General features: G+C 33.2%; 10 protein-coding genes and 2 long non-coding RNA genes across 18 annotated transcripts; 3 read left to right on the top strand and 9 right to left on the bottom strand.

Moving 5' to 3' along the window:
• Positions 1–6,953: 6,953 nt before the first annotated feature.
• On the top strand, positions 6,954–9,298 carry LOC144567810 (protein SHORT INTERNODES 1-like). Its single transcript, XM_078317989.1, has 2 exons — positions 6,954–8,158; positions 8,726–9,298. The coding sequence occupies exons 1-2, from the start codon at positions 7,681–7,683 to the stop codon at positions 9,106–9,108; spliced, it is 861 nt and encodes a 286-aa protein (XP_078174115.1). The 5' UTR covers positions 6,954–7,680; the 3' UTR covers positions 9,109–9,298.
• A 20,639-nt stretch (positions 9,299–29,937) lies between these two features.
• On the bottom strand, positions 29,938–31,722 carry LOC144567279 (putative carboxylesterase 8). The gene is made up of 2 exons (XM_078317379.1): positions 31,337–31,722; positions 29,938–30,734 (listed from the first exon to the last, which is right to left on the bottom strand). Exons 1-2 carry the CDS (start codon positions 31,643–31,645, stop codon positions 30,102–30,104), a joined length of 942 nt encoding a protein of 313 aa, XP_078173505.1. The 5' UTR covers positions 31,646–31,722; the 3' UTR covers positions 29,938–30,101.
• Positions 31,723–36,189: 4,467 nt separating this feature from the next.
• Positions 36,190–37,311, bottom strand: LOC144567675 (zinc finger BED domain-containing protein RICESLEEPER 1-like). The gene is made up of 2 exons (XM_078317840.1): positions 36,913–37,311; positions 36,190–36,387 (listed from the first exon to the last, which is right to left on the bottom strand). The coding sequence occupies exons 1-2, from the start codon at positions 37,309–37,311 to the stop codon at positions 36,190–36,192; spliced, it is 597 nt and encodes a 198-aa protein (XP_078173966.1).
• Positions 37,312–72,329: 35,018 nt separating this feature from the next.
• LOC144567674 (uncharacterized) lies at positions 72,330–72,749 on the bottom strand. The gene has a single exon (XM_078317839.1). It carries the CDS (start codon positions 72,747–72,749, stop codon positions 72,330–72,332), a length of 420 nt encoding a protein of 139 aa, XP_078173965.1.
• A 1,453-nt stretch (positions 72,750–74,202) lies between these two features.
• On the bottom strand, positions 74,203–75,635 carry LOC144567276 (putative carboxylesterase 8). Its single transcript, XM_078317377.1, has 2 exons — positions 75,241–75,635; positions 74,203–74,857 (listed from the first exon to the last, which is right to left on the bottom strand). Exons 1-2 carry the CDS (start codon positions 75,553–75,555, stop codon positions 74,225–74,227), a joined length of 948 nt encoding a protein of 315 aa, XP_078173503.1. The 5' UTR covers positions 75,556–75,635; the 3' UTR covers positions 74,203–74,224.
• Positions 75,636–81,577: 5,942 nt separating this feature from the next.
• On the top strand, positions 81,578–82,375 carry LOC144567643 (uncharacterized). The gene is made up of 2 exons (XR_013515473.1): positions 81,578–81,820; positions 82,086–82,375. It is a non-coding gene; the product is annotated as an uncharacterized LOC144567643 (long non-coding RNA).
• A 1,825-nt stretch (positions 82,376–84,200) lies between these two features.
• On the bottom strand, positions 84,201–89,653 carry GAUT1 (galacturonosyltransferase 1). Of its 2 annotated transcripts, none has more exons than XM_078317373.1 (11): positions 89,405–89,653; positions 89,104–89,290; positions 88,590–88,618; positions 88,437–88,496; positions 88,219–88,332; positions 88,008–88,089; positions 87,863–87,897; positions 87,130–87,464; positions 86,421–86,778; positions 85,497–86,084; positions 84,201–84,741 (listed from the first exon to the last, which is right to left on the bottom strand). In XM_078317373.1, the coding sequence occupies exons 2-11, from the start codon at positions 89,261–89,263 to the stop codon at positions 84,466–84,468; spliced, it is 2,037 nt and encodes a 678-aa protein (XP_078173499.1). In that variant the 5' UTR covers positions 89,264–89,290; positions 89,405–89,653; the 3' UTR covers positions 84,201–84,465. The 2 variants fall into 2 exon arrangements, with proteins under 2 accessions (XP_078173499.1, XP_078173500.1); XM_078317374.1 differs by having other exon boundaries at positions 89,104–89,281; positions 89,405–89,611.
• Positions 89,654–93,283: 3,630 nt separating this feature from the next.
• LOC144567277 (protein STAY-GREEN, chloroplastic-like) lies at positions 93,284–96,464 on the bottom strand. The gene is made up of 4 exons (XM_078317378.1): positions 95,986–96,464; positions 94,988–95,161; positions 94,574–94,741; positions 93,284–94,074 (listed from the first exon to the last, which is right to left on the bottom strand). The coding sequence occupies exons 1-4, from the start codon at positions 96,109–96,111 to the stop codon at positions 93,772–93,774; spliced, it is 771 nt and encodes a 256-aa protein (XP_078173504.1). The 5' UTR covers positions 96,112–96,464; the 3' UTR covers positions 93,284–93,771.
• A 5,374-nt stretch (positions 96,465–101,838) lies between these two features.
• Positions 101,839–103,216, bottom strand: LOC144567331 (NDR1/HIN1-like protein 1). Its single transcript, XM_078317437.1, has 2 exons — positions 102,734–103,216; positions 101,839–102,229 (listed from the first exon to the last, which is right to left on the bottom strand). The coding sequence occupies exons 1-2, from the start codon at positions 103,070–103,072 to the stop codon at positions 101,954–101,956; spliced, it is 615 nt and encodes a 204-aa protein (XP_078173563.1). The 5' UTR covers positions 103,073–103,216; the 3' UTR covers positions 101,839–101,953.
• Positions 103,217–107,726: 4,510 nt separating this feature from the next.
• Positions 107,727–112,246, bottom strand: LOC144567275 (two-component response regulator-like PRR95). 2 transcript variants are annotated; one of them, XM_078317375.1, is made up of 7 exons: positions 111,719–112,246; positions 110,451–110,612; positions 110,089–110,219; positions 109,830–109,994; positions 109,261–109,559; positions 108,635–109,148; positions 107,727–108,237 (listed from the first exon to the last, which is right to left on the bottom strand). In XM_078317375.1, the coding sequence occupies exons 1-7, from the start codon at positions 111,885–111,887 to the stop codon at positions 108,124–108,126; spliced, it is 1,554 nt and encodes a 517-aa protein (XP_078173501.1). In that variant the 5' UTR covers positions 111,888–112,246; the 3' UTR covers positions 107,727–108,123. The 2 variants fall into 2 exon arrangements, with proteins under 2 accessions (XP_078173501.1, XP_078173502.1); XM_078317376.1 differs by having other exon boundaries at positions 109,830–109,991; positions 111,719–112,217.
• A 5,251-nt stretch (positions 112,247–117,497) lies between these two features.
• On the bottom strand, positions 117,498–120,344 carry LOC144567564 (uncharacterized). 2 transcript variants are annotated; one of them, XR_013515444.1, is made up of 5 exons: positions 120,015–120,344; positions 119,711–119,790; positions 119,229–119,338; positions 118,585–118,855; positions 117,498–117,795 (listed from the first exon to the last, which is right to left on the bottom strand). It is a non-coding gene; the product is annotated as an uncharacterized LOC144567564 (long non-coding RNA). The 2 variants fall into 2 exon arrangements; XR_013515443.1 differs by lacking the exons at positions 117,498–117,795; positions 118,585–118,855 and having other exon boundaries at positions 118,870–119,338.
• A 2,963-nt stretch (positions 120,345–123,307) lies between these two features.
• On the top strand, positions 123,308–129,710 carry LOC144566987 (DNA photolyase). Of its 4 annotated transcripts, none has more exons than XR_013515331.1 (14): positions 123,308–123,688; positions 124,520–124,653; positions 124,778–124,927; positions 125,054–125,165; positions 125,271–125,553; positions 125,992–126,205; positions 127,257–127,346; positions 127,538–127,793; positions 127,871–128,005; positions 128,233–128,331; positions 128,421–128,468; positions 128,864–128,974; positions 129,066–129,156; positions 129,427–129,710. XR_013515331.1 is itself a non-coding variant. In XM_078317012.1 (14 exons), exons 1-14 carry the CDS (start codon positions 123,445–123,447, stop codon positions 129,525–129,527), a joined length of 2,046 nt encoding a protein of 681 aa, XP_078173138.1. In that variant the 5' UTR covers positions 123,311–123,444; the 3' UTR covers positions 129,528–129,710. The 4 variants fall into 4 exon arrangements, 2 of the variants coding, with proteins under 2 accessions (XP_078173139.1, XP_078173138.1); XR_013515330.1 differs by having other exon boundaries at positions 123,310–123,688; positions 127,871–127,983; positions 129,066–129,241; positions 129,427–129,562; XM_078317012.1 differs by having other exon boundaries at positions 123,311–123,688; positions 127,871–127,983.
• Positions 129,711–144,179: the final 14,469 nt, after the last annotated feature.

Here is a 144,179-nt window from a genome sequence, read left to right as displayed (position 1 = left end):
ATGCCTTATTTTTTGACGTACACTCTAAACAGGAAAAAAATTTCTTCACAAAATTATTTAAATCAAATATTAAGATCTCTCTAAAAAGAAAAAAAAAGAAAAAAAGAGGACTGCCTCTGGCCCGGGCAGCCTGCTAGAGGTGTGGCCCGCCCCTGCAGGGGGCTGTCTGGTAGGGGTTTGGCCTGCCTCTGCAGAGGGCGGTGTAATGGGTTTTTTGGGCCGCCCATGGGTCTGACGGTCAGGGCATTTAAAAAAAAAAAAACCAAATCATTTTTAAAATTAACTTTTTTTTTTGGGGGGGGGGGGGGGGGGGGGGGGGTATTAATAAAAATGCCGAATTTAATCTTAGTATAGAGCTCCCGAAATCAGAGAGCTAAAATTATAAAAAAAATTTGAACTACCCTACGCATATTGAAATAAAGTCCAAATGCAATAGTTTTTTACATGCATATAATTTTAGCTAGGTTGTTATTGTCATACAACCAAAATTTTGATTAGGGACGTAAAAGATTTCTGTTATAATTAAAAATTCAGGATTTTACCCGCATGGAAAGTTGAAGGATATGTGCATTTAGCGATTCCAAATATTTCCAAATCAAAGGAAAAACAAAGAAAAAGAATAAAAAAATGAAAAAAAAAAATATCAGTGATAGTGTGGTCCTGAAAAGAATCCGGTTCACTGCCTAATTAACAGAAGAAAAATTATACATTAGAATCGTAGACACTTAGCATAGCTTATATAGCAGGCAAAATCATTGGTGTTTACATTTTAAAATATAAGCTTTTAATGAGTGAGGCTATGGTCAATGACCTGCGCTATAGACTTATATTTTTGTTTTTAAAGTTTAAATTGTCCATATGAATTGTTCAGTATAATTTTTATATGAAAATTTATTTTAAAACAAAATTTTATATTTTTTTTATATAAGTAGAAATTAATTTGATTCTAAAAAAGTATAAAATTTGTTTTGCAAGTAAATTTTCATATAAAAATCATGTTTGTAGATTCGAATCAAATATTTGAACTTTAAAAATAAAAATATAAATTTATAGTACATATTAATCCGTAATAGACATATCACCATTGCCTTATTTATTATTATTTATTATTATTACTATAGAAGCCTAATTCATGTTTATGGACAACAGTTTAACATGATTAGAAAATAATTTATAATTTTGAAACACGAGGAGTGTGACATGTACATTACCGATTTTTTTTTAATATCCTAAAAAGAATAACATACATGCCCCTTTTTTTTAAAATCTCCAAATCGCCAGAATATATTATGGGGATTCTGGCTTTTCTTTTTAGAAAAAATGCTGAGCAATTGAGCAGTAAAATTGAAGAGTAATTGAGTAGTAAAATTGTTCATCAATTAATTTCTTTAATAATTTATATCAAATGGATAATATAAAATTATGATTAAATGACGGAACACAACGAAAACACAATTAGTTCAATTAAAAAAAAGAGCAACATCCATCTTTCAAGAGGGAGTATACAAATACTTTAACAACTGTACACGGTTTTATTGTGATATGTGTGTAATAAAAGAAATATAAATTTTTTTATGTCATCGATCTGTGTCTTTTCTGTTATAATGAACCTCTGTTTATTTTTTGTAAGTCATATTTCTCGTTTCTAAAACATTTGTATTTATCTGAAACATCTCTCGTAAATTGACAAAGATAGAGTCAGGGATAAGGCAAGAGTATATAATTTATCTTTATATTTATTTCATAAAAAATTGTTCAGTTTTTGTCCAGTGCATAATTTATATTTATTTAGCTAAAAAAGGAAAGACTGAATCATATATAATCGAAGAGTAACTCTGTACAAAAAGCTAAATAAAAAATCTTAAAATGAACGAGAGATAAATTTTAAGTAAATTTAGTATATCTCTCGTTCATTATAAGACTTTTTATATACATTTTTGTACAGAGTTACTCTTCGATTATATATGCACCCTCAAATAATTAAAAACAGATTTCCAGTACATCATGCAGATTCCCACTAGATCTTCAGCCTATTAAACAATCACAATAAAATCCATACTAATTTTGATATTCTCCATTGTAAAAAGAAATGGACAGCACCATTCCTTTATATGCACAGAAAATGAATTGCGTTTACAATAACGTCTTTCTACATCAATAATATTGCATGGACCAAATAACTTTTTAGATAAAATAAGCTGCTGTTTTCCTGTAAAGATTAGTATTTTATAAAATAACGCTTTTTAGCACGTTTCATGTTTGTTTTAGAGATCTCTAATAATCCATAACCATATCTAGTCTATTTGGTCATGTTTGGTTGTGGAGTAAAGTTAAACCGGATTAAATTTCTTACTTCAAGCTAAACCGGAGTAAGTTAATCATGTTTGGTGAAGTAAGCTAAACCACTTCTCTAGGTGGTGTAAGTTACTCCGGTTTAGCTCAAATCTTATTCCATCTTAAACTGCCTATTTTATTCCTCGTTTGGCTCCTTAAGCGTGGAGTAAAGGGTTTACTCCACCTCTTACTCCACAACCAAACATGGCCAAAATTATGAGATTGATGTGTTATATTTCATGTATACCCCCATAAAAACTTAGAAAATACTTACTCGGCCTCTTAAATTCGTAATGTCATATTTAACCTTCTATATTTCAAAAACAATCTATTTCATTGCTTTTTTTTTTTTTTTATCAAAACTCATTTTAAATTTATAAAGTATCCATTTTACCCTCCATTAAAAATAAAAAATATATATCTCATTTAAGAAAAATGTCAACCTTCTAATTAGTTAGTTTTTGAGGACAAATGGTCCATTTAACAACTTCAGGCACAGGCGTATGCGTAAATGTAACTATATATACGTCACAAGTACTTAGACGAATTAACCATTTGTCCTCTAATTAGATAACTGACATTTTTTCTTAAATATGCTACATATTTTTTATTTTTTAATAGAGGGTAAAATTAGTATTTTATAAATTTGAAATGGGCTTTAATTTAAAAAAATAATAAAATACATAAATTTGTGAGTTTTTGAACTTTAGAATAATAAATATAATATTATGAAATTTAGAGAGAAAAAATATATAATTTTGAAGTTTTGAAGAGTATTCATGTAATTCCTTTTATATTTCCTCACCGTTCTGACTTCTGAATAGTGTCCATTGTACATATTTTGACTTGTGAAGTTTACAGGAGAAGAGTTTGTTTTAAACTTTTCATCCAGTTTACGTATCGAAACCGGAGAGGTCGGTGGGTTACATAAAAGAATAAGAACCGGAAAAAAGGTGAAAAAGACAATAATTGTTCTATTCATTACGCGTACTTTATCGTGTAATTACTGTTATCAATTCGTGAGAGGAGGAGCCCTGCTTTATCGTTCGTTGTCTAACTCGAATTGGATTTATAGCCAAAGAGGTCTCAGTCGGGTCGGATTCGAAGAAGCCTAATTACTGGCGTAGGTAAAAAATCAATATGAATTTTAAATCATATGAATATTTAATTATTTCAACTATTATTTTTAATTTTAAATCAATATGAAATTTAAAAATTAGTCTTTCATTAGATAATTAAGTGCCACAGGTTAAAAATCTGAACGAAAAGTTTATTGTAAAATATATAAAGTTGATAAAGTTGATCTATATTTTTATCTTAAAAAAAAGTATTCATGTGTATTTTTTGGGAATAAACATTTTGAGACTTTTCTGATATTTACTTTCTTGTCACAAGTTCTTACCGGGTTTCATAATAAAAAAAATTAAAAAAACTGTTTTTTTTTATTAAGTAGAAATGTTTTAAATTGTTTTTAAGATTGTGTTTTTCTGTCGTTAGCTCTTTCGAAAATACTAAATAATAATATTAGACAATAACAACAAAGACTAATAAAAATAATTAATCGGATGTATAGCTATATGCTAGTTATTACTTATTGTTCAAGTGACAAGTTGCATGTTTAAAATTCTGTGGCCATATTATAGTCGATTTAAATACTTCTCTCATCTCATGTTTAACAAATGAAAATAAATCTGCTGCAATTTCAAATCTCTTCCTTTATTTGTTTTGAGATGCGTGTATAAAAAATAACTGCTCTTGAGATTCGCTGCATTTCACAAAATGAAGAGGGGATTTAATTAGAATCACATGAACTTTGGAATAGCAGCAAATTTATTGTCTTTAGGCCCGTTCGGCAAGAATGGAATAGAGTAACAAAAAATATTCTATTTTCGTCGAATAAGAGAAGAAGTGAGTGAAATTGGATTTAAACTTTTGCAGTTAAACTTTTGTTTTTTACATTTTTATTCCTCCTCTATTTCTCTATAAGTCAATTCTCTATTTCACGAGAAGGGTGAAATAGAATAATTAGTTTTTTTCAAGAGATAAATTTAGCTCGTTTATCAATGTTATTTTCACTCTTTTACCATTAACCGAACACGACCAAAATAATGAAAAATTGAAGTATATTCTAAATTTTACTTTTCCTCACTATTTCTCAATTCCAGTGATTTGCCGAACGGAGCCTTAACAGATACATAAATTGAAAATAATTCTGACCAAATCATTACACTGTCTTGAAAACATCACCACATAAACAATATCTAGATGACAAAAAAAAAAAAAATTGGAAGATTATATTAAATCATAGAAATGATTACTGATTCGAAAAAAAATTTAGCTAGCGGGTAAATATAAGCTTTTTGTAACTGTTTTTAGTCAAATGCTTTTGCTGAGACCGCACTCTTTTGTTCGGCGAATATGGACACGTAAGATCAATATTCAAAATCAAGTGTAACGTAAGAGATGACAACAATTGATAATTTCATGAACAAGTAATTAACGATGCACATAAATATATAATGTGTAGATTAACTAGGAGCATTTGACAAGATGTACATATATAGGATAACAACAGTCACTTGCTGTTTATATTTAATTGAAGTGAATAAATATTGTTACTTGTTAGTTTATAAGTGTATAACAATCAGGGTTGGTATTAGAAAATTTCCAACGAGGATCTAAAAAGTAAAATGTAAAATGTAAAATGTATTGTATGTGATAGCTAAGGTTTGAATTTAAAACTTGACAACTACTAAATTACAAATACATGTTTATTATTTTATGAGAAATAACTATCTATATACAAAAAAAAAATCAATAAACATGCATGGTTAAATTTTTTAAAGTCACATAGAGGATTAAGCATCCCTGATTTGACTGTACATCAGTCCTGATAACAATTAACTAACTAAAATGTGTCTGAAGTTATGTCTTCTTGTGGGTGTGATCATTAAAAAAAAAATTATTAGAACGATTCTTCTTATATTTCACACGGTGATTATATTTTTATTTCAACAATTTTAAAATGAGTATGGTTCAAATGCTTCATTGTTTTAGCTTTAGTCGTGCCCCACATTCTTATATTTATTTTTGAGGGAATTTCACATATATCTCTCAAAAACTTCAAAAGTACGTATTTTCCTCTCTAAATTTTGAAATTACGTATTTTCTCCTCTAAACTTCAAAAACTAAAAAATTTACTCATTTTATTGTCTTTTATATCAAATACATTCTATATTTATAAAATACCCATTTTACCATTTATTAAAAGCATAAAACACTCCATTAGACTCAAATTTGAATATGAAGGGTTTCTTTATCGTCTGATTCGCGCGCATCGCATTAAGATCTGTGTGAATTGCTTCAATATCTATACGTGTACGCTTCAAGTTTTGTGCTGATCTAGCACACACGAATCTTAAATCAATTCCGATCAATGAGCATCGTATTAATCTGTGCATGTTACTTCAATATCCATGTGTGTTTTCTTCAAGATTTGTGCTAATCTAGTGGGTACATATCTTAAAGCAGTTCGGATAGTAGAGGAATCCTTCATATCCAAATTTGAGTAAAATGAGAGTTTTATGCTTTTAATGAAAGAGAAAAATAGATATTTTATACATTTAGAATGTGTTGTAATATAAAAGACAATAAAATGGGTAAATTTGTGAGTTTTTTGAAATTTAGAGGGAAAAATACGTAATTTCAAAGTTTAGAAGGAAAAATACGTAATTTTTAAGTTTTTGAGGGGTACTCGTGAAATTCCCCCTTTATTTTTTAAATTACAAACCATCACTCTTAAAATTGAAATGTGTTTGAAAACTAAATTACTTTTTTTGCAAAAGATTATTGACCATTCAAGTACAATGATTTTCTTTATCTATTTTGTAACATTCAAAAATCACTAGCGTCTTTTATCAATGAAATCTGAGAGCTAGACTCTCATATTTCTTCTAAATAAATGATTTTCTATTTATATAATAATAATAATTATTTAAACAACATATTTTTTTTTTCAAATACATTTTAATAATGAGATTATGTTGCACAGCTCGGATCAATTGTTTGATCTTTAAGTAAATATAAAAGTATGCGTCCAAATGAGACATGGAATCGAGCAAGCATTTGAACCCTGTTCAACAACTATTCTATAAAAAGGTATTTGAATATTGAAAGGCAATTTGGTCATATAGGGACATTCTTAAATATTTTAACAATCAAAATGTAAAAAATTGATCATAGAGAAGATTCCACTTAATCAATTGCAATGCAGTTCGCTGCTTGGCAGGCACAAGAGCACAGACAACATAATAAATACTTCAATGCACGCAGGTATAATTCACGACATAAATTCTTCGTCTGGCGGGTCCAAAATACCAAACCCGACCCGATTGCACCTCGTAGGATTTGTTCTCTTGCGAGAAGACTTTGAACGTGGGAGGGAACAGCGACATTAAAGTCGGGAGCGTCACGAAAAAGCACCGGTTCTTGCGGTCCTGACCTTATCGTCCCCCTTTGCGCCACGTGTCATTTTCTCATCCATCCGTTACTTTTTCGACGGTCATGATTGAACCATCTCCGCACATACAAAAGCCACAGCACAGCGATACACCAGAAGCAGAAAGCCAGGGACAAAAGTTTAGGTTCCATTCCCTTCCTCATTCTTCCCCCAATCTCTCTTTCTCTCTCCTATCCCTTGATCAGTTGATTGGCATGGTACTGTTTTGTTAGAGAGAGAAACAAGGGACGGAGAGAGAAAGCGATGCATTAAATGAGAATTGAGTTGCTAGCCGGCTCTTGGCGGCGTAGCAGTGCCTCTCTGTCTCCTCTTCATAAATAGCCTCTTCAGAAAAAAGCCACTGTTTCCGTTCCCTCTTTTTACAGTTTACACTCCTTATACAGGATATATACAGAGAGAAAGAGATAGAGCGGTAAGAGGTAGTAGGAACCCCTTTATATATCTATAATTTGTAGACTTCGTAGGCAAGAGAGAGAGAGAGAGAGAGAGAGAGAGAGAGAGAGAGAGACGAGAAATAAGTGGAATTGAAAGAAGGCAAATTAAAGGACTTGATCAAGACAGCTGCACAGTTCAGAGCTTCTCTTCGTACCGCCATTACTCTTCCGGCTATAGCTCCTACCTTAATTACCAACCACCACTGTTATTATTACTCATTATTTACCACTCACCATTCCCTCCTAATTCCTTTCGTAACCCCGCTCTCTCAGATCTGACCCCCAGAGTGAGAAATTCATCGACAAAAAAAGTAGAAAAAGAAAGAGAGTTAGTAGACGATAGGTAGCAGAGGCCGATCCTGGCTTGGCTATGGATCTGGTAGTAATAATAGCATGGAAGGATTCCCTCTAGGAAGAGGTGGCGGTTTCCAGCTATGGCAGCAGCAGGAGCAGCAGCAACACCAGCACCTACAGAACCAGCCGCCACAGGGAAGCGCCCAAAACCAGCAGCAATTTAACTACCTCTCCTTCTCCCATGATGCCGCTTCACTCGCCGCAGCTGCCAGCGGGTCCCGAGCCATGAGAGCAAGCGGCGCTGGGGCGAGCTCCAGCGGCAGTGGCACCATAAGCTGCCAGGATTGCGGCAACCAGGCAAAGAAAGATTGTGCGCACATGAGGTGCAGGACCTGTTGTAAGAGTAAGGGGTATCACTGCCCCACTCATGTTAAGAGCACGTGGGTTCCCGCTGCGAGACGCCGTGAGCGCCAGCAGCAGCTTACCTCCGCGCTCGAGGCGTCTGAGAGGAGCGGTGGTGGAGAGCCTTCCAAGCGACCGAGGGATACACGATTGGTTGCTGCTGGCACATCATCAGGTGCAGTTTTAGTTGGTTTTTCTATAGTTTATTTATTTCTGAGGATTAAACGATTGAGGTATTGAATTTAAAATGAGTTTAATTCATTGAGCCACTCAATTTAATATTTCTGGTCATTTCTTTCTTTATTACCTTCTTCAAGTTCGAAGCAACTATAGAGTTTCCGCTCCCCCCTCACTCTTCTCTGTGTGTTTGTGTTTGACTTCCCCCTTCTGCCCACTGCTATTGAGAACCTCAACTTATCACGACAAACGGTAGAAAGATTCTTCTATTCTTACAAATGACAATTGTTTTTCAGAATGGTCAAGCTTAAGGTTATTTTTTAAAATTGTTTTTGGAAACCAAAACAATCCTAATAGATGATTTTTTAAGGGTGCAATTTTTGTTTCTCTGCTATATATCTGTGAAGTCAACCGGAAGAAAAATTATACATATCCCCTTTTTTTTCTTATTACATCTTCCTTCCAAACTCTTCGTCACACGAGCTAGTCCATTAAATATGAGTTTATGTCAATTAAAAACAAAATATGAGTTTATGACTAAAAAGAGTTGTATTTTTTTCCACAGGAGCTGGTATGCTTGCCACAAGGTTTCCGGCTGAGGTTAGCTCAGAAGCAACATTTCGGTGCGTACGACTCGGTACAGTAGACCAACATGAACCTGAATATGCATACCAAACTGCGGTTCGAATTGGTGGTCACGTTTTCAAGGGGATCCTTCATGACCATGGACCCGAGCCGTCAACTGCACCGGACTACCATATGCGCCATGTCAGCGAGGGGACTTCCCCAAACATCTCAGCTGCAGCTGCCACTTCAGCAACTGAGGTTGCCCCAGGTTCAGGTGGTGTAATTGGTTCTTCCGCAGAGATAATGGAGCCATACCCGACTCCGCTAATTTTCATGTCCGGCGCCCAGTTCTTTCCGCACCACCATAATCCCAGATCTTAGTGAGTTAGAATCCATTTAACATTCTTTTTCCCTTTTGTATTCTCTTTCTTGTTTCTTCATTTTATTCTGTTCTAAAATTTGGTAACTTGCCTCACTGGCAATGATTAAATTCTCTGACACTTAGAAGAACTAGTTATAATATGTTGTCCTTTTCTTCTATTCCTAACGTGCCTTTGATCTCTTATTTTTATCTGTACTCTTTGGTTATTTTATTTGTTGTTTCTTTCTCTTCTGATTTCTGTGTTGGTTAACTGCGTACTGTTTGTCTCTCTGATCATGTTAGAGCACCGTTAAACCACTCATTTGTTTTGCCAAAGACAAGAAATATGTTCATGTCAAGAAAGGACATGGGTGCTTTCATGTTCTTACATGGCAATGTCTTCTTTTTATAAATTTGAGGTGATGATATGTGCGACTGTCACTGTTGGTAGTTTTACTTGATTGATGGGTTATGAAGGAAGAGAGAGAGAGAGAGAGAGAGAGGAGGGGGTGGGGGGAGCAATGCACTAATTTTGCCTTTCGACATGTAAGTTTTGTCTCTCTTTCTCACTCTCTCTCCAATCTGTTTAGGCTAGGGTAATTGCATGCATCTATTATTGGAAATTATGCCCATGCCGTAGTGTTTTTATTGGAGTATGTAATGACTCGTTTGCTTCAATTTGCAACAAGGCATTATTATGAGTTTATGACCTTTAAGTCAAACTTACCTCACTTTACCTTCTATTTATGAGACTATATTCGCACTACCTATGGAACAAATGTTTCCTAATAGCTAAACAACAGATCAGTTAAATGCGGGAGTCTGAAATTCAAAAAAAAAAATGTGGTAGTCATATCAGCTTCATATCTATCTATCTATCTATCATTTCACAAGTTCTCTCTCTTTTTTGTCGGACTTTATCCCATCTAATAAGAATATTAAGTTATGCTTGAGATTATAAAGAACTTTTCTTTCGTAGTTTTACTGGTCATCTCTTGTTCTGTGTGTGAAGAGAGAGAGGAGAAAGGAAGGGAGAGGGAGCATTCAGTTGTTAAACATTTCCATAAAAAAAGTTAAATAAATTGTAGTTTTCAAGGTTGTTTTTTTTGCTCCTATCTCTTGGGGTAACAACGAATATATATTGTGTTATATATTAAGATTTCGAAAGTCGGTTTCTTTAATTCTAGTGATTCAAGTTCTAGTTAAGAAAAAATTAGCCAAGTGCGTAGTTCGATTAGAGTTTAGTTAAGAGGAAATTATTTGGAAGTTAGATCCAATAACCTCTAGTAAGGTACAAATAATTAGTCGTTAATTTGGTACAGAGAACAACTAGTATTTGATTTTTTTATGGCAGAGTAACTGCTATATATTCCCTAGGGAAACTTCTGTATTATTTCTCTTACTAATGATCATATGCATGAGATGGATGGTAGCATAGTTAATTGGCTAGGAGAAAAGGTTCTAATACTGGTTATCCAAAGATTGAAGGTTTGATTCCGCGCTCATGCTGCGAAGCTTTTTAAAAAGACTAATGATCATGCATTTAACTTTGACTTTCAGATAAACTAAACAAAAAGATAATGCCTGTGCAAATATAGTTATTAACTGTACATACATGCAAAATTGGAATTTTATTTTGCTTAAAATTATTTACAAGATTGATTAACTTAAAAGTTTTGTCTTATGGTACTGTTGTCGATAATCATTTTAATTGGTTTGATCATTATCTTGGGATAGTTTTAAACTATTAATTATAGCTATTAGTCACCTTGGGCAATAAGTATTCATATTGGTTCTTTTATCCTGTTAATCGAGAGATATTTATTCATTTCTTGTTTGGTTTATTTTGTGTTATGGAACCATATCTCATGCATACAACTTGTGGGATATTATATGTTCATTTTGTGGAGAAGGCACAAAATCATATTTATCAATATATATTATTACGTCGAATAGGATTTGAACTCTTTGGTTGTTACAAAAATGTTTCATTTCGGTACTAACTTTTCTATGTTTAGCTTTAAAATTACCAAAAGTGTCTTCATATTCCTAGAACGAACCAAGGTATGTACGAAATGTCATCGTTGAAGACTTGGAAGGTTTATTGAAAGCTTCGAGTTATATAAATTTTTGTAGGACATGGATATATGTAAGACATTTATTTCTTGAGCTATATTCTGAAAGTGTTCGATTCTGAAAATCGAAATAAAAAAAAAAGTGTCCTTCGGGTTCGAACTTGAATACAGAAAATACGTTCAATTATACGAACCTTTTGGATTTAATAGTTTGCGTCTTTTGCGTTAGATAGATATATACTCGTAACATTTGAATGGTTATGTACGTCCAGTACTATACGTTAATTTGAAGCAGTCGGATTGCGATTATGGGTCATTAGTATTTAGCAAATATTTGTTTCATAAACATTAGAATTTTTTTATCTCCTCTTCTTAAATGTCTTCAATATTTAAAATTTATCTGAACTAAAAAGACAGCTTTAGATCAATATATAATTATCATACTAATAAAACCCAACATGATCACAAAAATAAAGGAATATATAATTCCAAATTGATTATTAATTTATCAAAATTTAAAATATTATTTCACTAATGCAACCTTTGCTAGAAATATATGAATTAAGTTTAGAAAGTTAGTGGTCTTTTTAACAAAATTCATTATCTTAGTATCGAAGAAGAAAGAGAGAACGAATATATATAAAACATATATTGACAAACGTTATTTTACCATCTTTTAGGATCCATCAATTTGTATATGTATTGTATCATTATTGCTAATATATTAGCCTGAATATTTATATGGATATCGATTGAGTCATGCAGGTATAGTTTAAAATAACACCCTTCACATTATTTGTCGGATATATTCTGATATAATTCGACTCAGACCTAGAAATTTGAGATTCATAATCATACTCCAATTTTTTTATTCATATGTTATACGATTTACTCCAGTCCGGATAGGCTATATATGTACTTACGGTTCGAATCCATATCAGAATCGGATCGAAAACGAGTAATTGAATTATAAAAAATATAGCATCTCTATTAAAGATAACATATATAGGATTTTCTGTTTCTTTTGTTTTTTTTTTGTAAAACTTTACTGCCTATCCAAACTAATTCCTTTTCTACAAAAAAAAATGTATATTCATGGTGTATATATTATTAAGTGGCAATTCGTGCCGTCTAAGTTTTCCTTAAATTGCATTGCATCCAACTTTATTACAAAAACTAGATATTTAAGATTCAACCTCAAATACAATATGTCGTCGAAGTTGTAACAAAATAAAAATTTAGCTCCTCAATCTTTCAATTAGAAAACCTGTTCAATTTCAAGGAAACAAAGTAAACCATTAATTTTCTTTTTCTTCTTCTGAATGTAATATATGGAGAGCTAGCTATTTGTTTGAAAATCGCTGTAACCGACTTATTAATAATTGTCTTCCAAGAACGTACTTTGATTTGCATTATTATCAAATAATATTCTTAATATTCGCTCTCATGGGTACTTTTCATATATTCCAATATATTTTTTTTCCTAATGTTTTGTAAGAAAAATGCTGAAAATAGCATCAGTTGTTTGATCAGAAAAATCTTCTTTCCTTTCCTTTTCATTCTTGAATAAATGAAACCCTAGCTAGTATGGCCTCCAATTTTATATCCAAAATAGGCATCTAGAAAGGAACGGAAAGAAGAGCAGATGAGCTATTGTCAAGTTCTCGGTTATATATTGAACTGATTGTTATACTAGTTTAATTAAAAAAAAGTTCTTTGAAAAATAGATGTTTTTAGTTAGCCTTCTTCTGGCCTACAAACTGCAGAAATATACAAGTCAGCTTCATTTTGTTTAAAATAATTAGGGATAAACTGTGTTGGCATTAAATATTTATAAAGAGGACCATACTTGCTACACACACACACACACATATGAGGACCACTTAGCACTGTTTTTTGGTGACACCGGATTACACACTACATTTTCAAAGTCCAAACAGTTGATCCAAACCGTTCAACATGATGAATATATTAAAATGTGCTTGCATATCAAATTTTATATTTTTTTGAATATTTTTACTTTTTATTAAGATGGGTACAACAATGGTCTGAAATCTGAAAACAATAATTTTGTAAAATACTTAACAAATAGTAAAAAATTCAAAAAAATGTACATTTTGATCTGCAAGCACATTTTAATATATCTATCATGTTGAATGATTTGGATCAATTGTTTGGAATTTTAAAACCTTAAAAATGTAAGGTGTAATCGGGTGTCAAGTGGATCCCTCCTCACACCCACACCCACCCACACACACACACACAGATGGACTATGGTGAGTTGCGAAATAATTAAGGATCTTGTTTTACTTCATACTCATATCTCTGTTTTCAAAGATCAAATAGTCGATTCGAACCGTTCAAAATGATATTTATATTGAACTGTGCTTGGAGACTAAATTTTATATTTTTTGATTTTTTTTACTTTTTTTTAGATAGGTAAAAAACCGTTATTGTTTGATAGATTATGAACTATAAAAAACAGTGATTTTGAAATATACTAAAAAAATAGTGAACAATTTTCAAAGAGATGTAAAATTTGGTCTCCTAGCACATTTCAATATGGAGATCAGGTTGAGCTGTTCGAATCGTTTCTTTGAAGTTTCAAATATAAAAAATATGAGTGGTAAGTAAATCAATATTCTTACTTCCCAACTCACCATAGCCCAACTTATATATCATGCTCTTTTTTTTGATATGAAGTTTGGACATATTCCTGTAGCTTGAAGATGATATATCTTAGATTTAGTGGACCACTGATGGATATTGGTACCCAGATATGGCCATTGGATTCCTGGTGGAAACAAAGAGTGCAACAAAAAATTAATAATCAAGTGGGAAAAGTGAGACATTTAAAAGAAGTGCAACCCCTAACAAACCTATCAAGCTAATACACTAGCTAGCGTGCATGCACCCAATGCCACTACTAACATAGAGGCGTTGCCTATGAGCTATCAGCTATATATATTAGTAGTCTCTTTTAAATTTTACAGATGTATTCTTCACATACACATGCAACAAAACTTAAGCCGATCCAGCGGTATATTTACTCTACACGTCAGCTGTCTTTGTTTCTTAACAGTTGTAACTTATAAGTTACAACATGATACATATGATACAATCGATTATATATTAATTTAAACTAGCAGCTAGTTCTAGATATATAGGAGCATCTTTATGTGACTGTTAGCTTTGACCTATCTTACAGTTATTTCAGCAGTATGTTTTTGAGTGAATGGATGCATGAAACTTTAATCAATTACTAATTTCTTATAGTACTCGTGATGTTGACATGCTATGCATAGTTCATGTGTAATCACTCGTGATGGACATCCGTGATGTAGCCATACTTTGTAATTACCTATATAGTACAGTTTGTTTTTGTGTTTAATTAATTAAATAATTTAACGCCTTTGAGTAATACTGTAGCCATGTATTCTGTTGACCTTATTTGTGCATTTTTTGTTGTTTAGATGAAGACTTAAACATAAATTAAGTCTGGAAAGGAAAGTAATATGCATGCACTTGATCAGGATGCCTTTGGTGATTTTGTCTCTTGCTCCTGATATCAATTATTGGGCTGGCGTTTTATTATCACTGCACATGCAATTCATCTTTTTGACAATCTTCAAAATCTAATTTTTTTTAAAAATTTAAAATGTAACTTTATCCGCTTATCATTTTATTTCTTTGACCATCAATTAAGTAACTTAAGGTTTCAACGTCCGAAATTAATGTTCGATGATGCATCATCAAACAATACTTATTTAATTACTTAAAACTTGATTGTTAGACTATATCTATATGTCCAATAATATTGTCTATAAACTTACTCTTCAATTTTCAATTGTATATTATATCACTGTTAAAATAGCCATTGTCAAGTGATCTATCAACTTTAATTATAACAATTATTATTATTTCAAAACCTTATTTCTTTTATTCGTCGTAAACGGAAAAAAAAAGGGCAAATTAATGATACAAGGAACCCCATATCATAAATTAGACGTTTTAATTTTTTAATTGAAAAAAATGGGAGATGGTTATTATACACATATACAGGTAAGCTATATATTAATTTTTTTAATTTAGAAAAATAAAATTGTTTCCCGCTAGGAAAGTAAGGACGGAGTAAATTTTCAAACAATATATTAATTATTTGATCTTTTTTTTACCAGAATGAAAGGGCAAGGGATTAATAATATATTATCACAGATAGTCTCAAACGGTGTTAAGTTGTTGTTCAAATTCACGCTGCCAGCGGCGGATCTAAAGGATTCGTATTGTATTGTAGAGGATTATCCTCATTTTACGGTTTGAGATTAAATTTTAATCGGTTTGGGATTCAGACTACAATAGGAGGCAGTATTATTGGGCTTTGAGATTTGTGCCAAGTTAAAAAAATGGTCCAAATCTAATAATTGTAAAAAAAAATCTCTTATCAAGTATTGGAGAAGATGTGAATTCAATCTAAAGAGAGTTTCTCATAGATAAATGTCTACTTCTGAATTCAAAAATTTTATTATATTCAGTGATATTTTGTATTTGTGCTTATTTTTGAAAGGAAATAATGTCTACTCTGAATTTAATTCACGGCTTAGTTGAAGAAAATTGTGTAAAAAATAAGGTCAACTAAGATTGATTCGTGTAAAAAAAAGAAGGAAAGAGAAAAAAAAAAAAGACACGGCCAAGTCAGGAGAATTATTGATTCGCTAGGAGAAAAAAGAGGTCCTCTACTAGGAAAGAGAAAAAAAAAAGACGCGGCCAAGTCAGATTTATTCGTGCCGTGTTGTGCCATGATCACACGTGATGTGTCCAAACGTGATCAGTCACGTTTGTCACATTTGATCACATTTAACTATTTTTTTTTCATAATTTAGGTTTGTTTATTCAAAATTCACCATTCGATCAAGATCTAACGGTGCTAATTATACATGACTTAAGTGATCATGTGATGTGTCATGACCAAATCTTTCATGTGATGTGACTCACGGCACACGCGAGTCACAACACGTGACCGGCACATGTACCGTGCCGTGACTTTTTTAGATGTCTATTCGCTACTCCTCTTCGATTCGCCAGGAGAAAAAATTGTGCTCTTGTCAATATTTTGTGTCTATTTTTGATCGAAATTCTAGATCCGCCCATGCACAAGGCGGTGGAATGCATTTTAAAAAAATTCTCCACTGCTCTTTCTTTTTCAGTAGGAAATTTACTAAATAAAAAAAATTCCCTATATGTATTTCGAAGTAGGCTAAATTTGTGAGAATCAAAATATATAATTAATTATACTGGCAAGCGGGACAACAAGAAAAGTGCGTAAAGTTGATGGGCCCCATAACATGCATGGCTCTTTCTCTTTGCTTTCTGGGCTTATGATAAGAGAACTAGGAAGGAATGGGGCAAGGCCTAAGATCAGTAGGGCTCTTTCTATGAGAATCCTTAGGGTTTTAGTGTGGGGCTGTACTGGGGGGGTAAGAGTTCGTATACCCCAAATCAGCCCCATAATGGTCCCAAATTTTCTTAACTTATGAGCCCGGCCGGGCCCCCTTGATCAACTATTCAACTGATAATGATATAAACAACACATACGCCTTTTACATCAGCATATGTAATCTTTTGAGCTTGCTGTTTTCAATCTTGATGGAGCTTGTTAATAATTTGTGAAAACCATGTTAGAGCTGATGAATAGACAGCAAAATTGCCGTGCAAGTCGCTGTTTGAGATCGCTATAGGAGAGCAACTTGAGATAGATGTTCTAAAAGTAATGTACTTGAGCTAGGTTTACATACATTTATGTACAAAAATAAATATGTGAATTTTAAAGCTTTATCAAGATGCTTCCAAATTAACCATTATTATGGATATGCTATTTTGTTCCAGTAAATCAATCATGGAACTGTAGCAGCTGTGCTTCTCAGAAGTATCTGCACTGATGATCAAATTGAAGCGACAATTAGATGATCAGTAGATTTTAACATTTGTGATTTACTGTACAAGACGTGAAAGGGTCAGAACTGATGGTCTGTTCATCTGTTGTGTGCTCCGTGGGCTAAACACTGAGTCTTGGTAGCCCATGGCCTGTTTGCGGTTTGGAGCATTGACTGTTTTTCCTGAGGGGGCTGAAGTGGTCCACAATCTCTTATGGTAAGAATCAGGAGTGCTCTGACGGGGATGGACCGAATGAATTCGTATCCTCCCACTTCCCAGGTATCTGACTCCAGCAAATTACAATCGGACCGCCCACATTAATTCCAGTCAAGCTGGTACCCATACAAATTATAGGAGTCCGTTTTAGATTCGTGCAGAATTAAAATAACTAATCTGGTTCGTTTGTAATATGCTTCAGTCAGCTACCTGTGGTGAGCCGAATTCTGGACCAAATTCGGTCCTGTCTTATTAATTGGAGTTGTTCTATCACCATTAAAATTTGCGCAAACAGTTTTAAAATTTGTAGATCAAGCTCACATAAATCTTAATAGAAATTGAACGGCTCCGACTAAATATTAGTCCGAATTTGTTCAGATATATAATGAATCTCCCCTATTCTCTCATGCATAGTACTGGACAGCCAAAAAATTAAAATTATTTACCGCACAACCGCTAACCTTAAAAAAAAAAAATCTTTATCAGAAGATTCAAATTGTCTATCTTTTCAAAAAAATCAAACAAAATACCCTCTCACTATTTTTTTTTTGACAAAAATACCCTTGTGGGTTCCAAACTTTCATTCCCTTCCTCTCCCCTTCAGTCTCTCCACATTAATTACTCTTAACTGTGTGCTAATTTAATTTATAAGTTGTAATTTGAGGCCGTACTTTTGGTGATTGTACATGGAATTAAAATTGTAACTCTTAACAAGATGAAGATTTTAAAAAAGTTGGTTTATTATTGAATATGTGGTGTATAGTTCTCCCTTGTATATATGTATATGTTCTGTACTTGTTTTGTACTGCAGAAAATATGCATGCATGGGACGTACTGTACATGATAACGTATTTGACTTGAGAATTCTATGGTTTTGAAGGATTTTTCCATCAAACAAAAATGGATGGGAATAATAATAGCAAATTAATTAGTCTAAATTGTGGAGGTCGAAAGCAAACCCTTCATCGTATGCATCACATAAACCTATATCAAGATTCAAGTCTAACATCATATAAAAGTCTGCAGTTTTGCAAAACTAGAGATAATGTATTGTCATTGAATGAACTACAAATTAATCTTAGCATATTTTTGTTAACCTTTTAATGCTGTGTTGTCATTTTTTGATGAAAAAATTGTAAAATATACAAGGAGAAAATGTCAATTAATTATTAGAATGATAAACTTTATTTTTTTATTATTTAAAAAAAAGTACATGATCAGTATATATATATTTTTAGTATGAATACTCACTTAATTGTTTATTATATGTGATGTGATACATTTTTATATTGTGGAAGCCACATTATAATATTTTTTACTTAATAAACTACCTTCAGAATGTCTATATTAAAATGATTCATATGTTAATTCAAAATATTTTACAGAATAAATTAGTATTATATATTACAATGATTGTTAAAAGGATTAATATGTTAAATATAATTTACAAAATAAATTTTATATTGAATATATAAGACTTTACAAATCTGTAAATCTGTATATTGTTTGACACATCAGATGATATTTGAAATTGTCTATCTTACGGCGGATCATTGCAAGGGTCGTCAGTCAAAGAAAAAAAAAGGCAAAAATTCAAATAACTGAAATCTAAAACAATACTTAAAAATAATATGAAATATATAACTTACCAGTAGCCAAATACAAATATTTTATACTAATAAATTATATATCTAACATTACACTCATTTGAAGTCATTAAAAATGAATGACATCTGGGAAATTAATTGTAATATGAAAAAGTTAACAATAATAGAGCCTTCTTCATTTGAAGTTTTTCAAATTAAAAAGCAACATAGAAGAGTAATTAATATGGAGAGAGAAGGGGAGAGAGTAACGTGGAGAGAGAGAGAGGGAGAGGTAAGAAATGGAAGTTTGGGGATTTATAAGGACATTTTGTCAAGAAATTTAGTGAGAGCGTATTTTGTTTGATTTTTTCTAGAGAAGGGACAACTTGTAAAATTTTCCGTTTCTTATTTACCTCCGACGTGCATATACCGAGATTGACATGTGGTCCCATAATAGATCAGCTGCCTAACAAAATCTTATGGTTTAGTATAAACTTTTGCAAACAATACCAATGTCTCTTCCGAATGTTACTATAATTGTGATGAATCAGTCGTAAACAAATTAATTAGGCTTCGGTTCTACTCGCAAGCAATTGGATGGATTGTCTAGGAGAGATTTATATATCTATTTAAGTGGCATGTTATATTAACAATAAGTTAAAAAACTGATAACCGATTGGTCGTTCCTCAACCAATTTGAAAATTAATGTTTTTTTTCTGCACTTATATAATCAGTGAGTAAACTATTTACAAATTGCCTCTGTCAATAATTAAAAAAAAAAAAAAATACTATTTACAAATTGCTCCAAGTTCGATCCAGTCTGTATATAGTAAAGTTAATATACCTTCAATTTTACTTTCAAATTATGATAATTATTTTATCTATTTTTACTATTGTCATACAATGTGGTTGTTTAGACATTTCTTCCCAAATAGATCAAACGTTGCAAATCACACTTTGACTTAATATCTATGCAACTTATTATAGTTCACAAATTTAATTTTCAAGACAATCTATGCCATCCGTTTGAGATGAATTCGCCAAGTCTATGGGACCACTACTACAAAAACATGCATGTTATATACACAGATTAAAAAATAAGGTAATATATATTGGTTTTGTAACTGTGTTCGCATACGTCGTGTATTAAAGAGTTGATAAATTGTACACGGTTGTAGATCCGTGTATGGTTTTTAACAAAAATTGCCAATTTTTTTTGATTAAAAACATCATACACGGTTTTTAATGTAAAATCGTGTATGAAAACCCTTATCCTACATGGTTGTTAATGTAAAAACGTATATGAAAACTCTTATCTTGCACAATTTTTTTTTTTAATTAAAATCGTGTATAATTCATATGTTCTAAAAAAATACTAATGAAATTCTAGATCTAGATTCAAATCAAAAACACTGAATTAAATTTAAAAAAACTATGAATTTACACAACACAAACCAAAAATACTGCATTTACCAATACAAACAACACTTACAATTACATCGCATATTATTAGTTACATGAATACATTCTAACTAAAAAAAAATGAAAATACAACAAAAAATCATGGATATGAGACTTTATACATTTCCATGAACAATGCTTAAGAAAAAAGTATGGTAGAGTACAAAATTGAAAATAAAAAATAAAAAAGGAAAAAACTTTAACTCGGAGTTTATTTCTTTGTTTTTTGAGCTTGAAAAATACAGTTATCCCTAAAGGCATAATCGATGTAGGTCTCCTCGCTGGCTTTCTGAATTGGGGTCATATGTTGAAATTGGATACTTGAGCGCTAAGCTACACTCGTTTGAAATTTCTTCATTGGAGATCGCATTTTCAGTGAAGATGTTGTTTCTATGGTCTTTATTCTCGCTTTAATCTTATTTATTTAGAAAAGATATCTCCGAAAAATACATATATAGAAAAATGATACTTTAAAAATAATAGAAATTTCGTACATAAAATAGATAGAGATACATTATATATAACAATTTTGACAGTTTTTTTTTTGTTTGTTTGGAGAAATGTATAGACAAGCGATACATTCTGTGCTTTTTTGTGGTTTAATAAACTTTTAAGACTATTGTTGATCAAAGATGTATTTTGACAGTTATTAACTTGTGTCTAAACAAAATAAGTGTTCATTTTATAATAGTCAAGTATGCATCATAAGTATGCGTCATGTAATATCCGAATGTATATTTTAAGATATGCGAAACATATATGAGTGATCCTTGTATTTAGATAAGCTAAGTATATGGTTACTGTGTTAACTCTAAAATATTTCAATAGACAAATTTAAACTGTTAAAATCAATATACTTTATGAGTAATATTTTTACATTCAAATTATACATTTACTGCTTGATTCTAATTAACAAATTAATAAATTTAGCATAGAAAAAAACATAATTCATCAAGTAGATTGATTTCCATGTTTGTATATGTTTGTTTAAAATAATTTCTATAATTAAAATTAAACATATCAATTATTTTAATAAGTTTAAAGACGTATTAACTTTCATTCAGAAAATATTTGAGAGATGAGTTAGTGGCATAGTGACAAATGAATTATTCGGGTTTGGTTCGGCGAGATCAAAAATTCGTGATTCGGGTATAATTCGGGTATAATTCGGAAATGATTTAGAATTATCCGGATCAGAAATCTCATTCCTGCAAGAGAGCAAAAAAAATAAAAAACTAAAAAAATAATTGTTCTTGGAAAAATTCAGGAAAAATTCGTGAATAATTCGTAAAATTCGGGAAAAGTTCATAAAATTTGGGAATTATTCGGGTTTAATTCGGTCAAAGTTCGGTCAACCGAATAATTCGGTGTTCGGTTCGGCATCACTCCAAAAAAGAATTAAACAGGTATAATTCTGATATAATTCGGGTATCTTGTCACTATGGTTAGTGGAGGTAGTCATCTAGCACTAAATATTGATCCACATTCCGCTCCTCTCCAACCGTAAGGAATTCTTTTGATGGTTACAGGCATATCTAACCATCTATTTACAATCCAATGGTCCCAATCAAATGTTACCTAATGGTGTTCAGACCCCGCAGAATTGAGCCCAGTTTAAGTAAAAAGAAGTCTGAAGTCTGAAGTCTGAAGTCTGAACAATTCAATCTGAAAATAATTCGGATCATCATTCATCAAATGGCGAAACCAAGAATCTAAAAGTTGGCCTAAAAAGAATGGAGAGGAAGGGATAAGGTGCATAGGGATCTGGAGATGGAGGTAATATTAATTTCTCCAGGCAGAGAAAAGATTCGCTTGGAGCAGTGTGCTGTGTGTGCTACTGTGCTTGTGCAGTGCACAGTCATTCATGGTGTGGTGGTGGTGCCAAATGCCAGTAAAAAGAAGTATATATTTACCTGATGCTTGTCAAAAAGAGGCAATCGCCGGTAAACTATTTTTTTTATTTTTCATTTTGTTTTTGGTAAAATTTTATGTATACCCTTTAAAAATTTCGAACTTATCGTAATTCTCCTTGATATTTATAATATCACATTTATCTTACTAAATTTCTAAAAATTAAAATTTATTCATTTAATTGTTTTTTCTATTAAAATTTATTTAAATTAATAAAAGACTCATTTTATCCTTAATTAATAAAATAAAATATACGTAGAATGTTTAAGAAAAATGTTTAATTTGCTAATTGGCCAGGTGTGAGGCGAATTGTTTATTTTCTTATTACTTGTGACGTGCACATAAGCGAATGCATAAATGTAACTGTGTATGTGTTACAACTAGAAAAATAATTTATTTATTTTAGAAATCAAGCAATTAAAAGGCTGAACATTAGTTTTACACAAATTATTATTTTTATTTTTAATAAAAGATAAAAATGAGAATGTTATAAATTTAAACTGATTTTTAATAGAAAAAGCAATAAATTAAATAAATTTGTTAGTTTTTCAAATTTTAGAAGTGCCCATATGATATTATGCATTATAGAAGGATATAAAATAAATTCGCCCTTTGTTTTATAATTATTCTTTCTTTTCTCCCAATGAGCATGCAGCAGTAAGCATTCAGAATGTGCGCTGCTGGCATTGACAGAAAGAAAAGCACGGTTTTTTTATTTATTTTTTCTTTGTAAAAATTTCCGTTTTCCGTTATTTCCTGTTATTTTTTTTTTTACTAATAGGCCTATGCACGAATTATAAATTAGGGTCTAGATGTGTTTTTATTCCTTAAACGGCAAAATAAAAGTTCAATTACCGAACGGCATAACAAACTGCATATTATTATTTTTCCATATTGATTGTAGTGGTACATATTTTCATGGAACTCTTTTTTTTTAAAACTTAACTGATGCAGTCAAGGTTATATATAAATGGTAAAAATGGTTACATCATAGGTTAAATTCCATACAACATAATCTTAAGTTATTTTCATGAAACTCTGATGGGGAGTTAGCATTATTTTTGAAAACGCCATGGATTATGATTTAATATTTTAAATAGTAAGCACTACAGCAGATTGAAACATCAACAACTGATATTAGTGACTAGTACCATTACCGATCGCTGAAGGTCTATAACAGTGACTTGCTTTGGAGCAAAAATGATGAGTTGAAAAAAAAAAATGTGTCAAGTGATGATTTTGAGCATAAAGAATTTAATTTAGATTGCCATGTTTTAGATTTGCATTGCACTATACTTAGGGGTGAAAACGGAGCGGATAATGCTGATACCATATCCACATCCGTCTTTTAATGAGCGGATACGAATACGGATATGGATAGTAAACGGATATCAAAATTCAAAACCAAATCCAACTTAAACGGATACGGATAGGAATTCGAATATAGATATAAAACGAATAATGATCGGATAATTAAGATATATGAACTTCTAAGATCCAAATAATAATTAAAAAATTAAATATAAATATTAATGATAACTATAAGTTAGAGGAGAGGGGGAGATAATCAGATAATGTATTGATATAATATATAGATAAAATAATAACACAAGATTAATGGTTCAAGCCTTAGTCAGTAAAGCCCTCTACATAGAGATAGAGGGTTCGAATCTTGCTGGGAGCAAATTTACTTCTCCTTTTATTACTTAGCGGGTCCGACATATCCTGATGGGTTTCTAGCGGGTCCGACATATCAATAGGTTTCGGATGGGTTTAATTGCTAGCGGGTCCAACCATATCTATTGGTTCCGGATGGTCTGGATATCCGCTCTGTTTAGCAATTATCATCCGAATCTGGATCTTCTATAAGGTATCTAATAATTATCCGAATCCGAATCCAGAACTATCCGCTCCGTTTAAATTCGGATACGGATAGCAACCGGATTCGGAGTAGATATCTGTTGGATAATCCAGCTCCGTTTACACCCCTAACTATACTAGTTTATTTGGTGAACTATTGAAATTGTTCATTGGTTTGGATTTTTGGATGAATAATCGATCTCCATTAACTTACCAAAAAAATATTTTTATATAGGATCTTTTATATTTTTTTTAGAGTAAAATGCTATGAATAATGTAAATTGATTCCATTCACAATATGAAAAATTTACATGATCGACTTCTATTTACATTTGATCTTCATAGCTTGAAAAATCTAGCTATACTCCTGAAAATGATCATGTTTTGGAATGATTTACTATTTGCACTATGATAGTTTGTTGCTCGTGTTGCATATAATTAATGATAGTTTGTTGCTAGTTGATATAAAAAACATAGCAAAAAATTAGTCGATGAGACATCAGTCGCTGAAGGGGGCTAAAAGAGAGATCTTTTGCAGATGGACCATTAGCGACCGATTTTGAATGGGTCCTGAAAGGAGCATCGGTGACCGGAGTGGCGAAGTGACGTCATTCAGCGATCGATGATGTCATCTCTTTATTATAAGCGACAATGGTATCTACAACCGGTGTATTTGTGATCAATTATGGTCGCATATGGACATCAGTGACCGACGTCATACTTTCAGCAACCGATTTCCTCCTCGGTCGCTGATGCTTCTTTTGTTACATAAGTTTTCTGTTCAATATATAATGATTGAGGTCAACTTTGGTTGGTTAATCCGATCCGTTTATCGATGGTCATCAAGTATGATGTACTCGAGTAATATTTTCATGCTAAATATTGATAATGTTAAGATCTCAGAAAAGTAAAGCGGACTACGATTAATTGCTAGTTATAATCTTACATTTCATGCTAAATATTGATAATGTTATAGAGGAGGGTTCTACATTTATGATACATTTTTACTGGTATGTAAACTATTAATTAATACTGAGTTTGAGAGTCTCAATCAAGTACTACAAAATCACATACTCTTGTTACATAATATAAGTGAGGCAATGGAAAGGGAAACAGAGATGGATTCAGATGTTCCTATATTTCTCTTGTCAGTTTTTAACCAAATAGTCAATTGTGTGCAAACAAATTCATGTACAGTATATATCTAGATGAAAATCAAAGTTCACGCTCCATTGATTTTGTTTCTATGAATTTTGAATTGATTATTTTTTGTGAAAATAAGGCATAGAGCCCGTTTCATATAGAAACATAGTAACTTACAAACTACTTATGAGTTCCAATATCTCCTAACAAACGACCGAAGTTCCTAGCAATCAAAACAAACACAAAACACAGTTCTACTTCTGAGACAACCAAAATATAAAGAGTAACAGCCATACAGGGCATACCCAAAAACCAACTAATCTTTTTTAACTATGTAATAATCTAGAGGAACTTCTAACAAGCAGTATCCTCGTCACTATCAAGATCTATAATCTCCAGTCGTCACAGGGTCCTATTCCTGAAGAGGTATGTCATCCATGGTTGCTGGGAGCCAAGCATCTCTCTTCTGTGCCTCTGTCTCTGGGATAGTACCTGTCCAATACAACACCAAATGTACAATATTAGAAACCAAGATCCTAACTGATGCTATGGGGGTATGTTGAAAACACAGCATTTCTAGAATTCGAAATAGACCAAGCAAAGGCACTGAGAGCAACAAAGAAATATTGTTTAGGCTGAAGAGGTAAAGCAAATCCAAAGTTCAGTACATCCTGGAAAGTGTCCCAGTTAGCCAAAAAATTAGGCATTTCACCTAACCAAAAGAGCACCTGCCTAGCTTTAACACATTTAAGGAAAAGGTGATCAATTGTTTCCTCCTCTGAGCAAAATTGCCACCTGATATTACCCCGCTAGCCTTTGTGAACTAAATTGTCTTTGGTCAAAATTTTATATTTACCGAGTAACCACATGAAAACTTTAATTTTGGGTGGCACAGGCAGAGACCACCACTCCAAAGTATGTAATTCTTGAATTCCACCAAAACTGAGAAATTAGTAAAGAGATTTGACATAAAACTTCCCATGTGATTCCAAAAGCCAGGAAATATGATCCGTGGGATCTGAAGCAGTAAAAGTAGTAATGATTTGTAAAATTTCCTGCCATTCATATTTGATTACCCCAAAAAATGACCTAAAAAACCTGACACTGAGTCCTTGAGACTCAATTACTTCAGGCAAAGTAATACCAGAATTACTGCACAAAGCAAACACAAAAGAATAAGAGGTAGCCAGAGTATAGTCACCAATCCAAATATTAGTCCAAAAATGAACTGCACTGCGAAGCCCAGGATGGTAACTGATGCTGTTATCATAGAGGGTTTTGAATCGATTATTCATGCATCGAGAACATCTATCTATGTCAATATGATTTTTAAAACTTTTTTAGCTTAACTATTGAGTAACAGGTTGTTTAGAAATTTGATTTCATATATGTATAATAAGACAGCAAAAAACCCACGCAATTGGAAAACCAAGAACAAAAATAAAATTGTTGCTTGTGAATTGTTTGAAAGATTCTCTAAGTTGCATTCTAATTATTGGATCTGAAAACCCTGGGCTGAATCTATAGAGTGCCAATTTCATGCTTAAAAAAAGTTTAAGATTCCTGTCCAGGGACAGAATTTTGGGCTGTCCTTTGATAAATTGGGCTCAAGCCCAAAAAAGACCTCAGATTATAACAACGTAAGAGACATATATTTCCCTATAATTATATTCTAGTATGCTAAATATCATATATTGACCGTTAGATTTTACGTACCAGAGTTGTGAGCGGGTTTATGGATTATGGTTTAGGGTTTGGTCTTTTAGGATCAACATATTTTGTTTCTGATCAAGGACATTTTGCAATCTTTAACAAGTGTAACTTTAACGATACAAATGGAAAAAAAGAGAGGCTATTGTAAGGAAATAACGATCTTTGTATTATAAAAGAGAATACAGAAATACATGCTCAATACAAATAGTGAGAAAAAAATAAAATAAGAATTACCAGCTTTGTTAGAGGCGATCTATTTTTAGAGTATCCCCAATTAACCCCCATATTTATTTATTTTACTAATTATGTAGTATTTTTTTTTAATACAAAGTAAAAAAAAAAGAATTTAATTTGACCCTCAAACTTTTAATTTTTTTTTTATTATGATCCCCATACTATTTAAAAGCAAGAGACTGAAGTTAAAGTTATGATGTACAATCTTCAAATTTACATCACTGATCCTTGTTGAAAAATATTTCCTAGCTCTGTCCCTACTTCTGTATATACTAAACTGTTGTTCTCTGTTAAGGTCAAAGGCTAATTGATGACAAGGGCATTTTCATTCTATACAAGATAACAATAATAGATCCGATAACCGCTCTCATACGTACTCACCTTCTAAGTTCTAAACTAAACCCTTCATATTAACTTTTTCACACGCTTTGAATATGCACAACTCCTTATTTATTGTTTCGATAATCACTTGTCTAATATGTCAATGGACACTTGCCTATAATATTGATCCTACTTAACTATTGTAAATAAAACATAATTGTTGCTGGCTATCGAGCACTTTTGAAGAGGTCAAGCCGGATTTTGACAGTTGTTATTCTGAATCCGTTAAAATATACACTTGACACTTGATTATTGTTCAATACACACATGAGTATTACATCAATATAATGCACACCTGCTTATTCATCTATTTTCATATAAAAGAAGGGAAGTTGAACTATAATATTGATCCTACTTAACTATTGTAGTTAAAACATAATTGTTGCTGGCTATCGCGCGCGCACTTTTGAAAATTAATGTCAAGCCGGATTTTGACAGTTCTTATTTTGAATCCGTTAAAATACACACATGAGTATTGATAAGGCCATGTTCCTAATTAAGGTCCTTTAAGTGTTAACATAGGTCATAAATAAGGCCAGAATAAGAATAAAAAACCTATGTTCTCAAATTATGAAGGCCTTATACCACCCGAAGCACATGGGCCGGGTTAACAGCTTGCTTGGCTCCGGATAGCATGCCACTGCCTTTTAGACGACATAACCACTCGCAAAGTCGGTTATAACTACTTCATAACCCCACGATCTCATAACTATCTTTCAAACCCGGTCAATGCAGTGTGCGTGAGGCGGTATAGAGAATGGAGGTCAGACTATATAAAACCCCTCTTCTGATAGGAAAGGGGCTAACTTCAAGCTATTCACGCTTATACTGAGAGATATCACATAGATCAGAGTACGATATCTCCGAGGTCACCACCTAGTTTCCGAGATTCCTTCACACCTCGGCCTGCGGCCTCGAGCAGGACAAACCTAATTCGAAGCCTTTTCCAGCATACGGCCCACTCCCCGGAGTTAACCCGTATCAAGTATTACATCAATGCACAACTGCTTATTCATCTATTTTCATATAAAAAAAGGGAAGTTGACAAAATATAATTGAGAACTGTTAAGAAAATCAGAGATTAAAAGCTACATATAATATTTCATGCAATAATACAGTTTCTCTACATTCAGAAGTATCTAAGGAAAATTTTGCAACTATTAGATAGGGTTTTGAGCTTTTTTTGCATGTGAGTAGATAAATGAGAGATTGCATTTTGTCACTATTGAAATGGTCTGAGTCGTTTTAATTCTCTAGTCAACCCGTGCTATAATTTATCCTTGATTGATTGTGTCAGTTCCAATAAAGAAAGCTAAACAGTATTTTATTTAAACTTATTTTAGCATTGCATTCTTTACATGATTCTATAAAAATAGTGGTATGAAATTGATGACTGGGGCTGCGTAACCGTCTACCACCGTTTATAATCATCATCACATTAATATAAGCAATTAACGTATTTGACTTTGGAGAATGACAGATATGCATAGCAAAAATCGAAATTTTAAATCATATCATAATAATTAAGTACCAATTGACCCATATACGTCGGAAAACAATTCTTGTTCGTACCATGGGCAACAGTTTTCTTATTTAATTTTAGGAAAAGACAATTAATCTGTCAGTACTCTGTTCCTAGCTGCTCTTATTTCATATGGTACATTCCTTACGCCTTCTTTTTAATTCAAATAATTACATATATTATTGAACTTATCAGGCCTCCTTTCTCGTAAACTTTAACTGGTGCTATTGAATTTCAAATATATGTTCTTTCACAAGAATAACATTGACTAAGTTAACAGTCGTAGATGTGTTTCTAGTAAGATATTATATCGCTTGATGAATATGTTTTGTTTATCATGTTTCCTGAAGTGAGAGATAGCAGGTGTTTTGTATGTTATTTTGCTTCTTTTAAGAACTTAATTGTAAAAGTTTGGGTGTTTCTGATAAAAAAAAAAAACAGATTATGTGTACCAAAAAGAAAAAAAAAAACTTTGCAAGTACATTTCCGGATTTTGACGCCATCACCAGCACAAATTTTGACGTTTTAATGTAAATAACTTTCTTTTATCAATATATATCTGTTGGTGGTACTTCACTGCCAACCTTAAAAAAAAAAAAATACATTCCCGGATTCCCCAAAATTGTCAATTATCCCAATTCCGGTATTAGTTCCCGGTCTGGTATTATCCCATTCGAGTAAACAATTTATGTTTTTTTCTCTGGTCATAATCTGTTCTTATTTCATTCAAAGAATGATTTTCAACTACAATTAGCTAATGCATGATATATTACATGTATAACCACGAAAATTATAGAAAGCAGAGTCCGATTATCTACATCAACGAAACAGCAGTTTTTCTTTATTAATGATTACAGATCTCACAATATATTCCAATGAAACAGCAAATACAAAAAAAAGATCACACTTAAACAGATAATTGTACACTTTTATTTTCTTTCACCATGCATGAAACCAAATAAAAATATACATATTCAAATTAAGCGCCATAGACAAACTCCCTAACATCTTTAAACAAAGCTTCGGCCTGTGGCGGCACGAAAAGCTCCATGGCATGAAACCCAGAACCATCCAACTTCTTCACCACCTCCACCCCTTTCTTCTCAAGCGCATCAGCAAACAGCTTCTGTCGATCAAACAGTGGGTCCCCTTTAAGTCCTAGAACCATACATCTGACCATACCAACAGCCTCATCAAGTCCAGCCTTTACCGGGTTAGCAAATTCATGGTCTCTGTCTGATCCAATAGGAAGCGTAAGTCGCCACAGCATGTCATTGCTACGCAAAGGTACTACCGGATCCTCTTCACTGGCTTCTTCTGACTCTGTTCTCTCAATGCCACCAAAATATGGCTGGTTGATAATGACTCCACTGAGATGAATCGGGCACAGATCCATGGACTTGGCTCGTAGACCTGCATGGTATGCTATGTTGCCACCAGAGCTGCTACCCATTACAAAAAACTTGGAGAAGTCGCCATGTGTCAATAGCCAAGGATCTGCTGAGGCAGGGTTCGCCGCTTGAGACTGGACCCACAAGATTGCTTCAGCTGCATCGTCATATGCACCGGGTAAACGGGTTTCGGGTGCAAGACGGTAGCTTGCGGATATTACCTGCAACAAGTATGAAAACATTATGTATTTATAACAATTCAGTTTTTTTTTTTTGTTTTTTGTGCGTGCGTGCGTGTGTGTGTTTGCAAAATATACCTGTTTTGCCATATTGTTAACAAAATAGTAAACATTTATGTTGTGCTGGCTATGACAATAGACAATTTTTAAATAAATAGCAAATGTGAACAACTGGCAAATCCAATATCGGTGAAACAAAAATTGTAAAATAAATTGGCCTATTGTCCATCAGTCTATGCATAATGAAGTATCTGATTAGTCCCTCACTCATGCTTGATAAAGCTTTTTTAAAATGTAAATTGCAATGATTACGTTCTCTTGTCTGCTTTGACCAGTATTTACAAGAAATTGAACGTTAAAATAACTGAGGGTCGGTCATTATTTCCATGTACTAACATATATTTTAATATAACTAATACGCTATTAGTATTATTATAATCAACCTATGAGCAAAGCATTTGTCAAACTAGTAGTTTTTCGGAGGATGTCAATTAAGATATTAATTACTGCGTAACATTTTTTCTTGCAAAAGTCAACTGAGCTTGTTTTCTTCCAAAACAATAAACCAGTAATTAAATACATACCAAAGCTGGGAGAGAAGCGGCCATGGCTTCACAGGAGGCATGATAGGTAGCGTCCGAAGGGGAGAAGAGCACGAAGCCACCACCATGGAAGAAGAGAAGAACAGGGAGCTTCTGGTCTGGGGAGGCAGCAGCAATGGGGAGGTAAAGGCGGAGGTAGGTGCCACGGGAAGGGTTCAAGGGGAGGTCTTTGGAGAGAACCGGAGGGTTGGGGTTGGGAGGAGACTGAGGTACAAAGGGGCGCGTGATGGTGCCATCGGGGTGTTCAACGATTTGCAAGAAGGGGTTTGGGATGCCCGAGTCAGAACCCATTGCGAGGAGACAGAGATGAGCAGAGAGATGGAGAGGAGAGGTTTTGGGGCTTGCTGTCTTTTGTTTGGATGTGATTTGACTTGGCGGGATCGGGATGTGCAATAAATAGGACAGTTGGAGCAATGCAACTTGCAAGCAAGCAAGTTAATCGTTGAGATCCTCTCCAGTTAACCTATAGCCATTATCAGGGTTTTAAAAAAAGGGGGAATTTCACGTATACCCCTCAAAGATTTCAAAATTACATATTTCCTCCTCTAAATTTTAAAATTACATATTTCCGTATCTAAACTTCAAAAACTCACATATTTACCCATTTTATTAATTTTTACATAAAAACTTATTCTAAATTTATAAAATACCTATTTTACCCTTCATTAAATGTATAAAACTCAAATTTGAATTTGAAGGGTTCCTCTACCATCAAGATTACATTGTGTTCTACGCACATCACAATAAAATTACTGCAGGTTCGCTTCAAGACCCGTGCTAATCTAACGTGCACGGATCTCAAAGCAATTTTGATCTGTGTGCATTACATTAAGATATGTGCACATTGCTTCAATATTCATGTGTGTTCACTTCAAGATTCATGCTAATCTAGTGCACATCTTAAAGCACTTCAGACGGTAGATGAACCTTCAGATTAAAATTGAAGTCAGATGAGCGTTTTATGCTTTTTAATAAAAGGGTAAAATATGTATTTTATAAATTTAGAATGTATTTTAATATAAAAGACAATAAAATAGATAAATATGTGAGTTTTTGAAATTTAGAGAGAAAATATGTTATTTTAAAATTTAGACGGGAGAATACGTAATTTTGAAGTTTTTGAGACGTATACGTAAAATCCCCCCTAAAAAAAAGAAGAGAGAGAGATCCTCTCTTGTTTGAACAAAACAAAAGAAGTTGATAGCTCTGGACTGGTTGATTCATACTAGACTGTGGATTGTGTATGGCTGCTGTTTATTTTAAGCATGCATCAATAATAGTCTACAATTTGTAATAATGTTTTGACTTCTGAATAGCTGTCATGATCTTAGTTTCTCTCAAAAAGCTGTCATGATCTTAGAGGTTCCCTCTCCAACCGGGCCGCTAGTAATGTTTGTCTGATGGTCTCTGACTCTCTGGTTCTTGATAGCACCCGCCAAGTTTCCATTTTTTTTTCTATTGAGAAAAAAAAGGGTTGGCCTCCAAGTACCTGTTCGGCACATCTCTTTAAACCTCTTTTATCCCTCAATCTTTGTTAATCCAGCCGAGCACGTTCTTTTTAAGCTGAATTTACATTCCTCTTTAGTTCTCGATTTTTAATACACTCACCCCTCTTCCTTAAAAAAAGAGGTTCCTTGGAGGCTTAGAGCTTTTTTTTAGATGATTTTTAAACCTTTTCTGAACGATTTTATTCTTAATTTGTACCTACTCCTTAGGGACCTGTTCTTTTCTTTAATTTTTCTATTCTTTCTCTCTAAGGGCATGTTCGTTTGTCAGTGCGGGATGGGATTTGACGGGATGAGAATCTACTTTGTAAAAAGTGAGAACTCATGGATACAGATACGTACGGGATTAATTATGGGAATGTGCTAAAATTGATGTTCGGTTGTACTGTGGGATTAGATATGAAAAGTTCTATTTTTCTTTATAATATGTTTGATATTGTACAAACTTTTTATTAATAAAGTTATAATAATGTAATTTAAATAAAATAAAATATAACACAAAATAGATGAAACATTTTAAAAAAAAATTACTACTTTTTTTTTCCTACTAAAATGTGTATTTTTATTTAAATTTCTCAAACAAAATTGAAAACAATAATGTATTTTTTACCACAAATTGAAATTTTATTTAAAATAATAATGTTTATAAAATTCTCAAACAAATGTTAGTGACAAATAATATTTTCAATCAATCAAATAATTTAGTTAAATGGTGGATGTCCCGGAGCGACCCAAGTAGTATATGTTGGGGTTTTCCGGTAGGTGCTAACCGAAAACCCGTTTAGGCTTAAGTTGCGGAATGACCGTAGAACAAAAATTTCTACGGCCAACTTAAGCTCAGGATTAAACGGGGTATGTCAGGAAACCTTCCAAGGCGGTCCACCTTCAGTATTCCTTCGACATCAAAACCTCTTTTAATTCATTTACAGATCTACTCCATAATTGATTTTCTAAAGCATTAAATCTATTTACAAATTAAATAGATTAATATAACAATTTATACCTTGATTCCAAATCTCAGTTGGAATGCAGACCGAGCGAGTAGAGCCTCACCAGGGATGGAATCGACTCGCAGTATCACACGTGTGATACCTCTATTGGTTATCCACCAGGACTAACCGGAGAGCGATTTACTTCTTCTGCCAGAAATACCGTAAACCGCAGAATTCTGCAGAAACACTATTCACCGAGAAAATGATGAAATAAATATATTTGTGTCCCAAAGTAACTCGGTTTTGCTTAAAAGCTAAACCGCAGGATTACACAAAATATATTATTTCCTAATCTCGAAATAACCGAAATCAAGGAAGAGAGAAAAACCGATTAACGAAGTAATCAGATTAACACGTGAATTAGTGAGTTTTTCTCTCTACCCCTACCCCTCTATTTATAGACTTTTGAGGAGGTTTGCAAAAGACCAAAATACCCCTCAAAACAAATCTATTTACCAAAAGCCCTTGACACCTCATCCTTTTATCATGTGAAATGACCAAAATACCCTTGCCACCTCACATGACACATGTCAACACATGGGAAGTCGGCACCAAGGGAAAAAGACCATTTTGCCCTTGGCCCATTAAGGCATGAATAGTGTTGGGCTTTGATTTTGGGCTTTGACTTTGGGCCTTTAATTTTAATTAAGGCTTTGATTATTTTGGGCTTTTAAATCCATAATTCAAACCCATAATTAACAATTAAAATTCCAAATCATATATATATAATTGTCATGTACAATTATATTTCTTTTCGGTTATTGTTCGGTAACTTTTATACAACGTAACGTGTACGTTTATAAATTAATCGTTGTTTCTGCTTATGGCTATCACTTCCTCAGCTAAGTTATACATATGGAAATGCTACCGTTATGGCTGCTTTTTATGGACAGCGTTAGATAACACTCACTCATATATATTTCTTAGTGAGAACGATAAATACCTCATACTGTAGAACTTTGACACTGAATGAAAACATAAATGACACGAACACAATTCTATTTAATGTTTCATTCGGGGTCTGTCAAATACCATGTTCCTAGAACATGTATCTATGTGATTAAAATGACATCTCGTGTCAGGTGGTTTGTAAAACTTAACCATCTTTTAATCCACATACTAACCTTATCGCGGTAATTAGTATTCCTGCTAATTACCTTGGTCAGTGACTTTTTAAGAGTATATATCATCTATATTATGGAGTTTCACAATTTCACTCATGAACTCGAAATGATCCATAAATTCAATAATACTCAATGCAACAAAATGATATATAAATAAACATTCAATTCATGAACAAAGCTTTATGATAATTTATCGTATTATTGACTTCTAGATTATTACAAACTAACAGTATAGTCCCACTAATGAAAAATAAAAGATATAGGGGCAATTTCATATTTATCCCTCAAAAGTTTCAATATTACATATTTATCCCTCTAAAATCAATAATTACATATTTATCATTGAAAATCATACAAACTCATATATTTGTCCAATCTAACTCGATAACATATCAAATATCTCTAAAAATAATTAAATAATATTATTTGAAACTTTACAAAATTATTTTACAGTATTAATTAATAATATGTTGATTGTTACGCTCTTTGTTTTTATCTTTTTAATCCATCTAAGTTCTCTTTTCTCTAAAGCGCAAAACATCCCGCCTCCCTCTCCAAACAAAAATGGAAAATTAAAGTAGCGAGGGGTGGCAGAAATTTGTGAGAGGAGAGGCGACTAGGGAAGGTGATAGGGGTGAAATAAGTCGTTATTTTCTTCATCACTTAGCCTAAATTATTGCCACTTATCGTATTACTAGAGGTGCTATCGGGTCGGGTCGGGTCCGGGTACTATTATATTTGAACCCGGACCCTAAAAGTGTTCGGGTCCAAATTTCGAGCCATATACTTATTTGTTTCAAATCGGGTCGGGTCCGGATCCGGATACCTATCTACTCGTAGATATTTCGGGTCCAGTCTTTCGATTCCGGGTAGATAGATACCCGCAACTTGTTTGTGGATTATTGGGTCTAGTTCGGATACGGGGCGGTTTCGGATCGAGAGCGGGTATAGGTCACAACTCCAAAGTATTCGAGAAATTATTTACATTTAAATATAATTATAATTTCTTAAACATCTCATATAATAAATCATTACAATATAAATTAAAAACTACTGCAAAATAAAAATTATACTATTGACCATGTTCATAAATAATAAAATATATCATGCTACATAGCAAAATAAAAATAATAACTCTAAATTATTAGTTATCTATCTAAATTAAAAAATACTATCATGTTTATTCAACATTCAACATTTACAAGTACATTATTTCAATTACTATTTTGCCAATCACTGTAACAAATGAGAGCTTCAATTGTTGATGCCTCCAAACTTGTTTGTTTGTCATCAATTACTCTGTTACCTGTGCTAAAAGCGGATTCTGAAGCTACTGTTGTGATAGGAACAGCTAGCAAGTCCCTCGCAATACAAGAGATGATTGGGTACTTCTGTTCATTGCTCTTCCAATACTTTAGAACATCAAAATTATTTTCATTTGAATGGACTGTAATAAAATTAAAAAAATGAGTTCCATTGCTCAAAATAATATATTTTTTTTCACAAAGCAAAATAATATAAATTTTGGTATGTAAGCTAAATCCCTCTGAAATAAGGGCGTGGAACTTGCACTACATCAAATTTGGGCCAATCTCTAAAAGTACATTAATAAAATTAACTAATTTTCTTTCATAAAAAATTGTATGAAAATTATAATAGAATAAAGTAAAGAACTTGGACAGAGTAAATTCTTTATTCGCAAGTACAACTAACCAATCTATTATCACATATTTTTATAACGTACCTGTACTGGTACTGACCAAACTGGTATTTTATTAAATTCAGAACTTTAACTTTATATAATGCTTGCTTGATTTCTTAATATAAATCTAGAAAATGAAGGAAAAAAGAAGATAATGCAAAAGAACTATTTTCTGACCATATGAAAGAGACTAATAATTTGTGTGTATATATTTTCTAATGTTATACTTAATTACCTGCTCTTCCAAATATTCTTCTAGCTCCGATTTGAGCGGTAGATCGTCTGTGTTATGAATAGATTCATCTCGGTAGTACTCTTGCATGAAATCATCATCAGAATCTTCAGAATTTTGCCTCTGTGATAACTCTCTAACAGATGCAACATGAGATGCCTCAACTGGTTGTACGACTTCTTTCTCTGCTAACTTCTTGTACCATTCAAACAAGCGTTGTAGAGCACTGTGAACACGATTAACATGAGGCATGTATGCATCATGTTCGCTGCCATAAATTTTCTTATAGCAAAATTCGATGAAACGCATCTTGTGGCGAGGGTCGAGGACAGCTGCAATAGATAACACTTGAGAGTAATCTTTCCAATATTGATCGAACTTTTGCCTCATACCCTCTTGCATTTCTCTTATTATGTGCTCATTTCTTTCTTTTCTCAGATGCATCTGGATCATGCAAACATTATGGAAGTACAAATTTGTCGTTGGGGTTTTTGATGCCGAAAAAATATTAGTGACATCATCAAATATCTTCAGAAATTTGCAAAGTTTCATAGCAAGGTGCCAATCAATCTCTGTGGGTGGTTCTGCAAAATTTTCAACGGAATGAAAATCTTTAAAAACAGCTTTGAACACTAATGCTCTCTCTAGCATTAGAAAAGTGGAATTCCATCTGGTGACAACATCAAGTAAAAGTTTCTTCTTTACATCTAGCTTGAGTTATTTCGCAAGATCACCAAATATCTTCAAACGCTGTGGGGAATATTTAATGAACTTGACAGCATCTCTAATTCGAGAAACACTCTTATCCAACCTTTTAATTCCTTCTTTAACAATCAAGTTGAGGATATGAGCAGAACATCGAACATGAAAAAAATTCTCCGTTTAAAGGAAGTGAGTCCTCAATCCGCTCATGTAACAGATCCACCACTTGTCCATTAGTTGAATGGTTATCCATTGTAATGGTAAAAAGCTTATTTTCTATGTCCCATTCTGATAAGCATTTAACTAGAACAGAAGTTAAGTAATTACCGGTATGTCTTTCATCAAGCTTTATAAAGTTTATTATCTTCTTTTGCAACCTCTAATTTTCATCCACGAAATGTGTTGTCAAGCTCATATAACCAATAGTCTGGTTGTTGGTCCAGGTGTCGGTGGTTAAGCATATTCGACCACTTGATTTGGAGAATGAATTCTTCACTAATTCTTTCTCCCTCTGAAATCGAGAAATCAAGCGATTGTGCAAAGCTTGTCTCTTAATTAACTTCAACTCTGGACGAATAACATTCATCATTCGAATAAAAACATGGTGATTGGCAACATTAAGAGGCACCTCGCACATAGCAAAGAAATCAATAATTGCTTTTGAATTCAGGAGGATGGAGGAGATATAATTTTTAGAAAATAAAATATTAGAGATGATGATTTCCTTTTCTATAATTCAAAAATATCTATGAATTGAATGTAATAGAAGAAAAAAGGTATAAAATAATCTGGTTATGGAAGAATAAATTTGACAATCATGTATCATGTGTCACATGTCTATAATATAGAACATAAATTAAAGGGCGTAATTAAAGGGCTAGCTAAGGATGTAATTAAAGGGTAGTGTAAAACAGTAGCATAAATTTGGTTAAGTTTTATCAAACTATAGCTCAGTTGAAATATATTATCTAACACAAAAACTTGATGCAGAGTTATTAATATATATTTTATCGGGTATTTATACGGGTATCGGGTCGGGTCCGGTTATGGGTTGGATAATTAAATGATACCCATATCCTACCCATTACAGTATCGGTTCCGGTTCGGATCCGGGTTGGATATTAAATTATTAATTTTGTACCCATACTCATAATTTAATCGGTTATATTTTTTAAACCATACCCTATCCAAATTAATCAGATCCGGGTCGGATCCGGTTCGGTTCCGGATCGGATCCGGGTAATCGGGTAAAAGTAGCACCTCTACGTATTACAATTACTCATTTTCTATAGAATCAGATTACTTTTGCCATTTTACCATAATTATGGAGAATTGCAGATTTCTATCACTTTTAGATCTAAAATAGGGTAAAACAAAATATTATGGACAACAAGTATTTTTTTGTACGGTTTGGATGCAAAATGTATGCAAGTGAAGCAAGAAACTGGAGCAAGAATCCGAAGATTCTAGGTAGCACACAGATGAGCCAAACCGCACGCCCAACCGTGCGCTATTGAAGAAGCCATATGCACAGAAATGCAACAGTTCACTGACTTTGGATCGCTTCCAGAGACCTGTAAATTCCGAATCTGAACTCCAATCCTTCGTAAAAGTTGTAGATCTCGTTGTCTAGTTTCCAACCCAACTTGAATCAACTCAATCGGAGCTCAGATGACGATTCTGTAGCCAAAATACTAAAGGTCGACGAGTTTGCACGGTTTATCACATCCGTGTGCGTGCCGGTATCTGGTAGCATGCGTTTTAGTATGCAATCGTGTGCGGTTCAGCCAGATCCACACGGAATGACGGTTATAGAACAACTTGGACTCCAAGTACCAATAACTCCAGAACACGTCCCCCCTCTGCCCTAATAAGTCCAGGAAGCCTATAAATACCAATCCCTTTGTATCAATCTCTCATCTTTCAATTTAGCAAGTTAAGAGTTAGTTATAGGGCATATTGAAGCGGCACAATTCTGCCTAAGGGCATAATTGGCTAAGGATAGAGGCAAGGCAACAATAAGAAGGGGCAAAAGAGACTCTCAAGGTGTATTCCTTCCATCTCTCTTTCTTCTCTTTTGTTGTATCATGTCTCTTCTATCTCTTTTCATTGTGTATTTGCCCATGAGATGCTAGATAGAACCTTTCTAGGGTAAATGCATGTAATCTTGAATTCTTATGAGTTTAATCTAGTTGTTCATTTATATTATCTTTGCACTTTGATCTGAATTCTTACTGAGATTTTATGCATTGTGTTCTTGTTTATTGTGTGCTTAAAGTGACCTCGTATGTATGGAGTACGTAAACCACTCATACCTAATTGGGGTTAATCAATATCCTACAAATATAAGTTACCTTAGATACAAGTGGAATAGACTGACTGGTTGACCACTTGTATTCGAACTATAGTAAGGGACCTATTAGGACGTGGTTTAGCAGACGAATGTCGCATTCCATTACTAATAGTGGGGTAATCTTAATTGTTGCTATTACCAAAGGCTAGAGGAAGGACCAACCAAGTAAAGTTAATCCTTTTGTAATATTAGTAATTAGGACTTATCATTAATTTACATACAATTGTGCTAAGTACCCAACAAGTACTTACTCAGTTAGGGTGTTGTGAGGCTGATCGAAGATCAACACTAAAATAGGATTAGCAGCTCTCAGATCGCATTGATACCAGTACAGGACGTGTGCGGTTTTGATCAAATCGTGTGCGATTTCGACTGGAGTTGAAACCAGACTTTGTACGGTTTACCCAGAACGTGTGCGTATTGCGCATGATACTGAGTAACTTACAACTGACAGGTATTAGCAGTGGCATGCGGTTGGTGACAGATCGTGCGCAATTGCTATGACAACCAGAATCTATACTAGATGAATAAGAATGATAGATAGCCTGATCTCTAGAATCTTTTATTACCTTTAACCCTCTACTATTTTGATTGATCACCTTAAACACAACATAACTCAACCAAACAACCAAACAACCCTATAATTAGTGAACAACTTAACCTTAATACACTATCCCTGTGGATCGACACCCCAATCTATACTGTATGATAGATTCACACGCTTGTGAATCGACTGTAGAGTAAACATTAGGGTTATAAATATTATTAGCATTGATTTCCACCCTATCAGAAGGTGGGGAGAAATATGTGATTTGGCGCATTTGGAGAGAGCGGCGTGGGAGGTTTGTCGCCTTACAGAGAAGAGAACTCAGGCGGACTAAAGAGACCGAAGGGCATAATGTTCAACATATTATTAATTAATATTTAAAATAAATTTTAAAGTTTTAAAAAATATTATTTAATTATTTTTAGAGATATTTGATATGTTATAGAGTTAGATTGGACAAATATATGAGTTTATACAATTTTGAAGGATAAATATGTAATTACTGATTTTAGAGGGATACATATGTAATATTGAAACTTTTAAGGGATATATATAAAATTTCCCCAAAGATATAAGTTATCTTTATATATAACCTTGAGGGGAGCACCTTGTATTTTTTTGATTGTTATTACTCTCGTAGGAGAGAAGGGGAACCGAATTTCTAGCACCTCTGGAAGCAGAAAATTCTTGTCCCTAGAGTCACTGTCGGTGGATCCGAGGTGGACTCTAGATCAAATATTTAAATTTTAAAAGTGACATCGACTCCATCCGACAGTGGCTCTAGGGGCAGGAATTTCCTACCCCGGGTGCAAGTGATCTAGTTCCGGAGAGAAAGTCTGTTGAACCAATAAAGAGAGGAGAGAGAGCAATCCAACCATAGTAGGAAATAATTAATTCGGAGTCCGCGTACCTTTTTCCATCAAATTACTCTATGTTAGCAATAATTTTGGGAAAAAGTTGGGAACGCAATTTTTTTTTTTTCAAAAATGGGACTTTCCAATTTTTTATTTTTTATAAACTAAACTCATTTACTATACATATACATATATACATGTATTATATTATATTATATTTTATATATATATATATATATATATAGAGAGAGAGGAGGGTTCAAATGCACCCAAATTTTTGTGCACCCAAATGCACCCTATCTTTCAAATCCCTTTTCTTCGTTTTCAAAGTCTGAATAGTCAATTCGAACTGTTAGATATGATCTATATATTAAGATGTGCTTGGAGACCAAATTTTATATTTTTTGGAATTTTTTTACTATTTATTAAGCCACTTTGAAAATCGCTGATTTTACATTTTCTGGACCAGATCAGCGATTTTTCAAATTGGCTTAATAAATAGTAAAAAAATTTAAAAAAAATATTAAATTTGGTCTCCAAGCACATCTTAATATATAGATCGCATCTAACGGTTCGGATTGACTATTCGAACTTTGAAAATGGAGAAAAAGGATATGGTGCATTTGAACCCTCCTCATATATATATATATAGAGAGAGAGAGATGGGCTATGGTGCATTGCAATGCATAGGCACCCTTGTGCAATCCGATGGCCCAATGCACAAGGGTGCCTATGTATTGCAATGCACCATAGCCCATATATATATATATATATAGAGTACGGCTAACGCGCTTCCTCTAGCATATGGGCCGAAATGCTTCCGGTGGAAATTTGAAATTTCAAAATTCAAAAAGTCGATCTGAACCGTTCATCTTCTTCTCCATATTAATATCTGCTTGGAGACCAAATTTTACATTTTTCTGAAATTTTTTACTATTTATTAAGCCACTTTGAAAATTGCTGATCCAACGGTGGCTTACCAAACAGTAAAAATCAGAAGCTACCGTTGGATCAGCGATTTTTAAAATGGCTTAATAAATAGTAAAAAATTTCAGAAAAATGTAAAATTTGGTCTCCAAGCAGATATTAATATGGAGAAGAAGATGAACGGTTCAGATTGACTTTTTGGATTTTGAATTTTCAAATTTCCATCGGAAGCATTTCGGCCCATATGCTAGAGGAAGCGCGTTAGCCGTACTCTATATATATATATATATATATATATATATATAGAGAGAGAGAGAGAGAGAGAGAGAGAGAGAGGGGTTGACTTGGGTGAGCCATGAGCGTTTGTACTCCACGCCGTATTTTTATTTTGAAAGTCCAGATGACCGATCCGAACCGCTAGATGTGATCTCCATATTGAAATGTGCTTGAAGACCAAATTTTACATTTTTTGAAATTTTTTTACTATTTATTAAGTATTTTTGAAAATTGCTGTTTTGTTGTGAACAGTAAAAAACAGTAAAATTTTCTGGACCATCGGATCACCAATTATAAAAAATGCTTAATAAATAGTAAAAAAATTCCAAAAAATATAAAATTTGGTCTCCAAGCACATTTCAATATGGAGAACAAGATGAACGGTTCGAACCGGTTGTTTGAATTTTCAAAATGGCTAAAATGAGCCATGGTTCACCAACGCGCTATGAGCCATGGCTCATTTTAGCCCAACTCATATAGATATTTTAGAAAAAAATGAGTTTAAAAAAAAATTCAAACGACGTTTATAAACAAAATACCGGTCGTTGTATGCCTACCGTTTGCTCGGAGATAGTTGGATTTGATTAGTGTCGACATATATCATTTGCTCGGAGATAGGCAAACGAACACAATAAATAGTAAATATATTTTAAAATAATTATATGAATAATTCTTGAATAATTTTAGGCTTTTGACTAAACAAAATACCGATCGTTGTACGTTTACCGTCGAACGAAAATTTAAACTGGAGTTTTAAGGCTCTAAATGATATTTTTTTGAAATTCTGATGCTTCAAATACCTGGAGATAATTTCTGGAGTGATATTCGGATCCGTCCCATCTCCCCCTTTCCGAAAAGTCGTCATACGGTCAAATTTGACTTTCCTAGCCAAAGTTATGGATGTTTAAAGTTTTTTTCGAAAGCTAAACTTCGAAAATTCATAACTAACTGTAGAAAAATCCAAATAAATTCAAATTGGTGTCAATTCTATGTATTTTTTAATACTCTACATGCTAGTGTAATCTCTTTTGCAGTTTGGTCTGTATATCCATCCATACTTACTGATTTACCAGCAAAAGTCAAATTTGATGTTTTTAGTGCGTTGCACTATACCAGTGGCCTTTGCCTGGTGCTTGGCTGCTGAGTTTGAACTTGGTACCATACCAGAGGTTAGTCTAGGGTGCTATAGCGCGCTATTGCACTGTTATAATGCACTATTTAGAACCTTGTTTTAGGCATACAACGATCAGTATTTTGTTTATAAACGTCGTTTGGATTTTTTTTTATATAAACTCATTTTTTTAATATTATATGTATATATAATATAATACATGTATATATGTATATATATAGTAAATGACTTTATAAAAAGAAATTGAAAAATCCCATTTTTGAAAAAACCGGAAAAAAATTTTCTAGATCCAAAACCGAAAATTTTTTTATCTGGTTTTAGATTTGAGTTTTCGAAATTTTTTTTTCCAGTTTTCGATGTTGAAACCAAATTTTTTTTTCTGGTTTGGGTAGTTTTGGAAAAACAGAACTAAATTGGTTATTTTTTATAATTTTATTTATTTTTTGGATATAAATAAAAAAAGAGTAAAGATGTTGTCCCCCTTGAATCTGTCCCCTATCTGTCCTCCTAACAACCTTCCTTTTTTGTTCCCTCACGTGGTCAAAATCCACCCTCTTCAATCGTCTCTTAGAAAGAAAAAAAAATCAACACAACTCAAAACCCACTCTGTTCTTCTCCTCTACTGCTTGCCACCAGCTACCCACGCCGATGGTTGTGATGGTGGTCGAGATCCGACGAGGGGAGCGTGGTGCACCGTCGAGATCCGGCGAGGAGAGCGTGGTGCACCGTCGAGATCCGACGAGGAGAGCATGGTGCACCGTCGAGATCTAGCAAGGAGAGAGTTGTGCACCGTCGAGATTCGGCGGGGAGAGCGTGGTGCACCATTTAAGGGGGTCCATTCTAGCCCAGTGAAGGTTGTCACAGTGAAACATATGAATATTTTATTAGTTAGATATGAATACTTTATTTGTTAGATATGCATACTTCATGTTAGATATGAATACTTCTTGGAAGAGGTGGGGTGAGAGAGATGAATCTGACTTTTAAATGTTGAATTGTATAAATTATTTCGAACATGTATGAATACTTCATTTGTTAGATATGAATACTTTGTTTGTTAGATATGCATTCATGTTATTAGATATGAATATTTCTTAGAAGAGGTGTTCAAGAAGAAGGGCCTGATTTTGAATTGTATAAATTATTTCAAACATGTATGAATACTTCATTTGTTATATATGAATACTTCATTTGTTAAATATGCATTCATGTTGTTATATATGAATATTTCTTAGAAGAGGTGATCAAGAAGAAGGGTCTAACTTTGAATTTTGAATTGTATAAATTATTTCAAACACGTATGAATACTTCGTAATCTTCAGTATGAATACTTCATTTGTTTAGATATGAATACTTCTTTAGTTAGATATGAATAATATATAGATTCGCTGTAGTGGTCCCCAATCTTGGTAAATGTCGCTTTCAAATGGTTGCGGTCCCCAATCCAGGCTGTCACAAGACGTCAACGGTCCCCCTGGTCGTTACTGGTCCCCTCCAGCTTGTGTTTACCAAGCCCGGCCCTGACCCAGGGCAGCCAGGGCAATGGCCCCGGGCCCCAAAATCCAATGGGGCCCCAAAAAAAATTGTATATGTTAAAAATCATAGAATGAAAAACCGGATCAAACTGGCTTAATCAATTCACTGATTCTTGACGTTTGGAGCCGGTTTGGAGATGATTCTCATGATTTGAAGCAATTTTTGAGGAGAAGTGAAGTGTTACGACTTACCACCCACTTCCGATTTGGAGGAGAAATTTGCAATTTTGACTGGGTTAAAATGCTGATTGGAGAAGAGGGGTTCTCAGACTGTTCGGTAAAGTGCGGGGCATAAAAACATTAGAAAGAATGGCGTTGTAGGTGGGCCCAAATTATTAATATGCGACCTACATCGCAGTATTAGAGAAATCAATACATAAGAAATGGAGACAATTCATGCTATATTTGAAGAGGTCGCTAGTCAACTAAGACGAAATAAAGACAAGCTTACTGTCTCGTTAATTTTTATTAAAAAAATGAAGACAGTACATGCTGTGAAGTTTGTCATTTTTATTAAAATTGGTTTGAAATTAATTTTAACTTATTGAACACTAAAAGAAAAATAATAATTTCAGCAATAATGTCTCATATTAATTAATTATTTATTTTACCTAATTTTTCTATTATTTTAGTGAAAAACAAGTTTCTGCTAATAAAATATGAGTTTTCGATCCGATTTGGCAGATTAGATATTTGCTTATTGAGAATGGTCTTATTAGAAATTCTAATATTAATTGTTCTAAAGATAAATACAATAGGGGTTCTCCACATATTATTTTGATAAAAAAAATTGTTCAAAAAATATCCAAAATTTGCTCCCGCCCTGGGCCCCAAATTCTTCAGGACCGGCCCTGGTGTTTACATATGACGAATGGTTCTGATAATAAGTATGAATACTATACATTAATAGGTATGAATACTATATGTTTTGACTATTAACTCAGAGTATAAATACCCCCATATCAGATGTTGGAGTTAGTTAGTGGTCTCCTATCGAAAGTTGTTTGTCTTTTAGTGCGGGGGACATTTAGGAGACTGATATGGAGGTACTGTTAGTCGTTCCCATAAAAAAAATCGGATTTATATTTCTCCGATGAGTTTTCACTCACCTGCCACATGCATTAATTTAATTAGTTATACTAAATTATTTGTAATTTTGGATATCAAAAACATACGAGAGGGTATTTAGATCTTTATATACTACAACATGTATTTTACTCTTATTAAGTTATCTTTTTTAATCCTTCATCTATTAATAAGAAGGTTTGCTGAACGGGCTCTAGTTGATTTAGATCGATATTGCCCAATTATTGTAAGGATCCAACGAGTTTCTATCAACCGGAGAGGTACTGAACTCTGTTGATGGATGCTCAAGTTATTTGTGCTGAGGACAGCAATCAGTAGACCATTTACCTATGTGAAAACTTAAAAAAAAAGAACGAGCAAATTAATAAATTATCAATAGAGTTCAAATGAATTTATTTTTTTATCTCCATTATATTTATATTTTTAAAAACTTTAATAACTCAAAATTTAAAACTTAAAAGTCAAAATAAAATCATTAAATATAATCTACATCATTTTATCTATGCACGTGTAAAAAAATATGACATTTCATCTTTATTTTGGTCATTATCAAGAGCTTGTAAAAATTACTAATGTGGACAATTTCTAGATGATTTTTCAACTTATTAGTTCTCATAAAAACAAAATCAAAATTTGATATTTTTTATGAGTATATAGAAAAAATAACATAAATCACATTTAATGGTTTTATTTTGATATTTATGATTAAAATTTTGAGTTATTAATATTTTAGAAATAGATGCGTGATAGAGGCAGGGCTGCAAACGAATCGAACTGACTCGAATTTAACCCAGTTTGAGTTTGAGTTTGAACCAATTTCGAACTAAATTGGTTCGAAAATGAAGCGGGGTTTCGAACTGAAAAGAAAAATTTGAGTTTGATTCAGTGCAATTCGAACTAGTTTCAAACTGAACTGGTTCAAAATTGAAGCAGGGTTTAAAACTAAAAAGAAGAGTTTCGAACCGAGCCAGATTCAATTCAAGTTCAATTCAAACCAATTTCGAACCAAACAATGTTTGATTCGTTTTAGAACCAAGTTGATTTGATTCCTTTCGAAGCAAATTTAGATCTAGTTTAAATGTCTAGAGTTTTAAAAAAGTTAGACTACCTTTGAATTTTTATTTTATTTTTTAAATACTAAGAATAAAAAATTTGGATAAATTGGAGTCTGAAACTGAAATTCTTTACCTTGGAATCATTTACGGGTCATTCGATCAAAGTTCTTCATCTTAGGATCATTTGTAGGCCATCCTTGGATGGTTCTGGCCCAAAATAAACTAGCCAGTTTATATTTTGGTTTGAGTCTCCAGCAAAACTGGGTAATGTATTTTGTTTTCTATGTATAAAATCATGACAAATAAAAGATACCAATATTTATTTTCTATCAGGAAAACGCTACTATTCAGCTAATCAAGGTGTTTGGAGTACTCTAGTAGTGTCTCTATATGGTGGGATAATAGGGCATTTACAGCCCTAATACAACACTCCAATTGAAGTTGTTTGGAGCACTCTAGTAGTGTCTCTAGATGGAAAGATAATAGAGAATTTACTGCCCAAATACAACACTCCCATTGAAGGTGTTTGGAGTACTTTAGTAGTATCTCCAGATGGTAAATAATAGGGCATTTACAACCCTAATACAACACTCTAATTGATGATGTTTGGAGCACTCTAGTAGTGTCTCTGGATGGCAAGATAATAGTACATTTACAGCCCTAATACGGCACTCCATTTGATGGTGTTTGGAGCACTCTAGTAGTGTCTCTAGATGGTAAGATAATAGGGCCTTTATAGCCCTAATACAACACTCCAATAGAAGTTGTTTAGAGCACTCTAGTAGTGTCTATATATGACAAGATAATAGGGCATTTACAACCCAAACACAACACTCTGTTAGAAGGTGCTCGGAGCATTCCAGTAGTGTATCCAGATGGCAAGGCAATAGGACATTTACAACTCAAATACAATACTCCAATTGAACATGTTCGGAGCACTCTGGTAGTGTCCCTATGTGGCAAGATAATAAGGTATTTACAACCCTAATATAACACTCCAATTGAAGGTGTTTGGAGCACTCTGGTAGTGTCTCCAGATGGCAAGATAATAGGACATTTACAACCCTAATACAACACCCCAATTGAAGGTGTTTGGAGCACTCTAGTAGTGATCGTATATGGCAATATAATAGAGTATTTACAACTCTAATACAAAACCCTAATTGAAGGTGTTTGGAGAACTCTAGTATTGTCTCCAGATGGCAAGATAATAGATCATTTATAGCTCTAATACAACACTACAATTGAAGGTGTTTGGAGCACACTAGTAGTGTCTCTATTTGGTAACATAATACGGCATGGACAACCCAAATATAACACTCAAATTGATGGTGTTTAGAGCGCTCTAATAGTGTCTCTATAAGGCATGATAATAGAGCATTTACAACCTTAATACAACACTGAAATTCAAGGAGCTAGAAGCACTCTAGTAGTGTCTCTATATGTCAAGATAATAAGGCATATAGAACCCTAAGAAAACGCTCCAATTAATGGTGTTTGGAGCACTCTGGTAGTGTCCCTATATGGCAAGATAATGGGGCACTGACAACCCTCATAAAACACTACAATTGATGGTGTTTGGACCACTATAGTGGTGTCTCTATATAACAAGATAATAGGATATTTACAACCCAAAAAAAACACCCAAATTGAAGGAGTGTCTCTAGATAATAGGACATTTACAATCCTAATAAAATACTACAATAGATGTAGTCTGCAGCACTCTAGTAGTGTCTCTATATGACAAGATAATAGAGCTTTTACAGCCCAAATACAACACCCCAATTGAATTTGCCGGGAGCACTCCAGTAGTGGCACCAGATTGCAAGATAATTATTGGGCATTTACAACCCAAATATGACATCCCAACTGAAGGTGTTTGGTGCACTCAAGTAGTGTCTCTAGAACGTAAAATAATAGGGCATTTACAACCCTAATACATCAATCCAACTGAAGGTATTTTGATCATTCTAGAAGTGTCCCTATATGGCAATATAATAGGGCATTTACAACCCAAATACAACACTCCAATTGCAGGAGCTTGGAGCACCCTAGTAGTGTCTCTAGAGTGTAAGATAATAGGATATTTACAGCCTATAGTCCAATTAAAGGTGTTTGGAGCAATCTAGTAATGTGTATATATGGCAAGATAATAGGGCATTTACAACACTCTAATTGAAGGTGTTTGGAGCACTCCAGTAGTGTCTTCAGATAGGAAGATAATTGCACATTTACAACCCAAATATAACAAGCCAATTGAAGATGTGTAGATCACTCTAGTAGGGTCCCTATATGGTAAGATAATAGGGTATTTACATAGCAAATCCAACACTCCAATTGGTGGTGTTTGGAGCACTCTAGTATTGTCTCTATATGACAAGATAATAGGACATTTATAGCATACAACACTCCAATTGAATGTGTTTGGAGCACTCTAGTAGTGTCTCAATATGGCAAGATTATAGGGCACTTATAGCTCTAATACAATACTCCAATTGATGGTGTTTGGAGCACTCTAGTAGTGTCTCCAGATGACAAGATAATAGGACATTTATAGCCTTAATACAACACTCCAATTGAATGTGTTTGGAGCACTCTAGTAGTGTCTCAATATGGCAAGATAATAGGGCATTTACAGCTCTAATACAATACTCTAATTGATGGTGTTTGGAGCACTCTAGTAGTGTCTCTAGATGACAAGATAATAGAGCATTTACATCCCTGATACAACATTCCAATTGAAGGTGTTTGAAGCACTCCAGTAGTGTCTTAATACGGCAAGATAATAGGACATTTACAGCCCTAATAAAACACCCTAGTTGAAGGTTTTTGGAGCACTCTTGTAGTGTCTCTATATGACAAGATAATAGGGCATTTACAACACAAATACAATACTCTAATTGAAGGTGTTTGGAGCACTCCAGTAGTGTCTCCAGATGGAAAGATAATATGACATCTACAACCCTAATACAACACCCTAAATGAAGATGTTTGGAGCACTCTAGTAATGTATTAAGATGGCAAGATAATAGGGTATTTACAACCCAAAGACAACACTCCAATTAAAGGTGTTTGGAGCACTCTAGTAGTGTCTCTATATTGCAAGATAATCGGGTATTTACAACCCTAATACAATAGTCCAATTGAAGGTGTTTGGAACACTCTAGTAGTGTAACTATATGGCAAGATAATAGGGTATTTACAGCCCTAGTACAACAGTCCAATTGAAGGTGTTTTCACTACTATAGTAGTGTCTCTATATGGTAAGATAATAGGGCATTTACAGTCCTAATAAAACACTCCAATTGAAGGTGTTTGGAGCACTCTAGTAGTGTCTCCAAATGGAAAGATAGGGCATTTACAACCCTAATACAACACTCCAATTGAAAGTGTTCGGAGCACGCTAGTAGTGTCTCCAGATGGTAAGATAATTAGACATTTACAACCATAATACAACACTCCAATTGACGGTGTTTGGAGCACTCTAGTAGTGTCTCCAGATGACAAGATAATAGGGCATTTACAGATCTAATACAACACTCCAATTGAAGCTGTTTGGAGCACTCTAGTAGTGTCTATATATGACAAGAGAATAGGGCATTTACATCCCAAATACAACACCAATTGGTGGGGTTTGGAACACTCTAGTATTGTCTCTATACGGCAAGATAATAGGGCATCTACAGCCCTAATACAACACTCCAATTGTGTTTGGAGTACTTTAGTAGTGTCTCCAGATGGAAAGATAATAGGGCATTTGCAGCCCAAATACAACAGTCCAAGTGAAGGTGTTTGGACCACTCTAGTAGTGTCTCCATATGGTAAGATAATAGGGCATTTACAGCCCTAATACAACACTCCAATTGAAAGTGTTTGGAGCGTTAGTACAACACTCCAATTGAAGGTGTTTGGAGTACTCTAGTTGTGTAACTATATGGCTAGATAATAGGCATTTACAGCCCTAATAAAACACTCCAATTGAATGTGTTTGGAGCACTCTAGTAGTGTCGCCAGATGGAAAGATAATAGGGCATTTACAACCTTAATACAACACTCCAATTGAAGGTATTTGGAGCACGCTATTAGTGTCTCCGGATGGTAAGATAATCGGGCATTTACAGCCATAATACAACACTCCAATTGATAGTGTTTGCAGCACTCTAGTAGTGTCTCCATATGACAAGATAATAGGGCATTTACAGATCTAATACAACACTCCAATTGAAGGTGTTTGGAGCACTCTAGTAGTGTCTCCATATGGGAAGATAATAGGGCATTTACAGCCCTAATACAACACTCCAATTGATGGTGTTTGGTGCACTCTAGTAGTGTCTCCAGATGGCAAGATAATAGGACATTTACAACTCAAATACAACACCCCAATTGAAGCTCTTTGTAGCACTCTAGTAGTGTCTCCAGATGGAAAGATAATAGGTCATTTGCAGCCCTAATACAACAATCTAATTGAAGGTGTTTGGACCAATCTAGTAGTGTCTCCATATGGTAAGATAATAGGTCATTTATAACCCTAGTACAACACTCTAATTGAAGATGTTTGTAGCATTCTAGTAGTGTGTCCCGTTGGCAAGATAATAGGACATTTACAACTCAAATACAACCCCAATTGAAGCTCTTTGTAGCACTCTAGTAGTGTCTCCAGATGGCAAGATAATAGGGCATTTGGAGCCCTAATACAACAGTCCAATTGAAGGTGTTTGGACCACTCTAGTAGTGTCTCCATATGGTAAGATATTAGGGCATTTACAACCCTAATACAACACTCCAATTGAAGGTGTTTGGAGCGCTCTAGTTGTGTCTCCAGATGGCAAGATAATAGGGCATTAATAGCCCTAGTATAGCACTCCAATTGAAGGTGTTTTGAGTACTCTAGTAGTGTCTCCAGATGGCAAGATAATAGGTAATTTACTGCCCTAATACAACACTCCAATTGAAGGTGTTTGGAGCAATTTTGTAGTATCTCCAGATAGTAAATATAAGAACATTTACAACCCTAATACAACACTCCAAGTGAAGGTGCTTGGAGCACTTTATTAGTGTCTCTATATGGCAAGATAATTGGGCATTTATAACCCTAGCACAACACTCTAATTGAAAGTATTTGGAGCTTTCTAGTAGTTTGTCCTGATGGCAAGATAATATGACATTTACAACTCAAATACAACACCCCAATTGACGCTGTTCGGAGCACTCTAGTAGTGTCTCTATATGGAAAGATAATATGGTAGTTACAACCCTAATACAACACCCTAATTGAAGGTCATTGGAGCACTCTAGTAGTGTAACTATATGGTAAGATAATAGGGAATTTACAGCCCTAATACACAGTCGAATTGAAGGTATTTGGAGCAGTAGTGTCTCTATATGGTAAGATAATAGGGCATTTATAACCGTTGTATAACACTCTAATAGAAGGTGTTTGTAGCATTCAAGTGGTGTGTCCCGATGGCAAGATAATAGGACATTTACAACTCAAATACGACACCCCAATTGAAGTTGTTTGTAGCACTCTAGTAGTGTCTCCAGATTGCAAGATAATAGGGCATTTGCAGCCCTAATACAACAGTCTAATTGAAGGTGGTTGGAGCACTCGAGTAGTGTCTCTCGATAGAAGATAATAGGTCATTTACTACCGTAATACAACACCCCAATTCTAGGTGTTTGGAGCACTCTAGTAGTGTCTCTATATGGCAAGATAATATGACATTTATAGCCTTAAAACAACACTCCAATTGAAGGTCCGTGGAGCACTCTAGTAGTGTCTCATTATGGCAAGATAATAAAGCATTTATAGCAATAATATAACACTCCAATTGAAGGTGTTTGGAGCACTCTAGTAGTGTCTCTATATGATAAGATAATAGGTCATTTACAGCCCTAATACAAAACTCCATTTGATGGTGTTTGGAGCGCTCTAGTAGTGTCTTCAGATGTCAAGATAATAGGGCATTTACAGACCAAATACGACACTCCAATTGAAGGTGTTTGGAGCACTCTGGTAGTGTCTCCAGATGGAAGATAATAGGGCATTTACTAACGTAATACAAGACCCCAATTCAAAGTGTTTGGAGCACTCCACTAGTGTCTCTATATGACAAGATAATAGGGCATTTACTACCCTAATACAACGCCACAACAGAATGTGTTTGGAGCACTCTACTAGTGTCTCTATATGGCAAGATAATAGGGCATTTACAACCCTAATACGACGCCACAACAGAAGGTGTTCGGAGCACTCTAGTAGTATCTCTATATGGAAAGATAATAGGGCATTGACAACTCAAATACAACACTTTAATTCATGGTGTTAGGAGCAGTCTAGTAGTGTCTCCAGATGGCAAGATAATAGGGCATTTGCAGCCCTAATACAATAGTCCAATTGAAGGTGTTTGGACCAGTTTAGTAGTATCTCCAGATAGTAAGTTAATAGAGCATTTACAGCCCTAATACAACACTCCAATTGAAGGTGTTTGGAGCGCTGTAGTAGTGTCTCCAGATGGCAAGATAATAGGGCATTTACAGACCAAATACAACACTCCAATTGAAGGTGTTTGGAGCACTCTAATAGTGTCTCCAGATGGATGATAATAGGGCAATTACTAACGTAATACAACACCCCAATTCAAAGTGTTTGGAGCACTATACTAGTGTCTCTATATGGCAAGATAATAGGGCATTTAGAACCGTAATACAATGCCACAACAGAAGGTGTTTGGACCACTCTAGCAGTATCTCTATATGGCAAGATAATAGGGCATTGACAACTCAAATACAACACTTAAATTGATGGTGTTTGGAGCAGTCTAATAGTGTCTCCAGATGGCTTGATTATAGGGCATTAACAATACAACACTTAAATTGATGGTGTTTGGAGTACTCTAGTAGTGTCCTTATTTGGCAAGATAGTAGAGTATTTACAACCGTAATACAACACTTCAATTGAAGGTGTTTGGAGAGCTCTAGTTGTGTCTCCATATGGAAAGATAATATGACATTTACAGCCCTAATACAACAGTCTAATTGAAGGTGTTTAGAGCACTCTAGTAGTCTATATGGCAAGATAACTGGGCATTTAAAACGCTAGCACAACACTCTAATTGAAAGTGTTTGGAGCATTCTAGTAGTGTGTCCAGATGGCAAGATAATAGGACATTTACAACCCAAATACAACACCCCAATTGAAGCTGTTTGGGGCAATCTAGTAGTGTCTCCAGATGGCAAGATAATAGGGCACTTACAGCCCAAATACAACACTCCAATTAATGGTTACAGGAGCACTCTACTAGTGTCTCCAGATAGGAAGATAATAGGACATTTACAGACCTAATACAACACTCTGATTGAAGGTGTTTGGAGCACTCTAGTAGTGTCTCTATATGACAAGATAATGGGGCATTTATAACCCCAGTACAACACTCTAATTAAAGGTGTTTGGAGCATTCTAGTAGTATGTCCCGATAGCAAGGTAATAGGACAATTACAACCCATATACAACACCCCAATTGAAGCTGTTTGTAGCACTCTAGTAGTGTCTCCAGATGGCAATATCATAGGGCATTTACGTCCCTAATACAACACTCCAATTGGAGGAGTTTGGAGCACTCTAGTAGTGTCTCCAGATGGCAGTATCGTAGGGCATTTACAGCCCTAATACAACACTCCAATTGGAGGTGTTTGGAGCACTCTAGTAGTGTCTCCATATAGTAAGATAATAGGGATTTAGTACCCTAATACAACACTCCAATTGAAGGTGTTTGGAGCACGCTATTAATATCTCCGGATGGTAAGATAATCGGGCATTTACACCCATAATACAACACTCCAATTGACAGTGTTTGGAGCACTCTAGTAGTGTCTCCAGATGACAAGATAATAGGACATTTACAACCCTAATACAAAACTCCAATTGAAGGTGTTTGGAGCACTCTAGTAGTGTCTCCCGATGGTAAATAATAGGGCATTTACAGCCTTAATATAACACTCCAATTCATGGTATCTGGAGCACTCTTGTAGTGTCTCTATATGGTAAGATAATAGGGCATTTATAACCCTAGTACAACACTCTAATTGAAGGTGTTTGGTGCACTCTGGTAGTGTCTCCAGATGGAAGATAACAGGACAGTTACAACCCAAATACAACACCGCAATTGAAGCTGTTTGTAGCACTCTAGTAGTGTCTCCAGTTGGCAATATCATCGGGCCTTCGCAGCCCTAATACAACACTCCAATTGGAGGTGTTTGGAGCACTCTTGGAGTGTCTCCAGATGGTAAGATAATAGGGTATTTAGTACCCTAATACAACACTCCAATTGATGGTGTTTGGAGCACTCTAGTAGTGTCTCCAGATGTCAAGATAATAGGGCATTTACTACCCTAATACAACACTCCAATCGAAGGTGTTTGGAGCACTTTAGAAGTATCTCCAGATGGTAAATAATAGGTCATTTACAGCCCTAATACAACATTCCAATTGATGGTGTTTGGAGCACTCTAGGAGTGTCTCTAGATGGCAAGATAATAGGCCATTTACATACCAAATACAACACTCCAATTGAAGGTGTTGGGGCACTCTTGTAGTGTCCCTATAAGGCAAGGTAAGGAGCTATATACAAAACCAATACAACACTTGAATTGAAGGTGTTTGGAGCACTCTAGTAGTTTCTCCAGATGGCAAGATAATAGGGCATTTACAGGCCTAGTACAACACTCCAATTGAAGGTGTTTGGAGCACTCTAGTAGTGCCTCTATATGGCAAGGTAATTGGGCATTTACAACCCTAATACAACACTCTAATTGAAGGTGTTTGGAGCATTCTAATAGTGTGTCCAGATGGCAAGATAACTGGGCATTTACAACCCTTATACAACACCCCAACTGAAGGTGTTTGGAGCACTCTAGTAGTGTTTCTATATGGCAACATAAGAAGGCATTTACAGCACTAATACAATACCCTAATTGAAGATGTTTGGAGCACTCTAGCAGTGTCCCTATATAGCACGCTAATAAGCTATTTAGAAAACTAATACAACATTTCAATTAAAGGTTTTTGGAGCACTCCAGTAGTGTCTCCATATGGCAAGATAATAAGGTATTTACCGCCCTAATACAAGACTCGAATTGAAGATGTTTGGAGAACTCTCGTAGTGTCTCCAGATGGCAAGATATTAAGGAATTTGCTGCCCTAATACAACACTCCAATTGGAGGTGTTCGGAGCACTCTAGTAGTGTCTCCAGATGGTAAGATAATAGGGCATTTACGGCCCTAATACAACAATCCAGTTGATGGTGTTTGGAGCACTCTAGTAGTGTCTCCAGTTATAAGATAATAGGGCATTTACAGCCCTAATAGAACACTCCAATTGATGGTGTTTGAAGCACTCTAGTAGTGTCTCTAGATGGCAAGATAATAGGCCATTTACATATCAAATACAACACTCCAATTGAAGGTGTTTGGGGCACTCTGGTAGTGTCTCAAGATGTAAGATAATAGGGCATTTACTACCGTAATACTTCACTCCAATTGAAAGTGTTTGAGCATTCTAGTAGTGTATATGGCAAGATAATAGGGCATTTACTGCCTTAATATAACACTCCAATTGATGGTGTCTGGAGCACTCGTGTAGTTTCTCTATAAGGTAAGATAATAGGGCATTTATAACCCTAGTACAACACTCTAATAGATGGTGTTTGGAGCATTCTAGTATTGTGTCCCGATGGCAAGATAATAGGACATTTACAACGAAAATACAGCACCCCAATTGAAGCTGTTTGTAGCACTCTAGTTGTGTCTCCATATGGCAAGAACAAAGGGCATTTACCGCCCGAATACAACACTCGAATTGGAGGTGTTTGGAGCACTCAAGTAGTGTCTCCAGATAGTAAGATAATTAGGCATTTACCGCCCTAATACAACACTCCAATTGATGGTGACTGGAGCACTCTACTAGTGTCTCCAGATGGGAAGATAATAGGACATTTACAGGCCTAATACAACACTCCGATTAAAGGTGTTTGGAGCACTCTAGTAGTGTCTCTATATGGTAAGATAATGGGGCATTTGTAACCCCAGTACAACACTCTAATTGAAGGTGTTCGGAGCATTTTAGTAGTGTGTCTCGATAGCAAGATAATAGGACAATTACAACCCATATAAAACACCCCAATTGAAGCTATTTGTAGCACTCTAGTAGTTTCTCCAGATGGCAATATCATACGGCATTTACATCCCTAATAGAACACTCAAATTGGAGTGGTTTGGAACTCTAGTAGTGTCTCCAGATGGTAAGATAATAGGGAATTTAGTACCCTAATACAACACTCCAGTTGATGGTGTTTGAAGCACTCTAGTAGTGTCTCCAGATGGCAAGATAATAGGCCATTTACATATCAAATCCAACACTCCAATTGACAGTGTTTGGGGCACTCTGGTAGTGTCTCAAGATGCAAGATAATAGGGCATTTACAACCCTAATAGAAAACTCCAATTGAAGGTGTTTGGAGCACTCTAGTAGTGTCTCCCAATGGTAAATAATAGGGCATTTACAGCCTTAATATAACACTCCAATTGATGGTGTCTGGAGCACTCTTGTAGTGTCTTTATATGATAAGATAATCGGGCATTTATAACCCTAGTACAACACTCTCATTGAAGGTGTTTGGAGCATTCTAGTAGTGTGTCCCGATGGAAAGATAATAGGACATTTACAACCCAAATACAACACCCCAATTGAAGCTGTTTGTAGCACTCTAGTAGTGTCTCCAGATGGCAATATCATCGGGCATTCACAGCCCTAATAAAACACTCCAATTGGAGGTGTTTGGGGGCAGTGTTGTAGTGTCTCTAGATGGTAAGATAATAGGGAATTTAGTAAACTAATACAAAACTCCAATTGATGGTGTTTGGAGCACTCTAGTAGTGTCTCCAGATGGCAAGATAATAGGGCATTTACTACCCTAATATAACACTCCAATAGAAGGTGTTTGGAGCACTTTAGAAGTATCTCCAGATGGTAAATAATAGGACGTTTACAGCCCTAACACAACACTCCAATTGATGGTGTTTGGGGCACTCTAGTAGTGTCTCTAGATGGCAAGATAATAGACCATTTACATACCAAATACAACACTCCAATTGAAGGTGTTGGGGCACTCTGGTAGTGTCCCTATAAGGGAAGGTAAGGAGCTATTTACAAAACCAATACAATACTTCAATTGAAGGTGTTTGGAGCACACTAGTAGTGTCTCCAGATGGCAAGATAATAGGGCATTTACAGGCCTAGTACAACACTCCAATTGAAGGTGTTTGGAGCACTCTAGTAGTGCCTCTATATGGCAAGGTAATTGGGCATTTACAACCCTAATACAACACTCTAATTGAAGGTGTTTGGAGCATTCTAGTAGTGTGTCCGGATGGAAAGATAATAGGGCATTTACCACCCTTATACAACACCCCAACTGAAGGTGTTTGGAGGACTCTAGTAGTGTCTCTATACGGCAACATAAGAAGGCATTTACAAGACTAATACAATACCCTAATTGAAGACGTTTGGAGCACTCTAGCAGTGTCCCTATATAGCACGGTTAATAAGCTATTTACAATTTACAAAACTAATACAACACTTCAATTAAAGTGTCAGGAGCACTCCAGTAGTGTCTCTATATGTGAAGATAATAGGGTATTTACCGCCCTAATACAACACTCCAATTGAAGATGTTTGGAGAACTCTCGTAGTGTCTCCAGATGGCAAGATATTATGGCATTTACTGCCCCAATACAAGACTCCAATTGAAGGTATTTGGAGCACTTTGGTAGTATCTCCATATGGTAAATAAGAGGGCATTTACAGCCTTAATACAACACTCCAATTGATGGTGTTTGTAGCACTCTAGTAGTGTCTCAAGATAGCAAGATAATAGGGCATTTACAACACTAATACAATAACCTAATTGAAGACGTTTGTAGCACTCTAGCAGTGTCCCTATATGGCACGGTAATAAGCTATTTACAAAACTAATACAACAGTTCAATTAAAGGTGTTTGGAGCACTCCAGTAGTGTCTCCAGATGGCAAGATAATAGGGCATTTACAACCCTAATACAACACTCCAATTAAAAGTGATTGGAGCACTCTAGTAGTGTCTCCAGATGGCAAGATAATAGGGCATTTACAGACCTAATACAATACTCCAATTGAAGGTGGGTGGAGCACTCTTGTAATGTCTCCATATGGCAAGATAACAGGGCATTTACAACCCTACTACAATACTCCAATTGAAGGTGTTTGGAGCACACTAGTAGTGTCTCTATATGGCAAGGTAACAGGTTATTTACAGACCTAATACAACACTCTAATTGAAAGTGTTTGGAGCATTCCAGTAGTGTGTTCGTATGGCAAGATAATAGGACATTTACAACCCAAATACAACACCCCATTTGATGATGTTTGGAGCACTGTATTAGTCTCTTCAGATAGCAAGATAACATGGCATTTACAGACCTAATACAACACTCCAATTGATGGTGCTTGGTGCACTCTAGTAGTGTTTCAAGATGGTAAGATAAAGGGGATTTACATCCCTAATAAAACTCTCAAATTTTAGGTGTATGGACCTCTCTAGTAGTGTCTCTATATGGCAAGATAATAGGTTATTTACAACCCTAATAAAGCACCATAATTGAAGGTGTTTCGAGCACTCCAGTAGTGTAACTATATGGCAAGATAATAGGACATTTACAGCCCTAAATACAACACTCCAATTCAAGATATTTCGAGCACTCTAGTAGTGTCTCTATATGGCAAGATAATAGGGCATTTACAACCCTAGTACAACACTCTAATTAAAGGTGTTTGGAGCATTATAGTAGTGTGTCTAGATGGCAAGATAATAGGGCATTTACAATCCTAATACAACACTCCAATTGATGATGTTTGGAGCACTCTAGTAGTGTCTCCAGATGGCAAGATAATACGGCATTTACAGACCAAATACAACACTCCAATTGAAGGTGTTTGGTGCATTCTTGTAGTGTCTCCAGATGGAAGAAAATAGGGCATTCACTACCGTAATACAACACCCCAATTCAAGGTGTTTGGAGCACTCTAGTAGTGTCTCTATATGATAAGATAATAGGACATTTACAACCGTAATACAACACCCCAACTGAAGGTGTTTGGAGCACTCTAGTAGTGTCTCTATATAGCAAGATCATAGGGCATTTACAACCCTAATACAACACCCCAATTGAAGACGTTTGGAGCACTCTAGTAGTGTCCCTATATGGCAAGGTAATAAGCTATTTACAAAACTAATACAACACATCAATTGAAGGTGTTTGAAGTACTCTAGTAGTGTCTCAATATGGCAAGATAATAGGGCATCTACCGCTCTAATACAACACTCCAATTGAAGGTGTTTCGAGCACTATAGTAGTGTCTCTATATGACATGATAATAGAGCATTTACAGCCCTAATACAGTACTCCAATTGAAGGTGGGTGGAGCACTTTTGTAGTGTCTCCATATGGGAATATAACAGGCCATTCACAGCCCTAGTACAACACTCCAATTGAAGGTGTTTGGAGCACACTAGTAGTGTCTCTATATGGCAAGGTAATAGGTTATTTACAAACCTAATACAACACTCTAATTGAGGGTGTTTGGAGCATTCGAGTAGTGTGTCCAGATGGCAAGATAATAGGACATTTACGGCCAAAATACAACACCTCATTTTAAGATGTTTGGAGCACTGTATTAGTCTCTCCAGATGGCAAGATAATAGGGCATTTACAGACCTAATACAACACTCCAATTGAAGGTGTTAGGAGTACTCTAGTAGTGTTTCAAGATGGTATATAATAGGACATTTAAAACCCTAATACAACACTCCAATTGATAGTGTTTGGAGCACTCTAATAGTGTCTCCGGATGACAAGATAATAGGGCATTTACAGATACAACACTCATATTGAAGGTGTTTGGATCACTCTTGTAGTGTCTCCAGATGGCAAGTTAATAGGGCATTTACAGACCTAATACAACACTCCAATTGAAGGTTTGTGGAGCACTCTTGAGCACTCTAGTAGTGTCTCTATATGGCAAGGTAATAGAGCATTTACAACCCTAATACAACACTCTAATAGAAGGTGTTTGGAGCATTCTAGTAGTGTGTCCAAATGACAAGATGATATGACATTTACAGCCTAAATACAACATCGCAATTGAAGATGTTTGGAGCACTCTAATACTGTCTCCAGATGGCAAGATAATAGGGCATTTACAGACCTAGTAGAACACTCCAATTGATGGTGTTGGGTGCACTCTAGTTGTGTCTCAAGATGACAAGATAACAGGGCATTTACAGCCTTAATACAACACTCCAATTGAAGGTGTTTGGAGCACTATTGTAGTGTCTCTATATGACATGATAATAGGGCATTTACAGCCCTAATACAATACTTCAATTGAAGGTGGGTGGAGCAATTTTGTAGTGTCTCCATATGGGAAGATAACAGGCCATTCACAGCCCTAGTACAACACTCCAATTGAAGGTGTTTGGAGCACACTAGTACTGTCTCTATATGGCAAGGTAATTGGTTATTTACAAACCTAATAGAACGCTCTAATTGATGGTGTTTGGAGCATTCCAGTAGTGTGTCCGGATGGCAAGATAATAGGACATTTACACCCCATTTGAAGATGTTTGGAGCACTGTATTAGTCTCTCCAGATGGCAAGATAATAGGGCATTTACAGACCTAATACAACACTCCAATTGAAGGTGTTTAGAGCACTATAGTAGTGTCTCTCTGTATGACATGATAATAGGGCATTTACAGCCCTAATACAATACTCCAATTGAAGGTGGGTAGAGCACTTTTGTAGTGTCTCCATATGGGAAGATAACAGGCCATTCACAGCTCTAGTACAACACTCCAATTGAAGGTGTTTGGAGCACACTAGTAGTGTCTCTATATGGCAAGGTAGTATGTTATTTACAAGCCTAATACAACACTCTAATTGAAGGTGTTTGGAGCATTCCAGTAGTGTGTCCGGATTGCAATATAATAGGACATTTACAACCCAAATTCAACACCCAATTTGAAGATGTTTGGAGCACTGTATTAGTCTCTCCAAATGGCAAGATAATAGGGCATTTACAGACTTAATACAACACTCCAATTGAAGGTGTTTGGAGTACTCTAGTAGTGTTTCAAGATGGTATATAATAGGACATTTAAAACCCTAATACAACACTCCAATTGATGGTGTTTGGAGCACTCTAATAGTGTCTCCAGATGGAAAGTTAATAGGGCATTTACAGACCTAATACAACACTCCAATTGAAGGTTTGTGGAGCACTCTTGTAGTGTCTCCAGATGGCAAGATAATAGGGCGTTTACTTCCCTAGTACAACACTCCAATTGAAGGTGTTTGGAGCACTCTAGTAGTGTCTCTATATGGCAAGGTAATAGGGCATTTACAACCCTAATACAATACTCTAATAGAAGGTGTTTGGAGCATTCTAGTAGTGTGTTCAAATTGCAAGATAATGGGACATTTACAGCCTAAATACAACATCTCAATTGAAGATGTTTGGAGCACTATAATACTGTCTCCAGATGGCAAGATAATATGGCATTTACAGACCTAATACAACACTCCAATTGATGGTGTTGGGTGCACTCTAGTAGTGTCTCAAGATGACAAGATAACAAGGCATTTACAGCCCTAATACAACACTCCAATTTTAGGTGTTTGGAGCACTCTAGTAGTGTCTCCAGATGGCCTGATAATAGGGCATTTACAGCCCTAATACAATACTCCAATTGAAAGTGATTGGAGCACTCTAGTAGTGTCTCCAGATGGCAAGATAATAGGGCATTTATAGACCTAATACAACACTCCAATTGATGGTGGGTGGAGCACTCTAGTAGTCCCTATATGGCATGGTAATAAGCTATTTACAAAACTAATACGACACAACAATTGAAGGTGTTTGGAGCACTCTAGTAATGTCTCCAGATGGCAAGATAGTCGAGTATTTACAGCCCTAATACAACACCCCAACTGAAGGTGTCAGGAGCATTCTAGTAGTGTCTCTCTATATGGCAACATAATGAGGCATTTACAATACTAATACAATACCCTAATTGAAGACGTTTGGAGCACTCTAGTAGTGTTCCTATATGGCACGGTAATAAGCTATTTACAAAACTAATACAACACTTCAATTGAAGGTGTTTGGAGCACTCTTGTAGTGTCTCCAGATGACAAGATAATAGGGCATTTACAGCTCTAATACAACACTCCAATTAAATGTTTTTAGTGCACTCTAGTTGTGTCTGTATATGGCAACGTAATAAGAAAGTTACAATCCTAATACAACACTTCAATTGAAGGCACTCTAGTAGTGTCTCAATATGGCAAGATAATATGACATTTATAGCTCTAATACAACATTCCAATTGAAGGTGTTTGGAACACTATAGTAGTGTCTCTATATGACATGATAATAGGACATTTACAGCCCTAATACAATACTCCAATTGAAGGTGTTTGGAGTACTCTAGTAGTGTCTCTAGATAGCAAGATAATAGAGCATTTACATGTATCTAGCTCATATCCTACAATAGTCTTCCCTGATTCATTTAACAAGCATTTATTTGTACATCCTTTTAAGAATTTTTATTGGAGCGTTATTTGTTTATATTCTAACTGATGGTTATCTTTAAATATGAATATAAAATTGAAAATTATTTAATATCACACAATATGAATACAAATAAATCTTGCAATTCGTTCAAAAATAATTATATGAATGCCAAAAATGTTTGGTATCAAACAAATAAAGCTTCGAAAATATACATGTGAAATTGAAAAGTAAAATACATTTAGTGAAATAAAGAGATCATTTTAAAAAAAATACTAATTGTATTTTTAATTAAACTTACCGTTAGTGATTTAATACAAATAATCAATGGTCAATTTTTTTTTAGTAGAGGTTGGAGGTCAAGTCATCAACTATTTAATATTTACAAATGATTCTCTTCCGGATTTCGAACCTGCGATTTTCTACATGAATAACATTGTCTTTGCCACTGGATTAAAAACTGGTTCTCATGATCAAATTTAATTATGACATTTGTTTAATTGATTGTTAAGTATAATGATATATTCTTAAACCGTTAGTTTTAATTAAAAATTGTATCATTATTAATTTACTGGCCCCAGTAATTTTAAATTTCTCACAGTATTGTCATCCTGCGGATAACCATTGGAGAAATTGAAACTTATTATCTGGTGTTCACATTTTGAGCAAATTCATCAGAGCTGTATCAGAATGGTTTTACAGCTAGCCTCCCATATCGTTATGTTTGACGGGTATTTTTTTATGTGACTAGATGAAACAAAAAGCAAGCAGACAAATTGGGAGTTTGAATTTGTCAAAATGTGATTTGTTAATTAAAAGATGGACATTTTGACGAGGAAGAATAATAGATAGGATTGGACAAATGTGTTGGGACGATAAGTTTATTAAAGAGCAAATACGCATACCTTATTATGTTATTGTAAATTTCCTCTGGTATATTGAAGAAAGCCGAAAAGGGGAGCTAGCACAATTGGCTAGAAATAAATTCTAGAATTGTTGTATCTAAAGATTGAGAGTTCAATTTTCTCTCACGACTTCGCAGCTTCTGCGAAAATTTTTTTTAAAAAAATATTGAAGAAAACCAAAGCATCTAATAACAATGAAATCAATCGTTAGCTAAAAAGCATATTTAAAGAGTTGTAGCATAAATTTACAGACCTAAGAAAGAACTCTGTTTTTAATTTATTTTTTTTGTTCCGACAGTAATAAGACACAGGTAATTATGATTGCTGAATATTCTTCTACTCTGGAAAACAGCACTGTTCTGTTTCACTTTGTCCCCATCGTACTATTATTAAAAAAACAATTAAAGTAAAAAATTAGAAGTCAAGCCATCAAATTATTCAATATTCACAAGAAATTATTTTATATATGTTTTGAATTTACAACTTCTCACAAGAGAGAATTATCTTTGTCACAAGATCAAATGTTAATTCTCAATTTTTTAATATTTTAATAACAAACTTATATGTTAAAATATTTTTTTAGAAATGATTAATATTGATTTCTTTATGTACATATAAGAAATAATTAATGTTCAGTTTTTGTTTTTATATGAATCAATAAATTGAAAAATTAACTTCCATAAATTATTCACAACTTTGTATTCTAAGAAACTCTTTGATAACAATTAAAACAATATTACAATGTCATATTTTTTTATAAAAAAAATAGTATAGTCGTTCTATTTAACATTTTTATATTAATATTTAAGTTCTAAATTTTAAATAATTAATTTTTTTAAAAGAGAGGCTTATTAAAGGGCGGTGCTATACTGAGCGCTTTTATTCTAGTTTTGAGAACTAAGAGAATATTTTACAGTTTAATACCCAATTTACCCTTGCTCTTTAAAGCTTTAATATTCGCATCTCTTTTAATTTAATTATGTATATATATATATATATATATATATATATATATATATATATATATATAGAGGAGGGATCAAGTTACAACACTTGAAAGTTACAACATCAATTTTTTTCATTTTGAAAGTCCAAATCGTCGATCCAAACCGTTAGATATTCAATCTATATTAAAATGTACTTGGAGACCAAATTTTACATTTTTTGAAATTTTTTTGCTATTTATTAAGATGGGTACAAAATCGCTGTTTTTATTAAAATTCTGCACCATTAAAAAACAGCAATTTTGTACCCATCTTAATAAATAGCAAAAAAATTTCAAAAAATGTAAAATTTGGTCTCCAAGCACATTTTAATATAGATTGAATATCTAACGGTTTGGATCGACGATTTGGACTTTCAAAATGAAAAAAAATGATGTTGTAACTTTGTTGTAACTTTCAAGTGTTGTAACTTGATCCCTCCTCATATATATATATATATATATATATATACCTAAAATCATTAATATCTGCACACTGAATAAAAGGAAACAATTAAATCAGTAAAACAAGCTAGGATGTTTCAAAATATAATGGGCGAATCTGTGGTAGAAATTGTCGCAAATTAGATGCAAACGGAAAACAATCAAATAGCATCTGTCTCTCTCTTCGCTTCACTGATCTTATAAGCAGACATCAGTGTAGCTCCCGAGAAAACAGAGTATCATGAGAGATGATAATTCGTTGTGCAAGAAAGTGTGCTTAGGGTAATATAATTTGAAGAGGGAGTAATCCACCACAAGTCAGATTAGGATCTTGGTCTAGAATTTCTTTTTGACACCAGAAGTTATTCGACTTATACCTGACACAATTTCATGATTCTAAATATAACAACAATATTAACTTTCTTTAAAAAAACAACAGCATTATTAACTTACTGAGATTTTAAAAAAATTCTGACAATTTCCATTCCACATGATACATGACAGTAAAGCTCTTTCAGCATCCTCAAAAAGCAAAAAGTAAAATAATTCGCAAGTATTAAATTAGTACTCTAAAGGATTGAAAAATAAAAACAAAAGACAACGGAAAATAATGGGGGTTCAAAATCAGTATTTTGCACAAAGAGTAAATTATGATCCTCATGCCACATTTCTCATAGAATGTAGAAATTTGAGGCATAAGATTTTTCTCTCGGAAGAGAAGAGAGGAATTACTTACCTTTGTTAACTTCTTTTATTAAAGGAGGGATTACTTTCCTTTAGTAACTTATTTTATTAATTAGATATCAAGAGAGTGAAAGGATAAAATTGGTATTTAAAGTAAAATTTTATTTGTGCTCTCAAAATCACAATAACTGCGCTGAATATAGCACCACCCTTATTAAAAGTCCTAAAAATAAACATATCTGAATGCTTCTCGGGAAATAAATAATTGGAGTTCTTCAATTAAGAAACGTCATTGTACACGAAGATTTTAATTTTAGAGAAAAAGTTCTCATCCACATACTACTGTCCACAGTTTGTCCACAAACATTATCCAATACAAATTTAACTGTCATTAACGGTAAATCAAACTAATATAACTGATAACTTCCTTTTTAATTTTAAATCGCACCGTTATTCAAACCCCGATCTTACACATGAATCTGATCGGAAAAAAATCCCTCTCTCTCTCACCCCCCAACCTCTCCTCTTCCGCTCCTCTCCTCTCTCTTTCTCTCGGCGTCGCTGTCGCACCACCATCTTCTTTGCTCAGACAAGCTTGCACAATCCGCTCACCCTGCTTCAGCGATATCAACGAGTCAGAATACTAAAAGGCGATGAGATACGATCAGGGTCAATTCTTAACCAGATTCAGCGAGCTTGCAATGTGCTCGGCGATAATGGTGGGGATGCCTCCTCTCTCCTGAATTGAATCAATTTCTATTTTTAAAATCGTGAGGAAGAAACTCACCTAATCTAGCCTACTCCAAGCAGATTTCCACAATCGATAATGATTTGGCTTGTGTGGAGTCCGATTTGGTCCTAATCTCTTCAGATGAGTGCGATGTGTCTTCATCAAATAACATGGTCTCGTGGTCTAAGAACAACCTTTGGTATGTGATGCTATTATAAATTAACTTATTGATGCTTGGAATTCCTAAAATATCTTCTCTACTAGTCAGATAATTCATTTACTCCTTCTATCTATTTAGCATGGCATAGTTGAGATTCGACCGGATTTCTATGGATCTATTTCAATTTAGCGAGCAAAAGGAATTATGGATGTCCAAAGTAGTTTGCTAATTATGTATATAAGTTCTTCAAATTTGTTCATTACATAGTGCAAATAAGGATTATTTGTGAATGCGAGCTCAAATTTCTTATAATGTTTGCTTGAAAATAAATATATTCTACTTGGACTGGACAGAAGTATATAGTACCGGAATCCAATATTAATTACAATAGTGTAGTTGATATTAAATTTTTAATTGATGCTTTTTATTATCTGTTTTGTTAAGTGTTAACCTTAATTACACTTAATTTACAGAGAGGAAATGATATCGAGAAAGAAAAATAAATTGTTCCCTGTCAAGGATCCAGTGCTATTGTCAGTTAGTGGGAAGGCCGCAATCCTCGCCGAGATCATCGGAAGAATCCAGTGCTGCTCCAGCGGTAGAGGCAATATCGCCATTAGTTGCGACGATGGTATTGTCGGTCTCATAAATCTAATGACTAGATCCTAACAGTTACTGTTAAGTAAAAGCAATGTCAAAAAATTATGAAATGTAAATAACAGTTACTAGTAAATGAAAGCAGCTGCTATTGGTACATTAAATCAATTGTTACGTAAAGCAAATGACTAGATAAATGACCAATTTACCCCTTGTCAGTTAGTTAGTTATAAACTGCGTTCTTCTTCCAGCTCCTTGCTCGTTCAAATCACTGTCATAGAATACTATTTCAGTGGAGATATGAGTTAATTTTACAGTATTAATTTTGCAGTTACATAGGATAAATAAGTTAATTGCGCAGGATACATATGTCAATCTTGTATGATACATTCGTTATTTTATAGATAACATTAAAGAACCAAAAAAAGAAGAAGATAACATTAGATAATTATATTAGTTATATAAGTTATTTTACATGATTCAGTTTACATTTGCATAGGATATGTCAATTAATTTTGTAGGATATATTTGTTTTAATTATATATTTTCTTTTTGATTGTGCTCAGCATTTGGTGGGGATAATATGTGTAATATATCATGATTATCTTTTAGTACCTTTAATTTAGCACCTATCTATCCGTTTTATTTCAAACATGCCCCTTGAAGAAGATATTACACGATTTGGTATTTGGAGAGTTATTTATTATGTCTCTAGGACAAATGTGCCAGATTTGTTTGTTACTGTGGTGCGATTACTATGGTACACGAATTCAACTGTTCAATTATAATCTAGCAGGAATCTCAAGAGTAGAACTAGGGTGCTCTTAAGCTCACCAAAATTTTGGTGAGCTTAACTCTAAAACTCATCAAATTAATTTCAAATGACGAATCCGAACCGTTGAAACCCGCCTATCTTACGTGTGATGCATCTACATGTCAAATTTTTAAACATTCGAATTAATTTAGTATAAAGTCAAGCGGTCAAAAAACGTTCAAAATATGAATGCACTAAAATTAATTTATTAACCTTCTAATTTTGACCGCTTGTCTTTATACTAAATTAATTCGAATGTTTAAAAATTTCACATGTAGATGCATCACACGTAAGGTAGGCGGGTTTCAACGGTTCAGATTCGTCATTTGAAATCAATTTGATGAGTTTTAGAGTTAAGCTCACCAAAACTTTGATGAGCTTAAGAGCACCCTAGTTCTACTCAGAATTTCAAAATCCACATTGGAAAATATTCATTTGATTTAAATCAGACAATTCTTGTAATGTGGCATAGTTATAATTCCATCGTTACAATGCATGGCAACAGAAACACTTCATATACGATCTAATGGTTTCTATTATGTTTATTCTCTCTTATTTGTTTGTTTGTTAGTTCCTTAGTATGGCGAAATTCACAAATTGCCAGTCAAGATTGTTTATAGTGTATTTCACATAATTAACAAATTTTCTTTACTTTATGCATTTAGTTATTTTACAGTATTGAGTTAAGCACTGATTTTTTTTTTTTTTTTTTTTTTTTTTTTGCAGAAGACGTGAAGAGAAGGAATAAAGGAAAGGCTAAAGTTGAAGAAAATCTTAGTCAAGATTCTGAAGATGAAAAAGATTTTCATTAAGCTAAATTATTTGACATATTAAATAGTAATTAGTTGCTAGTTTGTTAGTTTCATAATTAGTTTGCATAATACATCACTAATTTTGCATTATTCACATAGTTATATAACAATATTTAAAAATAACATACTATTTAGAATTCATAAATTATTAATTATTGTATGTTTCATAGGTTGTAGGTTGTAGGTTGTATGTTTTTTGTAGGTTGTATGTTTTGTTTTTATAGTTTAAGTTGACAGTTTTATAGTATTGAAATTTTATATTTTTTACATTTTATTTTATCGTTTTCATATGCTTATTTTACATTATTGAAATATTATAGTTTTTACTTTTTGTTTTCATAATTTAAATTGACAATTTTACATTATTGAAAATTGATACTTTTTACATTTTATTTTATTGTTTTCATCTGCTAATTTTACATTATTGAAATTTTATAGTTTGTACGTTTTATTTTTACAGTTTAAAGGTGACAGTCTTAAAGTATTGAAATTTTAGCATTTGTACGTTTTGTTTTATAGTTTTAATATGTGAATTTTGCATGACTGCAATTTTATAGTTTGTACATTTTATTTTTATAGTTAAAGGGGTCAATTTTACATGGTTGTTTCATAGTTTTTTTTTTTTATCATAATGTTATTTAAGTTATTCATCACTAAATTTACAGTACTGAGTAAAGTTATTTGTCACTAATTTGCACATACTAAATTGACATATATGATCACTGGGTTCTTTATGCAGTGGATGTTCCTGCCATGAAAATCTAGTATTACACATCTGCCGGTGAAGAAGGGGCATACATGGAATATCATTGGCACATAATTTGCTGGCTTAAGAATTTTCTTTCTTGGAGGACTAGTGAGTGTTTTTTATTGTACTTTGTTCTTCTAAATATTTTACAGTATTGTTATAGTAATTTTCCTTTATTGTTTCAATTAACTACTAGTTTAAGAACTAAAGTTTTAGTTAATTGCTGAAATCAAATTAACTTTCAGGCAAACCTGATTGGAAAGATATTGCTATGGATTATAAGGACTGCCCAAAACATATGCTGTTGAACTGATGTGAATATTATGGTTTGTGTTAAACAGATGATGTGTGGTGAATTTTATGGTTTTGTTGAACAGATGATTGATGTATGTTTATATTTAGAAATTTTACAGTATACATGGAATTGATTTATAGTTTAGACTTAGAAATTTTACAGTATTGATTATTTATAGGTTGTATGTTTTGTTTTTGTAGTTTAAGTTAACAATTTTATAGTATTGAAATTTTATATTTTTTACATTTTATTTTATCGTTTTCATCTACTTATTTTATATTATTGAAATTTTATAGTTTTTACGTTTTGTTTTTACAGTTTAAGTTCACAATTTTACAGTAATGAAAATTTATATTTTTTAAATTGTATTTAATCGTTTTCATCTGCTAATTTTATAATGTTGTAAATTTATAGTTCTTACTTTTTGCTTTCACATTTTTAGTTGACTCTTTTATAGTATTCAAAATTAATATTTTTTAAATTTTATTGTTTTCATTTGCTAATTTTACAATTTGGTAAATTTATATTTTTTTACCTTTTGTTTTCATAGTTTAACTTGAGTTGAAGTGGTCTATTTTACAGTATTCATTATTTTGATGATTTATTTGTGTGTTCATTAAATAGAGAAAAAAGAATAAAAAAAATTATTCGGAAAATTTAATTTTGTCTTTTTATTACGTTTTTTGTCAAAATAACTGCTAATAACTAACACTAACTGCCAATAACTTCCTATAACTGCAATTTCTGAAAGTACAGTTTGAAAGTACATTCTTTTTGTCCTATTGTGTAAGTTGTAATATGTTTCTAACTATCATGAGACCGTTTCAAATAGTTGTTAGATGTTTTTTGATTAACTGATATAGTTTATGTGATATATTGTATAATTATACAGCATGTAGAAGTAGTTTTACAGTATTCGCACAAGTTAAATATGTGGAGAAATGATAAACAAAGTTATGTGGACAATTAAACGCTTCCTTAATTTTATTAAGCATGGACCATTATTTTTTTTTTTTTTTTGCAAACATTCATGCCCGTAGGCCTTTATTACTTTACTCAAAATCACTTACATCAGGTTACAAAGATATCGTAGCTTAACCTGCCTAAACCAATTGCTCAAAACTTAAAAGTAGGATACATGTATCCAGTATAACCCTCTTCCAGTGCACTACCCCCCTTGGCTAAATAGTCAGCCATCACATTGTGGCTTCGACCAATATGTGTACACTCAAATTCATTCTCCTTTAGCAATCCCCAAATTTCATGTATCTCTTTATATGCTCTCCAATCAACATCTAGGGGAGGTTGTTGAGCCGTGCATGCCTGAGCTAGAGTCTGATTATCTGTGAAAAAAGTGCAAGATTGAAGCCCCATCCTTTTAACAAACAAGACTGCTTCCTTTAAGGCTACTGCTTCCGCTTGCAATGGACAGCATGCTGTACAAGGAGCTGCCCTGTAGCCTTTTAGCTCACCATCCTTCTCAAGCACAAAGCCAATACCCCCCCTCCATGGTGGCTTCCATGATCCATCAACCATGCACCTATAAACAATAGCTATACCACCCTCTTGCACATTAACATTCTCTGCCCGAACCCCCTTTTTAACATGAGCTGAAGCCGCTATTCTAGTCTCTCTTCTTATTGGCTTCCATGACCATTATTTATTTGGAATGACAAGGCACAACCGACATCAACAGTTCATAACAAATAATTAGAAAACCGTGGAAATCAATACTTAAAAAGTCTTGACTCACGAATGTCGGAGGGACACCATGCATGTGATGCAGTTTTTCTATTTGTTTTCGAGAGCACAATAATAATTAATTTGCCAACTACTTTGCTCTTATCTGAGTGCCTCCTTATTTTAATGAATAATTATATTCATCCCCACATTTTTATCTCCTCTCTATTTCCACAGCTATAATTTATGAAGGTTGTATTATGGTCTCTATTAAGTATTTAAACACTTATAAAATTAGATGGTCCACGTTAAATAAGGAAGGTGATAATTATTTAAATGTTGTACTATGGTTCCTATTAATTATTTAAACACTTCTAAAATTAGAGAGTCGACTTCTAAAATTAGAGGTTGTATTATGGTCCTCACTAATTATTTATCCATACAAAAAAATATTTATCACGATAAACGTATACGAGGTGATTATTCAAGTATTTTTACATAGGTATAAATATTATAGTATATAGATATAAATACTTGTAATACTTGATATTAAATACTTTCATATGTCAGTTAGTGTCATATGTAAAAAATGTTTTTAAGTATAGGTATAAATACTTGTGGGATGATGAATCTGAAAATATGTTATTATGGATCTCATTTGAAAGAGAAAATTACGTAGAAGACATTCGTGATTTTAGATTCGTAAAATTCCTTATAGATCGTCAGATATGTGGATGAGATTGAATGGAGAGAAAAAACCAACCTCTAAAAATGTGTATGGCCCCATGTAATTTGAGATTTGATTGAAGAGACAGTTATTTATGTAAAAATTATTTACCTTATAGGTATAAATACTTCTGTTCTTATATATAAATACTTCTGTGCATGGAGATTAATGTTTTAGAAAAAAAAATGTCAGTACTAGACTTTTTGTGATCCCCAAGATAATTATGAAAATTAAATGCAGAAATAAATGTGAAAATAGAGGTGCGGGACAATTATCATAATTATATTTTAATTTTAATCGTGCTAGTATCACAACCGGATATACTTTTTTATTAAAAAAAAAATAGAAGCTAAAGTTAAGACATTTTACTTAGCGTGGGAGGTCTTTGATTTGAAATTTCTCTGTTTTATTTGTTCATTTTCTTTTTAATAAAAGATGAAGTTCCAGTCCTAAGTCGTCTGTTAAGTTTCTAAAATTTTAATTCCAGATACAACTTTTATTGAATAAAATTCAGAACTGCAAACCGGACAACTCTAACAATCAAACATCTTTCCAACAAAAAAAGAAAAAGAAAAGAAAAGAAAATATGTAATCCCAATTCAAATTATGCACCATATACAAAAGCTCTCGCCTCTTTGAATAATGCCTCCGCCTTATCGGGCACGAAAAGCTCAATCGCATGAAACCCGGTACCATTTAACCTCTTCACCACCTCCACACCTTCTTTCTCAAGCATTTCAGCAAACAATTTCTGCCTGTCCAACAGTGGGTCCCCTTTGCATCCCACAACCATGCATTTCACCATGCCAACAGCCCCACCAAGCCCAGCTGTTTTCACCGGGTTTGCAAATGCATGATCTTTATTAGATCCGATAGGAAGCGCCAGCCGCCATAATGTGTCATTGGCTTGTAAAGGCAACATCAAATCCTTTTCGGAGGAAGCTTCCGATTCAGTTCTCTCGACCCCACCGAAATACGGCTGATTGAGTATGACCCCACTTAGCTGTACCGGTGTCAGATCCAAGGACTTGGCACGTAAAGCGGTATGGTACGCTATGTTACCGCCCGAGCTGCTACCCATTAGAAAGAACTTGGAGAAGTCACCATGTTTTAGCCATGGGTCTATTGAGGCTGGTTCCATGACTTGAGACTGGACCCACGAAAGTGCTTCAATTGCATCTTCGTAAGCACCGGGCAAGTGGATTTCGGGTGCAAGACGATAGCTAGCAGATATTACCTATAATAAAAATGAAAATGATAATAGCAAAATATTGAATAGCGTACAAAATTTAATAAGATGTTTTCTACTAGCAATTAATACAAAAATACAGCTCAACCGACCAAGTAATATTTAATGAAACAATCATACAGAACAATAAGTGCAATCGTTGACTTTAAAGCTTAAACATGCAATTCTGGCATACTGTTGAACAATTAAATCCCAATACAGTCATACAGAGCTACTAAAATGGAAGTAACATGCAAAAGACCAGTTGAGCTGATTTCAGTTCAATTTGGCTAGAGAAAAGGTTCTTGTATTATACTGATTTGCAAAAATACAATCTAACACAATTCAGTGAAATTCATGAATAAAATATCTTTTATTTCTTCTTGACATACCAACGCGGGGAGGGAAGTAGCCATGGCTTCACAAAAGCCATGGTAGAAGGCGGCGGAAGGGGAGAAGAGCACAAAGCCACCTCCATGGAAGAAGAGAACGACAGGGAGCTTCTGGCTTTGTGAAACATCAGCGGGGAGGTAAAGGCGGAGGTAGGTCCCATGGGAAGGGTTCAAGGGTAGGTCTTTGGAGAGAACCGGCGGGTTGGGATTGGGAGGAGACTGAGGCACAAATGGGCGCGTGATGGTGCCGTTAGGGTGTTCGACGATTTGCAAGAAGAGGCTTGAGTTGTTTGAAGGGCTTTCGGAGGAGCCCATCGGTGCCACCTACGCAGGGAAAGAGGGAACGAGAGAAGTGGGGGGAAGGAGAGGGAGAGGGAGAGGGAAAGATGAGACGGGGTGGTTAGGCACTAAACTTCAAGGGAGAATTTCATATATACCAATCAAAAAATATAAAATTACATATTTACCATCCAAATTTTTTATAATTATATATTTACCATCTAAAAATTTAATAACTAACATATTTACCCAATATAACTTTAGTATATATCAAATATACCAAAACCTGAGATTAATTATGTTTAATTTTCTTATAACTATAATTAATCAAGGATTAACTTAACATCCTCTCTTTCTTTCCTTAGATCCGTTCTTCTTTACACCCAATATAAAAGATTAGAAACAAATATTCCAAACTAAGCTAGTAACAAAATATAGATTATCAAACTGAGTTAATACTTTGATAACGGGTTGCAATATCATTGTCGAATTCAGTATGAGTTATTTTGTTATAAAAGTTTGAGTGGTTACCTTGTTTTTAGACGATCAAGTTGGAGTTGGAATCCTTAAATCTGAGTCTGCTGCCCCTTCTCTTCGAGTTTAAGAAGGAAAGACGATATGAGGAGATAATTTAAACGAAAATGGGAAGTTACGTTAAAAAGGACGTGAGGAAAATCTGTGTGCAAAAGAGGAAGGGGCTGAGAGAAAAAAAAAGATTAAATAACTTATTAATTATATTTTATATAATCTTAAACTTAATTAATCTTATTTTTTTTATTAATTGAATAAATATGTGGGTTATTAGATGGTAAATATGTAATTATAAAAATTCGAATGGTAAATACGTAATTTCACAATTTTTACGTGGTATATATGAAATTCTCCCAAACTTCAATGGATTGTGTTTCTAACCGGGGAGGGGGTAGCCGGGAATTCGCATCCTCTGAGATATCTCATATTTTGCGTGACTTTTTGGGATATCTCAACCGTTGAAATACGTTCTGCATGAATCTCAAAACTAAAATAATACTGACCCCTGCACCATCTCGAATAGACAACGGACATGTCGGTCAAGCAAAATATGAGTTATCTCAGAGGGAACGCACCCGGTAGCCGGTTTAGATTTATTCCAAAAGGCATTGGACAAATTATTCAAATCCGAATTCAAACCGTTCAGTTAGCGTCTAGATTCGTGCAAACGATTTAAAACTTAATCAATTTATAATGTTCTGTAAATCTAGATCATATGTATATTTTAATGAGAGGAGTTGAAATGTCTTTATTTTTTTTGTGTTCATCATGTCTTTATTTTTAAAATGTTAGTAACTCAAAATTTAAATTATAAACGTCAAAATAAAACTGTTAGATGTAATCTATATTATTTTCTTTATGTACTCATAAAAATTTATTACACTATCGTTTTGTTTATATGTGAATCAATAAGTTGAAAAATCAACGTCTAGAAATTATCCACATTAGTACGTTTTTACAAGCTCTTGATAACAACCAAAATAATGTTGAAATATCATAATTTTTTATACGTGCATAGATAAAATAATGCAGATCATATCCAACGATTTTGTTTTAACTTTTAAATTTTAAATCATTAAAATTAAAAAAAAATAAGGAAATAATAGAAGCACAAAAAACAGAGGTATTTGAAACCTTCTCCAAACGAACAATTTAGATCTGAATTTAAATAAAGTTTGTCCAAAACAATTTGGACAGAAGCCCCACCCACATGCACTTTTGGCCTGGTCGTCTTGAGTCATTTTTTTTTGTCAAGGAAAAGGCCAGACCGGAGTTACCGATGCAGTGTAGAAGAGTATTTTTTTTTTTCATAAAATAATAATGGAGAAAGAGTAATTTGGATCTTTGGTACATACAAAATTTTGATGAAAATTTTTGATCCAAATTTGAAAAGTGGAATGATTGGTAAAAGTTTTTCGATTCAAATTTTTGAATCGAAATATTTTAACGATTTCAAAAGATTTTGTATTTTTTTTCAACATCACAGATTTAATAGTACCGGTTGAATCGTCTATTTAACCAGTGAAATTTGAATCGGAAATTTTTTAACAATTTCAAAGGAATTTTTATTTTTTTCAACAGTACATACTTTATAGTTCCAGTTGAACTGCCAGTCTAATCAGTGAATCGTTGAACCAAAACTTTTATTTATAATGAAAGCAAAATTAGTGTCTGACACAAGGGTTTAGATCTCCTTAAGTAACTCAAATTTTAAGTTTGTATATGAATAATTCGACTAAAATTCGGACCACTTCGGACCAATCCGGCCAATTAGTCCGAAATAGAATGCATAGGATTCCTCTAAAATTCGAGCCAAAGTAAATCGAAATGGAATTCGAATCCTCTGAGATATCTCAAACTTTGCGTGACTTAATGGAAAATCCAAACCGTTTAGTTGCGTTATACACGAATCTCAAAGCACATATATACGGCCCCCTACATCACCCCCGAATAGGCACCGGACACGTCGGTCACGCAAAAGTTGAGATATCTCAGAGGATACGCACTCATCGAAATGTCCCTATTCAAACTCAAATTTTGAGTTACTCTAGGGATCTGATTTCCTGGCGAAGACCCCCGTCTGAACTCCACACATGTAAATCGTTGTTTTGCTTTGCTTGAGACAATCAAAGCCTGACATATTTTCCCAAGCTGCTATTAATGGCCTGGAAAAAAAAGGGTAAATCTTTTCCGATCCAAATGTTAAATTGAGAATTTTTGTTGCGTATTTCACTATTTCTATGTGTCGAAAATTAAGGTACTTTTTTTTTTATAATATTTCATACGAAATTAAATTCTCGTCTTGAGGGATTTACATTGGAGAGCAAGGTTCCGGATCTTTACAAATCGAAATCGGCAGGAGTTATAATTTTAAGAAAAAGTTTCTTAAACTTTCATATCCGCAATTTTTATTTGTCTGTTAGTATTTATTCTTAAATCACAAACTATTTATAAATATACAAGTATTTTATATCCAGTATGCAATTACCATTTTCATTACAAATAATTACAAGTTCAATTTTTTTTTTTATTAAAAAGGCACTAGTGCCCAATTTCATTAGATAAACGAAACTTACCGAGTCCAGTAACTAACAAGGGTGATTCTTATAGAGAAAATATCACATGTTCTTCTCTGCTTCTATATATAGTTAGCTAAACAAAAGGATATCAAAATGCTGAATAACACAGTCCAAAAAAGCTACTGATCTATCAGTTAGCTATTAACACTTATATATCACAAAAGGCTATTCTAATATCAGACAAACTACTTAGTTGTGGCTGTCAGAGTCTTCTGGATGGAAAGAGAAGCTCTCTTCTTCTCCTGGTAATATCATTCTCAAAGGGATGGCATCAACCACTTCTTCATCAGTAAAGCTAGGGTGTGATGTGCTCACCAAGAGAGTTTGGTGAACACAACTCCAAAAGTTTATCGGATCGACTTCAAACGTCAAATTCAAACCGTTGAAATCCATGTACTTCATGAGTGATGCATGTAAGTGTAAAATTTTGAAAGTTTCGAGTTTATTTGTTACACGGTCAAGCGGTCAAAGAAATGAATATTTTATAAGTTATTTTATATATTCAATTTTTATTATTCTTTGACCACTTGACCGTGTAGCAAATAAATTCGAAACTTTCAAAATTTTGCATGTATATGCATCACTCACGAAGTACATTGATTTCAACGGTTTGAATTCGACGTTTGACGTCGATCTGATATACTTTTGGAGTTGTGCTCACCAAACTTTCTTGGTGAGCACATCACACCTTAGCTTTGCTCTATATGATAAATGATACTCTTAGAGGACTTAGGATGGAGTTGCTAGAAACATATCTCATTTTTGTGCTTTCACATAGTCTAATAGGTAGCACTAAAAATGAGTACAAAAGCTATTTGTTCAGATTTTGGATGCTCCATAGATTTTAAGTTCAAATTAAATTGTTTTTTAATAAGTAAAATTAAATAAAATAACTACAAGAATCTATGAGTATTTGCAAGAGTAACAAATGACTATTACCAAAGTTATGGCGACAAAAAATTCTATTTATGAAAATATCGCTATTACCAACAGAAGTATTTGCAGAGATAAGATTATCCTCGCACAATTTTTTTTTAAAAATATTTCTAATAATGTAAGATATTTTTATTCGTTGAGTATTAAAGTATTTCTTAAATATATTAACAAATCTAGAGTGCGGGTAAATAATGCAATTATGACCCCTTATTTTTTTTGTTCTCAACTCAATTTGTACTGATATTCATATTCGCCCTTTTGGCAGCTGTTCATGAAAATAACCGCAGAAAATGGTAAAACCTCGGCAGTAAGAAAATAGGAAAATGAAATATTTCTTTTATGTGTCATTGATTTTCAAATTGAAGACAACAATATATCTGGTTATATAAAATTACAGACTTGCTTTTTGTACAAGATTTATTATATTCGGCGTATTAAAAATTTGTACATAATTAACATATGTATATACATCAAAATTTGTACGCACGATATAAGAAAGCACAATAAAGATTAAAGAGTTTATCATTGAAATATGTGTGAATTTTATACAAAATTTTAGTACATTGAAATGAGTAAATTATATATAAATCTAAATTTTTACATAATTTATCATTTTCGATATATCAAAATTCGCGTATAAATTCTCAAAATTCATATTAAACAACCGAAAGATCGTTGAAGAGTTACTTTTACTAGTGACACGAAATGATTCTTTCCATGTAATCGGGAGAGGCTGTCGCCGACCCACAATTGTCAGCAATGATTAAAGAACTATAGTTATCAATTAATTGCCACTTAAACAATGTGTTTCTCAACTGTGTGATGCACCTCGTGGAACTGTGGAAGAGTGGAGGGTCAAATCGTGCATCTAAAAGCAAATTTTTGGGTCCCATATCATGTTCTTTTTTTTTCTTTTTTTTCTTTTTTTCTTTTTTTCTTTTTTTTTTTTTGAGTAAAGGGTCCCATATCATCTTCTAGAGCCACCTTTTCTTTGTTGAAAATTATGTAATTTAGCTCGGTCGGGTCGGTTTACGTTACTATAGCTGGTATAATAGATATGCAAAAAGGTCCAATTACTGAGTATGCATAATTTTGTTTTTATCTAATTGTCCAACTTGATCGACTCAGATACCAAATCACTTGTTTGTTTTCTATATGCAACGCAAAATATATGTCATCGCAAAGCAACCAAAGTTGGTTTATGTTCTCTCTCTATCGTTTTCTTGAATGAAGCCAAAGTTCTTTCTTTTAATTCCAGAACTTCAAAAAGATGATATATATGCCCAGTCAGTGTTATGTACTTGATATGGGAACAAAGGGCTTCCTCTCCTCTGCCCGGTTGAGCGAAGTTTAGGTTTAACGTTTTCTGTAATATTTCGTTATGAAATGGAGGAATGGATTAATTGTAGAGCAAAGGGGTAATGAAATTTAAAATCCGGCACTACCAATAATAGGGCAGGTACCAATTCGACCACGATCAAGTCTCAACAAATTTAATATGCAAAACAAAAGATTCAATCACTGTTAAGTAACAAAAATCAGGGAAATTAATTTTCTCGTCAAGATAATTACGTTCCGGAAAAATAAACAAAAGAATTGATGATGGTGTTTTAAGACAAACTAATTCTAAAGGTGTACTTGAGCACGCAAGAGATTAAAGTAACAGAAATAATTGAAGGCCTTCATTATTTCTCGACAATAGTTTCCGGAACAAAAAGGCAAATCAAGCTAAACAATGAATACAGAACAACACTATTGGTATTAAACTATTGGGAAAAAAAATTTTATGCCACTCCAAAACATGAAAATTAGAAAATTGCCACTCTAAAACATGAAATTAGGAAATTGCTACTTCAAAATCATCAAATTTATAAAATTGCCACAATTATACATTTGATCTACAAATTTAATTAAAATTAATCTGAAAAATAGTGTATAAAAATCGTATTTTAGTATTTCTAATAATACCCTTCAATTGAAGAGATCAAATTCCACCAGTACTTCATCTCTTTCACCCTTCCCTTCCAGTACTTCATCTCTTTAACCTTCGGCAATCAAGTTTCTTTTTCTTTTCTAATATTTCGAGTCGCCGTGAAACCAAGAGAAAGAGGAAGAAGAGAAGATGATGTCATCTCCGACGGAGGTGGTTGCTCCACTCCACCTCCACCGGCGCTGAGGCCTCCTACTGACGTAATTTGCCAGGTGTTCTCCCAGCTGGACTGCGTTGACCTCCTCACTTGTTGCCTCGTTTGCAAGTAACTACTCCCTTCCTCAATTTAATTAATTAATTAATTAATTGGATGATTTTGGGAAATGAAAATGAATTCAAAGAGGATACTGGTTAGTTGTTGGTGCCTCGTACCATTGACAGTTTTACTGGTACAGAAAAGCTATATGTATCCAAGTAACATAATTTATTTATAATTTTTTACCAGAAAATGTTTCCTTGCATTTGGACAGGGCAGCTAGATTAGATTATACATCTGGATATGATTGATGGTGTCATTTGATTGATTTCAGGCAATGGTACAGAGATTCGTCGGAGCTGAGAGAGGGATGGAAGAGTGAATACAAGGAAGCATCAGCTTTGTTTTGTTTGGGTATCAAACGTGACGTGCATCCCCCTTCCTCTACTTGTTCTATCAGAGGCTTGCATTGTTGGTGCCCTTAATTTAATTTATGTACCGTCTTTGCAAGGGAAATTTTAATCTTAAAAAATTAATGTTGTATGCTACTTTTATTATTGATATGAGAAGGTCTGAGATAAGACCAGTGGCTTAGTTTGTCATGGGTGGTAAATTCCTGCTATAGTTTTTGCTTATTTTCCATTATTATTTTTATTAACCAGGGTGATCACAATAAAATGTTTTAACAATTTAACAGCTTTTTATAGAACAGGTTAAAAGAATTCCTAAACTAAATAATTAATTTATTGGTATAATGGATTAATTGGCCATTAACATTTATACAAGTATTAGCACTTCTAAGTAACAATGATATCCAATAATTAACCCATTGGTGGTTGAAATTTTTTACTTGACAATACTTCTTCCATAAATTTCCAATTCACTTTATCATAGTTTTTTCCTGATACCACTAATTGGTTGCTTGATACCACTAATTCCCTTCAGAACTTATGGTTCTAGAAAAGAATAATAACGAGATATACGATTTTTAAAAGTATTCTAGAAATATATGCACCAAATTGAACTTTGACAGAAATATATGCACTGTAACTTTGACAGAAATATATGCACTGGAAATTCAAGTTGCAGCATATATGCACCAAATTGAACTTTGACAGAAATATATGCACTGTAAATGCAAATGCAAATGCAAATTGAACTTTGATAGAAATTCAAGTCCCAGCTGCATCTAGCGCCATATATGCACCAAATTTCCAGGTTCAGCTAGTGAGGTTTCAGCTTTTGGTTTTAGAGAGAAGATTTATTTTGGTTTCTGCTTTGTCAGCAAGTATTTTTGTTTCTGCTTTGTCAGCTAGTGAGGTTTCAGCTTTTGGTTTTAGAGAGAAGATTTATTTCAGCTTTTGGTTTTGGCGTAGGAGGAATGGAGTTTAGGGTTCCCGTGAGGTGAGGCACTACTGTATAGCAATTGGACGTGATATGAATTCGATTCCAAATAGAACCAGGCCTCCGCCTTAAAATCTTAGGCGTGATATGAATTTGATTCCAAATAGAAATATCAGAGATGAATTCAAGGGTATTTTAGTCCACATGTAAATTTATTGTATTTACAGATTAATTTTAATTAAATTTGTAGATTAAATGTATAAGAGCATCTACATCCCTGAAACTATTAGAGTTTCTAATCTGACGTGGCAATTTCTAATTCAGTTTCAGGGATGTGGGAGAGTTTCTTATTTAGAAACTATGCAGGAAAATTTCTTATTAAGAAACAGTTTATAAACTCTATGTTGGTCAAATGATTGGCTCAAATTGTTTCTCCTTTTTAATTTGTTACTGACGTGGCTTAATAGAAACTCTAAAATGAGTTTCAGGGATGTGAGAGTTAGAAACTTTAGAGATCATAATTTCTAAAAAATAGTTAATAGTTATTTAGAAATCCTATTGAGATTTAGGGATGTAGATGCTCTAAGAGTTAATAGTTAATAGTTAATAGTTATTTGATAAATTTGATGACTTTAGAGTGGCAATTTTCTAATTTCATGTTTTGGGGTGGCAATTTTCTAATTTCCATGTTTTGGAGTGGCATAAAAACAATTTTCCCTAAACTATTTACTCCATGTGAATCAATTTTTTTATTTTTTTATTTTAAACCAGTGTTGTAAAAAACAGCCGTGTAGACCAATTATTATTGTTTTTTATTATTCCCGATTAATCGGTTGATAGTACCCTATCCATCCACCGCATACCATTATTTACAACACTGTTTTAAACATCTCATAACAGAAGGAAATGATCTAACAATAAAGCTCCCACTGGTAAAAATTATGGGCTATTGTTCACCACAGGTCCACAGCAAAAACAACACAGATAATATAAAAAACTTGCATGGTAGCGAATTGATTTCAGAGAAAGAGAACCCGTGGATCCACAATAAACCTGTCTTAAACATACCACGTAGTAGAACCAGAAGGTTCAATAAAAACTACTCTGAACTAATCAGTAAATATCTTTTGCAAATGGAACTATTTAAGATACAATGAAAATAATAAAACAAAACTAAAAAAAAAAAAAAACACTTAGTTCCCACATCCTTCACTAAGCAAATAATTAACCAAATACAAGATTTCTTGACCATGGAAGAGGTTTCAGACAACTAGGAGCTTGCTTGGCTGTCACTACTCACCAGCCCGCATGTCCCAATTTCAGTCACATCTGTTCTCAAAACTCAAATCAATCTAATTTATTCTTTATTCCTATTCACTAAGGTTGCAAGAGCGAATATACGGATGGTCGTATTTGATGTACTTGGTCCAGTAAGGTCGGTATTTGGTCATAGCAAGTTCTAACCAAGGTTTCATGTTGCCATTATAGTGTACAACAGCTGCATTGTCAATGTCTGATCGGTCAATGCTAGGATTGTAACCTAAACCTAACACATGCCATGACTTGTCAAGTGGATGTGTCAGCTTGTAGAATGTCAATAGCCCAGGTGGCAGCGTTCCTAGTTTCCAAAGAACTCTATCTTCATTCTGACAAAAAAAAAAAAAAATCTCTCTTAAGAAGGTATTGTTAGCAAAAACTACACATGTTGCTATAGAAGGCTGAATATAAAGGACAAAATTATGCTCAAAATATAACATAGGAAATGAATGAGTAGTAGACTAAGGACTTGTAGAAGCTGAAGTCCATACAAGAACTTGCTAATAATTGTATTTCTTAAATTTGAAAGAAGGATTATGCAAGTACATGACTGGACCAACTTTGAACATTTATTATATAACAGTAATAAAGATCCTACAGATAAAAAAAAAAAAACAATGAGAAGGCTTAAATTGCCTCCATTTGGAGCTTCCATATGCCTCTACTTTTCAAGTGTTTAATACAAACTTCTACAACTCGTTTAAAAATACAATTAACATTGCTTTCTGAAAATGCATGTAAAAGATTGAGGAATTTTTATTTTTGTTTTGATAGACATCAAGAGATTTGTACACGCCCAATTATAAGGACAACTTTTCAGTTGTTTTTCATGATCTTGATGCCTACCAATCGAAATGCAGTTGAAAAGGCCACACACATATAAAGATAATGACATTGGAACAGTCTAAATCCTTCAGTTTTAGAATTATTATTGCCAAGCACTTTAAAAGTGGAGGCATGATGAAGGCATTTCAAACGAAGAAAATATCAATACATCATAGAGGCAATTCACCTAAATAATGATTTTGACAAATGTGTTTACACATTTATAAAGCACAATAAAGTATTTACTTTAAAAACATACCATATTCTGCCACTTGTGGTAGATACCAGTGATGTCCTTCTTTTTCCACTCCTTCAGATCAAATATGTTCATCCCGTATGCCCACCCACATGCATTTGGATCGAAATTTCTTGCAATATGTGGGTTCGAGAAATTCAAATATTTGTCAAACCGATGAAAGCTCTCCCCACAAGTCTCAACAGCCCCATTCACATTTCCATTCAAATCCACCTCCCACAAACCCGTCAGATCTTTCTGCACTACTATGTCATCATCCAAAAACAAAATCTTATCCAGTGTTGGGTACACTTGAGGGAGGTAAAACCTGAGGTGGTTCAACATGGAGAGGTACTTCGGGTTGCGATATTTAAGGTTTGATGACCCTGCTGAGAGAGTGGTCGGGTGGTCAGCTTTGAAGTAGTATTCCTTCATGGCAGCTGATTCAAGTTGGCGCAATACAGGGCAATAAGAGGAGTTCAGCCACTTGAAATCATCAACATTTTCAACATTAATTGTAGCTTCCCCAGGCGAATTCAGTAAAAACCACATGTTCATTGCACCAAAGTTCAATTTGTCAGTCACAAGATGGAATACATGCTTCTCTGGCTCCTGAAATCCAGTTGTTTAAGGAAAATTAAATACATGCATGGTTACAAAGATTTGGCAGGCACATGCATCAACTTATTGGTTTGTGGTTTGTGAAGATTATGGGAGTTCACAAACCTTGACCTGGTTGAATTTCATGCAGAACCAACACCTGATCCAATCATTTTTTTCAAACACCTGACCGTACCTAGATGTTAGACCTGAAATCCAACAAATGGACCTTGCACAACAGAAAGAAAAACCTATATCTCACACAATGGGAAAAAAAAAACGAATACAACCAGAAGGAGAAAAGAATCAACTGTAGTTCTGAAATTTAAGATCTTGACCAACCATTACCTTAGCATTCATAATTGTAGAATTCACAACCACAGAGGCAGCAAGCACATTGTCAGAGAAGAGAGCATAATGGTAAAGTTCTGGGTTCTCCAAATTCTCACTCCTAGGGAACTTTCGCTTCTCAATAGGGAGGAGGTAGTAATCAATGGTGAGGCGCATGGAAAGGCAATGGATGCTATTAGGGATCGTCTTGGCTGCCAACTGGCTTAGAAATGTGCTCTGTTTTTTCAGACTGCGCACTTGCTCGTCAGCAGACTGAAGCATTGCACGAAGCCGCTGAGTTATTGCCTTGCAATCATACAGCTCATCCTTTGCCTTCGAAAGAACTTGTCCCATTGCCTTAATTTTCTCAGGAGCACTGGGTTGAAATATTCATTTATTCAATATTACAGTTGTACAAAATCAAAGCAGGTTTTTATTATTTCAACTTCATTCAAAAGAACTCTAATTTTCTTTTGGGGAATTGGGGGGGGGGTCGTACCGTAGTCATAGAATTACAAGTTTTAAGTCAAATTAGTAGGCTAATAGATGCTTACTAATAAGTCTAGTACCAGCATGTAAAAATCTGGTACTTAACTCTACCATTACAGGTAACTTGGAATCTTGGAGTGAAGGTATTCTTACTCCTTAGCCTGATAGGCACCATAACAAGCTAATACCAATACACGACAAGTCCGGTACTACTATGTTAGTGTACACCAGTACTTGCCTATGATGAAGATCAGCATCCATAGTTGCTTCCCCAAGTGTGCGCTGACTTTCCTTGAGCCTGGTTTGCAGCTCCTGATAGATATCATTCTTGTTGTTCGACTTGGCAAGTGCTATGTAAACCCGGGCCATTATCATTTGGTCTCGCATCAGCCTGACAGTTGTGTCAGAGTTTTCATTTTCATTCTCTTTTCTCCATATGCTGTATTTTCCCAACACAGCAGAGTCGACAGCCTTGGACCGTTCAATCGCAGCATTTTCTAGTTTGACCAATGCCTCATCATCCTGTAGTAACAGTTCCACTGCCCTTTTCTCTCGCCTTATCTCCCTTAGTTTCTGAAATTAAGAGAAATGAGGTAAAGTTATAGAGGGCTTTCTACTCAAGTACAGTATAAGTGTAATAACTTGGAAGAAGATAATCAGTACTGTATTTCTAAACTCTTTTATTTATGATTGGCACATGAAGATAGCAATACATGGTCACCAAAATCCACCTGATAGATGTTCCGATTAAAGATGTTCTTTTGCATGTGCACCTTGTTTGCTGTCAATACACATCATTATTTCTTTTGGGTATTGACTTTAATTTGCAGGTATTGAAAGTTTCTTATGCTAAAGCATACATGAGTTTTACATTTTGTATACATAAATAAAAGACAAATTCTATCTTAATATGTCATACTCTTCAGTCATGGAGGTGCCATATACTTAACACAAAAAGAAAGGATGCTTACCCTTCTAGCAAATTTTATGCGAGTGTTGCGATCATCTGCATATAAAAGATCAACCCGTCACTTATTGCTTTAATGTGCACCAAAATTGATGTAAAATTAAACCAAACAATAAACAAAAAGTCCAGAACGAGCACAAAATTCATACCAGAGTCATCTTTTGGCACTTTAGGTAGGTCACTGGCCTTAGGATTTTCAAGCTTATCTTGCACATTCTTGGCATTAGTGTCCTTCAAAATTATAAAAAATAATACATACATGCAATTAAAGATCTATATTTTAACAGCAAGTTCCTCTTTTGCATTTACTTGAATTGTCTAGATCCACAAGTTGAAAAATATCACAAGCACATCAATTACCGTAGAGGTGTTCTGCTGAGAATCATCAATGCCATCGATTTTCCAAGAAACCGATAGATGCTTTCTGAAGTTATCAAGACTCCATGGCTCTGATTCACGTATCGACTCAACCACCTGTCGATAAAAAATAAAAATAAAAAATAAATGTCAAGTAAATATTCAAGTACCAAATCTAAGCTGAAAATGGTACCAACTGAACATAAGATAATTTGACTAACCTCTTTGGTCAAAGAAGATTTTAAATGTCTGACAACCAGCTTTTCTCTCCAATCCCCTGTCTGTGAATCAAATTCAACATGAGTGAGGTTACATACAAAAGTAATTTGATGTTAAAAACAGATAACAAACATTGGAAGTTAATAACAACAGACCTTTCTGTTATCGTTTAAAGCTTTTTCATCTGCATAAAATGGGAGGTAAATAATTAGACTAATAGAAAATTCAAAGACCGACTTAACAGTTTCCTGTGTTTATTTAAATGTATGTTATACAATTTACCGGTCTGTCAAGCAACAGGATGTATTGCTAATTATTCTTAGCAGCCTTTTATAACCATAATATTTACCCTACCCTCATTTTTATGAATATACTGAATCATGTTGTAAAGGATTATAAAAAGAAATACGCTGATCTACTTCCCATAAAACAAAATAGGCTGCAATCAATAACCAACCTCACTTAAAGTAGCTTCCGTGTAGATGGGAATTTTACATTATGCCTCTTACATCCAAATTTTTTCAGCAAACAATGGTTTAATTAACCACGAATTTACAATGTATAGAGTCCCTAAACCTAGGATACACTATCGTACAACAATTGCCCCGAAGTCCCCCAAAAATGTAATGAGAGATCGGGAATAACAGATTCAAAGAGAGACCCGCTTACCAGGAGAGATTCGCGCATTAACACCGTTTCGCCCTAGGAGAAAGAGGGAAGGGGCAAGAATAAAAAGAAATAGAAGGATAATATAAGGTGGAACAGCGCTAGAGCCGATCCTATTCCTCCCGTTTCCGAATCCGGACGAAATCCGCCTCGTCTGAGGCATCTGTGTTGGATCCGCAAACTACAAATGCTGGAAAAAATGGTGAGAAAAGGAGATTGAAATGAATTTAAAATGAAAATAGAAGCATTGCGACTAGAAATTTTGACGAAAATATAGAATACGGTTTGGGATCATGCTACTCACATGGATCTTGCAATCGATCTTGTACAGCGAGGCGAGAGAGGGAGGAAGAGAGCACAGAGTGTGTGCGCGTGTGTGAAGAATTCGTGCGAAAGGAGATGGGAAAGAGACGTATCATCTACCGAATTGAGTTCGTAAGAATTATTCTAAATTTCTAGCGTAGGATCTCAATCGGGCGATACCAGTAACTGTGCGATCGCAGTTTTATGCGAACAAAAATTTTCAGAAAAAGAAAGATAAATAAAGCAAAAAATGTCGGGGATATGTGGTCCCACATTTTAAGTTCTTCTGTGGAGCTCTCAGAATATCATTTCGTGTATCAATCATCTTTATCTTGAGATGCAATGTTCGTTGGCGGTTGGCCCTTTTAAAATCATTTGATGTCCCGCATTCGCCGCAACATAACCAATGTGACTCGTGATTGTGAGGTTCTATTGCAATTGCAACAAGAAAGAAAGAAAGCATCCTGCTTGTGAGATTTAAAAATTTATATTAACACAACCGAAGTCATATCGTTGTCAACGAAAACAAAATACAAATACATAAATCCTGGGTATATTTGCAGCAGAAACCAACATTTCCAATAATTCCATTTTGCATTTATAAACCAATGGTGAAGTCACACTTCTTAATGGCATGTTCAATTGTCAAAAAAAAACATGTGGGATGAAATTTACAAAAACCTAAAAATTAATATATTGGAACTCATATTCATAGATATGTACGAAAATAATAGTGTGAATGTGTTAAAATAAATATTTTATTGTACCATGAAAATTATAATGGAAAATTCTAATTTGAGAAAGATATTCATAGAAACCGTATTTTTCTCATCGAAAGACTTGTTATCAATATTAATTTTGTGATTTATAGTTATTAATAGTTTTGGAATAATCTAAAATTTAACAATGAACATACAATAAAATTTAGAAAATATAAAAATATAAATTGTTTGAGTATAATAAATAATAAGTTTCTCCTAAGTTAGTCGTGTAACTTAAAATATTTTTATAATTAGAAAATTAAATTAAGTAATTTGATATCATGGTCAATTTTTATGAGATTCAGATGAAAATATAAATAAGTATAATTTATTTAAATTGAATACTTAATGTATTAAATATTTTTGGGATAATTTCCTATATACCCTTCAAGACATCTCCAATTTCTTATTTACCCCTCAAGTCTTAAGTTTATCTTATTTATCCCTCAACTCCTACAATAGTTTCTTATTTACTCATCACTTAAACAATTCTAAATTATTTCTAATTAAATTATAAAAAAATTTAATTAAACTTTGATTAAAAAATAAAAGACAAAACTAACCTTCTGCTTTTCTTTCTTCTCTACATCTACACCCACTTCTCCAACCTGTGGCCACAGCTGCAACATTGTCTGCACTTCTCCAAATAGGACACTACATGACCCACACCAGTACGTATAGAATTATGTTGGCACTTTGCATAGGATTTCATTCCAAACAAAAAAAAAAGCAGCAAAGTATAAACACATTACTTGATTTGTATTGATGCAAGTATACAACCTTTTAATATGGCATACAATATACATCCTAAGTACATATTGGATGCAATATACATTTGCATACCGTCAAAGAAAAATAAAAAAGATAACTGCAAATGAAAATTATTCAACTAGTACAGTTTTAGCAGCACAATAAGAATCAGAAAAAATAGTAGTAGCCGAAATTGAGGTTGTCTGTGCCACATGTTATTTGTGGCAGTGTATGAAATTGAAGTCCACTGTGTGGGCATTGGAAACAGCAGTGCAGATGCTGTTGCAGTTGTAGATGGGGATGCGGTCAGAGAGGAGGAAGTACCTTGTGAACTCCTATGCTGATGGATTCGAGGAGGGAGAGCACGAAGAAACGCAGATGCCAGAGGCATCAAAGGAGGTGAAATGACTGAAATTAGAGGATGAGGAGAGATCATTTATTAGCTTCTTCACCAAAATAGTGGAAATTGAGGTTGAGGAGGAGAGGGGAGCAGCACGAGAACACCAGCGACGGCGCAGTCAGTAGGATCAAGGAGGATGGCAGTGGTCAGTGGAGATGCCTTTGAGTTTGTTCTTTGCTAATGACGTGAGAAAGAAAATTGGAGGAGACGATAAGTTAGCGAATTACTATACAGGTATAAATCCAATTCGAACCAAAAGATCTATCTAACAATTAAAATCGTGTGGTGTAGATGTAGAGAAGAAAGAAAAGAAGAAGGGTAGTTTTGTCTTTTATTTTTTAATCAAAGTTTAATCAATTTTTTTTAATTTAATTAGAAATAATTTAGAATTGTTTAAGTGATGGGTAAATAAGAAACTATTATAAGAGTTGAGGGATAAATAAGATAAATTTAAAACTTGAGGGGTAAATAAAAAATTGGAGATATCTTGAAGGGTATGTAGGAAATTATCCCAATATTTTTTATTTGAAGATTTTGGGAACAGGGATGAAGTAAGAGAATCATGGGAAAATATAATTTGATTTGATATTATTTTTTCTGATGGATATGTAGAGAGATGAGAATTATCTGAATTGTCCCTACATCATATGAAATAGCAGATAAAAGCTTCGAGAGCTGTTTATCTCATAAGTGGCCTAAGTATACCGCTTACATGTATTACTCTGATCAAAAGGGAAGGCAAGAGGGATATTTTGATGATTTTTCCTCGTATTGTGAGATGAGGTACAGCTGGTATTAACTAGATGAGTATATTATATTGCTCAAGAGGTGAAACGCCTGCTGAAGCAGTCCGAGGCTATTTTCTCGGCCCCAAGAGAGGTGATTTGTTGCACAAATTTATAGAAATGATAAGAGAGACTGGATTGAATCAGGGAAACTAATAGGTAACATCCAACTTGTGTCTTTTACAAGTTCATAAAATTATTCGCGAAATTAAAGAGAGAGATCGAATAATGTGCATAAAATTATTTAAATATGTATATACTGTCGCTTAGTGTTTTTAATCAATTTGGACTTCATTTATGATCCTACAATAATCAAAACTGATAAATAATCGTCAACTGATATCTTTTATAAGTCAATGAATTTACTGGTGCGAATCAAACAAATAGATCAAATATTATGCTTAAAATTCTTCAAATAGTATTTATAGCGTGTTTGTGTGTATTTTTTGATATTTTTAATCAATTTGGGATGCATATACGATCTTAAAATCACCAACAATGATTGATAATTTTTTAACTTATTTTCTTTACAAATACGTGAATTTATTCGTGCTGAATTAAATAAATAAATCAAATATCACAATGTGTTTGTGTATGTCCGTTAAAAAGCATTAATTATAGATAGCTAACTATAAGTGTGCTATTGTTTTTTCAGACCTTAAAAGTGATAATTCTATCAAATCCCCTCTGACTTATGTCTTTTACATGTTTATAAAATTACTATTGCTAAATTAAACCGGTACATGATACATCCCATGATCCCAAGCATAAAGTTCTTCAAAAATATTTAGTGTATTTTTATATTTTTAATTAATTTAAGATACATATACGATCCAGAAATCAACAACAATGACAAATAACTTGTACCTTATGTCTTTTACAAATTTATGAATTTATTCATAAAAAATCAAACAAACACATCAAATTTTATACATAAAATTAAAAAATATATTTACAATACGTTTATATATTGTCTGCTGATATTTTATATCAATTTAGACACCATCTATCATCTAAATTATCAAACCTTATTTACAAAGAAATACATTTACAGTACATTTATGTGCGTATGCTGATGTTTTAATCAATCTGGGCTGCATTTACAAACTAACAACTTTTCATTAAAAAGAAAGAGTTAGTTTAAAGTTATATAAATCATTTCAAAATTAATAAACCTACCATCATTTACAGATCTATATTCATCCTTTAATTACTTAAATCCTTATTTCACTACAATTTTTGTATATGTTACATATGTACAGCATAAATTCACAATTTATCCGAATTAAAGAATCAATCGATAGCCCTTCGCTTCCCTATTCTAACTACAATTCAATCTAATATGTAACCTACTAAAGGGGCAACTTAACACCACATAACTCTCTCCATGAATGCATGAACCACATCACCCTATTTTGTACCTTTTCCTATCAAATATGTCCCTATTTTCGCTAACACGACAATATCAAATACTTCTATCCTACGAATATCATAATCCACGGATAAATAGATTCAAAGGGGCATACTTGACAAGAAAAAGAAATATGTTGCTGTGGTGCCTGAAGAAAGTTTATAGTGTTATGAAGCGCCCAACATCGAGAATACCTCAGGATGTCGTTGTATAACACACAATAATATTGGTTCTTCTGTTATCCTATTATCATTCTATTTATCACTGTTGAGTCTGACCTAACGGGTCGGGCTGTGGATCATCTGAGAGATCTTGCGGGCAGGGAATAAGACTATATGGCGGGAAGCAGCAATCACACTGACTGGCACATTGGGTAGGGTGGTCTGCGGGTTCCAAGTCAGAGTTTTCCTGACCAATCGAGGATGCTTCATGGAGTGGGCCCCAGCATTCAACCCGATTGAATTCTGGTAGGTTGGAATGGAAGTAAACCCATACCATTGCCTCTTCTAGCTCTGGGTGAGTGTTAAATAGATTCACATCTCCATGAACAAAAGCCTTTAGTACCTACAATAGTAGATTTTGTTTTAACAACTTATTATCTCTGTGCATTATCAGTTTATGCTCCCTGTTTTTTCTACTTGATAAAAACAATATGAGGAGGTTTAAATGCCTCATCATGCGTCACATCCTTTATCTCCGTTTTCAAAGTCCATACAGTCGATCCGACCCGCTCAACATGATCTCCATATTTTGGAGGCCAAATTTTATACTTTTTGGAAACTTTTAACTATTTTTTTAGATAGGTACAAAATCACTGTTTGGGAACCATCCAAAAACAGTGCTTTTGCACCAATCTAAAAAATGGTAAAACAATTGAAAAAAATATATAATATTTGGTTTCCAAGAACATTTTAATATGGAGATCATGTTGAGCAGTTCGGATTGACTATTTGGACTTTGAAAACGGAGATAAAGGATGTGAGGCATATGAACCCTCAAACAATATATGAAGAAACTAACTCTCCCCTTTTCAATTTATCAGGGATATTATAAGTGTACCTACCACAGGGAGTTCCCTGCAGAAAATGTAGTATCTTATATTAGCAATAAGATCAAGTAAGAAGTGGCCACCGCTGATATGGCAGTGCACATGCAGAGACATCTTGCCTTTTACCATTTTCCACTCTGCCACGACCTCATCTCTCTGCAACTTATTATACCATCCCTGTAACTAAATACCAGAAGAGCAGGGTAAACAACTAAAAAACTTTAGAGCCTAAAAAAACTCAATTGGCTGCATAACAGTTGAAATTTTTTCAAACCAAATCAAAAATTACCACAAAAATTTTGGTGACGTCTGGTGCCAGTACTTGTATGATCACTTTCCTATCATATCTAGTTTGGGATTGCACATTATAGGAGTGACTGGCGCTTAATTTTGGATAATTATTTTCATGAGTAAAGATTTGAGGAATACCTGAGCTCTATTGATAGTGTGAGAGATGGCAAGGGTAATTTTGGAAGTGATGTCACTGTGTGTGAGAGTATAAGCTCTTGGTAACTTTCCTGGATGCTTCTCTCCATCCACTCCAAGAAACAATACTTTCAATTTTGATGCCTCAAATATCGCCGGCCCAAATAACCTAGCCACCTATTAACAACAAAAGGTTTAGTTGGAATAGCCAGAAATTTTTAAAAAGACTGATGGTGAGCACAAAAATAGGAAAATTGCCTAATTACACTGCAACCCTACAACTACAAAAATGTAGAAAATGAATACATTTTTCCTTTAGGAAAAAAAAGAAGATGGCATGCAATTTTATATGAGAGTATAACAAATGAGTAATTTTACCATACACTCTAAACAATAACCATTGATTTTATAAGACAGAAAAGTATTTCTTAATAATAATATCAAATAGAGTATCTTTTATAACAGGAAAATATTTCATATTGAAAAAGTACCCTTTTCTGAATAAAAGATATATTATATTGCTCGAATTAAAATTTTAACCACTGAATGTATACAAAGATATAGGTTTAAATTGGCTGTATGTTGAAAGTTGAAACCACCCATAACAAATTTGCAGCATATCGGATCAACAGGTATAATTTATCAAAAGGTTTTGTTTATCTCAAGGAAAAGGGAAAGAAAAAAAGGTACATGAATATTTCAAGCAGTCAAAAACACTTCTATAACTCAATGGCATATTGACTATTACAGTTCTAGATTGACTTGTGCTTAGGTATCTTTCTATTTTATTATTTGTGTATTACTGTATTTATCAATTGATTTCTGATTCAGTAATATATTCCATTGGTTGAGATTCACTGGTACAATTTAATACCAAGTTTAATTATTCTCAGCGCACTAAGATTAGAAAACCCAAATCTCTTATTGTAGCTCTATAACTACCAATTGTACTAAAACAAGTTAATTAGTTATTAATTAGCAATCAAGGGAAGTGAACTTACTGGAGTTAAGGAGCGCTTTCCACCTCTCCTAAATTTCCCATAAAGGTAACCAGGCCTTCGTTGCAGATATAGTGAAGAGCAGCTCTGATGCTTCAATTGAGTAGGAGCTAAAGAGATGCTAGCCATGGAGTCTCTTAGATTTATCAATAAGGGAAAAATAGAGGCAGAGGGGCTTCGACTTAGATTAAATTGAGCAATTAGGTGGCTAACAAAAGAGAAAGCTGAGCAATTAATTGAGAGTTCAAGTCAAAAAGATCAGGTGGACCGCTAAAGATGGCTACAGAGATACGGAAGTGTTGCCTTTCTCTATTTCTTTTCTTAAATTTAATTCTCCTTGGATGTGATTCTTAGTTTTCTCTAGAGGTTGTAAAGAGAAAGGCGGAGTTGTGGGAAGAAATAGTGGAGAGAAGTCTGGAATTGAAATGGCACGTTACATACGTTCGTACGTTACACTTCACTATCAGTAGGTATTTCGACTGGAACGGGAAGCTATTTCTCCTGGATCTAAGGGGACGCCTGTGGGCCAGCTAAAACGGGACGGCAGGATTTTCTGTGGACTGTTTTGGATTTATTCTGTGAGAGATTGCTGATTCTTTTTATTAATAAAAAAATAAAAATATAAAATATAAAAAAATAGGCATGATTTCACGAAATCTCAATTTATACTAAGAACGGAATAATGTATCATGTCCGCTGCCGAACGGAATAGACTATTATATCCAGTTAGTTAATGGTAACCACTAATTAACGATTCGTAATTAACTAAAGAGAAAAAAAAAATATGGATGGATAGGTTATCTTTCCGGGCCAATTTGAAACTTTATAGAATCGTATTCTTTTTCCATATTTTATTTATTTATTTTTCTATTAGTAAAAAAAATCGAAAAAAATAGTCTAACAATATAACTTTAACACAACTACATATTATCATATATTTTATGAAAAAAAAAAAGAGATATGAATATATAGCCGAATTGCACTCAAATTTATTTGAACTTTTTTTTTTATTTGACAAAAGTGGAAACCTTCACCTGTTTCTTATAGAAACACAACAGTTCATACAATTAATGGATAAAAATTCCATTGTACAAAAGATCCTAATTAACTAAAATAAAATCCTATAATCATCAGATCACTGCTAATGATTAAAATTTATTTGAACATATAATTGATAATAAAGGAAATAAAGATTATAGTAAGTTGAAATTAAGAATTTCATTGCTTACTCACTAGATGTTTGAGAAATTTTGAAATGTATACTATATTGTTAACAAATGATGAAGATAGTAATTTTGATTAACTGTAGTGATAATTTCAGAATTCAAAAAAGTTTATATAAGGTCTTAATTAAAATATTGATATTTGTACAAATAAATGTAAAAAACTTTGTAGATTTTACGAATAATATGAAAAAAAGTTATATATTGTTTGTATAATTTGTTAAATTTGAGAAGATTTTGAAGATATGTCAAAATATAATATATACATGTTTGTAACTCAAATGTAGCCACATTAAGAATATGTTCGGAAGACAGATGTTTTTTCATGAAATTTTTTTATGGATAAAAGTAACACATGAACATTTTTTATTCTTGGAGGTGTTCGGCATATAGATGTTTTTCTCGGTTAAATTTTTAAAAAGTTATTTTTTTCATTTCAAGAATGAGTGTTCATGGGGAAAAAAAACAATTAATTTAGAACTCTATTATTTTTCTCAATTGGCGGAGCTGTTTCTTAGCGTGAGGATAAAGTACGGAGCTCCTTCATTAAATTCATTAAATGAACCATTCATTAATATTTACATAGCTGCTTTACTAAATTCATTAATCTGACCATTGATTAAATTCATTAATTTGACTCTTCATTAAATTCATTAATTTGACTATTCATTAAATTGTGATTAAGCTAATAGTTTAAAATATATTTATACAAAAATTGAAACACACGACTAAAATTAATTTAAATAACATTTTAACAATACAATAATAATTGATCAAACACAACATAGTGGTATTGCTATTATGATATACAATAAAATTGTATGTAACACATGTTGCTTAAAATTTATCTGCTTGCTGTCAAATATCTATATTAATATATATTTTTTCATGAATTAAAAGATTTTAAAAAATCACAAATTGATATTCTCATTTCTGTATTAAAAAATTGTCATTGTCACAACAATTGTTGTTGCCGAACTAACCCTAGATACTTTGCTCATATAGGATCCGAGTGGAGGGAGGAGGCGTGTGGGAAGGAGTAGTTGCGTTGCTTATAACGTGCAGTTTTCTCCCATAAAATTCAAGGTGCAAACAAAATAACGGCCATTTTGTAAAAGGGAGACAAGCAACTAAAACGAAAATCATGTACCAAAACCAAAGTATCTTCAGATCTCCTGACTTGGTCTTCGGCGCTTTCCACAAACTGGGATTGGTGGAGCAACACCATACCGACACGCAATTCAAATGTGCAAGGCATGCATACCATCCACGATGACCACGAAGATTCCACTCTTATTAGAATTCTATTTATAGAAATTAATAGTATAAAAAATTGATTGATGACGACAATATTTCGAATTTTCGATGCATAGAAGGTTTATTTAGCACTGTTTATTAAAGGAACTGAATCCATAATTCAATTAGTTTGATATACCGTTCCATCTGACATACCATGTCACAAATTTTTTTATCTGCCTCTATAACTCTATTGTCTTTTTAAAAAGACAGAATTAATGATTAGATTCTCTATATGGGATGGAAATTCCAAAAAGTCAATCTATTTTGCTATATTATTTTTTAAATAAATTTCTATAAATATAAAATTCTGCTCTCTCTTTGACTCATTGTCAAAAAACCGAACTGTCGTTTCTTTTTGTAACTCTAAAATTAACTTCAATAATAGGTAAGTTTTTTTTTTTTTGAGGTAACAGAACGAACTGGGATTTTTTGCTTCTGGGCCGTTTTCAACTTTTCATTACTTTCATTGAGTTGGGCCTTTTGGGCCTTTTTCATTATTCGGAACAAATTTATAAGCCTTGTGGGCTCTATTTAATGTGTTTAAATCACCAGTGAATCTGTTCTATAAGCTTACGGAGTTGACCTACATTTTGGCAACGTATGTTAATTTCGGAATCAACTACTTTCATTTAATTTTAAAATGTATCACTTTCGCAGTTTCACTTAATTTTTTTGTTATTTTACAACATTCGGTAATATATTTAGGAGTGAAAAAAAATATTATTGGGCACATGTATGTGCTATAATATCGGAAGAACCAAAATCAAAATACCCTATACAAAATTTTAAGTCGCTTAATGTACGAGTACCTGTTTCAATTCTATCAAATTTAATATATGACCTACTTAAATAGTGGATACATATTTGACAATTAAAGATTTAAAGTTTAAACTCTTTGTTTATTAGAATCCAATGTCATTGAAGATCAATGAAACAAATAAATTATTTTGAACTATGTATAATGGTTATAACAAATAAATCTAAATAATTAGTAAGGTTATGACTTCTGATAACATAAAACACCTTTGGAGTTAAATATTACATTAACCGATTTGATATTACAGTGCATATTTTTTATCTAATTCCTATACATGCAAATATATAAACACTGGACAGACTTATATATGTTACAAAGAATGAAATAAAAAATAATTTGAAATTAATAATGATATCTCTTGGATGAAACTATATAACATAATATTTAACAAATGAGTTAATATCATAGCAAAACCTCATCGTATAAAAATACTGAATTAGGTCCTCGTAATTTTAAATAACAATTACAATTTTATAATATATTAAGATGAACAACTTCATGAACTAATAATCATCTAGTTTATTATTCAATTTTCTATTATCTTATACCTCCGATTGTAATTTAGTTATAAATATAATAATTAAAATCAATTTTAGATTAATAATAATTTCATTAATATAATTACTGAATTTAAATAAAAAATCATAATGATAAATCATACAAATACTATCTGCATTAAGGAATACATATGCTTAAGATTGTTGGGGTCAGTTTTCAGAAAAATTGGATAGTTAAATAAATTAATAAATAAAATAAATCAAGTTGAAACAATGTTACTCATATTTTAACCAATAAAATTTGTGGAGTTGGGTAAAATAAATCGATATATACAATTTTGCTAGATTTTCATAATAATTATATATTTCGTTGTTTTATTTTTTAAATCTTAAGATGGGACAAAAACAAATCAAACGACAAACTACTCACTAATTTTATAAATCCAACTTTTAAGGAAAGAAAACATACAATAGTATATGAGAGAGAAATAGATTTTAAACAAAATAACATTTTATAAACAATTTTCTTTTAAGGAAAGAAAGTTTATGATAAGATATGAGAGAGAATCAACTTTTAAAGAAAATATTATATTAAGGGTAAAATTGTCAATGTAATGTTGTGTTATTAAAAAAATAAAAAGTGTTAATATCATCAATTGGGTCGATGCCTATATCGGATCATCCCGATCAATTATCTGATTTTTGATATAGTTAGGAAATCCTATATCGATAGAACGGTAGTAGACCCATCAAAACAAAAATTTCTGCGATATCAGACCAAAACTATTGTAAATAGTATAAGATGGTGGTTTAATCAAAATTAGATATATAATCGCTTCCAACTATACTTAGATTAAGCATTCATATTATATTTAGTCACCGGTTAATATATCCAGCTGCTCTGAAAAAGCATAAATAATGAAATCCTGTCACCATCTCAGTGTGGACAATTGCACAAGAATCAAATGGTTGCTTAATTGCGAAGAATAAATTCCTCGTAACACTTAAGATGTAGAATATTGCACTTCAACATGCAAATCCATAAAGTATACACAGTATAGTGGAAATTAAAGGCTCACTATCAAAAGCAAAAGGACTGATCAGGCTAAAGAATTTTTCATTAATTCTGGAGCTTTTAGAATGAAATTCAGGGTCTCTTTTAGTTAGATAATCAACCCACTAATAATAAGATGTAAAACCTAAAGTTCACATATGTGAGTGTTATACAATGCTTGGTAGGTTAGTAGACAACTAAACATCTTTTAATTGATGATGGTTTGCTGATGTAAGGATACACTGTGTATTGTTTCCGTTACTGGAAACAGGGCGGCATTCTTTGTAAACAAAACAAACAAACAAAAATTATAGAAACCTTTAGTTATATATATCCACTTTTGCCAAAAAAAAAACCTTTGGTTATGCAAGAAGTTGGCAGTGGAGTATTATTATGTCTATAGTGGTAATTATAAGTTATTAGAGTACGGCTATTATGTCATGGGTGCATTTCAATTAATTTAAGTGTCACCGGCTTAATTTTAAAATCTATTAAATAAGTTTCAAATGACAAATTTAAACCGTTCAAACTAATCTACTTCACGAGTGATGCGTCTACATGTAAAATTTATAGATTTTCAGTAACATGTAAAATTTATAGATTTTCAGTAACATGTAAAATTTATAAATTTTCAATGTCATTTACTATCAAGTCAAGCTGTCAAAAAATGGTGAAAAATAAATACATTAAAATTAATTTAAACAATTTTTTTTTTACTGATTGGCTTGATACTAAATGGGACAGTGTGAATTTGTTGTTTGAAGTCTATTTGATAGATTTTGCAATCAGTGAAACTTACATTGAAATGCCACCGACACAAAGTAGGCGGACTCAAGTTATTAACCAACAAACCATGAACATTTTATTGTCACAATTATATCTCTTTATGTAAAGTTTAAATTGTGCGTTTTTTAATTAGCATTTTGGAATCATTGACTAAGAAAAGAAAAATGATAGCCAGGAATCTGATTCTGATCAAGCAACACCGTTAAAAAGAAGCAGCTTTCAGCAAACACAATTAAGTTTCAGTTGTTTTTCCTGAGCAATTACACATAAAAATAAATTAAAAAAAACGTAAAAGTTAAATCTCAACTTGACACTTAGGTTCACTGAGCAATGGCACGGCTGTGGCGGTGCCCCCTTTCTTCAATCCGACTGCCAAATCGCATCGAACATATAGCATGGACCACCCACTCTTAAACGGACCTGACTTGAACTTGACCCGACCCAACACCACCACTTTAAGCCCTACAACTCCGTAGGTTCGATCTGCTATCAACTGGGTCAAGGCATCGCCTGATACTGGTACGCTTGGTGCCCCAAGCACTGGTGATAATGCAGCTGTTCCAGCTGGTTCCTATATTAGATATGAATTAATTGAAATGGCCTTGTGATTTTTTATTTTTTTATTTCTAACATCACCCATCTTCGGATGCCATGAACTCTTTTTTTTTTTCAAAATTTTGGTAGCAGTTCGGATGCCATGATTAATTAATTAATTAGCCTTGTTTGTAATGTTCTAATTTCTTACAATTTCTCTCACAGACTTGATTATTATTTTTTTATTAAATTTGTCTTTGGCGGTGTGTCAGCATAAATCCATATAGATTGTCATATAAACACTAGATAGTCAGATAGTTTTGATCTTGACTAAGATACCACAAAGTCAACAGTTAAGGGTAAAAAACGAAAGTTTAAGAAACTTGGACTAAGTTCAGTGTCACGAGCTCTCATCTCTCTTCAGAGAGACACATACATGTTTAATTCTCAAAAATAGTATCTAAAATGAGCTGGGTGTAAGCGGGGCCCTTTATAATGAAAGAAACGAAAATTTTAAGGAATGAGGAAATCATAAATATACCTGAAAGATCAGTGGAAGTGACACAGGAGGCGTGATCGGTTCGTCATGATAATACACGTTGACTGTCAGACGATCATAAAAAACACCGACACGGTCGTTCGGGTTGTTAAAGACAAAGGTGAGCTGCATGGAGGTGCAGAGGAGGTTAGGGTATTGTGACGATGCATTATTTGTCAGTGCAAAGACTGACAGACGGGCCACTGAAAAGTGAGGCTTCGAGGGCCGGTAAACTAAGTAAACAATCAGAGCTGTGATGCCAGTGAGGATTAAGAGCAAGAGGATGCATGAGCAAAGGAAACAGTTAGGTTTTGAAGACCCCGGAATTACTTTCTTCTCCATTTGTTATTAATATGATTTGATCTGTATTAGTGTATGCTTATGATGAGGATGGTGGTAGTGTATATACAACTTAATTTTGGTTTCGGTTTGTTTGGTTGTATGTAATTGATGGAAGGAGAGAGGAGGTGCCGAGGGGATGGTGTATTTCAATTTTCAAACTTAAAAAGGCCAAGGTTAGGATTTTCTGAGAGGGGTTGGATGGAGCGCATGAGGCCGAGGGGAGTGTCGAGTGTGGTGTGTAAATAGTGCGATATAGTTAAAGGGTTTCATATAATATTTCTATGGGGCCGAATTATGTGGCCTTTAGTAGTGCTTGCTTGGAACCAAATCCTGCCCACCATTGAATTTAACCAATCTTTACTTGACACATGGTATCCCTCTTTCATTTCATTAATGAGGATCTTTATTTAATTAATTTATTATGTATGGATTAAGAAAATAATTTTCCAAACTAATGAGTAACATTTCTTTTCTGTTTTTCTGTCATTCACCTTCCATTTCAGATTTTTTTTTTTTAGTAAAATACAAAGATCTAATTAATCCTTATTTGCTTTATTCATAGAAAATATATCTGCATGTCTTTTAGTATCTTATAAAAAATATATCTACATGTTTTGTTTCCAATTTATCAATCATAAGATGAAAATTATTAAATCAAAAATTTACTTTATGTTGTCGGATTTTACAAATAACATATTATTATTAAAAAAAAATTATGAAATTTTTTTGTTAAAAGTTACAAATAAAAATATAAAAATTCTAATAAATAATAATTCAGTACAAGTTTCAATTAAAATAAGGTACCATGTTATTTTTTTTGGAGATAAAGGTGTTACAATGGTGATTCTTACATTAGAAAGATTTTCAATTTTTCAGCATTTTGTAGGTTTTTGTAAGGATGAAAGTTCAAAACTTGAGCTGCTATTTTAAAGTTTTGTCATTTATTTTTTATTATTTATACCATCTATTCGGTTTACTTTACTCTCTTTTTTCCTATAAATTTGGTGGAATCAAAGTGATAACTAATAAGCTATGTTGCATGGATACGGGTACGGGTATCGTGTCAGACACGACACGGATACGGCGATACGGCAATTTTCAAAAATCAAGGATACGACACGCCTATTATATATATATATTTATTATTTTAATTATATTATTAATTCTTTTTATATAAATTACATATTAAAATATAGCTTAGTATACATAAATATAATATATACTGCAGCATAACACAAACACAAAGTGGCATAGTGGTAATGTGCTGTTGATATGGGGTGATAGGTCCTGGGTTCGAGTCCCCTCAGCCACAAAATTAATTTGGTTTTGCGCGGTTCATGGTGGACCATGCGCTGTGAGGGTTGTATGTGCGGTTCACCGTGAACCAAACGTATCGCAGACGTGTCCATTCGTGTCAGAGGCGTATCCCAACGAGTCAACCCGTATCGGAGACCGTATCAAGATGGTTGGGACGCGCCAGCTGGCGTGTCTGATACGTATCGTGCCCGTATCGGAGGTGTGTCGGTGTCGGATACGTGTCGGACACGGGTACGATGGGTTTCCAGGAGTGTCAGGGTAACATAGCTAATAAGTCACCTGACCAACTTTCACAATTTTTGTTTTCATTCTACAAGTTTTATTTCAAAACCTGAAATAATTAACAATCCCTTCTAAGAATGAAGCAAACAAGGATTATATTTTTTTAACATATATAAAAATATTTTTCTGAAATGAAAGATGAAGTCACGGAACAGAAAAGAAAAATACTTAGTTTGGTAAGTTATTTTTTTAATTTATCTATAATATATTTATTGAATACAAAGATGTTCATTAATTAATGACATAAAAGATAAATGTCATATGTCAAGCTAAGAATGGCTAAACTCAATGGTGGGCAGGATTTCTCTGTCCATATGTGGGCAGAGGATTTGGTTCCCAGTCTTTTATTTTTTTAATAGTTGGGAGTCCAGCTAGTTTAATATCCTCGGGAATTCTCTATTCGAGTTTCAAACATTTAATTTTCTACACAGAGAATATTATCTTTGTTTATTAAATTAAAGACTAGTTCATTAGTCTTTTATTAGTATAACTGTTGTTTTTTGTTTTAAATTAGGTGCTTGCTTAGTGAATTTTTATTAACGGATAGAGAAGATGATTAGTATACTATCCTGAACTTCTAATGAGAAACTTGCCATTTAATTAGTCGTTTAACATTAACTTCTTAAAAGTTAAAATATATAATTTTGATTATTAAAAGTTTTTATTTATATCAAATTTAAAAAATTTCAAACAATATAATATTTAACATCAAACTATTGCGGATATAGTCGTCAAACAATATAAATAACTTGGTACTAATATAATTATTGAGTGAGTCTATGGTACTATGCATATCACGGGTTGTTACCGTGCTATGGTTCTATAGTCGAGTTTTCAAATCCTAACGGTCGATCCGAACCGTTCATCTTGTTCTCCATATTAATATGTGTTTGGAGACCAAATTTTACATTTTTTGAAATTTTTTTACTATTTTTTTAGATATTTAGAAAATCACTTGATTTGAAAATTCTGGACCATCCAAAAACAGTGATTTTCAATAAATCTAAAAAAATAGTAAAAAAATTTTAAAAAATGTAAAATTTGGTCTCCAAATACATATTAATATGGAGAACAAGATGAACGGTTCGGATCGACCGTTAGGATTTGAAAACTCGAATATAGAGCCGTAGTACGGTGCCAAATCGTAATATGCATAGTACCATAGACTCACTCTATATTCATGGCATCAAGTATTGATTAAATTGATTCTAGAATTAATTGCGTGTCATTAATATGAATAATAATAGTAGTTGTGTTTATCTTACCCTATACACCATTACGACATCAATGCACATATTTTATTTCAGCGTTCATAATTGTAGGACTAATATGTTACAAACTAAAAACGAAAAAGGATCAAAAGGATGCTTTTATAACTTTTAAGGACCAAAATAGTAAACGAGTGATGCTTTAAGGACAAAAATGGTAAACAAGTGATATTTTAAGACTATTTGTGTAATTTATTCTAAATACCTAATTAGGCATATATTGATCCGTACTATGAATTAATATATTTGTTTACAAAGTTTAAACAATCAACTGAACTATTCAACATGATTTTCATATGACAATGTACTTTGATACTAGATAGAAAAATTTGATTTAGAAACTTTAGATCAAATGATTTTCTATCTATCTAAAAAATAGAAAAAAAAATTCTAAAAAAACATAAAATTTGATCTAGAAATACATTTTGGTATGTAGATCACGCTGAAGCTAAAAGGTTCAGACTGACTATTCGGATCTTGAAAATGCAATGATAATCCATTGCACGGATCAATTTGTGCTGTGTATAGTACAGTAGCCACACTCTTAAGAGCATCTGTATTTGATGTTAATAATTTACTAAAATAAAACCGAAAATGTATTGATCAAGGAAATGATTTAGTTGTCAATATATACTATGATAGCAGAAGTAAGGATAAAAGAGGTCAAAATCTAAGTTTAATGGACCTAAAAGGCTAAACTTCACCTTAGAATGTTTTAAGTATTTCCATTTTATACCTTTAAAAATCACAAGTCTTGAACTTATCTATTTCTTTACAATAGTGTATTAGGGACGTGTAAAATGTGATTCCTTTATACTTGACGGAGGCCTAACTGCAGCGAAAAGCAGCGCGGAAGCAATCATGAAAATGCTAAAAGAGAGAAAAGTTACAAACACATCAAATATGTATGCATCTTTCTCATAATACGAATTATAATATTTTATGTTTTGTAAAATATGCAGGCATCTTTCTCATAATATAAATCAAGATCAATTCTTATTGTTCTTAATTTATAGTTTTATTCCTTAGATTTTGAAATATTATTTTGGAAGAAAAGTTATGACGCTAGAGTTCTTGACAAAATCATCAAAAAAAAGAAAAAAAGAAAAAAAAAATACGGTAAAGATTTTATATCAAGGATTCAAGAACGACAGAATTATTGTTACACCACTCGTGTCGTTGAAGTTTTAAGCAATAAAATTCAATTCCAGCTTCTCTGTCTCTATTTCTTACATACCAGTATCTTAGTTTTCAGTTATATTTTAAATTATCTACATCATGATAAGAGCAATATAAAGCATCTCTTTTCCGGTACCTTTCAGTTATATTTTAAATTATCTACATCATGATAAGAGCAATATAAAGCATCTCTTTTCCGGAAAGTACGGTACAGTTCCTCTACAGTTCCTCTACAATTCTCACAATCTTGAATTCACAATTATTAGAGGAGAATTCAATTATTAGAGGAGGGATCGGACCTTTTGTGTTCGATGGATTATTTCACCGTCGGATCTGTTTTATGATTCGCGCTCGCAATTTCGCATCTACTTTAAAATCCGTACACAAATTCTAAAACAGATCTGACGATAAGAGAACCCATCGAACACAAAAGTAATCCGATGGCCATCGGACAGCCCTCTTCCATTAGAGGATGGCTCATATAAAGGTTATAGGCAACTTCGCAATTGTTTGATCTTCACCTAAAATTCTAGAACTCTAACTAGCACTTGTAGAAAATTCTTATAACAATGATGCAGGAAGTAATTATATTAAAGAATACATTGTAGTTTAAGTGTCAAACAAACTGCTTTCTTTGTTCAGAAATATACAAGACGGGCTTTTACAAATAAATTTTAGCCCTTACAGAGAAAATTAATTATCCATGCTTCAATCAAACAGCAGACTGGTAATTTAGTAACAAACAAACCGAATAAATAGCATTACTCAAAGCCTATACATATTCCACTAACACCCACCCTCAACATAAGGAAAAAAATGCAAGCAATCTATTCAAAGCTCATAACATACATACCAAATGCTCCTAATATTATATAGCATGCATAAGCAATCAGATGTCACTATATTCTACGGTCAATCTACAAAATAATGGCACAATCTCTCCTCTGTTGGGGTTAGTGCATAGTTTACATGATAAAATTCTGAAACTTTTTTGCTTGAAAACTATTATCTCATGCCATGGCTCAGTCCAGCTTCTTGTACCAGTTGATCCTGACGTACAAATTGACCCTTCACTCTTGGCCGTTTCTCTGCTAGAAGTTTTCGGCTCTGGTACCGTACCTGACAAATAAGTTCTCTATTGTAAGATACAAATATAAATACAAAATGTGAGAAATCAGGTACTGCAACACACTATTCCTGATCTGGTATCGAACCAGTCAAATGCACTACTAGCACAGACACCAATATGTAGATGTTGCATAAACCAAAGGTGAAAGGACACATGCTGATTACTACAATTTGTAGTTAGCAGCCCAGTCACAAGCCCAATATTAGTACATGTATCTATCAGTCAATTAAGACAAGATTTTAGTGCAACCAAAAATGATGCCATTATTGGTATGACATGGATATAAATGATTCAGTACCAAGATGCAGAAGCATGTTGGTATTATTTGCACATACTGATTAGGTTCAGAATCAGTATGTAGCAATAATGAATATAACAGATATGTACCTTTTTCTCAAAGCATCTTTCCTTCCTCTTCAACCGAAACTTGTTCAAGGCTATCTCTCTCTGAGTCAGGGACCGCAATCCTTCATTGTTACTAACACATGCATTGCCAATACTTGGCATGGCAGGTCCTACAATAGACACTGAAACACTGCTGCTCCTGCAATCACAAACCCCTTTCCTCGTATCTTTATTATTTTCCTCCACCTGTGGGTCCCCAAAGCCAGGAGCAGTGGTCATTTCTTCTTCCTCCTCAATTTCTGTAACCTGGTTGTTCTCCGGTGCTGGCATGGGTATAGAGCTACTAAATAGCTGATCGAGTGGGAAACCACCAGTTGGAACAGGTACAGGTACAGATTTGATGAGGGTGGAATGAAGTGTAGCCTTGTCTTGAACTGGAGTAGCTGATGGTTTAGTATCATCAGAAGTAAGGTTCAGATCCAGATTTGATACTGGGTTGACGCATTCAGTAAGTTCAGCTGTGGCAACTGGAGTTACTCTCAATCTGCAGTTATACCTGTACAAATAAAGATGACAGTTTTAGTGTTTTGGTATTCACTTACAAAGGAATCAAGACAAAGGCCTCATTAGATAACTGTGAAAAAACGGTGAAAAAGAAAGAGACTAACAGAGAGAAGGGGGAGGAGTTGGAATGATTCAGCTTGTTATTCCTCTCTTCACTCTCCTTCTGTTCATTCAGTGGGGCCTGGTACTCGGTTCTTCTCAGAGACAGCTCCAGATGCTCTTCATTCTGATGGGTACCTATTTCTAGGCTCACATGCTTTGGCCGGTCAACTGTGTGAGGAGAAATCTTCGCACCAGATGGTCCTGACACCGTAGTTAGGGCTGACATGTTTATAGATAAATCCAAGTTCCTATTTTGCAGATGCTTACTTTCAGCTTCTGCATCTGATCTTGTACATGAGCTCTATTAGAAAAAAAAAAAAAATTAGTCCAAATATTATACAATTTTTTTATCATTAATTAACAAAACTAAGTACATTAAAATTATGTATGTTGGTCAGGAGTCTTAGATTATGCTAAATCGAAAAGGTATAACTTGGTTAAATTAGAGAATGGTGTTTGCTTATAGTAGGAGGTATTTTGTTCTTGGCCAGAGACAAAGAGGCTTCCTTTACTACAATTGTGACTAGCATAATTATCAATATTACAATACTATGACTAATAGAGTACTAACTTGAGCATCACTTCGCTGTTCACTGAGCTCGTTACTTTTTTCCAAATTTTCAGCAATTTCATTCCCCCCTGATATTTTCTCAATATTCATCTTATCCCCTATTTCCAAATTTTCAAGGCTCACATCCCGGCTGCCTTGTATAGCACTAGTTCCCCCGCTTGCCTGCTAAGAAGAAGAAAAAAATAGGTTATTTTAGAAATGAATTGATAAAAGGCCAATTGAAACAAAAAGGTTAGGTTACAGCTGTAAATAGACATACAAGTTGCCTTCTCCAGACATGTTGCCACAAGTTCCTCAGTTCATTTTTTCGAATTGGCTTGACCAAAAAATCAGCAGCACCTTTCAGCATGCATTTGAAAACCATACTCATCGAATCATGAGATGACATCACTGCATCAGATTAAAACTAACTTTTATGAGTGTAGTTCTTACAAGGAGCTTTTCTTAAATCAACTGAAAGTGCTAAAAATATTTATCTGGTCCTTTACAAAATGAGAAGCATGAGGATATCTTGAATGTCCCTTATCATTGTACTTTTTTTTAAAATGAAGATGCCTAAGGTCCCCATTTACGTGATAATTAAAGAGTTCAAAAAAGAAACGACAAGAGCAAAAATAGTACTTATAACAGGGATGTTCTTGAAAATGTTATGCTCCATAATCATCGTAAGAAGCCCAAAGCCTGACATAAAAGGCAGCTCGACTTCAGTCAAAACAAGGTCAATGTTGTTTGATTTCTCCTTAAGAGTGTCCCACGCCTTCATCCCATCTGCTACGGCAGCAACTATTTTCAGGAAAAAAAAACAATAAAAAAGGAGATTAGAAAGTTTACTACACAAAAATTTAGCAGTGACGATACTAGCCTAATGTTTAAACTGTGCATTATGAACTACTGCGAGTTGGCTTTTATTTTATTTATATTTTTATAAAAGAATAGTGCTAGAATGTCTGGAAAATTGGTTGCTGGTCAGTTACTGTCTTAGGCCATCGCACTCGGTACTTGTGGGGTTTTGCAGGTTGCAGTTAGTTAAGTCTTAAACTTTTTCGACCTCAGGCTGGTTTAGATCTGATTCTTGTGAAGTAAGTTTGTTGACAATAAAGTGGCCTCAATTGAGTTATTTTCAGGTTTTATATTAGATTTTGGGTCTTGTTCATTTTGGATTTTGGTTTGGCCAATTTTCAGAATATGTTAATTTCAGCTCATGCAGGTTCAAATTTGACTGGGTCTCATTCAGATTTGATTGTGGGCCAGTCAGGTTTCAGGTTCATCTATGCTGGGTCAGGTTTCAGTATTTATTTTGCAAAGCTGGTATTCAGATTGTCTATCGGATCAATTTCAAATTTGGGCGGATCTGACAGTTCATAACATGTCAGAATTTGCATGGTACTGATCCAGGACCTATGAAGGCAGTAACTATGAACTGGTTCCATATGAACGCTGTCCAGACTACATGACTGAAATATGTGCCATAGACCATGTTTCTTCTTTCCAACAAAAGTAACATGCATTTACTATTTTTCAAAATAGACTAGGTAGTTGGTTGAAACAATGAAAAAATGAATTCAGTAAGACAAGTTTCAAAAAATGCATTTACTATTCCGAAATTAATTTAGTCTAGAAATGAGAAAAGGAGCAAGCATCAGATCACGGCTATCTTAGTATAACCAGAACAAACTTCAATTCCAACAAGTTTCATTCCAACATTTCTACCAGAATAGACAAGCAACTAAAATGCAAAAGCAAACAAGTCAATCTCTGTTTTGGCAATGAGAATAACAATTCCAGCCGGAAAAAACATGCACACTTCCCAATTTTTCAAATCTCCAATTAAACCGTGCCCGCAAATCACAAAATCTAGAAGACGAGATACGAGACGGAAGCAAGCTCACCTCTGTAACTGCACTTCCTGAGCAGTGCGGAGATGATCTGGCGAGTCGAGTCATCTCCTTCCACGAGCAAAACCCTAACTGGCATGTGGGGCAAGTACCGATCCCAAGTCACATCTTCTTCTCTCTCCTCCTCTATTAAAACCACTTCCGTTTCCTCACCTTTCACCATTCCCCCTTTAATATCTCGATCTCTAATATCCTCTTTTTTATCTCCGATTTCTTTTCAGTAAGGTGCAGTATCCTTCTCTCTCTCTCTCCCCCCCTCTTTCTCTATCTATATCTATCGTAGATATTTTCAGATATTTTGGTATTTGGAGAATTCTTTTCTGCTTGTCCACCCAAGGGCCACCGCCTTGTTGTTTCTTCTGCTCCCCTCTCTTTCTCCTCTCCCCTTCCCTACCCACTTGTCTCAGTTTTATTTTTCCCTTCAACACTCGCTTTGGACCTTGCAATTTATCTCAGTTTGTTATGGACCCTCGTCAGTTTATTTATTTATTAGGAAATTATATCTTTGGAGATAGTGAGAGACTGACAGGTGTCTTTCGTTATTTGTTACATAAACTATGAAGTGGCGATATAAATATTATAAAAAAAATAGTTATCTATTTATCTTATCTCGTTTTTTGATTCAGTTTATACTTTTTTATTAAGTCAATTGGTTAATATAGAAAATCAATTTTTGTTTTAGAAAAAAAAAGACCTCAAGATGAAACAAAATTATGACAGTCATGTGTGGTTCTTTAACGACCACAAATTCTAGGATTTAATTTATTTTGCTGAGTTTTATTTGTGAAAATTTATATGTATATTATGTGAAAATTTGGGGGGAATAAAGAAGAAGTTTGGATACAATATTATTAAAATTTGAGTGAAGAGGTGCATAAAAATATAAAATATTTATGAGGTCCTCGTATAAAGATTCACCTGTTTAAATAAGCTTTTGTCAAAACTCAGGACCAGAAATATCTTCTCCCACATCCGGTTCGCGGGCCCGCCACTTCAGCAGACCTCGAGCTCCTTGAGCCATTGTTTAGACTGACCCACAGGTGACGTGGAAGCTTCTGGGCCACCCTTTTCAGAACAAACATTTGATTGGACCTGTTCTTATAATCTATTATCGGTGCAAGTAGTTCAGGGCCTCCAGCCGAAATACCAGTCTTGTTCTGAGCCTTCAGTTCATGTGAAATATATAGAACGGGTCCATTCATAACGTAGATCTAGCTGGGATATTTGCTGCCCAATGCCTGATCTTTATTTTTATTGATTTCTTTGGAAAATATCTTGTACGGCCATCGGCTGCCTGGCGGACATCTTACGAATCTGATTCGGTTCCGATATTTTCCCTGATACAAGCTGCTAAAGCGCACCAACTAATGCACCAAAAACCAACGTTATGATGTTTTATTATTTTATATTATTATCTATTTCTCATTCTTCCTACTTATTAGCTTTAAACAAACTAATGCTTACAAATTTGGTAACACATTTGTCATTAAAAAAAAATAAATGACTTGTTATTAATAAAAATGAATGACTTCTTTTCAAAAATATTTTATGGTTAATTTATTACATGAGAACACGGGACAAATTTCTTTTATGAAAAAGAAATATTTGATGTATTTTTGCAAACTTGTTAGTCATATTTTCATTTAGAAGTAAAGTACAATTAACTTGTATTTACGAATTAGAGTATTTAATTTATAAAAAATATATTCAACTAGGAATTCACATCTCTAGATGTTCCGTGAGTAGCATATTTATTATTCAAACTAATCTAACGAATGAAACTACAATAACTGTTACATGCTATCAAAACTTCTGTCATTATAAATTGTAACTTATAGCACTTGTTCCCTATCCTAATAGGATAACCATGTGTATAATTCCTTCATCTGTTTTATTACAATCCATGCTTCATTTCTAATTTCATAGTTATATTTATTTAGGTGATGCTCTAATAGATTATTAAGATTTTTTTATGCTATTGTATTTGCACTGTTGTAGGATTTTTGTACAACTTTTATATAGCAAATTTACAAACACGAAGACACATTGTTTTTCTTTTGTTAAAATAATAAAGAAGTTACAGAAAGAGCATAAGAATTTATTCATAATTTAAAACAAATTACAAAAAAAATGTTCAATGAATTTATCTCAGCTTTACTGTGAGTTACATTCAACACAATGGTTGTATTATATTACACAAAATCTCCCAATATTAATATATTTTGTAGATTTTCTCAACAATTGCAAAAAAAAAAACAATAACTTATTTAAAAATTTCAATGAATGTTAACTCTACATATAAAAAACCAATTTTAAGAAAATATATTAATGTTGTACTAATTTTCAGGACCTTTAAATAAATAGAGAGAAAAATGATAAATATCTTCTATGCCATCCACTTTGAGAGAGCTCTTTTGAATTATTTTTTGACATAAAAAATTGAAAAAAATAATAAAAAGATTGCACTACAATACTTAGATTAGATGAGTGGTTAGGAAAAATGAAAGTGATTGGAATTTGGAAAGATGAAATTTATTTGTTCTCAAGGAAAAGAGACAGAAGGGGGTGCATACATTTGTGCTGCACATGGATGAAAATTAGATATTTAAAAAATAATTATGGGCAACTACCGAAAGATAGAAAATATCAGGCAACAGCACTGAGATAAATTAATTAAAATTGTCAAATGAGATATTATTTTATTTTGAAAATTGGAGGCTTTGAGTTCCTCTGAAGGGGGGAAATTGGAGAGGTGCCACGTGGTAGGGTAAAATTAAAAGAGAGGTGTCCATCATTCCAACACTGCCACTTGATGAAACAAATAATAACAAACGGCCTGAATGCACTTAAAAGATAGACCTCACAGGTCACAAGACACATGAGCGCTTTAAGAGTAGTTCAAAACCATTGGTTGCTTATTTTTCTTTTTTGAGACGATCATTGGTTTGCTTTTAGAAACGGTATATTTTGCAAAAAGATTGAGAACTAACGTGTCATGCTTATAACCATTAACAGTAATTTATTTCCGGGTTAACAATAAATTGTCAACGCCTTCAATTCAATCGGAAAAGAATAATTAGAATTGTAATTTCGGAAACTATTAAAATTTTGGTGATTTATATTTGAAAAAAGAATTTAAAAATGGAAGTCATGAATTCAAAATTCAGATAAGGAAAAAATTTTATTGTAAAACAAGAATATTAAATAGTTTGGTGGATTGACCTCCAACTTTACTAAGAAAAAAAAAATTAAAAATGATTTTTTTCCTTGAAACGTTGTAATATATTTTTTTTTCACCTTCAAATTTTTCAGCAAAATGGTATCGTGAGTCGCATAAAATTCATTCTTGTCTAGGGGTGTCAATGGGTACGATACGGGCAGAGTAGAACCATTTTCACACCCATACTCACTAAGAATTGACCTTATCCATATCTTACCCATACCCGTTAAGAATTTGCCTTACCCTACCCTATCCATACTTGTTAAAATTAGTGGGTAACGAAACGGTAGTGGACAAATAACGAATAATACAAATATAATAATTTTATTAATTTTTCAAATAAATCATCAAAACTTATTATGTCATACATATGCAATCACAATTACTAATATAAAATTAAAATATAAATATGCAATTAATTCTAAGTAATAGTTTTTTATTATGCAAAAAAATCAAAATTACAAATATCTCTTCTAACAAATTCAATTTCTTAACTAAATAATAAAACATTCAAATAAAAAAGTAAAATGCTTAGTATAATATTCTTTTTATGATATAATTTATTTTATATAATTACTCGTTATCCAACGGGTACAAAATAACCGTACTCATATCCATTTATCTAATTAAAAAATAAATCCTTACCCATACCCATACCTAATAAGTTAATGAAAAAACAATTTTACCCATACCCGTCTTATTGAATACGATACAGATAGGATAGACGGGTAAACGGGTGTCATTGACACCCCTATTCTTGTCCTTTTTATTTAAAACCAGATCCAGTGCAATACTTGATCGTATAGACTATAGAATGAGTCCTGAGTTTTTCGTTTCAATATGACACATATCTCAAATTTGACCCTCTTATATTCAAAATATACACCAAATTATTTTGATTCGGCTGGGAGTATTCTACATCGGATATATGAGAGGATATGGATTTTTTTTTTTTTCTCCCCTCACTTCACAATTATTATACTTTTACAATTTTTATATATTTTTTTCAAAAAATTCCAATCATATGATCTGAAGTTTCCATTTGAAATTCAAATTTTTTAATTTAAAAATTATAACTCCAGATTTTAAAATTGCAATGTTATTTCACACTTCACATAACTAAATTATTATTCTATCGATTCAACACAACTTAATGTGCATGCTTCTAAATTTCATACTTTAAAAAAACATTTTTTTTTTCAGAAGTTAGAAAAGATAAAATTACAAAAAACAAAAGTTTACGAACTGAACTTTTCTCATTACCAAATCAAATAGTATAAAGTAACAATGTTCTATATTTCATTCAAATTTATAACTTTAAATTTTGAAATTAAATTTTTATATCTAAGATCTAAAAATGATAATTTTCAGTTTCAATATTCAAAGTTTTTACAATTACTTTTTTGTTGGAATTTTTTAAAATGACGTTATATTTTGCTGAAAACATCCAATTCAATGATTAATATTTAAATATGGGAACTTTTATTTTAATAATGAAATATGAAAATTAAAATTATCTATCATGAAAATAAAAAAATGTAGAAGTATGACAATTGTCATATATACGGGTGAATAAGTTTGTGTAATCCATTCAGATATTTAGTTCAAAATTTTGTAGAGGTCAGGTGCCGTATTTCGTTTGTACCTTTAAAAATGATAGTCAATCTTGTAAACAAATTCAATTGAGAGAGCCTCTTTAAATATTAAATATCCTTAACGGAGTAAGTGTTTTTATTCTGTTTACCAAGCAAATTCTTAAGAGAGATTAAAAACTTTTTTTTTAATTCTTAAGGCAGCATTCAAAATTTAAATAAAATATAACTGTCATTATATTGTTATAATTAAATTAAATCTACATTACATTTACACATACATTCATGTTAATTATTCAAATCAACGCGATTATTATCACTATTTAATTAACTGAAATAATCCCATTAGTATAAATATTGTATTTTTTAATTAATAATTGTGCTAATCTGAGCAATAGGTTAACAGTTTGTTTATACACAACTACAAATGGTAAGAGAAATGGTTAAAGAAGATATTAAAAACACATTAATAAACAATTACGACAACTGATCAAATATTTGTCAGAATTAAAAAAAATATATTAGATGCTCTCTATTTTTTAGCAGGCTGTATATAAGTTTCATATAATTGAAAATCTTTTGAACGTAATCATATACTGCTAAAACTCAACTATTGTTTTTTTATTCGCTTGATGAAGATATATGTACAATATTTATTTATTTAGTATTGATAATCATTTTGTTGTTCGCGTGATTACTAAATAGACATGTATTTTTTTCTGAGCTTTATCCCAGAAAAAAATATATATAGTGAGTAAAAGTTAAAATATTAAAATGAGATAATTTCTATAAAAAAAGTATCTTGCATGGATTAAATTTTGGAACTAATATTTTTTTTAAAAACACAAACAATGTATGATGGAAAATATCATGATTAGCTTTCATCACTTAAAACATGGTAAATTAGATATAAATCAGAAAGAAAATTAATATTTTAAAAACCTCAGCAGCCATGCCAGGTATACATCCTTGCTACCAAAACGTAATACAATGGTCATCCCAGCAGGAAATCAAATCGTCTGCCCTCCGGGGGGCAGGAATTTTCTGCCCCCAGAGTCTCTGCGCGGTGGGACCGGGATGGGACCGGTTACTGTTTAAGGGTTTAATTTTTGTTACTGTTTTTAAATGGAGTCCCACCCGCAGAGACTCTGGGGACAGGAATTTCCTGCCCCCGGGGACAGACGATTCGGTCTCTCCCAGCAGACCCAGCTGAAACTGTGGCTAACACGTTGCTATGTGTCATCATTACTGATTACTCCCTACACCAAAATTTAAATAATATTAGTGTTACATGATACGACATTATTTATATAGAATAATGTGCATGAGTGACTGAGTGCATAACATCCAAGGAAAAAGGAAATTTGTTATATGGACCTTCAAAATAAGAAATATCTTACAAAAACAAAAAATATATTCTACATGCCTAAAATAACCCTCATTCACGGAGAGACACTCTGACAATGTGGGAGAGTATCCTCTGCGGAGTATTCTATGCGGAGCTGTGCGGAGCTTTTAATCTGGTCCGTTCGTTTTGATCGGACGGACCAGATCAGAGGGATCCAAATTTCGAAATCTGATCTGGTACATCTGATCAAAACGAAAGGACCAGATTAAAAGCTCCGCAGATGATAGCGTTCCCTGACAATGTAGACCTAATTTTGAAAAGAAAAGGCTAATGGGTTATTCTCTGATTAAGTTAGGACTTGCATGTCATGTCGTATTGGGGGTATTTTGCAGCTTTTAAGTGAAGTATGATATTGTCAAGCTTTTCGTGGTCATTTACAGAAAATACCTACATATACAGAAAATGTTTTCAGATGCCTCCTGCAAACCTCAAGATCTCACATATAGGCTAGGCCAGCAAATGCCACAAACACAGGAAACATCATTCAATGCACCTATCTTTCGAATTACCTTCTAATGATACCCAAATAATCCCATCTTCCTTGCTATCTCCACATAATTAAAGTCATAAACAAATACAGAATGCTGCAGGCAATTTTTTTCTTTAATTTATTTCTCCTTTAAGTAAATGAACATTGTACCTTTGGTAACCCAGTGCTGCCACTTGTGTACATTATAACAGCAACATCTGAAGCAAGGGGCATGACAGGTTCAACAGGGTTCTCTTGACCTAACTTCTGAACCTCCTCGAAGGAGGAGATTTGCCACGATGAGTTGTTCTTGGCCAATGAACCTCAGCCGAGACACCTGTTTTATTGATGTAAATCTCGCGTTTTATCGTGTAAGCTGGCCACTTATGTCTATCAGTCTTTTCAATTCCTTTGGCCCACATACCACAGTTGTGATCTCAGTCTGAAATACAGAAATAAGGATATAATAAATTATAGTATATATGAACACAGACTGTGTTTACTGGAATCTATAATTGTTTTTTATTCTCTTTCACTTAGTATATTAAGAATTCTGGTTTCTTTTTAATGAAAAAACATTTGTGCTCTGGCAACAAGATAAATTGTTTTTCGCATAGGTCAAGGGTTCTACTATTACCTAATGCAAAACATGCAGCTTTCTGTTTTGTCATTCTTTTGTTTCTTTAATTTTATTTATATGTTCACTTTGGACACAATTGGCTCTAGTAAAGTACTTTAGTGGCCAATTCTAGTCAGATCAAGCAGGTACTAATATATAATTTGTATTCTACATCTAATAAGAAAAAGAACTTTACTATTGGATAGTTGAGAAATGAATTAGACATCTAGCTGAATAAGCCAGGATACTTCCACTTGGAGACCATTTTACGCCAAGTGCTAAGTTACAGATAAGTCTAGCAATTTGCTGATAAAAGTACCCAAAAAAAAGATGTCAATGAACTGGAACAAAAAGTGAATTGTAACATTTTAATTTATTGAGCTCCAGCTCAGTCAAAAAGGCAAAATTTCACCCTTGGATTCTTATTTTTGTTTTATCTCATAATTACAGAAGATGCAACTAAAGGCTAAAATGATTTTAGAAAGTTTCTCGTAAGATTCTAGAGCTCAATAGCTCATAAACTTAACTTTGAACTGAGTAATAGTTGTACTAAACAAGCTTACAACTTTCATCGATATGATTTTAATAAGTTTCGTTGAACTAAGATAAGTGTTGTGCCTAAAAGACTGATTTGCAAAAATTGAAGTATGGATATTTAAAAAAAAACAAATTTTTTACTCTATATTTCCATGGAAATGAAAATTAAACATAGTTTAACCTCTCCAAATTTCAGATCTCTGGAGCTTGATTCTGAATCCCTAAAGAAAAAAATGTCAGCCAACAAGTAATTTCTTACAAATTAACATTGTTACTTGGTTTGAATCAAATGTGCTTATAATATTACTTCGAATCCACGCCCTTGATAAATGTGGAAAGGACTTTATTTACTATCAATAGATGTTGCTGCAAGGAGTATCAACAAAAATAAGAATGAGTTCACCAAAACTATAAACTAGTGAAATAAAGAGTACAAAAGATAAACCTGTGATATAGTGTAGGGTGTTCAGTGAAATGGAAGAAAACACCTTCTACACAGGTCGTCATTGGCTGCGTCACCTTTATCATTTCTCTTTCTTTTTCCCATCTGAGAGAGTCGGGGAGAGGGAGGAAGGGTAGGTGTGGTTTAGTGTAGGGTTTAACAAGTGGTATAGAGGAGCGAAGAGAAACAGGAGATGAGCGCTAGAGTTTACACTCCGGGGCGGTGGAGAGGAGAGGCCGCGACCGGAGAGGGACAGAAGATCCCCCATTAAGTTTTGAAACGGAGATTTGGCACTCGGCAATTTTACAACATTTTTATAGACGTTTTTGGTAGCATTTATTGTACCTCTTTTTAGGTTCAATCGTTTTATTTGAATGGTTTCTTCCTTCGTAAATTAATACCGATAGCTTTATCAGCTCAGTTGTTAGTGTTTGATCAAACTCTTAAATAAGAGCAAAATTAAGTACAATTAGTCATTTTCTTATAATGAAATTATGTTATAGAAGAAAAAAACATTTGTTTCTGTAATTTTTTTTGTCGGTTTATTCGAGGGTAAAGGAAGTATTGATGATATTATTTGGTTTTATTTTTATTTTTTTTCATCAGATTTCATTTGACATTTAGTTCAATTTTTTAATTCTTAATAAATTTGCGCCTTTAGTTTGTACATGCAATATATTGTGAAAATCAAGGAATCAATTACAATTATCAATAATGTTATATAACAATTTAGGAAGGGATATATTGATCTTTGAGATGCATTGAAGCCCTTGTGAGTAGGTACAGCTGATTTGAAGACCCGTCTCTTACTCATTTCGTGTTAGAAATCCATTTGTTAAGGTTGAAATCATCCAGTGTAGTTCTCCTTCTTCTTCCTCTCTTCCTTAATACAGTTTGGTCTACATTCAGGCACAGTGACAGAGATTGGTCTACACTCAGGAAAGAAAAGATTGAAGTGCTGAATGGACCTAAAAAAGATGGGCAAAATATATGTTTCAACTTTAAAATAAAAATAAAAATATAATTTTATCTTAAATTTTCAGATATAATCAACAAGGGGGAGTAAGGATATCAATTTAGAGTGAGAAAAAAAGAAATTGGTTTTGATGGCAAAATAGATAATTTAGGATGTTTTGATGGGCACACCAACAATTATTCCTCATCTATAAAAAATATAAATTATTAATGGAATAAAAATGATATAAAACATACCATAAATTATTAATAGAAAATAGATAATTTGCTACTTGACCCTGATTTGTAATTAATTGAGCATTTTTTGAACCATATTTTGGTGTGATTTGCTCTAATATCCTTGTCTAGTCATGCTGTGACTCGAGTCACATGCCTTGTCGTGACCAAAATAAGTTTTTATCTGTGCCATGACTAAAAACAGAGAAAATGGCCACGACACGTTAGTTATGCGGTGACTAGTTATGTTAGTCATATTTGTACTATTTAACTATTTTTTTTTTTAAATTTAAGTTTGTTTAATGAAAGAAAATGTCGAAAATGTCGAAAATGTGAAAAAAAATGTATATCTAAGTTGTAAAATAAATTATTTTGTAAGAAAAATTGATGTGTATGATATTTGTATGAAAAAATTATTATTTGGAATTTAATTTATTTATTTGAGATAAATAATGACATAAATTTTATCTTGTTTTGATTTAGTCACGTTTAATTAAAATTTTAATTTGATAAATATGTGTGATGTGGGCTTAAGAGTCTTTGTATTTAAAAATAGAGTAAAAGCCAGCATACACTAACTATCTGTGTTACATAGAAACAGATACAAGTATTGATCATATTGAATACGATACATGATACAATGATACAATAATTTTCAACACAATAAAAAGTATTGAGTGATACAATACAGATATCGTAATATAATATTTAGAGAAAAGGTTCTAGTCCACAGACCTTTGTCCACGGTCTGTCCACAATCCTATCCATTTCCTGGTTCAACTGTCTTTAATTGTCTACTTCCAAACTATTGTATTTAAAATTTTCACGTTCTCTCTCACCTCTCAAACTTTCCAATATCTCTCTTCACGAAAACTAAAACAAAAAAACGATATCCATCTTCTCCCTTTACCAAAACGAAACTTGTTTTTGTCAGATCCGAGCTTAGACTCCTCTTACTACAACAAAGGCGGCACCACCACACCTTCCTCCTGATCGCCTCCGTCGCCACAAGAGGCACCGAGCGGGCCTCATGGGAGCAGCTCCGCCTTGCTTTGTGACACAGCTTCTGATATTGATCGGCTTAATCCTCAATAATAGAGCAAGAGATCGCTTCAACCGATTCAATCTTTACCTCAGAGTCCTCGCTGAATCAATCTCTATCCCATAGATCCTTTTAAAAATAAGAATGAGAGGCTGATTTGGTGAATGGTAAAGCGTTAGATATGTTCTTCATTTTCACTCTTATTATTTCTCTTGTGAGACAGAATTGGGATATGCTTCAATTCAGCACAGATTCTGATTTAAACACACTAGCGAAGGGAATTGCTTAATTCAATTGGGCCATGAGCCTGCTTCAATTCATATTTTATGCATACCTTACAAAATCTAGTAATTCCGTCGATTAATGGAATCGTTTACAGAAATTTTGTTTGCAAATTTTGAAGGAAATTTATAATGAGGTTTGCATGCTCATTATAAAAAAGTTTCATTAATAGTGTTGATGCGACAAGTTATATTGCTACCGATTCGTTGTTTTTGGCTAATCTTGATGCGATCTGGCAATACTTTGAGTCAAATCTAATTTGATCTAATATGTCAGCTGTTGATCTGGTCTAGTTTTCTAATTTTTCATGGATCGACTGCTTATCTTGTTGTTTTACAGTATTCATCTTATGGTTTTACAATATTCATCTTGTAACTTTACAGTATTCATCTCTTCTGCTCCTCTGCACAGATTAGCTTAAGCCCACAGTAACGGTCACGATAGTCTCTCTCTCTGCCGAGGTCTCGTGCTCAACTCCGCCGTGTGAGTAATATCGGATCTCACATTATTTCAATGTTTGATTTGAATTTGATATTTAAATTCAAAATTACATAGATCATTTTCGTAATGTCATCGATTTGAATTTTCTAATTTAAGAACTTACAAGATTCGATATTTTGTTTTATAATATTGCAACGGTTGAGATTTTTTAAAAAGTCACGCAAAATATGAGATCTCTCAGAGGATGCGAATTCGTGATTCAGTGGTATACTGGCTTTGCTTCCAAAACCGAAGCGGCGGGGCAGCATGCAAATTCTATTTACAACCAGAGAAATCCCCGATAAAATCTTGTCCAAAGAGAAACCCCCGATACACCTCCTCCACAATTCCTGATTCTCTCTCTAGTGCCTGATCCCACATGGTCGAACCCTAGCTAAATCTCACCACTCGCTCAAATTTTCATGGATCGCTCCTCCAATGGCTCTCCCTCTCTGCTTCCACTTCTTCACTCCAGTTCTCGCTCGTCCAGTTCATGTTCAGAGAGTTCGCCCTGTGCGTCTGTCCAAAGTAGTTGTGCGAGCGAAGGGAGGCAATGGAGAGGCGGCTGTGGTGTGGTTCAAGAACGATCTTAGAATCGACGATCACCCTGGTCTAATTGAGGCAGTAGAGAAGCATGAGAGTGTGATTCCTCTTTATGTGTTTGATCCCTGCATTTTGTCAGGTTCTTTTTTTTTGGGTCTTTTTTGGTACTTTTAAAATTCTATTTGAATGGTTTTAAGTCAATGACCCTGCTATCAAATGTGATACTAAATTCGTGTTCAAAAAGAAAAAAATAATGTGTCACTAAATCGTTTGCTTTGATATTTTGTTCCTTAATTCGTTATATGCGGTCTTAGTTTGAAATAAACAAAACTTTTCAAGTTCGATTAGGACCAATGGAAAGTTCAAATGTACATTGTACCACTGTTTTAGGAAAAAAAGGGCGAATCTGCTAGGTCAGGTTATGCCAAAATTTCAAAGTAGACTTAACTACAGCTTAGATGGAGAGTTTCAAAAGAAGAAAAAAAAATAATATAGCAACTCAATTTCCATTTATAAACTTCAATTAAAATCCCAATCAACAATGCATTGTTAGTTTTTTTAGAAGAACAGGGAAGAAACAACTCTGCCAAATAAAATACATAGTAAGTGATTATCTATTTGCATTGCAAAAACCATTTGAGATATTAAAATAAAGAAGTTTACATATTGAGTTTGAATCTGAAATTAGGAAATTAAATAAATATTTCTGTATGCAGATTATTTCATTTATACTGTAACTATATCATAACTCAATTTCCATTTATAGGCTTCACTTAAGATCCCGGACAAAAGATTGTAGAGCATTTTTTTTAATAAAAAAAGAAGGAAAATTCTACTCTGTAAGATGAAATATGTAGTATGTGATTATGATAAACATTAAAAAACCATGTAAGATATTGAACTATTTTTTTTTTTTTCAATTTGAGTTTGAAATGGAACTGACGAACAAAATGAATCTTTATATTTGCAGATTATTCAGAGAGGATGCTTGGACTGCTTCTCTTTGCCATACAGGATTTAAAATCAGCTTTAATATCTCAAGGTTCAGATTTGATTCTTCGTTTTGGGAGTGCTGAAGATATTCTTTTCAATCTTGTGAATGAGGTCACTAATCCAAGGTTTATTGATTGTTTTGGTTTCCGTTATGTATATAAAGCCAGATTATTGGTTCTCTATACTATTGCAAGTTTTATTTATACTTGTATTTTTTCATTGTAAATAACTACAGGTTAGAGCTAGCCATGTCTTTACAGAAGAGGAGGTAGAGTATAATCTGCTCAAGGTTATAAGTTCTGTTGAATTTTCATTGAGAAATCTGATCTTTGCATGGGGTAATCCTGAGGTAGCTTTTTGGAAAGCTCCATTGTACGATTATAAGGTACATATATTGATAGCAAAAAAGGGAGAACTTCAAGAATTATTTTTTGTTGTTAATTGTTAACCAAAATTCATCCTTCAATTGTTAAAGTGTAGCTTAACATTACAAATTGTATTTTCTGAGTAGAGCTTAGTCGAGATGCCCACATCATACAATAATTTTCTGGGGACAAAATTGTCAAAGGTCACACCACTGCCTGCCCCAGCACTGCCTTCCCTTAATAAAGAATTACAAAGAGGTAAAATCCAACTTTCACTATTGATTTCTATTTCCCCTATTGTATTTTATTCTTATATTAATTTCTGGAGGAGGCAACATTCTTTTTGTTTTCTCAACTCTTCAGGTAGTATGCCAACACTTGATGAAGTAAAACAGTTTCTTCTTGAAAAGGGCTCAAAATCTGACTACAGCTGGATATCTATTAAGAATGTTAGAGCTAAAAGCGTGCTCTGGAGGACTGATGAAAACCCGAGGACACTTGAAGTTATAAGAAATAAAAGAAATGCCAATTCCTTCTTTGCATCTGAAGATGCCAATGATGTCAGAGGTGGGACTGACAATGCATTAGGGGCTTTGGCTGCTTACCTGAGGTATCTGGAAGGCACGGGAAGAGATGATTACCAAGAGTAGGTTGATTAACCTCTTCTATTTTAGTACAAATATCATTTGCTTAAGCAAATATGAGCAAAAAGTTGCTGGCAAATTGCTGTACCTTTTACTCTTTACAGAAGTCCATAAGCTGATTGTCCGCTGATCTTTAACCCATGAGTAGTGAATGCAAATAAAGGATTTGGTGTCTTGTGAATAGGCTGCCAATTCATTCTAGAAATAATTGCCTTGAAAGAATAAAAATTAAAGTATCTTAGAGTATGTTTCGCATGTGTTGTTTTGTGAGTTATGTTAATCCTGTTGTAGAAGGTGAAAGCATTAGTTGGTATGGTAGTGGTATTATCTGGTATATGTGAATACATTACCAGTGGACCCAAATACCATAGAATTGTTTTTTTTACTTGTCAGTTGTCACTGTCTTAGCCAAGCTTCTTTCCATTTTTTGTTTTGTTTAGGTTGCATGATAAATTACGTAGAGCAGAGACTAGGAATGGTGCCTCATTTTACACATTGTTCAGTTCTTCACTTTTCCTCGGAACTATATCAAGGAGGCAGGTCTTCTACGAAGCAATCAAGTATGAGAAAGAACGAAATGCTGGCTTCATATCTCCTTTTGGATACTCAGCTCCTACTGTCGGTGCCTCAGTCGATGCCATATGCTCCATGGAAGTATGTTGTGTTATGTTTTTTATTTTTAGTTTTAATTTTGCCTTTCAGAGTGCAGGGGGATACCAGTATTACCTCTTATCTTTTCATTGTTGCTGCAACACTTTTCTAATTTAGAACATGCATTTAATGCCAGCTTTCAATAATTTCAAGCTAGATAAGATGCACAGTGCACTTTGCATATGCTCTTTTAGTTGGTATCTCATTTGTTGATATAACTGTGGCCTCAAAAACATCAAAATTATGTAATTTCCCCTCTAAAATTCATAATATCATTTTCACCCTTGTAAATTTAAAAAACTCACAAATTTTATCCAATTTATTGTCTTTTTAATTAAAACTCATTGTAAATTTATGGAGTTTCCATTTTTACCCTTTCTTAAAAAAGGAAAAAAAAAAATGTACATGTTTGAAGAAAATGTCAGTCATCTAATTAGTCAGCTTCCGAGGGCAAATTGGTCATTTCTCTGCTTCACGCATACGCAGTGGCATTTGGGTATATGCTTGTGTAAGTGTCCGAAGTAAAGAAATGACCCATTTGCCCTTGAGAACCGACTAGTTAGAAGACTGATATTTTTTTTGAACGTGCTACGTATCTTTTTTTAATAAAGGGTAAGATGGGAACTTCTTAAATTTAAAGTGAGTTGTAATAGAAAAGACAATAAAATGGGTAAATTTTGAATTTAGAAGGGTAAATATGATATTGTGAATTTTAGAGGGGGGAATATGTAATTTTGAAGTTTTTGAGGGATACATGAAATTCCCCCTTTATTTTTTTATCACACTTCCCAAATTTGTTTTTCACTTCTATAATTTTATCTAAATGGCATCCTGTTCATGTAAATTCAACAAAAGCAAATTTTGATAAAGCACATCATTAACCCAACAGCTAGACTTACATTGGACCAGCTGGTTCCAGTTGCATAACCAATGAGTTCAGCGTGGGAGGTGTGAGAGTGCAACAACTGTCAAGTCGAGATGGCCTTTTGTGCAATTAAGCATTCTCATCCTTTTATTTCCTGGACACACTGATGAATTCATTTATTTGTGATAGTGGTATTGGTTACTGGCTCTCAAGGCCCAAACTTGCAATGAGGGAGGCTACTCAATACGTATATGGAGATGGAATGGTCACATAATTCAGGTTTTTGGTTTGATTCTTATTTCTTTCAGTTATAATTGTGCTTTTTTCTGTTTATTTATTTTTGATAAGTTCAGCAATATATTTTACCAAAGCTTATATGCAAAGACAAACAATTAAAACAAATTAACATAGAATACTGCATACTTCCAGGTATTGTAATTACCTTCACATATTTTTTTTTGTTATAACAGTACACTGCTGTTGGCAATGATGGGCCTGCAATTCTCTTGGTTCATGGGTTTGGAGCATTCCTGCAGCATTACCGTGATAACATAAAAGAAATTGCTGATAATGGGTTTCGGGTCTGGGCTATTACACTTCTTGGGTTTGGGAAGTCAGAAAAACCAAATGCTAGTTATAGTGAGCTAATGTGGGCTGAGTTACTCAGGGATTTTATCGTTGATGTCATAAATGAGCCAGTGCATGTTGTTGGAAACTCTCTTGGTGGTAAGTGTTTATTTTTGTCATGCCAACTTAAAATGTATATTAATTCATTTTTAATAAAATCTCATTTGTCCGGACAGGTTATATTTCTTCCATAGTGGCAGGTGTTTGGCCATCTCTGGCAAAATCTTTAGTTCTTATCAACACAGCTGGTATAGTGGTGCCAAGCTACACCTCTATACCAACAAGTAATGTAAGTCCATTGAGTTACACAGGTCTGTTATTTAATCATTAGAATAGACTTGAAAGAAAATTACATTGTTAATATTTCCTTTTCTAATAGTTCTCAGAATCATGCTTTAGTGGATTTACTTGATGTGCTTTATTGGAACTTTATTGGAAAGAACATTCCGGCTGATTTAGACATTGCAGAAGTTTAAATGGCAACTCTTTATTAAAATAGTTAAAATCAAATTTATAAGTAGTATTTCATGGCTCATAGGAATGGCGTACATCTTATTTTTCACGATTGCGGGCCAGTCTTCTCCTGCTATTCTTGAGATCAAGTGCTGCTAGCATCCTTAAGAGTTACTACCCAACCGTAAGCATCTTATACTTTGCCAATTACCTCCTTTGTTATTTTATTTTATTTTTTGGATGCTGATTTCTGTAATATCCATCTGTTTGCAGAAAAAGGAGAGGGTTGACGCAGCACTAGTTAAAGAAATAACAAGGGCTGTATCCTTACCATGAATATGGTAGTATCTTAAAATCTTTTGGTACACTGGTTTCTGTGGAGATATTTATGATTGGACTAAAGGCTTAAATCAAGATAGAAATACCTTTGGTTCACGGGAGGGAAGTCCTCATTAAATAGCTCTGAGTAGCAAATGTAAAGTTCGCACTAGACTAAAATGATGATCTAAACATTGTACTTGGGATGAAACAATAAATAATGATGATGGATATTGTAGATAAAATAAATACACCAGGGTCTGGTCCCACTGCTAACATACCAATTTACCAATTACCGCACTAAGTGTTTCTGTACTGCTCCAAGCCTCCAAACCTGATGGTAGACAATCTCTTTCTCTTATTCTGTAAAAAAAAGTTCCTTGACCATTATTTTCTAGTCTTATGATCCAGGAGCAGCTACTATTCTTGAAAGCATATTCAACTTTAATTTATCAATTCCCCTTAATTTCCTAATTGATTCCTTTGGAGGAAGAGTTCTAGTTATACAAGTGAGCATCTAATTCTACAACTTGTTATTCATTATTTCACACTATTGTACTGTTATTTCTTTACAGTTGTTTACTTGTAACTTCAATCCAGGGAATTAAAGATCCGCTTGTAAAGGCAGGAGATTTTCTGCCAATGCTAAGAGAGTATTGCAAACATGTTACAATAAAAGAACTTGATGCAGGTGACTTCTGCATTTGATTCTTATGACTTTATTTTTGGTATTATACCAGTCTGGTTGACTATCAGGATACTCTCACTCAGTTCAGGTCTCTGTCTAGCACAATGGTCCCTTCCAATTTTATGTTACTTTCTATTGTCTATTGTTTATTTTGTTGCAGTTTACATTTTGTATATCCTCCAAGTTCTGACTAGAAATTGAGTGCATTTGCTAGCATTTTCTTCTCTATTGAAAATATTTAAAACAAATTTCCATCCTTGTTCCCTGTATCAGGTCATTGTGCTCACGATGAGCTCCCAGAAGAAGTAAACTCAATATTGGGCGATTGGGCAAAGGAGGAATCAAAAGTTGGTTTCATTGTGGATGCTGTTTGAATATTGGAAATTATCAACACTAGAATTGTCTATTTCTTTGCTCCTCTCTTTGATGTTGCCATGTTGGTTAATGATTGCCAGTGGAAACAATCCCATTGCGAGGGTATGATAAATATAATAAGGTTTATACAAAGTGTTTAATGATGTTTTCTCATTATTAGAGCCAATTTTTAATCTCTTGCATTAAGGTACTTACTGATGCTTGTATGCAATTGATGCAATTTAGTGGTTTTGTTTGACCCATGGATGGTCTATTCGGCTATCTATACCTGCTGTGATGTGTTCATAAATAAAAACAAGAAAAACACCAAACTGGTTGCAGTTCCTCATTCCATATATCAAGACATGCTAAACATATTGTTGAGTTTTATATATTCTGCACTGATTGCTACGCCTCTAAAAAATAGTGCATTTCAAAGTTAAAAACATAGATGCCCTTTCTCTGAAAGCTGATTCAACATACCAACCACTAAAGGTCTCTAGTGGAGAATTTCGAATTCAGATCCAGTCAGGTACTTGACATAGTAGAATGAGGTTTGAACTGTTTATTTTACTCTAGCATGGATCTCAAAGACCCCCGTACATCCTAAGGCATGTTCGAAAAAAATTACTTAGCTGGAATTAACTCGAGTACTTCAGGGGGATACTTCTAATCGGTGAATATAAAAGTATCTTATATGAAATTTAAGGCTAAATAAGATGAACACCAAAACTTTAGCCAAATGCACCCTCAGTAAGATTAAGATTAGGTAATTGAATACTAAGTACTAACACTTGGTAACTGGATATTAAGATTAGGTAAGGTTAAATGAATTGCCAACTAAGGTGAATATTAATAGTAGATAAGGTAAACACTAAGACCAATTAAAATGAATATTCATGCATATTAATTTGAATACTATGGTTAGATGAACATCAAGACTGGACAAGGTGATACTAATTATGTTAAGCACGGTGCATATAAAAGCATCTTTTCTAAAAAAAATATATATATAAAAGCATCTTAACAATAAGATTAGATAAGATGGATACTAAGGTTAGATAATACGAACATGAAAATATTTTAGCTAAATACTGAGGGTGCACTTGAATCATCAAAAAAAGAATAATAAGAATTATGTTATCGGATTAGGGCCCGTTCGGCAGATTACTGTTCACCATGGAAATTTTTTTTATTCAGACTGAAATTTTTATTCCCACGGTGAACAGTAAAATCCAGCTCAAAATTTTCAAAACTCATACCCATTCCTATTCTTTACTGGACTGCCGAACCCTTAGTGTATTCGAATAGTGTAAAAAGGTTCTAGTCATAAAAGAGTACATAAAGAGTACTAATTTTATATTATTTGGAATAGTACAAATATTGTTTGGACTATATACTTTTTTTGAAAACTATTGTTTGGAGAGTGAGTCTATGGTACTATGCATATCACGGGTTGTTACCGTGCTACGGCTCTATATTCGAGTTTTCAAATCCTAACGGTCGATCTGAACCGTTCATCTTGTTCTTCATATTAATATGTGTTTGGAGACCAAATTTTACATTTTTTGAAAAAAATTTACTATTTTTTTAGATATTTAGAAAATCACTTGATCTGAAAATTTTGGACCATCCAAAAACAGTGATTTTCAATAAATCTAAAAAAAATAGTAAAGAAATTTCAAAAAAAATGTAAAATTTGGTCTCCAAACACATATTAATATGGAGAACAAGATGAACGGTTCGGATCGACCGTTAAGATTTGAAAACTCGAATATAGAGCCGTAGCACGGTAACAAATCGTAATATGCATAGTACCATAGACTCACTCTTGTTTGGAGTACATACTTAAAACAGTGTTTGAAGAATTGGTAAAGTTATGACATATAATGCTAATTTTGTGCTATTACACTAAAATGTTGGATTAACGAAATAGTGTTGATCTAGCACTATTCTCTGGCTTCTTTTTTTTTTTAAACTCGGCAGCGGCGATCTAGCACTATTTTCAATGTTTGACCGCGCATTTGAATTACAAGTGATCAAGTGAAACATAGTGTTCTCAGAAAATAGGACTGTTTTTCGAATTTTTTTCATAAACCATAATTGAAAAATGGATTCTTAGGGAACCAATATGATTACAACTTTTTTTTCAAAAACCATAAGAACCGTGGGAACCTCACGGTCTGGCATTTTTTTTTTTTTCCAGACCGTGTGCTTCTCACGGTCTTGCCAAATTTTTTTTTTTTTTTTTTTTAAAAAAAACAGATTTTTTTTCAGACCGTGGGGTTCCCACGGTCTCAATTTTTTTTTTTTTTTTTTTTTTTTTTTTTTTTTTATAAAACAGAATTTTTTTTAATTTTTTAATTTTTTGTATTAAAATATTAGAAATGTTGAATATGTTTCTTTGAAAATAGATGAAATACAATATAATTTGATTTATTAGAAATACTGCAATAAATAACCCGGATCAATATTTTTCAGGTCGGATTTTTCGCGACTGTAAGAAAAATTAATATATTTATTTATGTGTTATTAGAAAAAAATAAAAATGCTTAGATTCTGAGTTATTGATCCCGGTTCAAAAGTCATTTCTAGGTAATCTATAAAATATTGTGATCTTTCTAGTAAATTTAATTTATGAAAAGTTGTATATATTTTTGAAAATAATAATAACTTTTAAGTTATTTAATAATTGTTATTCAAAAAGAATTCTCAAAATAGATATAACTTTTTATAAATTAAATGTCCTAGAGGGATCACAATATTTTCTGGATTATCTAGAAGTGACTTTTGAACCGGGATCAATAACTCAGAATCTAAGCATTTTTATTTTTTTCTAATAACACATAAATAAATATATTAATTTTTCTTACAGCCGCAAAAAATCCGACCTGAAAAATATTGATCCAGGTTATTTATTGCAGTATTTCTAATAAATCAAATTATATTGTATTTCATCTATTTTCAAAGAAACATATTCAACATTTCTAATATTTTAATACAAAAAATTAAAAAAAATTCTGTTTTATAAAAAAAAAAAAAAAAAAAAAAATTGAGACCGTGGGAACCCACGGTCTGAAAAAAAAATCTGTTTTTTTAAAAAAAATAAATAAAAAAAAAAAAAAATTTGGCAAGACCGTGAGAAGCACACGGTCTGGAAAAAAAAAATGCCAGACCGTGACGTTCCCACGGTTCTTATGGTTTTTGAAAAAAAAGTTGTAATCATATTGGTTCCCTAAGAATCCATTTTTCAATTATGGTTTATGAAAAAAATTCCTGTTTTTCACAACCCAAAAGTATCCGACATTTTTAAAATTACCCAATTAATAAAATATTTTAATAATAATAACCAAGATTTTGAAAAAGTTATAAAAATGCCCAAGCCGTGAAATTTTTCCACGGCTTTGTTTTTTTTTTTTTTAGCAAAACAGAAATTTTTCAAATTTTTTTATTTTTTGTATTGAAATATTAGAAATGTTGAATATATTTCTTTAAAAATAGATAAAATAAATATAATTTAATTTATTAGAAAGACTGTAACAAATAACCTGGATCAACATTTTTTAAATCGGACTTTCTGTGGCTGTAAGAAAAATCAATATATTTCTTTATGTGTTATTGGAAAAAAAAAATGCTTGAATTCTGAGTTATTGATCCCGGTTCAAAAGTCACTTCTAGGTAATACAGAAAATATTGTGATCCTTCTAGTACATTTAATTTATAAAAAGTTGTATCTATTTTTGAAAAAAAAACAAAAACTTTAAATTATTTAATGATTGTTATTCAAAAAGAATTCTCAAAATAGATACAACTTTTTATAAATTAAATGTACTAGAAGGATCACAATATTTTATGTATTATCTAGAAGTGACTTTTGAACCGGGATCAATAACTCAGAATTCAACCATTTTTATTTTTTTTCCAATAACACATAAAGAAATATATTAATTTTTCTTACAGCCACGGAAAATCCGGTTTAAAAAATGTTGATCCGGGTTATTTGTTACAGTCTTTCTAATAAATTAAATTATATTTATTTTATCTATTTTCAAAGAAATATATTCAACATTTCTAATATTTCAATAAAAAATAATCTTTTTTGAAAAATTTCTGTTTTGCTAAAAAAAAAAAAAAAGCCGTGGAAAAATTCCACAGCTTGGGCATTTTTATAACTTTTTCAAAATCTTGGTTATTATTATTAAAATATTTTATTAATTGGGTAATTTTAAAAATGTCGGCAAAAGCATCCTTAGACTAGGCTAGGAAAATAACAAAACTAGGTTTGATTCTTGAAACACACGCACTATGGTTAAGTAAGGTAAACACTAAGGATCGATTAGATGAATATGAAATTAAAGGTAAGATGAAAGCTAATAATGGATAATACGTACAGACACTAAGACCAATTCATAAAAAAGACAGTTCAATTCTCGTGAAAAACATCTAAAAAATTACTGGTGTTGTACTGGGCCTTTTAATAAAAAATAAAGATGAAAATTGGCGTGTGATTACAGTCGACCATTTGTGGGAGGACGGTTTGAAGTCGAAACGATGGTGTCGAAGGTAGCACATGATAAAAAAAAAGAGACGTTGTTTATAACATTGACTTTATCAAAAATATATTTCAACTTTTCAAATTAATTAGAACAACATAACAGCTATAGTATTCATATAATATTTATCATTTACTAATTAAATCCCACACCTTGGTATATATACTGCAAACAATTTTCTTCTCTCTCTAGCAAGTTATAATAAATAGTTCATGGTAAAAAAAATTAGCATGTAAACTTTTATTTAATACTTATTTTCTATTCTCTTTACTCTTTAATTAGATTAATCCCTTCATCAATATTGTTTCTATCTGAATTATTTTGTACCCGCAACGTGTGACATGCCATCATCGGTCGATCGGGTTTGAACCGAAACCGACCTGGACCCCTGGTAATGTGCATCGACATTGCGAAGCTCTTTGCGTGTCTATTCTTTTATGTTCTCCCTCAAAGCTAGCTGTGTTTACATCATGTCAATTTGATTCCAAAGTTCTAGAGTGAAGCTGTCCCTCTTTTTGAATTTTTTTTTTAGAAACCATAAATAAATTTTTTTTTTTTTTACCAAATCAACTTGATTGCTTTGTTTTTTAAAAAAAAAAATCATAAGAACCGAGATACTATTTCGGTTTCCTTTTTTTTTTTTTGGGACCGAATTATTATTCGGTTCCAGCCATTTTCACAGATTTTGAGAAAAAAATACTTTGAAAAATTGTGAAAATACTTTGGACCGAATTGTCATTTTGGTTCCAAAAATAAATAAATTTGGGACCGAAATGACATTTCAGTTCTTATGTTTTTTGTGAAAAAAAATAATCATGTTGGTTTCATAATTTTTTTTTAATTATAGTTTATAACAAAAATTCCTCTTTCTGTCTCTCTAAATTAATAATTAGTCCCTTTCGCCTACGGGCTTTTCCCTCAAAAATAAAATAAAATAATGATTAGTCCCTTTTGCTTAAAATTCAAAAGCAAAAGAAAATAAAAAATGTACCTCTCACTTTTTCCATCTATTTTTTTTTTGCACAAAGCAATTAACTTTCCAAAGTGAAGGGTCCTTCTACTACAGTAGCAATGGAAATGTGACGTTGCGCATGCTTTAGTTAGAATAGAGCTCTTCTCCAATTCTTACATGACTGGAGATGTCCCTTATTCAGTTTGCTTCTCATTCTGTTCACCTTATGTGTCCACACCATTAATTGTTAATTACAATTATATATATATATTAAGTGAAAAGTATGGACGCTTATGATACTTGTTGGGCAAACAATTCAATTTTGGGGCTGAGTTAGAGGTTTGCTAAAGCCCGGCCGGCTCAACCCGTACCGGTGCGTCCGTGCCCGCTACCCGGGGTACCCGTGTCCGAGTATAGACGGGTAAACGGGTACGGGTAATAAACGGGATGGTCACGGTTTTTTTGGAAAAAATCCGGGCTAACCCGGACTCGAGTGAACCTGTGCCCGCCCGTTGTACCCGCACCCGTGTACCCCATACCCGTTGTACCCGTTTTGTTTTTTAATTTCAAAATTTTTCAAACCCCCCCCCCCCTCGCCGGTTCAAATCAAACCAAGCCCGGATCGGTCAAACCAAACCCGGACCGGCCGGACCCACCCGTCAATTCCCTGTTTTTTTTATAAAAAAAAAAATTATTAAATTTCAAATTTTATTACCCCTCCAATCAAAACTCTTTAAATACACTACTCTTTCTCTCAATATTTTCACATTCTCTCAATCTCAAATTTAATTATTTTAAAATTTAAAATTTATTGTTTAAAAAAAATATAGTTGTAAATTTAATTCATTCTACAATTACGCAAACGGAATTACGAAGGTATCGAAATTACGAAGTTCGGCACCTCTTGCAAGATTTTTCCACGAGATTTAAAGGTTACATTACATTTATTTCATCTTAGATTAATTTATTTTTGTAGAGTAAATTTTGTTTATGCTAGATTTATTGAATGTTAATTGTTAAGTAATTAGAATTGTTAGATTTATTTTATGTTAGATTTGTTAAATTTGTTAAGTAATTAGATTTGTTAGATTTATTTAGTTTATGTTAGATTTGTTAGATGTGAAGTAATTAGATTTGTTTTGTATATGTTAGATTTTATTTTTGAAATTCGGATTTATTTTGAATAGGTTAAAATAATATGTTAGAATTATTTTTTTGAACATGTGAAATAATTAGATTTATTTTGAATAGGTTAGATTTTATTTTTGAAATTTGAATTTATTTTTAATAGGTTAAAAAAAGATGTTATATTTATTTTTGTGAATATGTGAAGTAATTAGATATGTTTTGAATAGATTTTATTTTTCAAATTCGGATTTATTTTAAATTCGGATTTATTTTTAATATGTTAGAAAACCGATTTTTTTATAAATATCCAAAAAAAAATATAAAATTACGAAATCTACCCATTGTCTGATTGAAATTCGAAAAATACCCAATCCGGTTAACCAATAACCGAATTTGGGAAAAACTTCCGGTTAACCATTAACCGGTTACCCATTAACCATTCAAAACAATATATCCGGTTAATGGTTAACCGGAAAGTTGTTTTTGTTTTTTGTTTTTTGTTTTTGTTTTTTGTTTTTGTTTTCTTTTTTTAAAAAACAGAAATTTTTTTATTTTTTGTATTGAAATATTAGAAATGTTGAATATATTTCTTTGAAAATAGATGAAATACAATATAATTTGATTTATTAGAAATACTGCAACAAATAACCGGATCAATATTTTTCAGGCCTGATTTTTCGCGGCTGTAAGAAAAATTAATATATTTCTTTATGTGTTATTGGAAAAAAATAAAAATACTTAGATTCTGAGTTATTGATCCCGGTTCAAAAGTCAATTCTATGTAATCCAGAAAATATTGTAATCCTTCTAGGGCATTTAATTTATAAAAAGTTGTATCTATTTTGATAATTCTTTTTTAATAACAATTATTAAATAACTTAAAGTTTTTGTTTTTTTTCAAAAATAGATACAACTTTTCATAAATTAAATGTCCTAGAAGGATCACAATATTTTCTAGATTACATAGAAATGACTTTTGAACCGGGATCAATAACTCAGAATCTAAGCATTTTTATTTTTTTCCAATAACACATAAAGAAATATATTAATTTTTCTTACAGCCGCGAAAAATTCGGCCTGAAAAATATTGATCCGGGTTATTTGTTGCAGTCTTTCTAATAAATCAAATTATATTGTATTTCATCTATTTTCAGAGAAATATATTCAACATTTCTAATATTTCAATACAAAAAATAAAAAAAATTAAAATTTTCTGTTTAAATAAAAAAATAATAAAAACAACTTTCCGGTTAACCATTAACCGGATATATTGTTTTGAATGGTGTATGGGTAACCGGTTAATGGTTAACCGGAAGTTTTTCCCAAATCCGGTTATTGGTTAACCAGATTGGGTATTTTTTGAATTTCAATCAGACAGTGGATAGATTTCGTAATTTTATATTTTTTTTGGGTATTTATAAAAAAAATCGGGTTAGAAAAAGATGTTAGATTTATTTTTGTGAATATGTGAAGTAATTAGATTTGTTTTGAATAGGTTAGATTTTATTTTTCAAATTCAGATTTATTTTTAATAGGTTAGAAAAAGATGTTAGTTTTATTTTTGTCAATATGTGAAGTAATTAGATTTATTTTGAATAGGTTAGATTTTATTTTTCAAATTCGAATTTATTTTTAATAGGTTAGATAATTAGAAATCTTTGAATGTTAGAAATATTTTTGTCTATGGTTAGATTATTAGATTAAAATTTGTTGAATGTTAAAATTTATATATGTTACATTAAATTTTATTTTAAAAATGTTAGATTTATTTTGAATAGGTTAGATTTATTTTTGAAAATGTTAGATTTATTTTTAAATCGACTAGATTTATTTTTGAAAATGTAAGATTTATTTTTGTGAGGTTAGATTTATTTTTGAAAATGTTAGATTTATTTTAAAAAATGTTAGATTTATTTTGAATAAGTTAGATTTTATTTTTGAAAATGTTAGATTTAATTTTTAAATATATTAGATTTATTTTTGAAAATGTTACATTTATTTTAAATAGGTTAGATTTATTTTGAAATAGATTAGATTTATTTTTAAAAATGTTAGATTTATTTTGAATAGGTTAGATTTTATTTTTGAAAATGTTAGATTTATTTTTAAATAGATTAGATTTATTTTTGAAAATGTTAGATTTATTTTCAATAGGTTAGATTTATTTTTGAAAATGTTAGATTTATTTTTAAAAATGTTACATTTATTTTGAATAGGTTAGATTTTATTTTTTAAAATGTTAGATTTATTTTTAAATAGATTAGATTTATTTTTGCAAATGTTAGATTTATTTTGAATATGTTAGATTTATTTTTAAAAATGTTAGATTTATTTTTAAATAGATTAGATTTATTTTTGAAAATGTTAGATTTATTTTCAATATGTTAGATTTATTTTTGAAAATGTTAGATTTATTTTTAATAGGTTAGATTTTATTTTTGAAATTCGGATTTATTTTTAATATGTTTAAAAAAGATGTTAGATTTATTTTTTTGAATATGTGAAGTAATTAGATTTGTTTTGAATAAGTTAGATTTTATTTTTGAATATGTTAGATTTATTTTTGAATAGAGATTTATTTTAAAAATATTAGATTTATTCTTAAAAAACAGAAATAAAAAACAGAAAAAAATATGTTGTTTTGGCATCTGTTCCTGGCCGGAACAGGCTGTTTTGGCCTTTGCATAAAATACAGCTTCTCTGCAAAGGCCAAAACAGCATGTTCTGGCTAGGAACATAGGCCGAAACAACATATTTTTATCTGTTTTTAATTTCTGTTTTTAATTTTTATTTTAATAGGTTAAAAAAATATGTTAGATTTATTTTTTTGAATATGTTTAGTAATTAGATTTATTTTTGAATGTTAGATTCATTTTTAAATAGGTTAGATTTTAATTATAATGTTAGATTTATTTTTTAATATGTTAGATTTTATTTTTTTAAATTTCATTTTATTTTTAATAGGTTAAAAAATAAGATTAGATTTTTTTTGAATATGTTAAGTAATTTACATTTATTTTTTTGAATATGTTTAAAAAATGTCATCTCATCGCGATTCGGCGCAAGAAGACATTGCGAGAATGTCGACCGATCTTTTTGGCCCCGAAATGCCACCACAAAATTATTCACAAAATTATCTTGATAATTCCTCCCAAATGCCACCACCTAATTATCCACAAAATCATTCACAAAATTATCAAAGAAGGGACCAAATGCTACAAACAAATTATCATCACCCCCCCAAATGAGTGCACCGAAACCGTATTATACTTCAAACGATCCAAACGTATTCATTCCACAAGAAACACATCAACCGCCACCACCGTATGCATATGGAGGCACTTCTTCTGTAGCATCGAGTCAATTCACTCCCCCTATTTCAGGTACTCCCTCGACAGGTGTCACTGAAATTCAAGAAGAAGGTGTCCTTCATTCGACAAGTGCCCCCGCACAACAACCAGTAGGAAAGAAGGCTAGAAAACCTCCCGAATACAATCAGCCGTGGTTTCCCTGGTATAAGGTGACCAAAGATGAGGATGGCTTTTTGCAAACCCTTGAATGTAAGGTAAAAAATTGCAAGAGACCTTATTTTGTGTATAAACAAACTAGTGGTATGAGCTCATTTAAAAGACATGTCGAAACGCACCAAAAAAAGGGTGAGGTTCCAAGTGAAGATGCTGAACCGAGACAAATCCAAACCCTTATGAACCCGGATGGTACCAGGACCAACCTAAAATTCAATGAATCAAGAATGCTTAGTGAATTGGCCCGATACATTATCCATAAATAACAACCAATAAGTATGGGTGGTTGCACGAGTTTTGCCCGGTTGGTCATTCAGGGGTGTGCTCAACTATTATACAAGAGGATCATCATAGAAAGATGGTTAGTGAAATAAAAAATAGTTTACCACCATAAAACAAGAGCTCCGAGCTATATTTGCATATCAAAACAATAAGGTCTTAATTACCTCTGATATATGGACTGCCGGTAAATATGACCTTGGATACTCTTGTGTTACCGGGCATTGGATCGATGATCAGTGGGTATTACAAAAAAATATATTAAGTTTTCGAGTGTTGGAATTCCCGCACACTGCAAATGTAATTTTTAAATCCATTATTGAGGTTTTACAAGAGTATAACCTTAAGAGGGATTTGGATAACAAGATTTTTTTTATATCTTTCGATAATTGCTAGTAACAACTTACCTTCCATTGAGATTTTTAAATGGTCACTAAACCCGATTATGAATGGTGCAATGTTTCACCAAAAGTGTGCTTGCCACATACTTAACCTCGTCGTGAAGGCGGGCCTTAAAACAGAAGTCGTAAAACTATTGATAATTAAATTTAAGGATGCTCTCAACCACATTGTTTCAAACCAAGAAAGAAAACAACAGTTTGCGTCGATGTGCGTCAATTATGGATTGAGCAAGTTGAAAGTTCCTTGGGATATAGATACCCATTGGAACTCTACCTATCGGTTTTTGAACCGATGCTTCCTTACAAAGTTGTCATAGGGGAGTTTTTGAGAGACTCCACCCCCGAGGGAATGTCATTGGACCCCACCGATGGGGAATGGGAGCAACTAGAAAGGGTTAGTGATTTTCTATGAACCTTTTTTATAGCAACCGTCCAACTATCCTACTCATACTCACCGACGTCATTTGAGTTGCTCAAACATCTCTATAACATCTCCAAGGTGTATGCTAGATTGGAACAAGCTGAAACCCACGATAAATCTCTCACGCCGATCGTAGATGCCATGAAGTAAAAATTTGTAAAATATTGGGAAGATATACCCCTCCTGGCCATTATCGCAAGCTGTCTCAACTGTTGGGTTTTGACAGTTCAAACCCAATGATTAGCTTAAGATGCGGAATGAGCATAAAACAAAATTTTACTTTTAACTTAAGCCAAGGATTAAACGGGGTATGTCAGGAAACTTTCTAAGGCGGTCCACCTTCAGTATTCCTTTGGCATCAAAACCCAATTTAATCATTTTACATATCTACTTCATAATTGTTTTCTAAAGCTTTAATCTATTTACAAATTAAATAGACCAATATAAAATATTTATACCTTGTCTCCAAATTCTAATTGGAATGCAGCAGACTGAGAAGACCGAATCTGAGGAACGTCTTGCCTCGGAGTATCAGACGTCTGATACCTCTATCGGTTATCCACCAGGACTAATCGGAGAGCCATAAACCACATGATTATGTAAAAACACTATTCACCGAAAAAGGCGTAATAACACTATTCACAAATCTTCGGTTATTCAGATTCACTAATAAGCAAAATTGAAATATTGTAAAATTCGAGAAAATACTATTCATCAATCCTGTAACAACCATAACCGAGAAAGAGAGAAACATAAAAACTCGAATCGATCTGACAATCCGATACGATGTGAATTAGTAATTTTCTCTTTCACCTCACCATTCTATTTATAGGCAAATGAGGAGGTTCGTCAAAAAACCAAAATGCCCCTCAAGTTTTGGCTATTTAACATGCATGCCATTTTGTGGCAGTTTTGGTGGAGGTGAAAATCAAATTGATTTTTGCTTCATGGCCAAAATTTAATTTATTTGTTTATTTTGATTTTTTGATTTTAATTTTAATTAAGGTTTTAATTTGCTAATAGTTGTTAGTCCAAAATTCAAAATCATAATTAATATTTAAAATCTAAATCAAATATATATAATTGTTCTAAATAATTATATTTCTCTCGGTTTGGTTTCGGTACGATTTTATACAACGTATCGAGTACTCTTATAAATTAACCGTTATTTCTGCTTGTCATCTTATATGACATTATAATTTAATTATATCACGTATAATTAATTATAATCAATTTATAATTAATCAGTAAGATTCTCCGATTAGCTCCTATACGGTGTAACCCAATAGGATCTGTGTTATGTTGGTAAATATAATTAAAACTGTTTTAACTTCTATAATCATAAGAGGCATCTGACATCTGCACTATGACCATCCAATTACACATATGATGCTGTACTGTACAATACCACGATCCAGTAAACTATTTTACTTGTGTTAATTCTTTTGTCTCATAGCTATCAAATCAGTTTCAAGGTAGGTGTGTGTCATCCTTGCAAACTTAATCTTTTCTTGATCTTGAGCAGATTATCAAATATAATTACTCTTGTAATTATACCGCTAGCAGATAATCTTACTCTATCAAGGGGCCCAGTGATGCTATAACTCGTATAGAGATACAAGAGAGATACGAGGGACAATAGTACTTTTGGTAAACCATCACTTCCTCAACTAAGCTATGCATATGAAAGTGCTGCTGTTATAACTGATTTTTACGGACAACGTTAGATAACACTCACACATACACATCTCTTAGTAGAAACGATGAATACCTCATACTGTAGAACTTAATACTGAATGAAAACATTAATGACATGAACACAATTCCATTTAATGTTTCATTCAGGGTCTGTCAAATATCATGTTCCTAGAACATGTATCTATGTGATTAAAATGACATCTCTTGTTAGTGGTCTGTAAAACTTGACCATCTTTTAATCCACATACTAACCTTGAAGCAGTTAATTAGTGTTCCTGCTAATTACCTTTGTTAAAAAAAAAAAAATCGTAAAACGTTATAACGTTTTTCACTGTAAAACTTGATAAAAATGGCAATTTTATGAAGGCTGGATTCAATTAAAACGTCATAACGTTTTCAGAAAATGTTATAATGTTTTATACACTAAATTATGCGTTTTATACACTATTTCCTACGTTTTTCACCAGCTGAATCATTATAACGATTTAGCAAAACGTTATAACGTTTTATGCGACAATGTGAGGGTCTATTTAGCAAAATTCTGTGTCTCTTTCTCTCTCACTCCGTCCCTTCTCCCTGCCAGGTGTGTGTTCCGCCTGATACCTCGCATATTTAGCCTATATTTGACTTGATTTCGTACCAAATTCACGTTCTAAATTGTCAAAATCATGTGCATTTCATTGATATATCCTTAGAATTTGGTACTGCTGAGAGTTTGTTTGTTTTTTGCAGGATTGGAGCAAAATACACGAAGAAACGACATTTTTGGACTCCCTGGTACGACCCTTACCAGGCTTGGTACGGCCCTTACCAGGCTTGGTACGGCCCTTACCAGACTTGGTACGGCCTACCCTTACCAGGCTTGGTACAGCCCTTACCAGATTTGGTACGGCCCTTACCAGACTTGGTACGGCCCTTACCAGATTTGGTACGGCCCTTACCAGACTTAGCCGATCCAGCCTCTTTCCCATCTTGTACGGCCTGACCGTACCACCTTGGTACGGGCCGTACATAGATGCCGCCTGACAGAATTCAAATCTTGGCAGAGGCTATTTAAAGCGAGGGATCTCTCCATTTTGGGGGATTCCACTTCATTCCAGATTGAGAGCTCAGTGAAAGAGAGAAAGAGAGCAAAGGAGCAAGAAGAGAAGATCAAGGAAGAGGAAGAGGCGAGAATCGACGGATCTACACCTTCTCCATTCCCGATCTTCAATCTAGTTCTTTCATGACTTTCTCTATCTCTTTTCTTGTATATCTGGACAGATCCATGACTTGTGAGTAGTAGACTTTCGTTTCTAGGGTTTGTAGATGGATTTTCTTGATTTGTGTTGCTTTTCTTGATTTGGATCTTGTATGAACTCTTGTGATTGAATTGATTGTGAATTTGCTTGTCTTGATTGCTTTGTGTTTCTGTGATTGCATGTGGTGTGCCTATAGTGGTAGATCAACCCTAACAAGGTCATGTGACCATTGCCTTCTCTCAACCAAACCAATCCCTTTAGGTAGACTTGATCGAATTGAAGCCGAAAGGTTGAATTCTCCTCTAATCGACAGATTAGAGGTTACCTTAGATCTCCAATCAATCAACTAGAGGATCTGGACCAAAACACGAGAGTTGAGGTTTAGAAACCCTAGAAGGTAAAGAATTGAATCCAAAACTTAGGTCTTGAACCAACACACGAGAGTTGAGGTTTAGGAACCTTAGGTATGGTCAAT

Source organism: Carex rostrata, chromosome 16 (assembly GCF_964058835.1).
Source record: "Carex rostrata chromosome 16, lpCarRost1.2, whole genome shotgun sequence".
Taxonomy (NCBI): Eukaryota; Viridiplantae; Streptophyta; class Magnoliopsida; order Poales; family Cyperaceae; genus Carex; species Carex rostrata.
The sequence above is the reverse complement of the archived record's forward strand: the minus strand, read 5'-3'. Positions and strand labels throughout refer to the sequence as shown.

Bases quoted from the DNA above. Each gene is read 5' to 3' on its own strand.
- LOC144567810 (XM_078317989.1), top strand. From the start codon at position 7,681: ATGGAAGGATTCCCTCTAGGAAGAGGTGGCGGTTTCCAGCTATGGCAG. The intron at 8,159-8,725 runs GTGCAGTTTTAG...TTTTTTCCACAG, and splicing joins TGCTGCTGGCACATCATCAG to GAGCTGGTATGCTTGCCACA.
- LOC144567276 (XM_078317377.1), bottom strand. From the start codon at position 75,555: ATGGGCTCCTCCGAAAGCCCTTCAAACAACTCAAGCCTCTTCTTGCAA. The intron at 74,858-75,240 runs GTATGTCAAGAA...TTTTTATTATAG, and splicing joins CTACTTCCCTCCCCGCGTTG to GTAATATCTGCTAGCTATCG.
- LOC144567275 (XM_078317375.1), bottom strand. From the start codon at position 111,887: ATGGTGAAAGGTGAGGAAACGGAAGTGGTTTTAATAGAGGAGGAGAGA. The intron at 109,560-109,829 runs GTTAGTACTCTA...TTTTTCTAATAG, and splicing joins AACAGCGAAGTGATGCTCAA to AGCTCATGTACAAGATCAGA. The intron at 108,238-108,634 runs GTACATATCTGT...CTTATTTGTCAG, and splicing joins AAAGATGCTTTGAGAAAAAG to GTACGGTACCAGAGCCGAAA.
- LOC144567331 (XM_078317437.1), bottom strand. From the start codon at position 103,072: ATGGAGAAGAAAGTAATTCCGGGGTCTTCAAAACCTAACTGTTTCCTT. The intron at 102,230-102,733 runs GTATATTTATGA...TATCTAATATAG, and splicing joins CACTTCCACTGATCTTTCAG to GAACCAGCTGGAACAGCTGC.
- LOC144567674 (XM_078317839.1), bottom strand. From the start codon at position 72,749: ATGGTTGATGGATCATGGAAGCCACCATGGAGGGGGGGTATTGGCTTT.
- LOC144567277 (XM_078317378.1), bottom strand. From the start codon at position 96,111: ATGGCTAGCATCTCTTTAGCTCCTACTCAATTGAAGCATCAGAGCTGC. The intron at 94,742-94,987 runs GTATTCCTCAAA...TCTGGTATTTAG, and splicing joins ACACTATCAATAGAGCTCAG to TTACAGGGATGGTATAATAA. The intron at 94,075-94,573 runs GTAGGTACACTT...CTACTATTGTAG, and splicing joins TCTGCAGGGAACTCCCTGTG to GTACTAAAGGCTTTTGTTCA.
- LOC144567279 (XM_078317379.1), bottom strand. From the start codon at position 31,645: ATGGGTTCTGACTCGGGCATCCCAAACCCCTTCTTGCAAATCGTTGAA. The intron at 30,735-31,336 runs GTATGTATTTAA...TACTTGTTGCAG, and splicing joins CCGCTTCTCTCCCAGCTTTG to GTAATATCCGCAAGCTACCG.
- GAUT1 (XM_078317373.1), bottom strand. From the start codon at position 89,263: ATGCCTCAGACGAGGCGGATTTCGTCCGGATTCGGAAACGGGAGGAAT. The intron at 88,333-88,436 runs GTTAGTCAAATT...TTTTATCGACAG, and splicing joins AATCTTCTTTGACCAAAGAG to GTGGTTGAGTCGATACGTGA. The intron at 87,465-87,862 runs GTAAGCATCCTT...TCTTAATTTCAG, and splicing joins GCATAAAATTTGCTAGAAGG to AAACTAAGGGAGATAAGGCG.
- LOC144566987 (XM_078317012.1), top strand. From the start codon at position 123,445: ATGGCTCTCCCTCTCTGCTTCCACTTCTTCACTCCAGTTCTCGCTCGT. The intron at 123,689-124,519 runs GTTCTTTTTTTT...TTATATTTGCAG, and splicing joins TGATCCCTGCATTTTGTCAG to ATTATTCAGAGAGGATGCTT. The intron at 128,332-128,420 runs GTAAGCATCTTA...ATCTGTTTGCAG, and splicing joins TTAAGAGTTACTACCCAACC to AAAAAGGAGAGGGTTGACGC.
- LOC144567675 (XM_078317840.1), bottom strand. From the start codon at position 37,311: ATGCAAGAGGGTATGAGGCAAAAGTTCGATCAATATTGGAAAGATTAC. The intron at 36,388-36,912 runs GTAATTAAGTAT...GATGTTCTAAAG, and splicing joins AAGAATATTTGGAAGAGCAG to TATTGGAAGAGCAATGAACA.